General features: G+C 36.3%; 6 protein-coding genes, 1 long non-coding RNA gene and 1 pseudogene across 27 annotated transcripts; 2 read left to right on the forward strand and 6 right to left on the reverse strand.

Annotated features, from left to right (window-relative positions):
- Positions 1–25,995: 25,995 nt before the first annotated feature.
- LOC131157031 (protein SRG1-like) lies at positions 25,996–30,523 on the reverse strand. Its single transcript, XM_058110872.1, has 4 exons — positions 29,841–30,523; positions 28,951–29,198; positions 28,538–28,862; positions 25,996–26,420 (listed from the first exon to the last, which is right to left on the reverse strand). The coding sequence occupies exons 1-4, from the start codon at positions 30,069–30,071 to the stop codon at positions 26,178–26,180; spliced, it is 1,047 nt and encodes a 348-aa protein (XP_057966855.1). The 5' UTR covers positions 30,072–30,523; the 3' UTR covers positions 25,996–26,177.
- A 5,858-nt stretch (positions 30,524–36,381) lies between these two features.
- LOC131156988 (protein SRG1-like) lies at positions 36,382–59,363 on the reverse strand. 9 transcript variants are annotated; one of them, XM_058110807.1, is made up of 4 exons: positions 58,836–59,363; positions 52,479–52,726; positions 52,066–52,390; positions 36,382–37,449 (listed from the first exon to the last, which is right to left on the reverse strand). In XM_058110807.1, exons 1-4 carry the CDS (start codon positions 59,085–59,087, stop codon positions 37,282–37,284), a joined length of 993 nt encoding a protein of 330 aa, XP_057966790.1. In that variant the 5' UTR covers positions 59,088–59,363; the 3' UTR covers positions 36,382–37,281. The 9 variants fall into 9 exon arrangements, with proteins under 9 accessions (XP_057966790.1, XP_057966816.1, XP_057966798.1 ...); XM_058110833.1 differs by lacking the exon at positions 36,382–37,449 and adding an exon at positions 46,722–47,166; XM_058110815.1 differs by lacking the exon at positions 36,382–37,449 and adding an exon at positions 47,209–47,481.
- On the forward strand, positions 46,213–59,409 carry LOC131157039 (uncharacterized). Its single transcript, XR_009137199.1, has 2 exons — positions 46,213–46,377; positions 58,827–59,409. It is a non-coding gene; the product is annotated as an uncharacterized LOC131157039 (long non-coding RNA).
- A 3,350-nt stretch (positions 59,410–62,759) lies between these two features.
- LOC131157043 (uncharacterized) lies at positions 62,760–65,856 on the reverse strand. Its single transcript, XM_058110894.1, has 2 exons — positions 63,117–65,856; positions 62,760–63,019 (listed from the first exon to the last, which is right to left on the reverse strand). Exons 1-2 carry the CDS (start codon positions 64,380–64,382, stop codon positions 62,966–62,968), a joined length of 1,320 nt encoding a protein of 439 aa, XP_057966877.1. The 5' UTR covers positions 64,383–65,856; the 3' UTR covers positions 62,760–62,965.
- A 21-nt stretch (positions 65,857–65,877) lies between these two features.
- On the reverse strand, positions 65,878–82,165 carry LOC131148821 (probable sodium/metabolite cotransporter BASS1, chloroplastic; annotated as a pseudogene).
- LOC131157050 (protein FLX-like 1) lies at positions 79,388–95,864 on the reverse strand. 12 transcript variants are annotated; one of them, XR_009137207.1, is made up of 8 exons: positions 95,692–95,864; positions 95,469–95,533; positions 94,254–94,972; positions 93,704–93,867; positions 93,545–93,621; positions 93,284–93,433; positions 85,548–85,613; positions 79,388–79,721 (listed from the first exon to the last, which is right to left on the reverse strand). XR_009137207.1 is itself a non-coding variant. In XM_058110914.1 (6 exons), the coding sequence occupies exons 3-6, from the start codon at positions 94,853–94,855 to the stop codon at positions 93,347–93,349; spliced, it is 936 nt and encodes a 311-aa protein (XP_057966897.1). In that variant the 5' UTR covers positions 94,856–94,924; positions 95,469–95,533; positions 95,692–95,864; the 3' UTR covers positions 93,039–93,346. The 12 variants fall into 12 exon arrangements, 6 of the variants coding, with proteins under 6 accessions (XP_057966897.1, XP_057966918.1, XP_057966888.1 ...); XR_009137217.1 differs by having other exon boundaries at positions 94,254–94,919; positions 95,692–95,847; XR_009137204.1 differs by having other exon boundaries at positions 93,284–93,439; positions 94,254–94,919; positions 95,692–95,847.
- Positions 95,865–97,061: 1,197 nt separating this feature from the next.
- On the reverse strand, positions 97,062–120,372 carry LOC131157092 (bidirectional sugar transporter SWEET2). Of its 2 annotated transcripts, none has more exons than XM_058110988.1 (7): positions 120,054–120,318; positions 118,027–118,063; positions 117,635–117,851; positions 117,367–117,525; positions 117,156–117,275; positions 116,898–117,033; positions 97,062–97,276 (listed from the first exon to the last, which is right to left on the reverse strand). In XM_058110988.1, the coding sequence occupies exons 1-6, from the start codon at positions 120,106–120,108 to the stop codon at positions 116,920–116,922; spliced, it is 702 nt and encodes a 233-aa protein (XP_057966971.1). In that variant the 5' UTR covers positions 120,109–120,318; the 3' UTR covers positions 97,062–97,276; positions 116,898–116,919. The 2 variants fall into 2 exon arrangements, with proteins under 2 accessions (XP_057966971.1, XP_057966963.1); XM_058110980.1 differs by lacking the exon at positions 97,062–97,276 and adding an exon at positions 116,269–116,593 and having other exon boundaries at positions 120,054–120,372.
- Positions 112,197–112,909, forward strand: LOC131148838 (uncharacterized). The gene is made up of 2 exons (XM_058098776.1): positions 112,197–112,664; positions 112,862–112,909. The coding sequence occupies exons 1-2, from the start codon at positions 112,197–112,199 to the stop codon at positions 112,907–112,909; spliced, it is 516 nt and encodes a 171-aa protein (XP_057954759.1).
- Positions 120,373–144,179: the final 23,807 nt, after the last annotated feature.

Here is a 144,179-nt window from a genome sequence, read left to right on the forward strand (position 1 = left end):
CATTTACAAAACCTGCTTGCATTATAAAAGAAAGAGGCACAACCAATTTATTCTCTTAACTAGAAGTGCCAGAGGGTTAGAAAAAGAAATGATGTAGGTAATCATGAAAGCATACCCCGTAGGACTTAAGGAAAAACGAATTCAAATAGAAACTGTATTCTAATTAATTTTTCCTTTGTTCCTAGGTTTAGGGGTTGTTTTTACTATAGGTTTGGGAAGTGATTGATGCTTAAAATGAAGCTCTTAGTACACATACTCACTAAGCCATCCTGTTATACTAACATTTTTTATCCACTTCCAAATGGACATGACATCCATGCCTAGTACTTAATTCCAAATGCTTAACCCATGCTAACATGAAAATTTCAAAAGTTAAACAACTGTTGTCCATTGCAGAAGTTTGTTATTTAGGGAATCCATCTCACACTATATACCATATAATCCTAAACCCATCCTTTAACTTTATAGTCCTGAACAAGTAGAAATCATCACTCTAGGTGTAAGCACTAGTTGTTATAAGTTCCTAATCCGATAAGTGCTTGTCATAGGATATCATTCCTAATCAAAATTATAGGCATCCACTAAGAGAGTGTTCCCTTTTTTATTAGATTGTAAATCCTTTAATTTTGATTTATCTCATCCATAAGAAATCCTTACCAAACCACGATCATATTCGGTGAGGTATCACCTATTCCTTGATTTGTATCCTTGTTCCTCTATGTCATCATTTTTGAAGGATACTCTCTAATCACCAAAGAGCATTGTTTAAGAAAAGTCACATACTCCTTAGTGCTCGGTGCCAAAATAGTTAGGACTCGAAGGGAAGTACTGCCAAAGTAATTGCAAAACTGGGATGATCTTGATACGTGCTTAAATTGTGTAATATCTCTTCACCAAGAATCCCTAAAAATCATGTTTATATTGTAATACATCAAATATGAACTTAAGGGAGAACTTTGGATCAAAATGAGGCAAAATCAGAAAAATTCACTATGCTCGGTCGACCGAGCATTGTATGAGTAAAATCTCCTGGTCGATCGAATCCCGTTGATTTTGACCTTTCCGCTCGACCGAACCTTAGTGAACATATTCCCCATGGTCGACCGAACGTTTCAATTTTCCCTTGGTCAACCGAACTTGGATACAGTACTCCCTCTCGGTCGACCATCCATCTCAGCTCAAATTCTCCCTGGTCGACCATGTTGAATTAGGTGTAATCCCAAGAGAGGGGGGGTGAATTGGGTATTTAAAAAATTCTTTGACACTTATTTACCTTTTAAACCATTCTTATATATTTACCAATGAATTCTTGTTACTCAATTACTTATGTGTAAGGCTATCCAACCTATACATGCAATATATACAATTTAAATGCAGTACTGAAAATAAAAAGTAAAGGGAAGAGAGAGAACAAACACGGTTTTATGAGGTTCAGCCGACTTGGCCTAGGTCCTCGCCTTGAGCAACCACTCAAAGATTCACTAAATCCTTGCTCCTTAAATTGGGACGGAACTTCCCTTACAATTCGCTGCTTACAAGAGGCACAACTCCCTCCTACTCCGTTGCTTACAAGAGATACAACTCTCTCCTCTCACACCGGTTCACACACCGAATCATGTATACAATAGAATCTGAAAAATAACACTAAAAAATGCTTCTAAAAAAAAGCGTGTGAGTATAAATCAAATTCCTAATACATTAACATATGATATAACTTGAAGCTCATGAATGTATGAAAAACGATACACTCGTTTTATGTATGATATGCTTCAACACACAAACCCTCTTTAACCAAAAACTCCTAAGTAAAGATATACTTAAAATTCTTTGGAGTATATTAGGGTTCAAGTTCACTTTGTAAAGATGCACAAATATGTCTATTATGAACTTGTTAAAAAAAACTTTATCTTGAATGTTTTATCAATATATATCAAAAAGCTTTCTTTCAAAATATTTAATTACAACCCGATCTTGGTAATATGTAAATAAATATATGTTATGTAATTCAAAGATTAAAATACTGAGTATAAGGTTTTCCAAACAAAGTATCCCTAAAAAAGATAGATAATTTTGAATACCAAGGATATATTCTCAAGTGTTTTAATATATATATATATATATATATATATATATAATTTGAATCCTATAACTGAATGCACACTTGAATCAAACCTTTCAATCAATCACACAACCTAAATCAAGTAATGATCTTATTTAGAATAACTATGTATATGTATGGGCACTTTCAAGATCAATCTTTTAATCAAAATAGGTTTTTCAATAATAAGCTGTATGAGCAATATATATGTATATTTATATACTTTTGAATCAAAAACCAATCAACCAAGCTAACAAAATTTCTTAAGTAATGATTTTTTCAAAAACCAATTTTTATACATATGAGCACACTTAAGATCAAAAGTTTTTTAATGATAATCAAGAACACGTAATGAGATGAGAAGTTCTTAAGAATAATAACTTGAATGATCAAACCTCAATACTAGATTGAAGTACAATTGAATGAATGAATGCCCTTTGATTTTCGGAATAGATTTGCCTAAAGAAGATGATATTAGAATGAAGTGCAGACAATCAGCTCAAGTTTCTCTACAATCTTGCAATAAGATGTGCTCTTCTCTTGTTGTGTGCCTTAGTTTAGTTATAGGGTTTAGATATTCAGTATATATAGTATCTTACCCTTAGGATTAATCTCAACCGTTGGATTAAAGAAATAGTTCGTGAGTTCGTTTAATAAAAATCACAATTTTAAGTTTCCCGCAAGTTTAGGCGCCTAAGGGTAAAAGCCCAGACGACCGAAGTTCCTTAAACCTTTGAAAAATCAAGTTGGAATGCAGGGTCAGGCGCATAAAAAGGGGAGTTCAGGCTCCTGAAGTGGGTTCAGGCGCTTGAGGTTCCAAGGTCAGGCAACCGAAGAGCCTCGACCAACTTACTATGTTTCCCATTAATTCTTCAGGCTACCGAAGTCCCCTTTTTCTCAATTTTTCTTTTCTAGTTTAAAATTCTGCTTTACTTCTTTTCTTGGGTCCTTTATAAAACAAATTTTCACGATTTTAAAAAACATTTCTAAGTCCATGGAAGTTCCCTAATGATGTATATGAAATACATGAATCCTAAAATCATTTTAAGTTACGTTGAGCCTCAAATTAAATCATACGAAAATGTAAGTACATGAGTTCTAAATACCCATTCCCAAGATGTTCTTGAACTTTGTCGCTTGCATCTTGATTCTCATACTCTTTGAGTTCCATAGATCTTGCCAAGATTTGTTAGCTTTACTTTGTGACTTCCATGACTCGTTATCCTTCCGTGCATGCTTAATATAGTTCTTGTTCACAAACTCAATGCACAGATCAAATACCAGGTGATTTGTCATTATCAAAAATCGGATTGGACTAATAGAGTCAACAGACTGAACAGTTTCGGTGCATGGAGAACTTGAATCGTCGGTCGATCGTATCTACTTCTGGTCGATCGAGCTAATATATATATATATATATATATATATATATATATATACTTTCTCCTCGTTTAAAACTCATTTACGTAAAAAATTTGAGAGCTCCATCACCTTTCCCTGTAATATTACCAAGAAAATTGTGTTTTGTGCCTCACATCCGTCATCCTACACTCATGGGACACCACAGTAAGCACATCGAAGCCCATGACTTAGCACACACCGAGGACGAGTACTTCATATCAGAATGGTGCAAAGTCAGATACATACGGGATTTCGTCCCAAAGAGGCAATATTGGGTAAGATCCTAGACTTGGAATTTATAAATCAGTATTTTGGGAACATAATGGACATGTTTGAATATCAAGGTTGGAAAACATTTATTTCATATCAGCCTGGGGGTTATTACCCAACATACGTTAGGATGTTTTATGCAAATTTAGGTAATGATGAAAATGGGTACTTCTCCCAAGTATTGAGGACAAATGTACGATTTGATGCAAAATACCTCTCAGATGTCCTCGATATTGACCGTGGAGATTTTGAGTGCTCAGATGTGGTAAATTCCTGGATCCACGAATAGGAATTCACAGTTACCACATTTGCAAACCTGACCCTATCTGATCCAGGCACAGCCAGTCAAAACCATCCCCCATAGTATAGACAGTTTACGTCAGAGGCCAGAGTTGTGCGCCACTTGATCACCTATAATTTCCTTCACAAGGCAGGTTCTAGGGTGTACGTATCTTTCCTAGACTTTTTTATTATGTGGTGTCTGTTTTCCCAGAGGAAGTTAGATCTGTCCAGCTTGATGATCCGATGGATAATGGCCAAAACGATTGGCCATCAAATCATAATGCCGTACGAGGGTATCCTGAACAAGTTGTTTAGATCCATTGGAGTCACTCGCTCAAATGTGGCTTCACTGAAGAGAAGACGACCTGCTGAGATTTTCTATGGAGCGACCCTGAGACTTATGGGGTATAAGCTTGTTGGCAACATCTGGTTGCCTTCTAGGGATGCAGCATCACAGGAAGAGGTTCCACAGGAGCCACCACAGCCCGCGTAGCCATCAAACGTGGATCTTATGGCTGCCATCACCAGTTTGTCTGACTCATTCGTACAATTTTGAGGATCAGTCCAGTCAGACCTACGAGATTTGGAATCATCATCCATTACGCTTCATAAGGAGGTGATGATGGAGGGGAGTTCTAGACTCTGGAGCAGCATGCAGATCAGATTGCGTGACCTTGATTTATTTTATATTATTCTATATCATCTAGTCTGTACCTAAATAAAACAGCTTTTGCTTTTGTTTTGTATTATCATGACGATACTATCATGTGTTACCCATTTTAATTATGATATATATATATATATATGTATATATATATATCAGCAGTACTTTGATGTGTCTGTGCTTGCGGTTAAATGACTGCTCTATTGAAATGCATGATTAGTATAAAATGCCTTCTGCATGGCGGATGTAGTTGATGAGAATTGTCTGCTGGTAGATTATAGATTCTCTCATGCCTTACTCTTGAGATACTACTTGTTTGAGAATCGTTTTTGTCCAGGTAAATTTTGGAAAATGTCCTATTTACAGCAGGTATGCTGCCGAATTTTCTATAGACATTTGCCCAAATGACTAAAACAATACTCTTTTGTGTGTGCAAAATCTCAATATGCCACAGTTAATTCACTTACATTGAAATGTTACATTCCTTGGGGTTGATTGTGCATATATACATTTAAAGTAATTGGATCAAAACATATTCTCTTAGGGGGAGTCACTTAGCATTAAAATCATTAGGCCATAAGAAACAAATATGTATTTTTAATTGTATATTTGTAACACTTGATACTAGGCCATCATGCTCTCATTGCTATGTATTGCTTGAAAATATGGATTTGTTCTGGCCACGAACATGATTATGATAAAATTGAGTTTAAAATCTTTTTGAAAGGATGAGTGAAAACCTAAAGAAGATTTAAATCTCATCTTCACATAATCATTAGCTATTTAAGGAATATTGAGTGGAATTTACAAGTCTAACTAACCTATAATTGTTTTCTATTTCTCATTGGCTCAGACTTTGTAAAGTGACTCATGTCTACATGTGCACACTTCACATTTCTATAGCATGATTATATTGGTTATCATTTGTATTGCACAACTCCTTTGTCCACATCATGATGATATTGAAAGTTTACTTGATTGTTGGACCATATTGGACTGTTTAAGTAGTTGTGGATAAACTGTTAGGAAATACTTAAACTCAAACAGGCTACACTTATATAGGTTGTATTTTGGAAAGTCCAATTTACAAACGGCACTCTGTTGAAATTTTTAAAAATCTTTCCAAAATTATTCATGTATAACTGTAATACTTACCCATTGCCTACGTTATTAACTCATATGACCCTTTTTACTGTTACCAAAAGGGGGAGATGGAAAGGGATAAAAATAATGGGTAAAATGAATTTGTTTAAAAATAAGTTGGATGCATATTGAGAGGGGGAGCCTTCTTAGGCTTAACCCTATATTTTTGCTTGTCGTATTTGTCATCATCAAAAAGGGGGAGAATGTTGACCTTATAAGTCACGCCCGATTTTGATTATGACAAATACTCATTTTATCTAATGAGTGTTTGAGGTTATGTGTAAGAACTCATAATGAAAGATCTTAATGCACATGGAAGATAGTGAAGAGTTAAGACCCAATAATTTCATGTTGTAATATATAATTCATTTTTATAAAGGGCCTGTAATAGTAAATTAGGGTGTTTACTTGTAATAATCACACACCCCACATGCATGATATAATACGTAAGCTCAAATCAAATATAACCTAAAGTGACCTTTGAAATATTTGAGACTTGATATCTTCGTGTGAACTTATTGATTGAACATATTGTGATATAAAGATCATACTGGTTGATACTCTCACGCACTCATTACACTTATAGAAAAATACATTTGAGAGTTGAACTATTGGACCACTCTGAGCTTACATATTATATCTTGCTGGCGGTGTATATGATTACACGTAATTTGGTACATATCTGCTTTACTTGAAAGCACAATCACTGTACCATTTCATTGATTGAGCAAAACTGTTGAATTCCATGCACGTGCCTATAGAGGGAGACTAGCCCTGGAATAGTTCCGGATTGGCTTAGACCCGGTTAGGAAAGTTAGGTGCGCCATCCTGTTAAGGCGTGTAGGTTGAGGTCAGTCCCGCTAATTGACTTGATTGTTAAGGTTGAGGTCAGCTCTATGGTAATTGACCTGATTGTAATCGGTGTTGCTCCACCCTTAAGTGAGCTATTAGTGGAATCCTCAGGCTTGCGAGTTAAAGGTGGGGACGTAGGCACAGTTGGCCAAACCCCGATAACATATCATGTGTTTGTTCATATTTTTGCACTTTATATTTACAACACGTGTATGTTATTATGTGAATGATGCGCTTGATTTAAATTTCCGTATATTATATTTATCAGCGTATTTGGAACTGTATAGAAGAACCCTAGGTTGTAATATTCTACTAACATCTAACTCAACTTAGAAGAAAAATTTAAAATTCTAATTCACCCCCCTCTTAGGAATATACCAATTCTAACACGTCCCACATAATCAGTTATATAGAAATAGAGCTTTGTGGAGAAATCTTAGATTGTAAGAAACAAGAATTACACACTAAAGAAATTCAGCTGGTGAAAGTTTTGTGGAGAAATCATGCTATAGAAGAAGTTTTAAGGGAACTTGAAGAAGAAATTAAACAGAAATACCCACACTTATTTAATGAATTATAATATTAGTCAGTATGGTTAGATAAAGATAAAGTCTGTTTAGTGTAGAATGATATTTATATGGTTGTATTTTAGATTATAGGATAGGTAATGTTTTGGTTTTGAGAGACCTTCTGTTTTAGTATATTTGTAATCTCCCAAAACCTTGAATGTAACTATAGTATTCCTCCGCCATAAATAAGGGTAAATAATAAAATAAGTAGATAATTTTTTTCAGAGAGTGGTGTATGATATGGAAGGCAAATTTCAAGGATGAAATTCTTATAAGGAGGGGAGAATGTAGAGACCCAAAGAATTATATTAATTAAATAATAAAAGGAGAAAGAAAGGAAATTGTAAAGGTGGGGTCAGTGGCTTATTGGGATCATCGACGGGGACACATGTCTCGTCGATGAGAAGATACCGAGAGACTATTTTTCAGCTCTGAATTTCATCGATGAGAGATAGCTATTCATCGATGAACTTTCTTTGTAGCCTCGTCGACGAAGTGACGTGACTCGTTGACGAAGGCCAATGTATAAATAACCTAAACTTGAATTTTCTGCAGAATTACGAGCAAAAAACCCTCTCTCTCTCTCTCTCTCTCTCTCTCTCTCTCTCTCTCTCTCTCTCCTGTTCTTTCCCTCCCCTTTCTCTCTAAGATTTTGGGCCTGATTCTTGTCGGTTCGATGATTCGAAGCCACCACGACACTCCTGGAAAAGTTCTCTTCAAGTCTGTTGAAGTGCATCGTTGGTGGAGCTGACTTGGACTCCATCCCAAATTCAAGGTAAGACTTTTTATTTAGTATTTGACTTTTTCACAGTTGTAGGAAATGTAGTACTCGAAAAAAAATACTAAAATTTTGTTCAGCGAGATATTATTTTTAGAGTGTTGAACGGGGAACCTTGCGGGTGTAGGACTAGACATAGTAGGGGCTTTTCAGTAGTCAGGTAAGAGAAATATGCTATGCCATAAATTTTAGAAAATTTATTTGAAGATTTTATATGTATCAGTATTATTATTCAGTTTTTCAGAATTTTATTATTATTATATTAGGAGATGCAAATTTTAAAGCATGAGATTTAATTACTCTATTGTGTGGTATGAGTTTATTATAGTTTAGTATAATATTTATGCAGTTTTGCAAATATCACGTTTTACAGCTTATTAGCAGGAAAATATTGATATCAATTTTCAGAAATATGATTTAAAGTATTATTTATTATGCCATGACTTCAAATCCATAATACTTAGTTATTCAGTTTATTCAACTATTTAGTCAGAAATTCAGATCATGCAGAGCAGGTTAAAGCTGTTATGGTTATTTTTATCTCATGGTGAAAACAGTAAGATAAATATATATACTAGTACTAAATAGTATCAGACCCTGTGGAGATATTCAATCAGATTCAGATAGCAGAGCACAGTATCGTTGCTATTTTAGATTAGAGTGCAACCACATATCTCATATAGTATGTGAATTTCGTCTAAGCGCGCCAAGAGGGATTGCAGTCTCCCAAGAAAGTTGGGTTGAGGTGGCCGGTTAGACGAGATAGAGTACGAGTATGCCCGGAGAGACTGCAGTGGGCCAGATGGTTGATAGAGATATGGATTGACTTGCCTGGTAGGCCAACCAGAGTAAGTCCTGCCTACAGACCGCACAATCCTGTTATGAGGAGTTAAATCATGACATTCAGTTCTCAGGGTATTATCATAGTTATATATATATACACACATATATACAGATATATAGTGGAGCAGCAGTTTTATTATAATATTAGAATTATGCGTGACTAGAAAACTTAGATACCCAATTGTATTTTAAGATATAATAAATGTCAACTGTACAATATACTAAACTAGCAATTTTACAGTCTCAAGTACTATAATAGTATATTTAAATGTGTAACTTAGTAGCCACATACTAGTAATAGCATATTTCTTCTTACTGAGCATTGTTTTGTCCCAGTGACTTACCATTTTTCAGGTGATCCAGTTAGGTGAGCAGATCAGGCTCGCGGGTAGAGGAGTTTTTGCATTGCCCTTTCTAGAAGGGTAGGTGTTTTGTGGTATTAGTTGTTTGAGGGTAGATCCCATGATTTTTGATGACATCACTAAGTATTTTGTGATGTATATTTTGGGACTTTTAGATTTCTGGTATTGTATATATTTGTTTACGATTTCATGTTTACTGCTGCTTAGGAATGTATTATATACAGAGTTTTCCTCAATCCTCCTTTGGGTCTGAGATGTTTTCAGTAGTATTACAGAAAGATTTGCTATATGTTTTATATATGTTAAGTAAAAAAAATGATATGTAAAGCAGGTCGTTACATACAGGGCACATAGATTTTCGCTAAGATCAATCTACGAGTTGGGTATCACCTGCTGAAGGTGAAAGCGGAGGACATTCCGAAGACAACTTTTTGAACCTGGTATGGACATTACGAATTTATGGTTATGCCTTTCGATTTGACGAATGCACTTGCAGTATTTATGGATATGAAGAATAAGGTCTTTTACGTATTCTTAGACTGGTTCATTGTGGTATTTATAGATGGTCTCCTAGTGTATTTTAGGAGTACTGTAGAACATGAAGTTCATATGAGATTGGTACTGCAAATGTTCAGGGAAAAGAGGTTGTATGCTAAACTAAAGAAATGCGAGTTCTGACTAAAAAATTTTAGGGCATGTAGTGTCCAAAAAAGTGGTATCAGTGGATTTGAGTAAAATAGAAGCGGTAGTGGATTGAGCGAGATCGAAGAATGTTTAGAAGGTCCATTGACGCGACTAACGAGGAAGAATGTGAAGTATGATTGGACTGATGAGTGCAAGTTGAGTTTCTAGGAGCTGAAACAATGGATGGTTTCTGCTCCAGTTCTGACCATTCCATCTGAGGATGGTGGATTGGTTATCTACAGTGACACCTCTAAGAAAGGTCTCGGGGGTGTTCTAATGCAGCATGGAAGAGTGATTGCTTATGCTTCTCATCAACTCAAAGAGTATGAGAAGAACTAACCAACACATGATATGGAACTAGAAGTGGTAGTGTTTGCATTAAAAATCTGGAGGCACTCCCTGTACGGTGAAAGGTGCGAGATTTTTATCGACCATTAAAGTCTTAAGTGCATTTTCACCCAGAAAGAGCTAAACATGAGGCAGCATAGATGGTTAGAGTTGATAAAAGACTACGACTGTACCATTAGCTAACACCCAAGAAAAGTGAATGTGGTAGCTTATGCTCTGAGTCGAAAGTCAGTTGATGTGTCAGTATCAGCAGTCGGGGTTTAGCATCAGATCTGTATGGACCTAGAAAGGCTGGGCTTGGAAGTAGTGGAAGGAAATCACAAGGCTATTCTTGCTAGCTTGATGGTACAACCAACCTTACAAGAGAGAATCCGAACAGCTCAGATGGAAGACGAAAAGCTGGTAGAGGTTTTAGAATGGGTACATAGTGGTACAAAGTCGGATTTCAATATCTCTGATGATGGGATATTGAGATTCCATGGTAGGTTTTGTGTACCGAATGATGCCGAGATTAAACGGGACATTCTGGAGGAGGTACACCGTTCGCTTTACACCATACATCCTGGAAGTACGAAGATGTACTGAAACTTGAGGGGATTTTTCTGGTGGTCAAACATGAAAAGAGAGATTGCCTATTTCATAGAACAATGCCTGACATGTCAACAGATTGAGGCAGAACACCAGAGGCCAGCAAGACCTCTTCAGCCACTTAACACTCCCAAGTGGAAATGGGAGCATATCTTGATGGATTTCGTGTCGGGGTTACTTATGGCGGTGCATGGGTAGAATGTTATATGGGTTGTAGTTGATCGGCTGACGAAGACTGCACATTTCATTCCAATCAGAGTTAGCTATTCTCTAAATAGGCTGGTAGAGCTGTATGTGCAGGAGATTGTACGACTCCATGGTATTCTGGTTTCTATCGTTTCAGATCGATACCCACGTTTTACTTCTTGATTCTAGAAGAGTTTACAGGATGCCTCGGGATCGCAGCTTACATTCAGTTTCAGTACGTTATTTCACCCGCAGATGGATGGATAGTCTGAGAGAACTATTCAGACATTAGAGGATATGCTGTGGATATGTGTACTAGACTTTAGGGACAGTTGGATACGGTATCTACTGCTGGTGGAATTTGCATATAATAACAACTACCAAGCTAGTATAGAGATGACATCATATGAGGTCTTGTATAGTTGACGGTGTTGGTCTTTGTTGTACTGGGATCAAGTAGACGAGTGGCAGATACTAGGACTAGAATTGATTGAGCAGACCTTTGCAAAGGTCGAGCTGATTAGAAAGAGAATCAGGGCAACTTAGAGTTGATAGAATAGTTATGCTGATACCACTGGGATCAAGTAGGCGAGTGGCAGATACTAGAACCGGAATTGATTGAGCAGACCTCTGCAAAGGTTGAGCTGATTAGAAAGATAATCAGGGTAGCTCAGGGTCGGTAGAATAGTTATGCTGATACTCACCAACGAGAGCTAAAGTTCGAGGCAGGAGGTATGGTATTTTTGAAGGTCGCTCCGATGAAAGGGGTAATGAGGTTTGAGAAGAAAGGGAAATGAATCCCTCGATACATTGGGCCATTTGAGATCCTGGAAAAGATAAGTCTGGTTGCTTATCAAGTGGCATTACCCCCAACATTATCCAGAGTTTACGACATGTTTCACGTGTCAGTGCTAAGGAAGTATGTGCCATATCCTTCGCACGTGCTGAGTTACGAGCCCTTAGAGATCAATGATGCATTAGCATACGAAGATGTTCTAGTACATATATTAGATTAGAAGGTACAACAGTCACGGACTAAGGAGATACCGTTAATGAAAGTACTGTGGCGTAACCATGCAGTGGAGGAAGTTTCATGGGAATTAGAGTCAAAGATACGCCAGAAGTACCCTCAGTTATTCAAAGATAGATAGAGGTATAAAGGTAAGTAGAATAGGTGGTTCATATTATTCTAGATATGGTTTTGGGAGAGTTTTGTATATGTATTGTAAACTCCTGAAGCATCACATTGTAACCACAGTATATGTTAGCTTTGGTGTATTCCCAAGAGGGGGGGTGAATTGGGTATTTAAAAATTTGTCCATAGGTCAACCAATCTAGAAGCAACATTACACAAACCTAGGGTCTTTCTATTTAATTATAAATCCAATCAACACATGTACTACTTACAATGAATCAAGCATACAATATACATGTGCTGAAAATAAAAGTGCGAAAAATAAATTTGCAAAAATATAAAGAACACGCACGATATGTTATCGGGGTTCGACCAACTGTACCTATGTTCCCGCCTCTAACTTGCAAGCCCAAGGATTCTACTAAAGCTCACTTAACGGGTAGAGTGGCACCGATTACAATCAGGTCAATTAGCACAAGGTTGACTTCAACCTTTACAAATTCTCCTTGCGGGGTAGGGAAGACCTTAACAATCTTTACGGGCTGGATTACCACTCCCTCAGGCTATGCCTGGAATACAACCGTATTTTTCACAACATAACTGGTACAATAATTATGCTTCTCAAGTAAAGCAGATATGTACCCAATATAATCTATCACATGCACATCAACAATATAGGTAATGTAAGCTCAATGATGTGAATATACATGTGCATATAACACTCAACAAGATATGATCACAATAATGTTTAAGAGTATTCTAAACAAGCTGTATCTTTGCAACAAGTTAATATTAAATCTCAATGTTCAATCAGAGTTTCAAAGATGCTTAATCAAATATTTAAACTAACTTAAAATATTTTCCTTCATTGTAATGAGCTCAATAGTAGTTTTAAAAATATTATAACTTGTAGAAAATATTTTTACACAATAAAATCAAAGCTAAGGGAATCTTACAATGACAATGCAAAATCCTCAAGCTACTAGGTTTTTCCCAGCATAAGATTTATTAAATAAAATATGTGGGAAAACCTTGCTTAACTTCTCACAATCAATACCAATCAACCAAGCAAAGTAATGGGAGTATGAGCAATAATACTAAGCAATAACCCAAGCAAGAACTCTCAAAAAGGTAACATTAATCAATGTAATGAAGGTATGAGAGTGTTTGGAAGTATTATAGGTAAAATAGGATTTTGAGTTTGAGAGAATTTTGGCTAATGATTTTTATTAATCTCTACTTAATCCACACAAATTAACTCATATTTATAGACCAGGTTAAAAATATAACCGTTTGGGACCTTCAGGGTATTATTAGAAAAGTTTTAAAACATTTAAGCATAATTAACCCTATTTAAAAAATTTAACTGTGGTAAAAATAATGTCCAACCTGAGAACACTGGTCGACCGAAGGTGAGGTTCGATTGACCAAGTGACAAGGTTTGGTTGACCGGAAGAAATTTGAACTGAAAGTTTGGTCGACCAGAGTAGGGTTCCCAAAGGCGATTTTTCATTTCTGCGCGATTCGATCGACCATGTGGATTTAAACTGAGTGGTTCGGTCGAACGGGTAGTTGGCCAAACCAACGTAGGGATTCGGTCGACTAGGTAGTTGGCTTAAGGTTTTGGTCGGTCGACCGTGTGGTCAAAATTTGACCTATAGGGACTTTGGTCTACCGGGTGACTTGAACTAGCCAGGGTTCGATCGACCGTACTTGTGGTCAAATTGTTGGCCCAAATAAGTTCGGTCGATCGAGGGATATAGTGCTTTTAATTACGGTCGACCAAACATGTATTTTTCATACATTTCAGTTCAAGTCCCTTATACATAAACCCTATTCATGTGAGCATTATATTTAGAGCATTCATGAGTGTCCTAGGGTCATTCTAGGTCTTTTTTTAGGACACCAAAAAAATATGGCGTCGGTTGACCGAAGGGTGCCCTAATGACATTTCCCTATGGTCAGTCTACGACCATTTTGAGCTTAGAATTATCTATATGCACGACATGCAGAGATTATTACAAACCGATATAGATTATTATAGACCAAATTTAAAATATAAATGCATTTACAATAAGAATTTTCTTCTTCTTTCTTCTGCTCTTCAAATTCTCCATGGAGTATGCCAGGAGTATGATCTTTAAGTATTTCAGGCTTCCAACAATCCTTTCTCATGTGTGTGCACTGAATTAACGACCTATCCAAGTACTAGGCATGCACAATAGTAATATGCAGTTTGTCATAATCAAAATCAGGGATTGGACTCAAAAAGTCAACAATCTCCCCTTTTTTTTGTGATGACAAACGCATCAGATTAAAATGGGTTTTAGCCTAAAAAGCCCCCCCCCCTAAGACTATACATAAAATACATATAAGTAGTAAAGCTTAAGCATATCCAAGACAAAAGACATTTCAAATAAACTATGCATTTTGTTTCAATCATTAAGGCATACTTAAGTCCAGACCATTCAAATTTTGAGTATAAAAGATATGCAACATTTTGCTCAAACAATTCTCCCCCTTTTGGCATCAGCAAAAGGGCATGTAAAAATTTTAAATTTTTTTTAAAAATGATACATTGAAGCACATAAGCAAGAAATAAAATATGTTACATTTAAAAAGCATTTCTTGCAATAATATAGTAAATATATAACTAATATATATACATATATATATTTATATATGTATAAAAATATATATCCCTTTACGATTTTCAATAAACACAGGGGGGTGCTTGCTGAAAAAGAGATTATAATTTAATGCAAGCAAGCAATATTTTTCTGGTATTTGATTTAAGAGCAATACAACAAATAACTAGAAAAGAACAACCATATAGATCCAAAAAATTTAATCAATCAAATACAAGATCATATGGTAAAAACAGATGATTGTGGAAAAAATAAACATCATGCTTCAAATTAAGATCTTCAATAATATCATTTCATTTAAGCACATGCCATAAAATAACTTAAAGCACATCTAAGCTTAAAATGGGTGAAGACAACAAGATTGTGATTTTAGCTTAAGGTCTCCCCCTATAAATTTGAATACTAGCTTACAAAAAAATAAACAACTTATACTAAAAGATTTAATTCATTAAGCATGCCAAACAGAATAAGCAGTTATTTTTAGATTCCTTGGACCAACTATACTAAATGTATATATATTTGTCACCTGATTAGTATAGTCTGTTAGAAAAGGTGTATTCCCAAGAGAGGGGATGAATTGGAAATGTTAATTTTTCTCCTAGGTTAAGTTAGAAGTCAATATGTTTTGGTAACCTAGGGTCCTTCTATACGGTTCCAAATGTGCTGATAGATAAAATACGTGGAATTTAAATCATGCACATCATTCATACAATAACATATATGTGCGGTAAATATAAAGTGCTGAAATGTAAATAGACACATGAAACGTTATCGGGGTTCGGCCAACTATGCTTCAACCCCGCCTCTACCTCGTAAGCTAAAAGATTCTACTAATAGCTCACTTAAGGGTGGAGCGGCACCATTTACAATAAGGTCAAATTAACACAAGGCTGACCTCAACCTTAACCAGGTCAATTAGCGGGGCTGACCTCAACCTACACACCTTAACAGGACGACGCACCTAGCTTTCCTAACCGGGTATAAGCCAATCCGGGACTATTCCAGAACCAGTCTCCCTCTTCAGGCCTATGCCTGGATATACAACAAATGTGTATGTAATCAAATGGCACAGTGATTGTGCTTTCGTGTAAAGCAGATGTGTACCCAATTACGCGCAATAACATACACCACAATATGATTCAATATGTAAGCTCAATGTGGTCTAGATGGTTCAACTCTCAAAGTATTTTCTATCAGTGTAATGCGTACGTGAGAGTGTCAAACAAACAATCTTTGTATCACAAGATATAGTCAATATAATAGTTCACACAAAGATATTAGCCAGACAATATGTATATTTCATTGAGTAGGTTTCCTTAATCATATGATGCTCCAGTAATATATATTATATATGTTTGGTTTGCAAAAGATATTAAATTTTGTATTCAGCAGAGGATATGTGAGTTGATGAATATTGTCACAAAGATCACTATCACAAACACAAATATCTTTTCACAAATATATCAATATAAATCACACAAGATATTTGAGTATGTTTTGAAAATGATTTTGCAACCCAAAAACAAATACAAGCTTCCAAAGAAATTGCAACACAAATGCAATACTCAGAAACTTAAGCAAGTCTTCTTAGGATAGTCTTATTAGCAAAAGCCCCCTAAGAATCCTTAGGTTTGGCTCTCACGAAAATCATGTCAAACAAATACAATCAAGAGAGCAAACCTTCCCAAACACACACTCAATCCATTTACAAATGATGTACGCACTATTAAACGATAAGCATGAGTGAATGAGGCTAAAAAATGAGTAGTATAGGCTTTGGAAATTTCAAAGAATTTGTCATAATCAAAGTGGTTAATCCATTCCTAATTTTCTCAAATGATCTCATATATATAGATATGAGAGAAAATATGACCGTTGGGGACCTATTTGGTATTATTAGGAAAGTTTAATAATAGTTAGAACATTTTAACCCTGTTTAAAAAATATTAACTGTGGTAAAAAAATTAGGGCAATCCGAGAGGTCTGGTTGACCAGAACAAGTTTGGTCGACCAAGTCTTATATGGTTTAATCGACTAGGGGGTTTTTGAACTGAGGTCTGGGTCGACCGAAAGTGGGCGATTTCCCAAATTTTCGAGGTTCGGTTGACCGGACCTTTTTGAACTGCTTGGTTTGGTCGATCAGATCATTGGGAATTCTCCCGAGGACCCTCCGGTCGATTAGGTAGTTGGAGTACAAAAGTGGTTGGTTGAGCGGGAGGTCAAAATGTTGACTCCTAGGTGGTTCGGTCGACCGGGGTCAAATGAACTGTAAGGGCTCAGTTAACCGAACCGTGGTCAACATGTTGACCTGGTCCAGTTTCGGTCGACCAGGAGGAAATGACCTGTGTGGGTCGATCGACTGAAAGTATAAGACTTGTACATTTCTGTTCTTTTTCAAGCATCCAATTACCCAAGTCAAATATTCAAACATATGTATGCATGAGTGAGTGTCCTAGGGTCATTTCGTCCAAAATTAAGATACTGAAAAAGTAAGGTGTCGGTCGACCGAAAGGAAAGCCCTAAGGTCATTTCTGGGTCACTATTCGGTTTGAACTTACAGATTAAATCATGCATGTGTTGTGTGTGCTTATTACAAACCAAATGTCCTGATTACTATTATAGACAAAATAGACCGCTAAATATATTACAACTAAAAATACTAACCGGTCTTCAAGCTTTAAGCTTTTCACATGTCATTAATGATCTGCTAATATGGACCTGCACATGAACTAGATATTTATTAAATATAAGAGTATTTATCATTATCAAAACTAGGGCGTGACCTATATGGTCAATATAGTCGACCCAAAAGGCCACAAATGCATCATAAATAAATATTAAGGCATACTGTATAGCACATAACCAAGAATAATTTATATCTAAATATAAAACCATAACAGCTGGATATTATGTTCAGGGTTATAGAAAAGCCTCAATATACAAGAAATAAATTTGTAAGATGCATATAAGTCCTTTAAGCTCTTTTTATGAGGATGGAGCTCAGCTCCCCTAACTACCTAATGATTATGCAAGGATGAAATTTATTTTTCAATTAGTTTTCACTCATCATTTCAAAAAGATTTTAACATTTATTTTATCATTCATCTTTAATACAAGGTTTTAGTTTGAGAAAATTTTTGTCAAAATTTCTACAGCATACTGTCTGTAAATTGAACATTTCCCAAATTTTCATATACCAAAACCTGATAGATTCAAGCAATCAACTCAAAATAATTCAGTTTGAGCATGCGAGAACCTATTTCAACTACTAGCACGCAATACACATCCACTGCATCCGCCATGTAGGAGACATTTTAGACTAAGCATGTAATCAGGTAGCACTTATCAATTCATAAATATAATCTATTCATAAAAAAATATAAATAGTAAAGAATAGAGGATAGAATTGAGTTCAGTGCAATATTGTTATTCATTAAGGCATGTATACTATGATTATGAGAACATTTTAATTTAGTAGTCATGAAAGTGTAATGCTCCCCTTGAGTTAATTACTTAATCATTTTATGTCTTTTCTTATTTTCTAATTACTTAGCCAAGTGTTTTAGAATTTTCATGATTTAATCTTGGCTTATCATGCTTAGGTTTAGAGGACCAAAAAGTCACAAAGAATATTCTTTCAATGTACAAAGCCTATATAGCCTCTTTTATTATGAATTTCAATATGTGAGAAAGGCTCAAGTTCAAATGGCTCTTCTTTCTTAACATTCATGGATAGGTTTTTCAGTTGTTGCATTTTCATATATGTTGAAACCTATGACAATTTTATTAGCCATTCAACTTCATTTAAGGTATGAAGCTCTAAAGGGATTGATTTAAAGTTCGAGAGCTTATGAAGGAAAGAAGAATAACTACTCATAAAGATTAAATCTTTATTAAGCTCGGGAGAATATTTTTGAAAAGTAGGACATTATTTAATATAAGCAAGCTAAAGATTATGTCCTGGCCATTTTGGCAAAGAGCATTATAAAGTATATGAATTTTGACTATAGTTCTTTGGTGATTGGAAAGTATTCTTTAAGTATGATCATAATTTGGAGCAAGGATACAAGTAGTTTAATAGGTGAAGCCTTACCGAATATGATCATGGTTTGGTAAGGATTTCCTATGAAGGGGATAGGTGAATCAAAATTATAGAGTTTTGCATTTTGAGCGCAGATGGACTATTTTGATTGATTAATAATACTTGACTCCCTAAATGGATGTTTCTAATTTTAATTACGGAAGAATGAATTTAAACAAGCACTAGGCAAAATAGAAATTTATGATTGTCAGTGCTTAAGTCTAAAGTGGTGACTGATTTTTGATCAAGGCTTGCTAATTTTATGATTTTTAGTATGACAACAGTGTATAGTGAATACATGTACTAAGATTTGAAATTTTGAGCATAGACCACTTCCTAACCTTTTAGTCATCACTATCCCCTAAACCTAAACCTAGGATCTAAGAAAGAATTAACTAATTTGGTAATATTAATTTAAATTCATTTTTCTTTAGGTCCTAATGGGCTTGCTTTCATGACAACTCACTCCATTTCTTTATCCATGCCTTTGACACCTCTACTTAAACAAGTGTATTTAATATACCCTTTCTTTTCAATGAATAAGCATGATTTATATGCACACGAACGATTACACTTATTTGTTCTACATCTACTTGATGATGCATGGCAATGAGATTTATAAGATGAACCATTTTTGAACGATTTCCTTCTTTTAAATCCTAAGGGTTGATTTCAGTTATCTTTTTCATTTGTGGGTTTGAAAATCATTTCAAAATAGTCTTCAATTTTTCTCTTCAAGCAAATGATTTTCAAGACCTTCTTAATCTTTTTCTTCTCAAGGATATCATGATGTTCCTTTAATTCTTTTAATTGTTTAGCTGTCCCCTTATTCTCATTTTTCAAAAATGTTTTCTATTTATTCATTCTAACTAGAAGCTTATACATTTTCGATAAAGCATTTTCTAATTTTTCATTCAACAACATGCTTCCATTAATAAAAACATTATGTGATTCAATACAGAATTTAACACAATAATTATCATATGAATCACTGCATGAATTGTTAGCCAAAGCAACACATGATCTATCAGATGATTCATCACAAGATATGTCACAATATTTATTATCAGAATCATTGCATGCAACATCCGCAGTATAATCATAATTTTTAACAGATGATTCAATGCATAATTTATTTTCGTATTCTATATGAGAATCATCAAGTCCATCAATAACAGGATTATCACATTGTTCGATATATGATTTAGCACATGGAGCAACATAGCATTCAACACATGAGTCATTAATCGAGCTAGAGTAAGAATCATATATCTCATGTTCAGTGAGTGCACTAACCTTGTGATTTACCAGGGATCAGACTCAAAAAGTCAACAATATTCCTCCGCCACATGTGAGGGTATGTAATAAACTTAGGTCGGAGCCGCTATGTGGGTGCCTGCCGACTCTTTTGTAAAACTAAGTAATGAGGAGAGTTTATATTTAGAAATAGTTAATAAATTTCGATGACAAAATTTTTATAAGAATGGGAGATTATAAAGACCCGAACCCGTAAAATAAGAAAAGGGTAAAAAGGTAATTTTAGCAGGCTTTGTCGACAAAGCCAAGGTTCTCATCGACAAAGGCCCTTCTATGGTTTGTTCCCAAAATTCAAAGTCTCGACGATGAATCCTGACCAATAGGAAAAATATCAGACAAAGGGTTTGTCGACGTTTGTTGACAAAGGAAAAGATTCGTTGACAAAGAGCCTTCTGTGGCTCGTCAACAAGGTCACTATTCGCCGACGAGTTTGACCAGGTCAAGGGGTCTATAAATATCATTTTTCATTGCTTCATGGCTAAGAATCTCTCTCTCTCTCTCTCTCTCTCTCTCTCTCTCTCTCTCTCTCTCCAATCCTTCATCGTTCGTCACCTGAATCCACGATTCGATGTTACTACGCGGATCAGGGGGGAATCTCTACGATTCTAGCGGATCAGATCTTCATTTTGAAGATTTCTGTGTCTTATCTCGAAAATGAGGTAAGGGTTTGATTTAGTTTCTGATCCAGTAGATCTTCATTTTGTAAGATTGTATTGAAGTGTTGTTCTATGATTTTTAGGTTTTAAGAACTCAGTTCGTTGTTTTCGAGCCAGGTAGTTCGTGTTTCGAAATTTTGAAAAAGGTAAGGGGATTTGTTTACATAAGTATTTTTAGAAAACTAAACCGCTAAAAAGTTAGCTTATGTTTATATGTATGATATGACTACTTATTTGTGAAATTTCATTATGTAGAAATACCGATTTTACGATTTTGGTAAAAAATGAGGGTTTTGGCATATGATCTCCAAACTTTTCAAAACTTCTTTATTTATATTAATCTAAACATAGGAGATGCTTGAATCCCTTTATTTTCCATTTAAATGATATTTATCGAGTTATATGCTATATCGCGGATTTTTGACCAAATGGGTGTGACATATGATATGAAATGGAATAGGTAAATTTGTTTAAATACGTATATGAACTATGAGAATTGGAGTTCCATTTTTGCTATCTGAAAATGTGAAAAAACAGGTGTCAGGTTATATACTGAGCTATATTTATAAAAGGGTTAAACCGGGAGTTTGTGTGCCGGTTTATACCCACGTATGAATGAATGAGTTTGTGAAAATACTGGAACTGTACAGGTGATCTATAAATTTGAAACAAGTTAATTTATTTTATTAGAAATTGTATATATAATATTTGAAACCACAGCTTCTTACTATCAGAGCCTTAAAAAGCTCACTGTTATATCAGAGCCTTAAAAAGCTCACCGTTATATGAGAGCCTTTAAAAGCTCACCGTTATAAGAGAGCTTTAAAAAGCTCAACACTAAGCACGGTTTCGTTGCTTTATATTATGGATATAGTGCAACCACATATATGATTTCAGTGTGGGGTATCGAGATAGTTGACTGGATATTGGAATGGCCACTAGTGGATTAATGGACCAGGTGGTACTAGTCGGACTATAGTAAATCGCATAACCCGAAGCCAAGGGGTAGTGTTGGCATTTGTTATTATTGTATTTAAGCTGGACAGTACTCTAATATGCATATTTATGATTTGAAAACTAAAATTGGCAAAGTCATAGGTTTGAGTACCGAGCGGAGGGATCGTACAGTGTATAGGTCTGTACCTTACCCTAACCTCGGAAACTCTCGCTTGCAACAATGCTTAATTATCTATCACAGGAATTATATCTATATACCTTCTACATTACAAGTATTGAAAATATGTTATATATACCCATAACTGCTTTCTACTAGTTTGAATATATATGGTCATACACTGATGTAATATCTTCCACCTTACTGAGAAGTATCTCACCCCAATATACAACCTTTATTTCAGGTCCCACAGGACATCGGTCCTAGTTGCTAGAGGGACTTGGAGTGTCATTTTGATTTTAGCTTACATAAGTGTTTTATGTATGTAATAAACTTAGTTCAGAATATCTTTTGGAGATTGTAAGAACATGTTGTGTTTTAAGTATGATTGTATGTATTTGAGGATACAGTTAGAAACTCTGGGTTATGTCTATTAGATTTCCAAATGGATGTTTATGTTTTCCGTTGTGCTTAAGATTAAAAATGAGAATGAAACACCTGTATGTCCCTATTAAGGGCGGGTGGTATATGTATGTTATCATAGACAGGTATATTATACAGGTATAGTAGCACTCTGGGGCCGTATAATGGGCTAGGGCATTACAAATGTAATGAACTATACAGAGATAACAGATATAGAGTAAAGAAAGAACTGTATTATATATGGTATTATTACATGTGTTTGGGGCAGGGTATACTCTTTGCTCGAGAGCTTGTTGAGAAAGGCGAGTGCCTTAATAGGTATTAGGTGTAGCTGTAGGCTGCATAATGTATTAGGACAGAGGAAAGCTACTTGTATGGGTGGATAATCTTCCCTATTCTCAGGAACTTCTGCCAGTAAACTTTTGTGTGAATGTGTAAATACGAGATAAACTATACACCTGAGGGCTTACTGAGTATGGTAGTGCCTTGATATGCTTCAGATGAGACCGTAGGTTGCATTAAGTATCAGAGTAGAGGAGTGCTACTTATATGGGCGAGTAATCACCAAAATCCTTGGGAACTCTTGTTGGTAAAATACTTTACTTGTGTATGATTATGAGCAGTGAATGGTTTTCTAATTATGGTTTCATTTGAAAATAAAGAATTTAAATGTATGTTATATACTAATCTCATGTTAGCCACACACTGCTTTAATGTTTTCCTACTTTACTGAGATGTGTCTTATCCGATAGGGGAATTTATCTTTTTCAGGACCTCCATGAGATTGAACTTAGGGAGCTCGAGCTATTGTATCACTTTTGAGTTAGAGGGTATAAACTATAGTTTTAATTTTGGGGTTGTAATATATTTATGTTTTCGGTGTTGTGAATATTTGGGAATACTGGATGTTGGATTATGTTTTTGATATGTATATAGATGTAGAAACTCTAGTATATTTTTGAGAATATGTTATTATTTTTGCTGCGTGATTGAGATTATAATATCAAATACAGGAGATATAATTTGTACAACACTCCGGACCCTAGTTGTGGGTTCGGGGCGTTATAGCCTTTGCCTCCAATTCTCTCCAAGTTACCTCATCCATACCTTTCAGTTGAACACCATATAAGACCTTCATCATCCCTTGCTGCACAAGAAAATCCTTTACTCTCCTATGCCACAAACCAAAATTTCCGGTTCCATCAAATTTGATAACATCAAACCTTGTAGAAGAAGTACCCGATGCCATGACAACAACGCTCTGATACCAATTGTTGTGAAAAGTGTATGGGATTGCACAACGGAATATATAAATGCAACAAACAATGAAGAACCAAAATATAATTCACACACTCAGTATATCTGAAAACAACAAGAATCAACACACAAATATACTTGGTTCGGCAAAACCTACATCTGTGGGAGCAATCAACAAAGGTTTCACTATGAAAAATCAAAGAACACAATACAATGGTTACAATGATCTCCTCTCTTTCACAATATGCCCATAAAGACATATTTAACAACCCCTAAGAGGTTTCCCTCCAAATACCCAACCGTCCGAACGTTCACATTCAAAATTTGAATTCTTTCTCACAATCCTGAGAGCAGTCGTCGAGGGAAAGGATCAATTCGTCGACGATTGTTGGTCCAATCGTCGATGAATGATGCCTTTTCATCTACGACTATTGAACTTTTGAATATTATCTGCTCTCAGTATCTTCATTCGTCGATAAATGAGGCCCACTCGTCGACGAATGCCCTGCTGCACAGCACAAAGACTTCACCCATATGTTTTTCTTCATTTTTTTTATGAACTCCACCAAGTATACAAGCCACACAAACATGACATCAACATTAAGATCAGTTTTCTAAGGTAAGGCTTAAGAGAGCGATGAGTGCATTCTCCAGTCTGAACTATGGAAAATGTACCACTAAACTGCAGTTGTTGTTCCTATAGTAAGTTTTGGGAATAAAGGAAGCAAATATGTTTAGCAAAGCATACAACCCAGACTGCATGTGTATTTTAGATCACAGTCCGTTTTGTTCTGAGATGCTCATCATTTTCCAGTTAGAGTAAAAAATATGATCTAGAAAAAAAACAGTTGGTTTGTCTAAGCCGCACGTTGTTGGATGCAGTCATAAGTTGCTAACTTCAATATTATTAATTTTATAATTAGTTGTAACATTATTGAGCTTGGACTACACAATAAGAGATATCCCTTCTCTCACCCCTCACAAGATTTGATCATGAGACCTCCAACATGAAGTACCAAGCTTTAACCATTGGGATGTTTCCCAAGGTTGTTAGGATTGGGATCCTATATAGAATCGTTGGGATGGTCTGCAGGATCAGATAATGGATCGTAAGATTCTATTTACAATGTAAAATAAATTATAATTTTATATATTTGGCATTTTATGACTACTCTTAGTAAAACAATCCTAAAAACTTGTTAGTAAGTTTAAGAAATTAAAACAAATTTCAGGAATGTAGCTACCTTGCCAGCTAGCACCTAGCAGGGTTTTTCGTCAACAATTTCGACCATGAAAAAAGTATGAATAGTCTGAAAATACAAAGTGCTCTGCAAAGGGGAGATTGTTGTTAGCTTTTTATTTAATAATTTCAATTATAAAGAAAAGCAAAAAGAAGGAAGAAAAAATATTAAAAAAATTTGCTAATCTTAATTCAGTAAACTAATGTAAATTTCTTAGCTTTTGTGGTTTTGTCATCAGATCATAAGAAGAAGAGGGAGAAGGAGAAGGAAAAAAAGTAGGAAAAGGAAGAAGGAAGAAGGAAGAAAAAGAAAAGCTTTTTGTTGAAGGCAGAACTTTTGTTAGTTGCAAAGAAAAAAGAGGAAAAAGAAAGCTATATATACTTTTTGCTTTGGGGAAAAAAGATATGTTAGAAACAAAAAAGGAAGAAAGTTATGGAAAAAAAAAAAAAAAAGCAAAGATAATATGTAACTGCTGCAAGCCTATAACTTTAAGCTCTTGACCGGACTATGCAACTCCTTATTTGTTGAAGCCCTCTGCTTATCTCCTACTGTTGCTGGAAAGGAGGAATGGTCCAAGCCTACTAATAGACAACTTAGGATCTGCCTATCAAAAACTCTAAGATCTCAGGGAATTATCAATTTTGAAGGAAGGGAGCTTTCAAGAGATGCTCAGCTACTAGACTTAAATTTAATTGAACAAATCCTAGAACATGCTCATTATTTTGCACTAATTTTGATGCACTGAAGCCTACTAGACCAAAATTTGTGCCTATTACAAAAATAAAGTGTTTAGACCAATAAAAATATATGCTGGGCCTTTTTCTTTAGAAACCTAAATAGAAAAAATCCATATTCTATTAAACAAGTAGGATCGCAATCGTATGATCCAGATAGGATCCTACCAAGATGCTACCAATATTCTACTTAAGATCCAGATCAATTAAGCAAGTTTGGATCCTAGGAGCTTAGGATCGCACGATCCAGATTGGGATTCTGATAACCATGATGTGTCCTATAGGGAATCAATGTTAACCTAATTAAATAACAAAACATTATAGTTCTGTAAGATAATAGTTTTATTCATTAATCAACAATATTCTGCTCATTACAATAGAACCCGCTTCATTTTGTCATGAAATGCTGCATCACTCATTTGGTTTTAGTAGCATAATTTTTCTCTTATGACCAACTATTATTACATTCTTTTTATCAACTAATTTTTTTGGCCTTCAACATTTCATATGCGCATGGCATCAAGGTAACCTTTTCCACCAAGCTTGCGAGCAAAGAGGCCGTCATAGTAATTGCGAACTCCCACTCTCTTAAACTGCGCTGGTGTCTGTTCAGTAATTAGGCTGGGTGATGGTCCTATTTCACCCCCAATTCTTGGATTATGAAACATGGCTATGGAGAGCCTTTCTTTTGCAGAGTTTACGATTGCTCGATGCTCAATGCTAGGATATTCCCCATTGGTCACAATCTGCCATTGCATACAGACACAAATATCGCTAATAGTTCATGAATCTATAATTTAGGAAGGAAAAGGGCTGAAAACATAGTTTTTATGATTATATGATTTGAATCAATTCAACCCCAAAATGAGTCAAATTGCATAAAAGAAATGAGGAAGTACCTGAATCAATTGATTCACATGCAAATCGATATAAATTGATTCATTCGTCTGCAGAAGTTGCAATTCACAAGACATTCCTTTGCTATGGCAGTTCTCTATTGAAAGAAAAAGGAAAACCACAATGTTTGGCCTTATCTTCAAGAATTTTTAGCAACCAGATATTTGGGCTTTGTCTCCACTATTGGAGCAGACTGTCGTGTCATTGAGAAGAAAGTGTCATTCTGCTGTAGCACTGATTGGCTGGAAACGAGTGACTGGGGTACGCTGGCGGTGGGCTTTTTTTAGGGCATTGGAAGTTTCGGGGAGGGAGAGATTTAGTTGAGGTTAGTTATCGAGGGAGTTGGGGTGAGATCAGATCTTGTCCGGCGGCCTTCACTCTTTTCTAGGGGAGAAATTATTAAGTTTGGCTTCCTACCCCATCATGTTTTAGGCAATGTTATTCGCATCTTTGGCTAATTTGTACTCGGTAGTTTTCAGTGCCCTCGGTTTCCCACAATCCCAATATCTGATTGGATGTCTAAATTTTAACATGGTTAGGTAGCATAACCTAATAACCTTTTTCATGTGGGACAATCGGTGAGAGTGGGTTAGCAAGCGGTGAAGGATTTTTTGGGGGTGCCAGGGTGCAGGTTTAATATTCTCATTGTAGCTCAAATTTCGATTTCTGACTCAAATTTTGAAGCTCCAAAAAGTACGGAAATTTTAATTTCGATATCAATTTCAATTTCAATTTCAATTTCGATTTCGATTTGAAAAAATAACAAAAATTTGTAATAAAACATAAATTTTTTTGTAAAACTTTAGAAATGGTCAATAAATATAGTAATACAAGTTTTAGGACTAATATATTACAAATTAAATACATGTATACTTTGTATGAGGTGAAAAAGTTATAAAATAGTATGTATCTCAAACTTATTTGTAAGATAATATACATTAAACATATTCTCTTAATACAAATAAAATTCAAAAATCATTTAAATATTATTTATTATACAAATAATGATAATTTAGACATGAATGGTTAAATAAAATATTGTTATAAGTTTATCTTTTCATATAATTTCAAAAGCAATTGTAATAATCTTTTATTTTATAAAATAAATTAAGATAGAAATTTCACTTCACTCCTAAATTTCTCATTTGAATTCTGATGAAATTTCATCGTATAGTTAAAATTTCGACAAGTTTCGCTAAAATTTCGAAATTTCGATAAATTTCAGATGATTCGTTGAGATTTCAACGGAAATTATGCAATACGGAAATTGATTGCCATTTCAATTTCGAGGGCAACAGAAATAGAAAATTTCCACAGAAATTTTGACAATTTCTTGGAAATTTAAGACCATGGGGGTATCTAGGAATGTTAAAGGGAGATCTGAGGGTAGTCGGGATTTATTTTTTGGATATCCTGGTTCTGAGTGTTAGGAACTTTACCATGTAAAGGAATAGTTATGTCATTGTAGGGTGTGGGTGGTGGTGATTTTGGCAAAATGTATGCGCAAGCAGGTTGCCAATTGAATTTCAGACATAGTACTGATCCAAGCAGATTACTGCCCCTTTATTGTGTTGGTTGCCGGTTTGCCTTGCGTCTCTAGAAGGCCCAAAAAGTGTTGTTTATTATTGGTTGGGCTCTTTTTAATTTACCTAAGCATTTGCCAATTGGAAGGCTTTTTTTTTGTTTTTTGGGAGATTCTCGGCATGCATTTGCTAAATTGCCTCCGGGGATTTTTTTTTTTTTGTTTTGTTGGGAATTATGTGAATTGGTTCTTTGGATTGTAAATGGTTGTCTGGGTTGTCTCATGTTTTCACTTGGGTTTTACTACTGTGGTGGTTTCCAATGTATGTGGATATTTTGTTGTCATGTGGAAGAGGCTTTCTTCCCCAACCTTGTAGTGTCAGTAATGATTGTTTCAAATTTGAAAAGCAAGGGTGTCTTTAGGGTCTACCCCAAATAAAATTACCTCTAAGACATCTCCAATGTTGACAATGAAGGCGCCCGAGACAGGCTTCAGAGGAACCCACATGCCGTCTTTCCTAATCTGAAGACCTTCTACTTCATTTAGCTGCAGGAGAATGGTCAGACCAGTCGCATCCGAATGGGGGCTAATTCCATTGACTTGCTCCGGTTGCGGACATGCTGGGTAATAGTTCATTCTCATTGATTGGCCACCATCTTCAAACAGTTCTTTCATTTCCTCTGATTCCATCTTTAGAGCTTTTGCCATCTGTGCCAGGATAAACATGGCTAGATTTTTCACTTCTGATGAGTAATGTTCCACGGTGTCCCTGAATCAGAAACATGTTTAGGACAAGCACTAATGGTTGCATTTGCTCAAGCATGCAAATAAGCAAACAACCAAAACACAGCAACTACCTAAATGGTAGGGGGAGCTTGGGAAATAAATGGGGTTTCCTCATATTGATAGGGAGTGTCTTAATGTAGAACATGTCACCCCAATCTAGCTTCTGCTCCTCTGATAAAACGTGAACTTGTCCAAATCCGTCTACATCTCCTGGTTTCTGCCAAAACTTCTTCTTCTCTTCCATTGGGATGTTGAAGAACTCCAATGTTTGTGTCTTCACGTTCTCCAGCAATGAAGAGCTCACTCCATGGTTTACCAGCTGTGATAAATTTATCATGCTTATAATTTAGAAACAAACGAGGCCTTGTGATCTTGCAAATAATATCTTTGCAAAGTAATTATAGTCTAAGACATCATGATTTTGCAATTTGTCAATTTGCAAATCATAAATCTTTGCATTAATAATGCCATGTTTGGAATCCCACCAGATTCCACATCCAAGGCCCTAATACTTCACGGGGCGATTAACGGCTGTTGGTCCGAAGGGTACCAAATCTTGAGTTATAACATAGCTTTTGTAGCAGTGTGGCACAATTTGGGATGGCATTGAAAGGGAAATATTGGGCAAAAATGTTGATTATAAAAAAGAGGGAAAACAAAGAAAGAAGATTCCATTTTATCAAACAGGACGATGAGGTTGAACAGACCGACTCCAAGCCAATTCCCTCAGGTCTTAAAAACTGGCAGCCCGCAGAACTTCGCTGTTTTTTTTTTTTTTTTTTTTTTTATTATTTTTAATTTCTTGTCATACTAATAAAAATTTCTTGCCCATAGACGATGATTGAACACCAATAAAATTTTTTAATTTCACTGTAGGTAAAGATTCGCATGAGATTTCAATGTTCTTAATAGATCGATACACGAGCACTAATGGAGGAGTTATGAATTGTAGGGGTAGTACCTGGAAGAAACCCCATTCTTTGGAGGCACAGTGGAGCCTGCCCAGTTCAGAATCCATAAATTCTTCAGATAACAAGCGTTGCATGTCGATGACTGGGACTTCGTGAGAGGGATCCCATTTGATAGCTTGCTCCTGCTCAGGACGGATGTATCGGGGTGGAATAGTGACGCTTGACTCCTTAGCCAACTCCTGGACACAAGGCACCTGCACAGCTGATTTAGCCTGCGCCATACTTCTGTATGTGATGAAGATATGCAGCTCTTGTTGATCCTTCTTATCGCCTATTGTATTTTGTGTGAAGAACCATTTACTTTTAAGAAAAAATTATATTGCTAGCCTAATTTCAAAGCAATTGGGGGAAAAAGCTGACATCATATTCATGTGGGCGGCATGTGAGCACGAGGGAATCATGATAAATTATTTTTCCCGGTCATTCAGCCGGCCTCCATTGTTGATTTCACACGCAGCCCACCGGATATGATTCTTTACGCCACTATGATTGCCTTTATAAGGCCATGTTGGGTTTCCCTCCTTGTGGGGTCTGAAAAAGTTTTTTTTTTTGTTAATGCTTTATTGGCTTCTCAAAAAAGGGCATGTCTAAAGCATGTCCTTTGGTATTCTTCAAAAGCCATGCGCAGCAATTAGCTGCCCCAGTTTTTATCTCCTTTTTAGAATTTCGGTTCAGAGCAGCAGTGACTCCCGACAGTAGCCTCTCTCCATTCAATTTTTCCCACACAGCCAACGCCTGCACGACACTTCCTGCCTGCAGTAGCTGGTCCTCACGCCAGCAGAGCAGCCTGTCAGCAGTGCTGCTGCTTTCTTACTCTGGCCGCATTTTATTGTCAGTATTTTGGGAGCTTCTAGTTGTACTATTTTTAGTTGATTCTTTTAAAAGTATTGTTCAGAATAATTAGTGAGACATTTCCATTTTTTTACATTTATTTATATACTCTTATGTATTTATAAGACTTATACCTTTTGTATTCACTTTGTACAACATATTTGATAATAGTGGATTTAAACCACCGTACCCCGTTGTCACAGTCCGACTCTTTTTGCACCGTTGTGAAGGATCGTGCGACGCTAGCTAAAGCACTCTTACTTAACTAACCAGCCTATCGTTTACCAACATTCATCCATGAAACACTTTCATTAACATTCAATCAGATAGTAACGGAAATAATAATCAATTCATGAAAGCCGTGGCAATCAAGCAGTAAATATTGAAGCAAATGTAATTCATTAATAAATCCTCCGTTGACATGTTGTACTTAGCGAGGGAGGCAAGTAGGGTAAGCACGTTGACAATTGCTAGTGAGTTTTATAATGACTGATGAACACTCACCCTCCCCTAAAGAGGTTTTTATGTAATTATCATCTTGATACTAGGAAACATCAAAGTGACCGAGGAGTCATACTGCCATATGTGGCTTACAAAGACTCTACTAGCAGAAAATAACCCTACACTAGTATTTACATGATGAAAACCCATCCCAAGCACGCGAGATAAGCGGTCACAGGCAAGCATAATGCCCTGAACAAGTTTAGCCCGTGACATTCTCCCCCACTTATGTGGTCGACGTCCTTGTAGACTTTTGGCGGTAGGTACACTTCAACTTTGTCCACGAATGGCTTCAAATCTTCCGCAGAAATCCAGCTAATTTCTTTGTCATCAAGACACTTCCATTTCACTAGGAACTTCTGCCGCTTCTTCCTTGAGGATATGAACTTTCTGCTCAGGTTGTTGGTGTTGGCGTTGAATGGCTTGAGGCAGCTAACATGAAACTGCGGTCTTCTCTCCTAATCTGTCCACTTCTTCATCTGCTTAGAAGCTTTCTCCAGATAGGCTTGGGCAAACTTTGCATTTTGTCTCCCTTCACTGGTGAAGATGTACGCCTTGGGACTCTTTCGTCTATATGGCTCGCCCACTGTGTGAGGTAACAGCAGTAGCTGCCCTGTAACAAGCTCAAAAGGGCTCTTGTTGGTTATTGAGCACCTTTGGGCGTTGCCATAGAATGGAGCCACATCAAGTAGTTACACGCCATTCTTCTGGTTGTCGTTGACACAATGGCACAAGTACTCATCTAGTCGCTCTCTAAATCTCTTCATCTGTCTGTCTGTCTGTCGGTGATAACTCGAAGATATGTCAAGATGTGACATGAATATCCTGAAAAATTTTGTCAAGAGGTTGTCAGTGAACATTAAATCTTGGTCACAAATAATAACTTGGGGAAAACCCCAAAGTTTCACAACAGTCACAAGGAACAATTGTGTTGTCCCCTCTGCCGAACAGTACGTTGGTGCGGCCATGAAAGTACCATACTTCTTCTGCTCCCCTTTGTCTTGTTGGCAAGTAAGACAAGTTTTGGCATAATCAACCACATCGTCCCGCGTGTGCGGCCAATAATACCTTCACAGTAGTCCTGTCATTGGAGTCATTCTCCACGAATACCCCTCAACGAACTCCCTGTAGTATCTAGTAAGGCCAAGAAAGGAACGCAACTCCTTCACTGTCGTGGGGATCTTCCATTCTTGAATCATTCTTACCTTCTCCATACCCCTCCAGATACGACTTTGTTCAATGACTTGACCAAGGAATTTGTTGCTCCACCGAGCGAAAGAGAAATTCTCCTTCTTCACATTCAGACTGTTTCCCTTCAGCCTGTCGAACACCTTCCATAGATGCTCTTCATGTTTCCTCTGAAACGACACCGATGCTCCCAACGATGTTTTGGAAAGGCAAACACATCCCGCTTCTCCACTTCATCAAGTTGCTTCCCGAACTCTACTATCTCTCGAGGCACAATCCAACATGGCTATTTAGTAGGTGGTTTCACTCCTGATAACAACTCGATCTCTTGCTCCACAGTCCGTCGTGAAGGCAAATTTTGAGGCAGCTTATCTAACAACACCTCCTTATCCTCATCCAACACCGCTTAGATGGTCGTAAGCTCCAGCTCTTGGCGTACTTCTTTGTCTACCACCATCGTGGCTAGACGTGTCTGCTCACCCTGACCCAATCCTTCATTGAGTTGTATAGCTGAAAGGGATTTCCCGTCGTCTCCTTTCGTTGCAACGACTTGCACCATGCACGAGTGATCTCCCATCAGACACAGGGAACCAGCTGAAGGCATCAGCACTGCCCTTGTCCCCATTAGGAACTCCATTCCTAGAATGATCGGATAGTCATCCAATGGCACCGCTGTGAAATTCGCATGACCTTCCCACTATCCAAGCTTTATAGCCACTTGCTTGGCGACTCCCAGAGTAGGTTGGGCTACAGAGTTAACTGCTTTCATGTGTCCTGTATCCCTCTCTAAGGATAAGTTGAGTCTCCATGCTTCCACTTGCGAAACAAAATTATGAGTAGCTCCTGTATCCACCATAGTGCGAGTACTCTTCTCATTTATCCTCAAGTCCACAAACATTAACCTTCTTGCTCGTGTAACTTTCGGTGTTTTTGTCTGCTTTTCCAATGCGTTCACCAACCGCACTGAACCCACCCTCGGGGCATCATCCTCTTCCACATCGTCTTCCACTGCCTGTTCTACAATGGAAGCCTGTAAGGCATTAAGTGATGCTTTGTGAGGGCACTCAAAAACTCTATGAGGATCTCAACACAAGAAACACTCAATTTTACTCTTCCCCTTTCCACTGGGTCTGTTGAACCCTTGAGACAACGAAGCTTCCTATGAGGTTGATGATTTAGAGTCGGCTCCCCCACTCTTGGGTTTGCCATTCCTGAAAGACTTTCCACTGTTTCCCTCTTCGCCAAACCGTTTGGACGAAGCGGTCTCATCACCAGCATAGTCTGTCAAGCATTCTGCAACCGCTTGTGCAGTTGATAAGTCTTGAACCCTTTTTCTATGAAGTTCAGTTCTTGCCCATGGTTTCATCCCCTCAAAAAATAGAACAACTTGTCCTTCTCCGACATATCCCAAATATCCAACATTAAAGCAGAAAATTGTTTCACATATTCGCTGATTGACCCTGTATGCTTGAGATCTCTCAGTTTTCTCCTTGCATTATACTCAACGTTCTCAGGAAAGAATTGGGTCTTGAGCTCTCTCCTTAAGGACTGTCTAGTGGGTATTCAGGGGAGGTCCTTATCAGCTAATCTGGTGGTTTTAGATATGTAAGGTTTAAGGTAATCTTGGGAATGGACTAGCTAGATGCCCACTATGTCATTATTGATTGCCATTAGAGAGAGGTAGTGTTCAGGCCTCCAAATGGATAGGAGTATAGATTTGTGGGATCATGTGTACGCACCCCACCTCAGTTACTATCTGCTATTCAGACACGTAGATTGCTATTTGAAAACTGTCAGGGATATTTAACCTGTGTGAAGGCAGTATTGGAAGGGGAGTTGAGGGTGGAGGATATCCTAGTGGTGAGGGATTTTCCTGTTGTATTCTCAGAGGTTTTGCCAAGACTACCTCCTGATCGTGAGGTAGAGTTTGTTATTGATCTGGTTCTGGGGACAACGCCAATTTCAAAGGCACCGTATAAAATGGCACCAGTAAAGCTAAAAGAATTGAAAGAACAGTTACAGGAACTGTTAGATAAGGGGTTTATCCGGTCCAGTGTGTCGCCTTGGGGAGCACCGGTTTTATTTCTGAGGAAGAAGGATGGGTCGTTGAGGTTGTGCATTGACTACAGAGAAATAAATAAAGTAACCATCAAGAATAAATACTTGCTCCCGCATATCAATGATTTGTTTGACCAGTTACAGGGGACACAAATCTTTTCGAAGATAGATTTACGCTCCGAGTATCATCAGGTGAAATTCAGGGTGGAAGACGTTCCGAAGATGGCATTTAGAACACAGTATAGACACTATGAGTTTTTGGTTATGCCGTTTGGTTTGACGAATGCTCCTACAGTGTTTACAGATTTGATGAACAGGGTCTTTCACCAGTACTTGGACCAGTTTGTGGTAATATTTATTGATGATATACTAGTGTATTCGAAGAGCCCAATGGAGCATGAGGAACATCTGAGGATAGTGCTTCAGGTGTTGAGAGAAAAGAAGTTATACACGAAGCTCAAGAAGTGTGGCTGGAACAGGTTACTACACATTATATCTAGGGGTGGTATTTCTATTGATCTAAGTAAGATTGAGGTAGTAGTAGACTGGGTACGACCAAAGAGCATGGACGAGATTAGGAGTTTCCTGGGATTAGCTGGATACTACCGTAGGTTTGTTGAGGGCTTCTAGACTATTAGGATTATTGACAAGATTGACTAGGAAGGGAGTGAAGTTTGAGTGGTCTGATAAATGTGAACAGAGCTTCCAAGAATTGAAGCAGCGACTCATCATTGCGCCTGTGTTGACGATTCCTTTAAGAGAAGAGGGGTTCATAATTTACATTGATGCGTTCCATAAAGGGTTCGAATGCGTGTTGATGTAGCGAGGGAGAGTGATATCCTATGCCTCACGATAGTTGAAAGAATATAAGAAGAACTACCCTACCCATGATCTAGAATTGGCAGCGGTGGTTTACACGCTGAAGATTTTGAGGCATTATCTATATAGGGGTAGGTGGGAGATATTTACTGACCATAAGAGCTTAAAATGTTTCTTCACGCAAAAGGAATTAAATATGAGGCAGAGAGGATGGCTAAAGCTAATAAAGTATTATGACTGCACTATCAGCTACCACCCAGGAAAGGATAATGTGGTTGCTGATGCTTTGATCTGGAAATGAGTGGATTCATCTGTGTCTGCAGTGGAGATTCAGCATCCAATCCAGATGAATCTAAAGAGGCTCGGTGTGGAGCTAGTAGAGGGCGATCATGACTCACTCGAAAAATGAGCAGCTCGAAAGCTATCCCAAGTATAGGAGTTACGTCGTGTGATATTAAGCCCAAGGGCTAGATTGTCTCCTTAGGGAATGCATTTTAATCTCAAATTTTACGTTCTTCCAATCGAAATTAAATAGGTACTGAACTCAATTCAGATTCAGGATCTCAAGATTGTTCAATTTCACTTTTGACAAATTAAATAACACGCAATTTAAACCCTAAAACTAACATTCACTAAATTAAAAAGCAAGAATGAAGACCCTAATCTACTTAAGGAAACATCGAAACACGCTCTAATTAAAAATGGTCACATTAATCATGGAATTAAAGCATGTAATGGAAACTCAATCAGATTCAAAGCATACAATAAAAACAAAGACTTTAACACAAATCAAGAACCCGAACCAAAATGTAAATACATAAAATAAAATAAAATAAAAAATCTAAGCTTGAACAATACCAAAAAGTAAAAGTATGAACTTTAACAAAAAGGAACCTAACTAAATCGAGCTTCAACAAAAAGACTAGATTTTTGGAAAAAAACTTCAAAACAAGAACACTTTTTTTTCTTTTTTTCTTTTTTATATTTTATAATTTTTTTTCTTTATTACTATTTTTCAAGAAGTAAAACGGAATTCAAATTGAAAGAACGATAAAAAAAACACTAATCTAAATATAATAATAACTTGAATTAAAAACAAGATAAGTAAATAAAAAGAGAATTAAACTTCAAAAGAAATTAAAACCACTTGAACAAATATTCAAATAAACTCTTCAAGAATTTAATAAATAACTAAATAAAAAAACAAAACATTCAATTGCAATTGAAATTAAACGGAAGAAAAGAAAAGAAGAAAGAGGAGAGAAAGAGAGAGCAAACAGAGCAGCAGTAGCTGCTGGTATTGCGGGAACAGATGGCCTCTACTGGTGTTGAAGCTGGCTGTGCAGAGGACTGAGGAGGACTGCTATGGTGGTGTGTCACGAGTTGGTATTGCTATGATGACCGAGGGAAGCTGTGCTGCTAGATGGTGTGTAGGGAGTGTGGCTCTGTTCTGGAAGAGGTCTCGGCCTGCTGCTGTGGAGGAGCTGGAGGTCGGGGCTGCTTGGTGGAAGGCACTCGAAGAGGGCTACTGTATGTGGGGGCTCTTGCAGAGGAGTTGATCTGTTGCAGCAAATAAATAATCTGGTGGTGCTCAGGTTGGTGGCTGTCCTCTGGTGTTGTGGAGCAGCTCTGCTGATATGGCTGGTATGAAGGGTGGCAACAAGGCTCGGGGCAGACAGCAAGTGGGAGGAGCACAGAGAATGAGAGGAAGAGGAGAACAGGGAAAGGAGAGAAACTGAGAGAGAAGAGGAACAGAGAGCAAGATTGAATGAGAGAACAAAGGAACAAAGGGAGAGATAAGTGAGGGCAAAACAAGCTAAAGAAGAAGAAGAAGAAGAAGAAGAAGAAGAAGAAGAAGAGGAAGAAGAAGAGAGAAGAGGAGCGACGGGGCTATGCTGGAGGAGTTTAAAAAGAAAAAAAAGAAGCCCTAGGATCCAACGTGGAACAACTCGACCCGGCCATGCATGGCCGGGTCACATCAAATATCCATCCAAACATATATATTTTTTCATTTTTTATTGTTCTCTGTTCGTCTCAGATCTGACTCTTATGGAGCTCGTATCTCATAAAATTCAAAACATAAAAGTTGTAGATGATCCTTTCCTCTTTCTCCAGAAATTTGAATCGTCTCGATCGGAGTTCGAATGAAAAAGTTATGTACAAAATACGAACAGGTGTCGGTTTTGATTCCCGGGAATTTTCCTGCAACAAAAAATTACCAAAACTTCATAAATAATGCAATAAAATTCAAGAATGATGATTTTGGCATTTTATTAAAATATTAAAAAATTTTGGACATTTAATTAAAAATATAAACCGTAAAGCTCGGGTTAATCATCCAATTACGCAGTTTCGGTGCGTAATCAGATCACCAGACGGTTATTGCTAACTTGATTTTGCAGCCAACTCTACAAGAGAAAATTAAATAAGCTTAGTGGAATGATGCAGAACTAGTAGAGCTTATGGGGAAGGTACAGGATGGTCAAGAAACAAAGTTCAACATCTTAGATGATGGAGCCTTGAGGTTCTATACCAAGTTATGCGTTCCTGCAAATCCTGAGATCAAGAAGGTCATTCTGAAGGAAGCACATCAGTCCCTATATAATGTACATTCAGGTAACACTAAAATGTACAAGGATATTCGAGAGTCCTTCTGGTGGAGCAACATGAAGAAGGAGATAGCCCAATATATGGATCAGTGTTTAACGTGCCAGCAAGTGAAAGCTGAGCATCAGAGACCCAAGATCATTGCAGCCACTTCACATTCTTGAGTGGAAGTGAGAGCATATAGGCTTGGATTTCATTACAGGATTATCGTCGGCGTTGCATGGACAGGACGTAATCTGGGTAGTGGTGGATCAATTAACAAAGACTGCACACTTTTTGCCGATCAGAGTTAGCTACTCCATTGACAAATTAGCTGAGTTATATATCTAGGAGATAGTTAGGCTCCACGGCATCCCAGTGTCCATAGTTTTAGACAGAAACACACGGTTCACATCTCATTTTTGGAAAAGTTTGCAAGGGGCCATGGGTTCTCAGTTGTCGTTCAACACAACTTTTCATTCTCAGATAGATGGGCAGACAGAGAGGACGATACAGATTTTGGAGGATATGCTGCGAGCATGTGTGTTGGACTTTGAAGGTCGTTGGATACAGTATTTGCCACTGGTCGAGTTTGCATATAACAACAACTACCAAACCAGTATTGAGATGGCACCGTATGAGATGCTGTATGGCAGGAGGTGCCGATCCCCGTTATACTGGAATGAGATTGCGGAGAGACAAATATTGGGGCCAAAGCTAATGCAGTAAACTCAGAATAAAGTTAGACTCATCAAAGATAGGATCCGAACAGCACAGAGCCGGCAGAAGAGTTATGTAGATACTCATCGGCGAGAATTGGAGTTTGATGCAAGAGATCACGTATTTCTAAAGGTGGCACTGATGAAGGAAGTTATGAGGTTTGAGAGGAAGTGTAAGTTGAGCCTTGGGTATATTGGACCATTCGAGATTCTTGAAAGAGTGGGTCCAGTTGTCTATCGATTGGCATTACCACCAATCCTATCTAGGATCCATGACATATTCCACGTTTCTATGCTGAGAAAATACGTCCTAGACCCCTCCCATGTGATCAGCTATGAAGTTCTGGAGTTTGGTGATACTTTAGCTTATGAGGAAGTGTCAGTGCATATTCTTGACTGGAAGAAACAAGAGTTACGCACGAAGAAGATTCCACTGGTAAAAGTTTTGTGGCGCAATCGTGCCATTGAGGAGGCTTCTTGGGAACTATAGGATCATATGCGCCAAAGATATCCACACTTATTCAATCGAGTTTAGAATTGAGCCAGTCAGAATAAAAGGAATAATATTGTGTATTTGTATTTGTATAGTGTAACGTAGGATAGATAGAGTTTTTAGTTTTGAAACGTGAATGGCTTTGGGAGAATTTTGATTAGTTGTAATCTCCCAAAACCCTCTTTGTAACCACGGTGTTCCTCTGTCATAAGTGAGGGTAATTAATAAAATTAGAAGTGTTTTCTCTAAGAATGGGAAGGAGACGAATAGCAAATTTCAAGGACAAATTTTTTATGAGAGGAGAATGTAATAACCCCAAAAATAATTATATAAGATTAGTGGGGTGATTCCCAAAAAAAAAATTAATTAATTAAATTTATTTTAAAAAAAGAAAAAAATAATTAAAATTTATTCTTATTTTTATTAATAAAATATATTATTGTTAATATTTATTATTATTATTATTATTATTATAACAACAATCCTCCTAAAGGATTTCAAATCAAAGGAAAAAGGAGATGTAGAGAGGCATCCTGTGCAAAACACCCCCCCTCAGTCTCTCTCTCTCTCTTCTTGTTCTCTCTCCCTCTCTCCTCAGTTCCATGATGGATACTCGCCCGATCGAAAAACAAAAGATACCGTTGGACTCCATTCTCCGCTGCCGTCATTTCTACAAGAGCGGATTGGTTGTAGGAGTGGTGTAGGCATATCTCCTGAGGTAAGCTAATTTCCACTTTTATCTCAATTTCTTGCGAATTTTAAGTTCAATCGACGATCGGACTCCACCACGAGTATCTAGGGATAATTCTCTACAAGTCTAGTGGAGCAAATTTCTCGTGGGGTCGTCGTGGGCATAACCCCAAATTTGGGATAAGGGGGTTATTAAGGGGCTAATTGCTATTTAATTAGTGTTGATTTAGAAATGCTAGAATATTGAGCATCTGAGGTTGAAATAGAATTTTCAAAATTTAGGGTCCGGGTGAGTGCTGCGGGTGTAATTTCGGGACCCCTAAACATAGTTTAGAAAATTAAGTGAGGGTGTTAAATATTAGTTTAAATGTTAATTTGGGGTATATGGAGCCTAGGGATGGTTAGATGGGTATTATTTTGGGAAAATGAGTTAATTAATCTAAAAAAAATTCAAATTGTAGGATTTGAGTTTCGGGCGCCAAAGGCGTAGGATCTGAGTTTTAACGAGACTATTAGTAAGCCAAGTAAGAGGAATAAATTATAACAGTATTTTTAAAGCTACTATTTGAATTAATATGTGAAAATAAGCATATGTTATTTTGTCTGAAAATTATTATGGCATAAATATCAGATAAATTGTGTGACATTTGAGTAATATTAAACTGTGATATTTTGGAGTGTGAAATTAATATATTATAAATATTAGATGAAAAATGTGTGGCATATGATGTGTATTGAAAAATGTGAAATATAACGATGAGTAATTTCTGAGAAAATATTGAAATGAGAATTATTGATGTGATTAGTGGAAAATAATGAAATATGGTATTTATATGTGAGTATAAATTATTTGCATGAAAAATGAGATTTTGCAAATTACTCATATGGGTATTTTGAGAAATGTTGAAATACGTGAAATATGATATATACTATTATAAGATGATGAAATGTGCACAGAAAATGATGAGAACATTTATATTGAGATGAATTGAGATATGATGATATGAGATTAATGATGTGTATATGTAAATATTGAAACGTGAAAATGAGAACGTGAATTTTGAAACATATATATTGAAATGTGATTGATGAAATGCCAATACCGCATAATGATTGCGAGTATGTGGTAATGATAATCCTGATGGATGGTTATGGAAACCCTAATGATGGGTTGTGATATTGAGCACGATACCATTGTTAGTAGTGTAGTACAACCACATGGACTCTTGGAGCGTGTAGTGTGACAGTCAACTGAGCTGTTTTATAGAGTTGTTGTGCCCCCTGAGTCCGGATCAGGGATATACGCCGGCCAATCATACTATAGACGCGAGATATGTGATATGATATTTTGATCTAACCGGGTCGGCCAACCGCGGTTAGATCTAGCCTTCGGTCCATACAACCTTGACCATGGGGGGAAGCATGGCGTCGAGAGAAAGATCCTCAGGGTGGCCATGAGTTATAGATGCGATTTTGGTACTAAATAGCAAGAATACTCATAAGCCGAATAGTAAATTAGAAACGGAAAGTGAAAGAATGATAAAATGGGCTAAAATGAGAAATGAAAGAAATAATGGAAATTAAGAAATAGAGAATGATAAAATTGAGAAATGGAACTGTGTGAGTTAACAATATAAATAATTAAGTTGAAATGAAAATCTCTGCCTGAGGGCTTACTGAGTAAGGTGAGTACCCTGATAGGTATCAGATGTGGCCATTCCTGGCAGCATAACGTGTTAGGGCAGAGGCAAATTACCTGTATGGGCAAGTAATCTTCTATATTCTTAGGAACTTCACGAGTAAATATGTGTTGAGAATGATTGAATTTTAGAAATGGTTTTAAGCTTATAAAAGCTTGTATTGTATATCTATATAATTATAAGAATATATTTATCCGTGTATTTTTCTCAGATAAAATGTTGATTTGAAAAGTAAATTGTATTATAACTGGACTCATATGGCCACATACTGTAAATAATTTATTCCTGCTTACTGAGATATATCTCACCCAAATTATCTAAATTTTTCAGGGAACCGGGATAGGCCAGGTGATAGAACTCTGGGACCATAGGGAGTTGAGACCTTGTCACACAGGGTGAGTTCTTGGACTAGGGAGGTGTAATTCCCCTAGAGTTAAGTTATTTTTGGGTATATGATTGGTATGTACATATATGTATGTTGATACTCTGGGTATTGTATACTAGTTGTTAAGTATATACTATCTTCCGCTATTAGGTTATATAAATAAAATGACTTTTTACCCCGTACCCAATGCGGGTCGGGTCGTATGAATGGTAGTAGGGTTGTTGACATGGCTGATTTGTGAATGTTGTGGATGACAGGTGAATATTTATTTTTTATTATTTTAAAAAAATTGTACGAAAATCGGGGCGTCACAGCTCATCTTCATTACGGTGGCCTTATCCAGCAGTTCTAAAAATGTTATACTTGTAAAACTGCCACCTGCTCATAAATTTCCTTCTCAAGCCTCTCTCAAATTCCTTTGCCTTTTTCGCCTCATCTGGAACCATGTACGGGTCAAAGCAGGACAGCTCAACAAACTTTGCCGCATATTGTTGAACCGTCAAGTCCTCTTGGGTCAAATTCTGAAACTTCTCCACCTTAGCTTCTCTAGTGGTGATGGGGAAGTATCGATCAAAGAATATTTCCTTAAACCGGCTCCAGGTCATGGCTACTAGTGCTAGTCTTTGCTCCTCTAGTAATTTCACAGTTGTCCACCACCGCTCAGTCACACCTATCAACTTGAATATGGCATAAAGAACTCTCTATTCATCAGTATAGCACAGCACTATCAATATTTTCTCAATCTCTTGGATCCAATTATCTGCTATAGTTAGGTCAGCTCCCCCTGAGAAAGCGGGAGGATTCATACGAGTAAACTGTATGATCGTGTAGCCCTAATCAGCTGGTGGGCAGTCATGTTCCTTAGAACTCCATGCTAATCTGCCATAACTTGCTGAGCCACACTATGCATTACCTGATTAGAGTCACTGCCACCCATACTGGAGGCCCCAACATCGCCACTACCTCTAGCGTTTACGTTGTTACCTCCAAGGTCCATCCTGAAATTAGGACAAAAAACAACCTTAGAATCTTATATCATAACACGATCCATGTACTTATCTAACTAAGAAACCATAAAATATCCTCATATAACCATTCAACAGATATCCATGATCCCAATTTAAGATTCAGTCCTATAGCTTAGAAACAAAACCCCGACGATAATTTACCATGACACTCTAGGAAAATCACAAAAACAACCATGGAATTCATGTCTCCAGGTTGCGAGACGAACCCTCAAATTCCTTTTTATCCTCCAATGATTGCTTACTAAAATCATGATCTACCCATTTCCTACCCTCATCAAGATCCATTTCTATACTTTGATATTGTTATCCGCTGAAGTCTACAGAACCTAACAACCTAAGCTCTAATACCAAATTATGACGAACCAAAAATCCTACTATATTTTTTTTCCACATATTAAACTCCGATACCATGTTATAATATCCCGAACCCTAAATGGGTACCGGGCTGACCTGTTCATCACATATATCTACCATATAGCAGAATCATACACCTAATATCCCAGATACAATACAAGAGCACTAATGTCATCATAATTACATAAGTTACTCTCCAAAAATAACACTACAATACGACCCCCAAATGTATAAAAAAATATCACTATATACATAACCGATCTCACCAGCACTTACTTTAAATAATACTATCTATGTCTTGTCCTGTAGCTTTAGGCTCGATCCCCTCATGGTCCTTAAATGTTGATATATTTATTAGAGTGAGACACCTCTCAGTAAGATGGAATAAATTATTGTCAGTGTGTGGCAGATGAGTTTTACATATTTAAACATAGCTATTAATTAAATTGTAACTGAAAAGCATTTGTATAACAATCATAACTCACACCTATACATTTTAAAGTACATATTTTCTACTCAAACATACTTTAACGTAATAGATAATTTTGTTTTCATAAAACTACATATATATACATAAGATACTTCATTTTCTTTCCCTTTATGGTTCTAGCATAACATCATGAATTAACCTCGCATGATCAAGTTGTGCGGACCGAGGATTAGACTTAACCATGGTTGACCTACCAGGCTAAGTCAAACATAACATAACTACGCATAATTGTCCACCCAACTTGGTCCTCCTATCCTACACTTCTCAACACTTCCCAAGTCGGCACACAGTGGGTATCCTATGCTTCTCAACACTTCGGGGCTAATTAGCTTCGATACCGACACTTTCTGAATAGTGTGGCAGCACTGCCGGCTATATACCCAACCTGATCCGCCCATCCTACTCTTCTCTACACTTCTCGAGTCGACACACAAAGAAACTACACTGTCTGATCTTGCTAGCTAGCTACGGTACCGTGCTCATAACATAATTAGTCCATTAGGGTTCTAATATCTTATAGTACAATTTATGTAACATATTTGTAAACATAATCTTATTTCATAATCATCGGTTCATAATCATCATATCATATCGGTATAAAATCGTAATGTACTGCCATAGTATAAAATCGGCATAACATATCATACTCGGCTTAAAGCCGTCATTTCATAACATAAATCTATCATGTCATATTTATGCATAAAACTGCCATATAAAATTCATCATATTTTCATCATATTCGTATCATTCTGAAATTAGTATAAAATAATATACATAACATTTCATGTACTCATTATAAAATCATAATCTGCTGTGTATCATCATAAAATATTCTAATTGTAATTGTAGAGTCATTTCTCATGCCACACAATTTGAGTAAAAATTTTTAATATAATATTTACCCAGGAAAAATATAGATTTTGCTGAAAAATAATATATAACCTTTTCTAGGATTTTCTCAAACACATAATACCAGCTTTTTCCCCAAATACACATTTAATAAATAAACCATAATTTTCATACTCAAATTACTCAAAAAACTATGTAGAATATTCCAATAATCACATATTATGATTTAATCGGGTGAATTTCAAAAATAACTGACATAATTTATTCCCCTTATTTTATACCAAGAGTGGTGTTTAGGATCCCCAAATCACGAATCTGCTCCTATTAAAATGACGAGGATCGAAGCTAGGACCCCGTGATAGTGTTCGTTTCTCGATTGGGCTTACGAATGGAGGACAAATCTAGAGAGAGAGAGAGAGATGGGCGAAGGAGAGAGAGTGAGAGAGTTGGTGCAAGGGGGGTTTCTGTGAATTGGATTTCAATTCCAATCTTCCTAATTGTTCAGGAAGATTGGATTATGTGTGTGTGTGTGTATATATATATATATATATATATTATAACATTATAATATTAATATATTAATATATTTTATTATATTATTTAATTAATTAATTTTTTTAAGGATCATTCCACTAATCTTGTATAACTATTTTTGGGGTCGTTACATTTGCTGCTATCATAACATCAGCACGATATCATGTACTACAGTCGAATGTAACTTTTGACTTTTTTGTATTTTTGTTATCTAAATAAATGGAATTTCTGCATTTTAATTTGAATTTGTATAATGTATTTTTATTTGAATTTGTATAATGTATGCAAAAATATAATTATAGATTTTTACAGGAATTAATGAATAAAAAAATTATTTATTTTAAATTATTAGTGACAGTTTTAAAACCGTCACTAATAATTAATTATTAGTGACGGTTCTGAAATCGTCACTAATTGACCATTTTTAAGTATTAGTGAATGTTTCAAAATTGTCACTAATAGTAGAATATTAGTGACGAATTTCAAAAGTATCACTAATAATAGCGTCACTATAAATTATATATTTTCTCAACTCAAAATCGTCACTAAAGCTTAAGTATTAATAATGGTATTAAAACTATCACTAATAACTGCTCCTGTGAGCATTAGTGACGATTTTAATATTGTCACTAATAATATACTATTAGTGATGAATCTAAAACTATCACTAACACTATGGCTTTAGTGACGATTTTGAGTCTAGAATATATAGAATTTATAGTGACGGTTATAATCCGTTACAATTACCCTATTATTAATGCGTTTTTAAAATTCGTCACTAATAAGTATTAGTAACCGTAGATGTGACAACTAATTCAAAACCGTCACTAATACTATTAGTGACACTTTTTTTATTATTAGTGACGATTTTTATCCATCACTAATAACCTTATTTTTTATAGTTAGATGTGGGAAAAATCACAAAACAACTTAATGTATTACATAATAATTATATATTTGCATGTAGGTAGGGTAGGAATAAGTATAGTGTTGTGTGGATGGTCACCTTTATTACGAAATTTATGAAATATATATAAGAACACTTATATTATTATTATTTTATTATATATTTCTATAATATATGTCAATTAAAAATATTATTTTATATATGTATATTAGTTTTGTCCTCGTCTGTTTATTTTATGAAATTCCACTTTGAGTAAATATATTTGTGGGTATTACACTGACAGTTATCCGAAGGACGGGACAATAAGGTAGGTTCTTCAGCTTGCACCATCGACGAGGATTTGACGCTAGGGTTTGTGATCGATCATCTCTTGGTTCTTCCAACAGCCTCATGTGGTACAACTGATCGCTCTTTGGTCTTCCTCTTTGCTATATTTCCAGTGTGAATCTCGCTTTGAAATTAGGTGACTTTGGAATCTGTTGTGCTTTGAAAATGATTGTTTGATAGTTTTTGTGAGGGATTCCGTAATTACAAACAGAAGCTGACATTCTCTTTTACGGTAGAATCATTTATGTTTCTTCTCCTGCGGATCGTTTATATAATTATGTTGTAACATTATTACCTGCTGAGTACCATGAATCTAGTTGAGAAGTTCTCTCCCAAGGGAATGGAAGGGAATGAAGAACCCTCAATTCGGATTCTCCTCATAAAAAAAAAAAAAAACATGAACCCCAACCCAAACGAAACATGGTTCTGAAAATTAAAAGAATCATACACATGTTCACTACCCAAAAAGGATTGAAAAAAAAAATTCTTGGGAAAAGGGATGAAGGAGGGTGATCAACTGATCCTAGAGTCTGATTCGGCTGAGGTGGCAATTAATGTAGTCATACAGTGAGTGACAAATAACCATCCATGTGTGCCTGTGGTTCATTTATGTAGAACACGTTGGAAGGATTGGGAAGTGCACATTGTCCATGCATGCCAGAGAACGGCTTTGTTGTAGTTAGGTTTGCAAGTTTAGCTATTGAACTCTGGAGTGGCATCCACATATTTTATTCCCATCTTTAGCTGTGATGAAGGCCATTATTGATGATCTATGGGGGCAACTTGCCCTAGATGTATTTTGTAGTTTTCTTTCTCTTGTTTGGGCTGTTAAGCCCCTTATTAGACACCCCCATCCCCTGCAACAGAAAAAAAAGAAAAAAAGGAGAAAGAAAACAATATTTGCTAGAGAATCACATTGTGGCCTTTTTTTTTTTTTTCGGTGTCTTAATGTTTTCTTTTTTTTCGATGATATAAAAAAGGGTACAGCGTCAAACATGGATACTTTGTCAATGTCTTCTACATATGATGAAACACCCATTTCCTTGTTCAGCCTCCTCTCCCCAAGTAACATAATGATGACAAATGTGATCACTTCCTTCATTTGCAACATTAGCATCCAAAACCCATGCCACATGGAAGGTTCCCTTCATAGTAATGTGTTCTCTTGTACTCTGTGATAGTTATGGTATATCAGTAGCATGTTTATGCGTCCTTTGCTAAACCACAGAAACCTAGAACTTCTTTCTGGTGTCCCATGGAAGCTTCCCCTCTAGATGAATGATTTGCAAATTATTATCAGTTCTTTCAGGCAGTGCCTACTGTAGAAGTAGAGGTCTAAAAGGGCGCTGCTTCTAAACAAATTCCAGGCTTCCCATAGTTTCATGTGTGTCAAGGTTTGTAAAATTTTTGTGCTTCTCAATCATATTTGCGTTGATTAAGAATTTTATTTCAATATACATGCTGGAGGTGGAAAATAAATCTATTATACTGGCACTGCTTTCTACATTATATCTGTCAAGTTGCTACATTAAAATTAGTTTTTGCAATATATATGAACGAAACAGAAACCATATCTTCAACATTAAGATTAATTTTCTAAGGTAAGACTTAAGGGAGCCCTAAGTACAGTCTCCAGTCTGAACCATGGAAAATGTACCACTAAACTGCAGTTGCTGTTCCTTTAGTAAGTTTTGGGAATAAAGGAAGCAAATATGTTCAGCAAAACGTACAACCCAAACTGCATGTGTATTTTAGATCATAGTCCGTTTTGTCCTGAGATATTCATGATTTTCGAGTTAGAGAAAAAAGATGATCCAGAAAAAAAAACAATTGGTCTATCTAAGCCCCACATAGTTGGATACTGTCATAAGTTACTAACTCCAATATTATTATTTTTATAATTAGTTGGAAGGTTAATGAGCTTGGACTACACAATGAGAGATATCCCTTCTCTCATCCCTCACAGGATTTGAACATGAGACCTCCAACATGAAGTACCAAGATTTAACCTTTGGGATGTGTCCCAAGGTTGTTAGGATTGGGATCCTACGGTCTGAAGGATCAAATCGTGGATTGTAAGATTCTATCTACAATGTAAAATAAATTATGATTTCATATATTTGGCATTTTTTGACGACTCTCAATAAAATAATCCTAAAAAACTTGTTAGTAGGTTTAAGAAATTAAAAAAAAAAATTGAGGAATGTAGCTTGCCAGCTAGCACCTAGCAGGGTTTTCCTTCAACAAATTTGACCATGAAAAAAATCTTAATAGTCTGAAAATACAAATTGCTCTGCAAAGGCGAGACTAGCTTATTTATTTAATTATTGTAATTAAAAAGAAAAGCAAAAAGAATGAAGAAAAAATAGAAAAAGAAATTGCTAATCTTAATTCAGTAAACTAATGTAAATTTCTCAGCTTTTGTGGTTTTGTCATCTGATCATGAGAAGAAGAAGAAGGAGAAGGAAAAAAGAAGAAGAAAAGGAAAAGCTTTTTGTTGAAGGAAGAACTTTTTGTTAGTTGCAAATAAAAGAAGAGGAAAAAGAAAGCTATTTGCTTTCTGCTTTGGGGAAAAAACATACGTCTTTGGCTCGTCAAGAATGAGAGGAAAAAAACAAAGATAATACGTAACTGCTGCAAACCTGTAACTTTAAGCTCTCAGCCTGACTATGCAACTCCCTATTTGTTGAAGTTCAGGCTCTCAACTGGCCTTGATTGTTACTGGAATAGTCCGAGGCTACTAATAGACAACTTAGGATCTGCCTATCAAGAATTGTAAGCTCTCTAAGAGTTTTCAGTTTTGAAGGAAGGGAGCTTTCAAGAGATGTTCAGCTGCTATATTTGACTTGAATTGAACAAATCCTAAAACGTGCTCATTATTTTGTGCTAATTTTGAGGCATTTGAGCCAGCTAGACCAAATTTTGTGTATATTGCAAAAGTAAAGTGTTTGGACCAATAAAAATATATACTGGGCCTTTTTCTTTAGAACCCTAAATGGGAAAAATCTATATTCTATTGCACAAGTAGGATTGGTAGGATCGCAATCCTAAGATCCGAACGATCCAGATAGGATCCTACCAAGATGTTACCAGGATCCTACTTGATTAAGATTCTACTTAAGATCCGGATCAATTAAGCAAGTTTGGATCCTAGGATCTTAGGATCGCATGATCTAGATTGAGATTTTGATAACCATGATGCATCCCATAGGGGACCAATGTTAACCTAATTAAATAACAAAACATTATAGTTCTATAAGATAATAATTTTAGTCATAAGTCAGCAATTCTACTCACTACAATAGAACCCAAGTCATTTTGTCACGAAATGTTGCATCACTCATTTGGTTTTAGTAGCATATTTTTTCTCTTATGACCAACTAATATTATATTCTTACAGCACCTATCAACTAATTTTTTGGTCTTAACATTTCAAATTCGCATGGCATCAAGGTAAGATTTTCCACTAAGCTTGCGAGCAAAGAGTCCGTCATAGTAATTGCGAACTCCCACTCTCTTAAACTGCGCTGGTGTCTGTTCAGTAATCAGGCTGGGTGCTGGTCCTATTTCACCCTCAATTCTTGCAGTATGAAATGTGGCTATGGAGAGCCTTTCTTTTGTAGAGTTTACTATTACTCGATGCTCTATGCTACGATATTCCCCATTGGTCACAATCTGCCATTGCATACAGACACTAATATCACTAATTTTTCATTAATCTATAGTTTAGGAAGGAAAAGGGCTGAAAACATAGTTTTTATAATTATATGATTTGAATCAATTCAACCCCAAAATGAGTCAAATCGCATAAAAGAATTGAGGAAGTACCTGAATCAATTGATTCACATGCAAATCAATATAAATTGATTCAGTCATCTGCAGTAGTTGAGTCATATTCCAAAAATAAAAATCCTTTTTTAAATTTTCACAAGTCATTTCTTTCCTATGGCAGTTCCATGTTGAAAGACAATAGGAAACCACAATGTTGGCCTTATCTTCAAGGATTTTTAGCAAACGAGAATTTTGGGCTTTGTCTCCACTGTTGGGCAGACTGTTCTGTCATTGAGAAGAAAGTGTCATTCTGCTGTAGTACTGATTGGCTGGAGCTGTTTTGAAGTTTGGTAGAGTTCTCAACATGCAGTAGCTAGTTTCTATTAGTTTTTTGAGTAGTTTTTCTTGCTTTTTAGCTCATAGAGAAACCATACGATATGCAAAATACAATTTTTTAACACCATGAAGTTCAGTTTTTAAGTACTTTTCTTGATTCTTTCCCATATTTTTACATTCTATCTTAGTTGTTTTAACTCTGAAGCATTTAATATGAATCAATATTTTTTTTCAGTTTTCTAAGATTTGTATACGAAGTATAAAAAAATAATAAAAATTTATTTTCCCAATTTCTCATACAAATTTAGGGAACTCAGAAAATATGGGTGCTTTTCTGTAATTATTTGTAACTCTGAAAAAAAAAAAAAAAATCCTAGTTTCCATGAGTGAACAGGGCCTCAGATTATCAGTGAATCAATTTTTGTCAGGGAGGTATCTACATGTGAGAGAGATTTTACAGTTCATTGGTTTGAAAACCCAACAAAAAAGGCAGGCCATGGAAGTGTGTAGATATATCTTCATCAGAATTTCTTATCATGGGGTATAAGGTAAGGTTATGGTATATGTTGGGTGGGATTTCTCTGGGCTAGAAGGAATTTTAAGAAGGGAAACTAGTGACTGGGGTATGCTGGCAGTGGGCTTTTTTTTTTTTGGGCATGGGAAATTTCGGGAGGGAGGGATTTAGTTGAGTTATTGAGGGAGTTGGGATAAGATCAGATCTTGTCCGGTGGTCTTCACTCTTGATAAAGTCCTTGTGGTGAGAAATTATTAAGTTTGGATTCCTAACCACATCATGTTTTAGGCGATTATTCACATCTTTGGCTTGTTTGTACTTGTTAGTTTTCAGTCCATTCTGATCCTCAGTTTCCCATGATCCGAATATCCGATTGGATTCTAAAGTTAACATGGTTAGGTAGCATAACATAATAACCTTTTCATGTGGGACGATGGGTGCGAGTGGGTTAGCAAGCTGAGAAGGATTTTTGGGCGTTGTTAGGGTGCAGGTTTAATATTTTCATGATGAGTTATCCAGGAGTGTTATAGGGAGATCTGAGGGTAGTCAGGATTTATTTTTTGGATATCCTGGTTCTGAGTGTTAGGAACTTTACTATGTCAAGGAATAGCTATGTCATTGTAGGGTTTGGTTGGTGGTGGTGGTTTTGGCAAAGTGTATGCAAGCAGGTTGCCAATTGAATTTCAGACATAGTGCTGATCCTAGCACATTACTGCCCCTTTATTGTGTTGGTTGCTGGTTTGCCTTGCGTCTCTAGAAGGCCCAAAAAGTGTTGTTTAGTATTGGTTGGGCTCTTTTTGATTTACCTGAGTATATGCAGAAGGCTTTTTTTTTTTTTTTTTTTTTTAAATTTTGGGAGATTCTTGGTTTCCATTTGCTTAATTGCCTCCAGGGATTGTGTTCTATTTTTTTTTTTTGTTGGGAATTATGTGAATTGGTTCTTTGGATTGTAAATGGTTTTCTGGGTTTTCTCATGTTTTCACTTGGGTTTTACTACTGTGGTGGTTTCCAATGTATGTGGATATTTTATTGTCATGTGGAAGAGGCTTTCTTCCCCAACCTTGTAGTGTCAGTAATTATTGTTTCAAATTTGAAAAGCAAGGGTGTCTTTAGGGTCTACCCCAAATAAAATTACCTCTAAGACATCTCCAATGTTGACAATGAAGGCGCCCGAGACAGGCTTCAGAGGAACCCACATGCCGTCTTTCCTAATCTGAAGACCTTCTACTTCATTTAGCTGCAGGAGAATGGTCAGACCAGTCGCATCCGAATGGGGGCTAATTCCATTGACTTGCTCCGGTTGCGGACATGCTGGGTAATAGTTCATTCTCATTGATTGGCCACCATCTTCAAACAGTTCTTTCATTTCCTCTGATTCCATCTTTAGAGCTTTTGCCATCTGTGCCAGGATAAACATGGCTAGATTGTTCACTTCTGATGAGTAATGTTCCACGGTGTCCCTGAATCAGAAACATGTTTAGGACAAGCACTAATGGTTGCATTTGCTCAAGCATGCAAATAAGCAAATAACCAAAACACAGCAACTACCTAAATGGTAGGGGGAACTTGGGAAATAAATGGGGTTTCCTCATGCTGATAGGGAGTGTCTTAATGTAGAACATGTCACCCCAATCTAGCTTCTGCTCCTCAGATACAACAAAAGCTTGTCCAAAGCCCTCTAGATCTCCTGGTTTCTGCCAAAAATTCTTCTTCTCTTCCATTGGGAGGTTGAAGAAGTCCAATATTTGTGTCTTTATGTTCTCCACCAATGAAGAGCTCACCCCATGGTTTACCAGCTGTGATAAATTTATCATGCTTAGAGTTTAAAAACAAACCAGGCCTTGTGATATTGCAAAATAGCATCTTTGCAAAGTAATTATAGTCTAAGACATCATGATTTTGCAATTTGTCAATTTGCAAATCATAAATCTTTGCATTAATAATGCCATGTTTGGAATCCCACCAGATTCCACATCCAAGGCCCTAATACTTCACGGGGCCATGAATCATTGAATCATTTTTATTGTTTACTCACTTGATCTTGACTCGTCAGTTGGTTGATGATGAGCCTTTATTTATGCTACATAATCTAAAACACTATCTGATGAAACAAATCACAAAGCCAAGTCCCTGGGGCGATTGACGCCTGTTGGTCCAAAGTGTTGGGTCCAACTCACATAAATAAAAATTAAAAATTAAAAAAAGAAAGAAAAAGGAAGCCCATGTGCTTGAAGCCCATTAGGGCAAATTAAAGGAGGCGGTAGTGTGCTGCGCTGCAACTGCGAGAGGAAAAAAAAAAAAGAGGCAGCAGCTGTTGCTTTTATGTGGGGAAGAACACTCACGGCCATCTTTATCAACTCAACCATTGGAAGGTCTTTTGTGATCCGATTTTGCTAAAATTTGGAGAGCACATTTGGGATTTTTCGACCTTCGATCTGGATGGTGGAGATCTGTTTTAGAGCTTTGGAGAACCTGATTTTGTAGTACTTACAGTAACTGCGTTCGGGTGATTTCTTTCCACTCATTCTTATTTTATCACGATTCTTTTGGGAATCCTTTTTGTTTTAAGTTTGTGAGCATTTTTTGTGATTGTATTACTATAATTTTTTGCCTCTATTATAGTGGTGATTTTATTAAGTCTTATAGGCCCTGTGGTTTTTACCCTTCACATTGAAGGGTTTTCCACGTTAAAAATCGTGTTGTTCCTATTGTGGTGTGTGATTTATTATTATCGTTGATTGGTTATTCTTGCTCGTCACAGATTTATTTTTGGGAAAGATTTATCCGTTATGCTAGTTGTCATGTTACTTTCCCAACAAGTGGCATCAGAGCTTGGTTCATATAAAATATGGAAGACAACGTAGGTACTATGTGCAAGCTCACAGCTTCAAATTATTCAGTTTGGAAATCAAAGATAGAGGATATTCTTTATTGTACGGATTTATTTGATCAGATTGAGTTTGGTAGCTATAAGCTGAAAAAACAAACTGAAGCTGACTGGAAGAAAATGCATAGGAAAGCAGTTGGCAAAATCAGACAATGAGTGGATAAGAGTGTTTTTCATCATGTGGCTCAAGAGATAGATGCCCAATTACTTTGGAATAAGTTGGAGTCTTTATGATAGAAAGACTGCTCACAACAAAACTTTTGCAATTAGAAAGTTTGTAAATTTGAAGCTTAGAGAAGGAAAATTTGTTACTGAACATTTGAATGATTTCTAGAATTTGATAAACCAATTAACTAACATGAAGATAATTTTAGATGATGAACTACAAGTTTTGTTGTTATTAAGTTCTTTGCCAGATGGTTGGGAGACTCTTGTAGTATCTCGTAGAAACTCAACCCCAAACGGTGTGTTGACTCTATTGTTTGTTAAAGATAGCTTGTTTAATGAAGAGACCAGAAGGAAAGAAATGGGTACAAATAATACCCAAGTACTTGTTACAGAAGATAGGGGGAGAAGTCGATACAAAATCAAAGGGGTAGAAGTAAAAGTAGAAGCAAGTCAAGGTCAAGATTTAAACATCTTGAGTGTCATTATTGTGGTAAAAATGGTCATATCAAGAAGTACTGTTACAAGTGGAAGAGAGAATAAAAGTAACTGCTACAAGTAAGAAAAGAAGGATCAAGATAATAATGATTGTGTTGCCATTGCTATTGGAGATGATTTGGTTCTTGTTTATGATGATAATGTAATTAGTGTTACCTGTAATGAAATTAATTGGGTGGTTGACAGTGGTGCCTCTTTTCACGTGATATCAAGGAAGGATTTCTTCAATTTATATACTTTCGGTGACTTTGGAGTTTTGAAGATGGGAAACGATGTTGTGGTACCGATAGTTGGCACTGGAACTGTTTGCTTAAAGACCAACAATGGAACATAATTGCTACTCAATAATGTCAGACATGCTCCTAGTGTTCATCTACATTTGATCTCTGCTAGAAGACTTGATGATGATGGATATTGCAACTTCTTTGGTAATGGACAATGGAGACTTACCAAAGAAAATTTTATTGTGCCCCGAGGTAATAAATTTTCTAATTTATATTTTATGAATGCTTTTATTTGCTTGAATTCTGTGAATGCAGTTGATAGCAATAGCACATCAGAATTATGGCACAAGCATCTCAGTCACATAAGAGAGAAATGATTCTATTGCTTGGCCAAGAAGAATTTGCTGTCAGGCTTAAATGGTGCAAAACTAAAAAGATGTGTTCACTGTTTGGTCGGAAAATAGAAAAGGGTTTCATTTAAGAGTCATCCTCTTTCTAGAAAAATATAATCACTTGAGTTGATTCATTCAGATGTTTGTGGCCCAATGAAGGTAAGGACACTTCATGGTGCACTTTATTTTGTTACTTTTATTGATGATCATTCAAGAAAGCTTTGGGCTTATGCTTTGAAATCCAAAGATCAGGTGCTTGATGTGTTTAAAGATTTTCAAGCTTTAGTTGAGAGAGAAACAGGAAAGAAGATAAATGTATTCGCAATGATAATGGTGGCCATTTGATGTGGCATCCGATATTAAAAAACACCTTCTAAGACTCAATTGAATGGTTTGGCAGAAATAATGAACAGAACACTGGTAGAGAGAGTCAGATGTTTGCTTTCAGAAGCAAAACTACCTGGATCATTTTGGGGGTGAGGCATTATATACTGTTGTTCATGTAATTAACTTGTCTCCTACTGTTGCGCTGCAGACTGTTGTCCCTGACAAAATTTGGTATGGGAAGGATGTTTCCTATGACCATCTACGTGTGTTTGGTTGCAAAGCCTTTGTTCATGTGCCTAAAGATGAAAGGTCCAAGTTAGATGTCAAGGCAAGGCAGTGCATTTTTATTGGGTATGGTCAGGATGAGTTTGGCTACAAGTTTTATGATCCAGTGGAAAAGAAACTTGTGAGAAGCCGTGATGTAGTCTTCATGGAGGATCAAACCATTGAAGACATTGGCAAGATAGAAAATTCTCAGTTGTAGGACAGTGATGGCTCAGTTGACTTGGATTCGATTCCTTCTGGAAATTTTCCTAATACAGTTAAGATTCGCAATTCGTATGATGATACAGAAACAGATTTTCAGAATAATCATGTGGTGGAAGATCACGAAACTATTGATGAGAAAGGTACTTCGACTATTGAAGCACCTACAACTTCATTCAAGAGGTCTACCAGAGACCGACAGCCCTCCACAAGATATCCTATAGATGAGTATGTTCTTCTAACTAATGAGGGAGAACTAGAGTCTTATGAAGAAGCAATTGAAAGTGAGTGGAAGCAACAATGGTTTAGTGCAATTGAAGATGAAATGAAATCTTTGCATGACAATCACACTTTTGAGCTGGTAAAATTACCTAAAGGTAAGAGAGCTTTGAAAAATCGGTGGGGGTCTAGAGATTAAAACAAGAAGAGAATTCTTCACTCCCACAGTACAAAGCTAGATTAGTTGTCAAAGGCTTCAGTCAGAAAAAGGGGATTGATTTTGGGGAGATTTTCTCACCGGTAGTGAAAATGTCGTCAATTCGTGTTGTTTTGGGGTTGGCTGTAAGTCTTGATTTGGACGTTGAGCAAATGGATGTGAATGCTTTCCTCCATGGCGATCTTGAGGAAGAAATTTATATGAACCAGCCTGAGGGTTTTGTGATGAAAGGTAAGGAGAATTATGTTTGCAGATTGAAGAAAAGCTTGTATGGCCTAAAAGAAGCTCCTAGACAGTGGTATAAGAAGTTCGAGTCTGTCATGGTTCAACGAGACTACAGGAAGACAACTTCAGACCATTGTGTGTTTGTTCAAAAATTCTCTAATGATGATTTCATTATTTTGTTTCTTTATGTTGATGACATGCTCATTATTGGTCACAATGCTTCTAGAATTGACAAGTTAAAGCACGTGTTGAGCAAGTCTTTTGCCATGAAAGACTTGGGACCAGCAAAACAGATTCTTGGTATGAGAATCTCACAAAGTGCTAAGAAGTTATGGCTATCTCAGGAAAAATATAAAAATATATTGAGAAGGTAATTAAACTGTTTCACATGGAAAAAGCCAAAGTGGTAAGTACTCCTCTTGCTACACATTTCAAGTTAAGTAGTAAACAGTCTCCTTCTAATGATGAAGAAAAGAGAGACATGGAAAGTTTTCCATATGCATCTGCAGTTGGTAGCTTAATGTATGTCATGGTTTGCACAAGGCTAGATTTAGCTTGTACAGTCGGTGTAGTTAGTAGATTTCTCTTTAATCCAAGTAGAGAGCATTGTAATGCTGTGAAATGGATTATGAGGTATCTCTGTGGTATAGCTGCTTTGAAACTCTGTTTTGGTTTTGAAAAACCTGTTCTAGTTAGCTATACAGATTCAGACATGGCTGGAGATTCAGACTCGAGGAAATCTACTTCAGGTTATTTGATTACCTTTGCAGGGGGAGCTGTGTCTTGGAAATCCAGGTTGCAAAAATGTGTTGTTTTGTCAACTACAAAAGCTAAGTTCATTGCAACTACTGAGGTATGTAAAGAGTTATTGTGGATGAAGAAATTGATTCGTGAACTTGGATTCACTCAGAAGAGGTATATGTTATTTTGTGATAATCAAAGTACTATTCATCTCAGTAAGAATTCAACTTTTCATGGTAAATCAAAGCATATTGATGTGAGATATCATTGGATTCGAGATGTCTTAGATTTTAAGTTACTTGAACTTGAGAAGATCCACACTGATAAGAATGCTGCTGATATGATGACAAAGGTGGTGCCTCGTGCGAAGCTTGAGTTGTGTGTCGAGACAGCCAGTATCAAAATTGTTTGATAATCTTAGTGAATGTCTCCTTCCTCTTATGAGCTGGAGGGGAAGATTTGTTGGGTCTAGCCCACATAAATAAATAAATAAATAAGGGGAAGCCCATTAGGGCAAATTAAAGGAGGCGGCAATGTGCTGCTCCACAACTGTGAGAGCAAAAAAAAAAAAGGCAGCAGCTGTTGCTGCTGTGTGGGGAAGAACACTCACGGCTATCTTTATCAATTCGATGATCAGAAGGCTTTTTGTGATCCGATTTTGCTAAAATTTGGAGAGTACATTTGAGATTTGTCGACCTTCGATCTGGACCGTGGAGATCTATTTCAGAGCTTTAGAGGACCTGATTTTGTAGTACTAACAATAACTGTATTTAGGTGACTTTTTTCTGCTCATTCTTATTATATCGTGATTCTTTTGGGAATCCTTTTTGCTCTAAGTTTGTGAGCATTTTTGGTGATTTTAATTGCTGTAATTTTTTGCCTATATTATAGTGGAGATTTTATCGAGTCTCGTAGGCCTCGTGGTTTTTACCCTTCACGTTGGATGGGTTTTTCACGTTAAAAATCTTGGTGTTCCTATTGTGGTGTGTGATTTATCATTATTGTTGGTTGGTTATTTTTGCCCGTCACAAATTTATTTTTGGAAAAGATTTATTTGATGTGCTAGTTGTCTATTTACTTTCCCAACACAAATTGTACCAAAACTTGAGTTATAACATAACTTCTGTAGCAGTGTGGCACAATATGGGATGACAAATGTTGATTATAAAAAGAGGAAAAGCAAAGAAAGAAGATTCCATTTTATCAAACAGGACGATGAGGTTGAACAGACTTACCCCAAGCCAATTCCCTCAGGTCTTAAAAACTGGCAGCGCGCAGAACTTCGCTGTTTTTTTTCTTTTATTATTTTTTAAAATTTCTTGTCATACTAATAAAAATATCTTGCCCATAGACGATGATTGAACACCAATAATATGATTACAAAAAAGATGATCATCAAAAGATCTGATCCCCCCTTTATTTTTTTAATTTCACTGTATGTAAAGACTCGCATGAGATTTCAACGTTCTTTATAGATCGATACACGAGCACTAATGGAGGAGTTATGAATTGTAGGGGTAGTACCTGGAAGAAACCCCATTCTTTGGAGGCAGAGTGGAGCCTGCCCAGTTCAGAATCCATGGATTCTTCAGATAACAAGCGTTGCATGTCGATGACTGGGACTTCATGAGAGGGATCCCATTGGATAGCTTGCCCCTGCGCAGGACGGACGTATCGGGGTGGAACAGTGACGCTCGACTCCTTGGCCAGCTCCTGGACACAAGGCACAGGAAGGGATCCCCAACTCACCTGCGCAGCCGATTCAGCCGGCTCCATACTTCTGTATGGGATGGAGATATACGGCTCTTGTTGATCCTTCTTTGTATTGCTCTTGATAAAGAGCGTTGAAGATAGGGATGCTCAACAATGTCTACTCTAAATCAAACCACCATGAGTAATTTTTTGGACTGTTTTGAGTGGAATGTATTAACGATGGGCAATATTTTATGTATTCATTGACTGCTGACAAGAAAAAGAACTCAAGGTGTCTTTGTACCTAATGGTCTTTTTGTGGAGGAAGGTGTCATGTGCCAGCTAAGACCTGCTCTGTTTGTCATCTGAAATTCTATACCTATTGGAGGTTTATTGTCTTCTTGCATTTGCTCGTAGCTGGCTGGTTTACATCGTTCACCAATCACGGATTTCATATATGCTGATAAATTGCGAAATTTCTCATTCTACGGTGACTTTTTGTTCGGTTTTTTAATTTTCGGCAAATTTTCAAACAAAGAGGGGAGCCGTGGGGGCACAATATGCGAAATTTTAATAATTATGATACATTATTGTAATAATAATTCTGTTCATTTTCTATTTGTGTTTATATGTTTTGTTATAATATATGTAACGATGCTATATTATGGAGGTGGACGTAAGTGTTTAACCGGTCGAAATGGAATTTTATCACGAAAATAAGATTCTCATAAAAAGAAAAAAAAGAAATTTTAGTGAGGCATAAATGTGGTGGATTACAACACAAGAGTGTCACTCGGTTGTATTTTGCGTGAATCGTTCATTTTTAAGAAAATATGATATTGTTAGGCATGTCGAAAACCCTAATTTCAAAGCAATTGGGAGAAGAAGGTTGAAAAACACTCAAACAATTGGGGAATCAAACACCCTTATTGCATTAAATATACCAAATTTATGAGCAACATTAATATTCAGGCTTTCTTATTTTTAATTATACAAAAAATATATTTTTTTGAATATAATTTAATATCGAAGGAAAATATAATGAAAATTGCATTTCTCCTAATTTTTATTTTCTTTCCTTTTATCAAATAAAATCTTTGAGCCAAACGGGTCCAAAAAGTAGTCATTTCTAAAGGGCCTTAATATTTTTGCAAGTATGAATTTCGAGTCTTGAACTTGGATTCATATGAATTTGAATGAAAATTGGCATGTCATGTTTTGTTTAGGGCAAAAGACACTCAATTCTCATGAGGTTTGGCAAAAAAATAGAGATCTCTCTTGAGGTTTCAAAAATATCACAAACCTTCTCTTAGGTTTGCCAAAAAGACACATACTATTTTTAAAAAAATTTATCTTTTTGCATAATATAATAGGAGTTTTGTACCTTTTTAACAAACCTCATAGGAGGTTCCTGAGATTTTTAAAATTTTGGAAGAGGTTAATATCTTTCGTTTAAATTGGAGGGTTAGGGTTGATTTTTATGACAATAAATATCATGTGTTAATGTTTAAATAGTGAAAATTGCATTTTTATTACACTTATACTTGCTTACAATATTTATACATGTCCGTCAATTGATAAATAAATCTGAGGTTTACTTGACGAGTTTGGGCCATGTTATATCATTTTTAGGGAACGCTTAATTTGCGAAATCTTTCAAAATTTTTAATAATGTGATGCTTATGACATCTTATTCTCGTTTGTTTGAACATAAAAATTTGACATGATCTGTATATTCGCATTCTTGAGAATAAAAGTATTTCCATAAAACATGTGCACATCCATCCTATTCCCACCTCCTTCCATGAATAAGTTTCATGTAAATCTCATTTTCATGGAAATCCCACTTTTTGGACCAAATTACCATCATTATTTTGATTTTTAGACAATAATGTCCTACAATATGATATAATATAATATAATCACATTCTATTATTATACTTTAAATAATAAAATATTAATAAAAAAATCAAATATTTTAATTAAAAAAAATTAAAATGGAACTTAAAAATATTTATATGAGTAATATTAATATTGTTTTATAATATTATCCTCAATTATTTTAATTAATTAATTATTAAGTGTTAAATGTTTTAAATTTGTAATTGTTGAAAAATTTAAGATATGTATTTGATTAAGCACGCATTTTTAATAAGCTTTTGTATTAAAAAATACAATTTTTTTTTATATAGTCATTACACACATATTAAGGGTATAATAGTCATCTTCTTAAAATACCTAACAGGATTTCTATGTTGAACCAAATATTGACATTGCCCACGGGAATCCTATGTACATTATTAGGAATTTTATAATGTGAATCAAGTAAAAATATTTTCATAAGTCGAACATTTTATTTCTAAGAATGAGATTCACGATTCGAACATTTTCTTTAATATTCTAACCTTTTTAAGGTACATGTCTCCTTACCTAAGTTGAGAAGGTGATATGAAGTATTTAAACAAAGAAGCCCAGGGAAAATTATCAACTATCACAAGGGCCTATTTAATTATGAGAGATAATTTTATATTTTATTTTTGGTCTTATAAAAATAGCATAATCAATTGTCATTAACTACTTCTGAAATTTATATGGTACCAACATATTTTATACAAGTACATATTTCATATCTTCTAGATATAGCATTAACTAAACTAAAACGTAACTGTTGCACTGCATTTATGAGTATGAATTTCGGATCTTAGATTTTGATTTGGATGAATTTAAACAAATTTTAATATAATTTTTATGTTACATTTTATTCAAATCCAAATCTTTCCAAAAGTAATGAGATTAGAAGTTAAGAGTATCCTATGTAAGCACAAATTTTTTGAATTGTCACTTGTTAATTAAATTGTAATGTATCTAGTAGTAACTTTATAAGAATAGATCAAATTTGTTATTCATGTTCATGTTGAAAGAGTATACAATAAAGTCATAAATTTTTTATACATTATTGACTTAATGAGCATATTTGAATTGTTCGATATTAACCCTAAATAAAAATTAAAATATGATTTTTAGCATTACTTATATTTTTTTATTAAACGAACTTAGGATAAATTAAAACACGAACCTTTAAATTCATTTTTGTAGAAAAATTATGTAATGCATCAAACCATCATATTTTCTTTTCAACGAGATATGGTGCCAATGAATTTTATTGAAAATTCAAATGAAAATTTAGAAACAATTTTTGCATTGAAAAATCAAATGAAAATTTTGGATGTGTTACGAATTTTTCTTAAAGAATAAATTTATTCTATTTTGATACTTAACAGTCTATTGCCAATGGGAATTTCCAAGGCTCTTTAAATCATTAGAACAATTATATCATTAAGCTGTGAACTTTGAGCGGCTATGATAGAATTTAAATCAACAAAAAGCTAATGTATGAGAAATTTACCATATAAGTTTTGTCTTTAATTGAAAATTAACTAAAATTAAATTTACCAAATTTTAATTAACAAGTTTGAAGTTGAATCATTTGCAACCCTTACTGGAAGTAGCCAAAAAGGAAAAGAAAAAAGTATAAATATATATTTGAACATTTTTCATGCAATGTAGAGATTAGATATTAAAGAAATTTATTTACAATTCGATTTGCCGAGGATAATGAATTAATGAATGCTAAATTTATTTCCTCAAAATTAAGTTTTAATTCATTGAAATGTTTTCTTTTTTCAGTTCTAAAACTCTGCAATAATATCGCATTCAATCATTTTCTAAGCTGATAGTCGGTGATGGAGAACAAAATCATATCAAACAAGTTCGTTAATCGTAAATAGGCAGCAAAAACAAGCTAGCATTTTTGTGGGGAGGTTAAAAAAAAAAAAACAATTCTATCAACACTAATATTTGAACCATTAGTCCTAGATGATCTGTAATTCCAGCAAAACCAACCCAAGCAGAACTTCCGTTCATCAGCAGGTGCAGAACTTCTTTCTGCCATGTCCATCTCTCTACTCCTCGTGCTCTTCCCTTGCCACAATCTTGAACTTCCCAGTTTTTTGTTGCTACAAACGGAAGAAAACCATTTGAGAAACAAGATCAACCCCATGATTCAATCTCACTTTTAGTAACATAAGCTTAAAGCTAAAATTTTAAACTTACCTTCTTCCAAAGCTCAGTGTGGTCTTTGCAGAACCCAGCAACAATGGCGCCATTGTTCTTCCCTTCTCTGTACTCGATACAAAGTTCCTCCTTGAATCCGCAAGTGACATGGAAGGCCAGAGGGCACTTCGCGTGCGAGCAGTCAATGGCACACCCACCTGCAGAGTTGCACACATAACAGATCCTTTCCCACCTCCTTGGAGGGACTCTGGAGCAATCAATCCCTTCTCGGCCTTCTGGGTCCAAAAAGAAGACCTCCGGAACGAGAAGGGCGCACATGAGGTGAGCCCACCGGCCGTCGCGGGTGGGCTTCAGAGCCCCTCCCTTCGCCGGGCAGAGGCAGCAAGAAAGGACCTTGTCCTTTTCGGATTGGGGAGATTGAGAAAACAAGCACTGGGAACAAAACCAGTCCCCTTCTGGGATACCCTTCACAAGGGGATCGCCGTAGCAGATGGCGTGAACCATTAGATCACAACCATCACAGAGGACTATGGGATCTGAAGGGTCACCGTCTGTGCTTTGACACACGGCACATTCAATCCCATCATCTTCTTGTTCTTCTTCTTCCTCTTCTTTCTCGTCTTCTGGACATTGATTTTCACCATTCCCATCTGGGATTTTCTTATCTTCTTCCGCTTGTTTTTCACACCCATCACAGGGGACTATAGGATCTGAAAGTTGCCCGTCTGTGCTCTGATACAAAGGACATTCAATCTTATCATCTTCATGTTCTTCTTCTGCCCCTTCTTCCTCTTCTTTTTGAGATTGATTTTCACCATCCTCTTCTGGGACCTTCTTCTCTTCTTCTGCTTGTTTTTCACGCCCATCACAGGGGACTGCAGAATCTGAAGGGTCCCCGTCTGTGCTCTGACCCACAGCAGACTCAACTCCGTCACCTTCATGCTCTTCTCCTTCATCATCCCCTTCTTTTTCCCCTTCAAGGGACTGATTCTCACCATTCCCGGATGGGATTTTCTCCTCTTCTTCTGTTTGTTTTTCTTCCTCAAAAGAGGGATTATATTCCACATTGAGATCAATAGGGTAAAGGGTCTTACGGGAGCTAAAATTGGGTTGCAGAGCCCACACCCTCTTCTTGGCCGGCAGGCAGAATGTGTTGGACTCGGCGGCGGGAGGACTCCGGGACTCTTTCCGCTTCTTCGCCGGGAGCTGAAACGAGGCTAAGGCATCATTTTCTTGATCGTGGTCTTCTTGCTGCAAGAGCCTGAACCTCTTGAGAGGAGGCAAGCCATGGAAGGGGGACTCCATCTGTGGGGTTGGGCGGCAGTGGCGTTGGGGTTTTGGCGGTGGAGGGAGAAAACAGAAATGGAAGAAGAGAACGAAGGATTTGAAGGTTTAGAAATTAGAAAGTTTGGGATGAGATTTCAGATTTGGAGGTTTTTAGGATTTGAATTGAATTGGCGGGTGGGAATTAGAAAACAAAATCGTTTCTAGTTTTAGTTTTGGGAGTCGGCGGGAAGGGAACAGAAAGTTGAAATTAAAATTTCATTACAAATTTTGCTTCAAATTTGGAGCGGACATCCGATCATATATTTTAGATTTCATGTGGGTGTATATCCAAGTTGTCCCAAAATACAATAAGAAAATCTAAAATCAATCTAAACCAAAATATAATTTAAGTTATAATGTAAAAGAATATTGCAATCCAAAAAATACATTATTTTTTAATGAAAATAATATCGATAGATTTGAAAGACCACAAAATGTTGGTAACTTCGTAACTTTGCAACATGTAAGCTAATCATTTTAGCATTCAACTGAAATAAAAACTTGTCGTCACAGTATTTTAACGTCAAAAATTTACTTCATGAGTTAAAAAATTGTTTGCAGAATTTTTAATGAAAATAAAAGGCTATGGCATGAATTTTTTAAAACAAAATTAAAATAACATTAAGATTTATCAAATTTTTTAAAAATTAACAAAAACCATATCCGGAAATAAATTCATAATTTTCAATTTTCATATGCAATACCATTGCTCTATGAGTACTAAAGACTTAGTTTAAAATATAATGATTAAATAAATAATTATAATTAAATTATATTTTTATTATAACATCTTCTACTTGTTTCTTATTTTTATTATCCTTATCTTATTTGATCTAAGGACAAAAATAAACATGCATAAAGTTAAAACATTAATTTGTTGTAGTTTTAGGTATTAAATAGACAAGTTTCCAATTTTTGGTTTTTACTTCTCATTTCTAATTTTTGAAAATAACATTAGAAAGACTCTTAACTACCATTTTCTTTTTCCTTACTAAAACTTTGTTTGATTAATCTTTTGGGAACTTAGTTTGATTAATCTTTTGGGATCTGAGCTCTAACCAAACCGGTCTAAGCTTCGCCGACTTCACCTAAGATTTAGAAAAAAAAAGACACAAACCACTCGTGAGATGTGAGATTTCAAAAAACATGAGCACCTCCCTTAAGTATTTAAAAATTTCACATATCTTTGCTCAAGTTTCCTAAAAGGAAACTAAATTCTCATTATATTTGGTAAAAAAGACAAATTTTTTGAAGGGTATAAAGCATCCCAAAAATCAAATGTTAGAGAAGATTGGTGGGATGTTAGAAAATTTTTAAGGAAGGTCACTGTCCTTTTGCCCTAATAATTAGCTAGCCATTGGCACACCCTCGGCCTCGAAGCCAGACCTTGGGTCGTTCTGATGCAGTCATCCCAATTACATTGGAACAGAACAAATTTGTAATGCAAAGCATCCTGCAAAAACAGGGGTTCATATTTGATAAACACAGCCAAATTTTATCTCTGAACTAAAATCATGACAGTATCTCAGTACTGCATTTGCGTGGGCATAGGGGGGCCTTTTAACTGCTGTCAATATTTTTTAGACAATAGTACAGATCAAATTTCCAAATACTAGAAACAGAAAAGTGTGCTTCAGTCGGTGGATTTCCAAAGTACAGACCAGCAAAACTACAAGAAGCACCAACTTCAGGCGCTTGGAAGAGCTGTTGAAGAGGAATGCCCAATGTAATAATTGTACAGTCGACATCCTCAATGGGAGGTGCTTCAATCAAGATTTATAACAGTCATACCTGCATGCCAACCTCAATAGAGATGGTCCGGGAGGATGACACACCAATTCCAAGCATCCTTGAAAACAGATAACCAAAGAAAAATCCAGATGCATGAAGAAGAGACACACCAAGAACCACTTGACTCCCAGATGTAAGGATTGCGGATGCACTTTGGGCAATGGCATTTCCGCAGAGAACAGCTACAGTTGCCATGGCAATGGGTGGCATCAATGGAGATACTAATTTAACAAGGCTCTGAAAATACTGATTTAGAAATGCACCAGCCAATACAGGAAGAAGCACAACCTGTTTGCATGGCACTAGTCAATAATAGCAGTAACAATCATAATAATAATGAACCTTGCAAGCATAGTCAAGAGGAACCTAAAGATATCAGCCTGCTTCGACAGAAGCAGTAGTACTATGATCTGATATTGTAAAGTTAAAAAAATTTAAAGCAGGGCCCACATGGTTATTGATGCATGCATAATCATGCAGAAACTAGTGCTTTCAAACTGCTTGCACAGCAGCTGTACCATGTTCCAAATTTTAACTAGACCCATATGGTCATGGATGCAGACTCCTAATTACTCCAATAGGGAATTTGCAACTGCAATGAAAGAAATTAGACCACCTGAAGAGTGGAGAAAAAAAGTCCAGTGGCATCTACAGCAACAAATTGCCCAGCAAGTTTAGCCGTGAGAAGGGGGGTCATGACCTGCAACATGAAAACTCTGAGATAAAAGAAGGCAACAAGTTTGCACTGTAAAAGAAGAGCTCATGCATTTCTGATTCTTGGAAGAATAAGTTTCGCTTTAGAAATGATAATATGAAATCCACTTTTTAACAATCTAAACATAAAAACATTTTGGGGTCCGTCGTCATAGTTCTCTCTAGCTTCAAAAAGAAAAAATTATTCCCAGTTTCCAACAATTAAACCCCAAAAGGAAAAGATCTTTTATTTTAAAATATTGTTAAAATATTCTGTGCACAAAACGGGTAAACATAAACACATTGGGCATTGTTACAGTTACACCCAATCATGCACAAAAGCCTTTAAAGTTGTATAGACACGCCACCTAAAAGAAAAGGGAACACATTCACAACTGATGCAGAATTGCCTACCACAGCAGACAGAGTGCTTGCTGCTGTCATTAACACTGAAAGAGCCACATTTCCCCTGTTACAGAATAAGAACATCAGGACCATCCTGTATTTTAGTAATGACAATGCATGATTCCAATGTTCAGAATATAATTCACCGTGCAATGTAAGTCACTATATTACTTGCTGTTCCTGCACCAGTGAAGGAGAAAATTGGTAAAATACAATTAGGACGGGAGGAAAAGATACATGCATACACAAGTGTAGATATACACATACCACCAGGACAGCAAGCAACCAATATTAAACCAGCTGCATAATAGGATGGCAATCGTAGGAGCTTGCTGACCACAAATCCTGATAACGGCATCACCTGCAACAGATATCTTATCACAAACTGAATCTTAAACTTTTCCATGACCCTAGTTGAGCCATTGTATTTGGAAAAAAACAGAAAAAAATAAAATAATCTTCATAAGTATGAATCTATGCTGAATCTATGCTCCAAATAAGAAGAAACAGTTTGAACATATTGCTGTACGCATATATAATATGATTACTGATCAGTAAGCAGAGAGGTGGATATTTTTTTCTCTCTCTTGAGTGTAAATCCTACATAAGTGTGAGGTTGAGGAAGGGGAAATAAGCATCCCAGCAGTAAAAGATCAAGATATCAAGAGAAAATCTTGGACGATGTCCAGGGTGATTGTAACAAGGATTGCTGGAACATACTGCTTTACACATGATATGCTACTCAACAGTAAGCAGGGAAGTGGATCTGTCACTTATGGTAAATACTGCCCAAGTTTTAGTGTGACGAGGAAGGGGAAATAATTATCCCTACCATAAAAGATCAAGATATCAAGAAAAAACCTCGGATGATGTATTATAGCAAGGATTACACGACCTGGACTGCTGAAAATTTTCACTGTATCCCTTTCTCTCAGGGACAATAATTCATCTAATTAAATGGAATACACAAGTCATATTTCCATTGAGCACATTCAAAGTAACTCTTGCACCACAAGGACAAGTACCATCCATCATCCATGTGCAACAAGGAGGGTTTCATTCTACAATATTTTGGATCAGCAGAATTTCATTGTTATCGAAGGCTTGTGATTTTAACCCTCGGGTTCATATATATCAAGTGATGCATAATAACTTCTATTTATGAGTCAAGCCTCAAGAATTGCTGCAAATAAGAATGTGAAGGTATGAAGCATGTAGAAAGACATATTAAACACATGAAGTTTCATGGGAAAATTTTCAATGTTATAACAATTTACATTCTTAAAAGGGTTTTTTTTGGAATTGATCATCAACGGATTAAACTGAAGAAAAGCAATAAATATATTATTATGGACTGATATATGCTTAACATGGTTAGGAGCCTTTGCATTAGATCTGTATCACTTGCATATATCTCATAGATATATGCAGAAAGCATTAATCATGTTGCCTGGTCATGAAATCAGTACAGCAAAGAGGTCTATTGAAAAAAGTAGAACATTCAGTTGCCTTTAGAAGGCAATAAAAAGGACAACTGCTTTTCGATTTTAGAGGTAGAAAGCAGCCCCCCCCCGCCCCCCCAAAAAAAAAAAAAAATTGTGATAAGCATTAAAATTGGACGTGGCAACATGATACAGAGGCAGGCTAATTAGGCAAATGCACCATGCAGCAAAACTGAGAGAAGCAACCAAGCAAAGCACCCTATACAATACACTAAGAAAGCAATGAGCTAAATTGCAACACACCATTCCTAGGAGTTGATTATGCTATTGACAAAGCAATGTTTGATTGCCATGTATATGTTGTGTATGGTTTTGATTTTTGTCCTACATGTTGGAAAAGTTTCAAAATCATTGGGCCTTTTTTTGGGATTTTCAAAGCTACACACATACCTACTGAGAGATTTGTATGGGCAGTTGTCTCACATAGGAAAATTAGGAAAAAGAAAATGCTTTTAATAAATGCATCTCCGACACCTGGTGACTTAATGGGCCTATGGATAACCCACTTGGACTCTGTATGCAAAGCAGTTAGCAGTCGGCACAATGCAAATGTGGAAGTGCAAGGGCTGGATTAGGCTTTAGCCTATATACTTTGGGTCACTATGTTATTAATCTGGGTCATTCATTTTATAAAATGGATCATCTTTTTTATTATGGCAATATAGACTTTGAGTGTGACAACTGACACTTAGTACAAGAATTTAAATTCAAGCAATTGACCAAAGAATTTGAGATTTAAATTTGTACATGAAAAAGGCCTTTATTTTAAATTCATAGAGGCACAATTATTCAATGAATGTTCGTTTATTTCTATATAAACACAAGCCAAAAAAAAAAAAGATATCATCTCTCTCGTATTCTTTTACACTCTCACTTTGCATCCATTGCTTCTCAAATTAATCGCTAGAAATTTGTATTTCGCATGTATGAATTTCTTACATCTTTAAAATTTTATTATTGAAGTAGGATGTTTGAATTATTTTAAGATGTACAATCTGAAAACAATCAACAGCATTGGATGGACTTCATTGTGTACAGGAGATGATTCGCTGCAGAACTCACCGCCCACAATCTAGTGGGGCAAATTTCTTGATAAGGAAAGCTTGTTTCTGCATATCTTGGAGCATTTATTTCCTAATTTTCTAACAATACAAATGTAGATGCTTTATATTATACATTACAAGTGATCTTAAGACACTAGGTGTGCCTTTGTGTTGAGCTTTTGGGCCCATTTGGAACGGAACCCTATGCGCAACATATAAAAGGATTGCTTTTGGGTGATTAGGGTTTGTGATCAAATTTCGCGAGAGAGCGAGAGGGAGAGTATTGTACCACTGCACTCTGTAATATTTCTCCCTGATAATAGTGAAATCCCTGCAACTCCGTGGACGTAGGCAAAATTGCCGAACCACGTAAATACTGTCTTATGCGTGTGATTCATTTTTCTTTAGCATGTATTCTTTCTCTATTTTGTTTCTCACAGGTTTCGGAATTTGTTTTTAATTCCCAACACTTAAGATAACCCGCAAAAATTTGACGTATTGTTGTAGGACCGAACGCCTATCACTCCACCAAAAGTTATAGCTAATAGTGAGAGTGCTACCTAAATCCTTGAACTACAATCATGAACATGAAATTTGAAATTCAAATCCAAAAACATAATGTAGCCATTAAAAATCCATAGCACAACATAATCCATCCTTCAAAGCTTTCCCATGCAATAGGCAAGATAAACACATTTCAAATGCTAGTAAAAGAAAAATAAGGTAGTGCTTGGGAGCATGGATTTCAAGGCTTGAATTTGGATTTGTGTGGATGTGAAATAAAGTTAATATAATTGTGTACTATATTTTATCCAAATTCACACAAATTTAAATCCATGGTCCTAATTTCATGCTCCCAAATGCAAGACAAACATGAAAACAGAATGGAATTTCTGTATTTCTTGAATTATTTTCTACAGAACAATTTACAATATTTATAATACAATCAGAAGATTTAAATATGGAAATAATCTCCTAAACAAATCTCTCTCAATAATATACAATATATACTTCCCTAAATTACTCCAAGATATTCAAAGATACTCGGGATTTCTACACTCCCCCTCAAGTTGGATCATGGATATTGATCATATCCAACTTGCAAATGAAATCATCCAAGCTCTGGCGGGCTAGCCCTTTAGTAAAGATGTCTACAGTTTGTTTCTTGGTAGGTACATAAGTCAGGCAGATGGTTCCTTCTTCAACCTTCTCTTTGACAAAATGTCGGTCCACTTCTACATGCTTAGTCTTGTCATATTGAACTGGATTGAGAGAGATACTAATGGCTGCTTTGTTGTCACAATAGAGTTTGATAGGGAATTTCACCGAGATTTGTAATTCTTCCAAGAGTTTCTGTAACCACGGTCCTTCACATATCCCTTGTGCAACTGCCCTGAATTCAGCTTCAGCACTGCTTCGAGCTACTACATTCTATTTTTTGCTCCTCCAAATTACCAAATTTCCCCATATAAAGGTGCAATATCCGGTGGTAGACCTTCTATCTTCTGCTAATCCTGCCCAATCCAGATCTGTGAAAATTTCTACTTCCTTGCTTTCACATTTCTTGAAGAAGAGTCCTTTGCCTGGAGAACCCTTAAGGTACCTGAGGATCTTATACACAACATCTAGGTGAGTCTTTTTCAATGAATGCATGTGTTGACTTACCACACTTACCGCAAATGCAATGTCGAGTCTGGTATGCGATAGGTAAATTAGTTTACCAATCAATCTCTGATACCTCTCCTTTTCAACTGATATTTCGTAGCCTTTGACCCTCTTTATTGCTTCAATCGAGGTTTCACTAGGTTTGCATCCAAGCATGCCAGTTTTGGTTAGGAGATCAAGGATATACTTTCGCTGAGAGACACTGATACCCTTTTTTGATCTAACAACTTCCATTCCTAAGAAGTACCGCATTTGTCCCAGGTCTTTAACTTCAAACTCAGCAGTTAGGACTTTCTTTAATCTTTCCATCTCCACTGTATCATCTACAGTTAAGATTATATCATCAACATACACTATCAGAATTGTTTTCTTACCACTTTCAGACTGTTGGAAGAACATAGTGTGATTTGATTGCCCTTGTCGATATCCTTGATTCTTTATCACCTTCGCAAATCTGTCGAACCATGCTTTGGGAGATTGCTTGAGTCCATAAAAGGACTTCTTGAGTCTACACACTCTTATTTTTTCACCTTTCTTACTGAAACCTGGTGGTATCGTCATGTAGACTTTTTCTTCTAACTCGCCATTTAGAAATGCATTCTTAATGTCGAGTTGTTGTAATGGTCAATCTAAGTTAGCTACCAAGGATAGGAGAACCTGAACTGTATTCAATTTTGCCACTAGTGCAAATGTCTCTGTGTAGTCAATGCCATGGGTTTATGTAAACCCTTTTGCAACGAGTCTAACTTTATATCGTTCAACAATTCATCAACTCTATATTTCACTGTGAAGATCTATTTATAACTAACTCACTTCTTCCCTCTCGGCAAATTCATAACGTCCCAAGTTCCATTCTTTTCCAAAGCCCACATTTCCTCCATGACAGCTTCCCTCCATTTAGGAATCTCTAAGGCTTCCTGGATATTCTTTAGAATTTTTATCCTGTCAAGGTTAGAAGTAAAAGCACGATATACTATAGATAGACTTTTATAAGACATGTATTTTGACCAGGGATATTGAGTACATGACCTAGTTTGTTTTCTGATTGCAATGGGTAAATTGATGTCATCAGGTACAGACTTATCATAAGGGAGCTCATGACCATCTATTACCTGATCTGGATTGAGCGTGGACTCATGGTTGCTCGGAGCTATCACCGGTTCCAACTCTCTTGGTGCCTCAGGTATAAGATTCTCCCTGTTCTTTGTGTTTGGCTTTCTTGAGTAAACAAGTATTTCTGTGTTGTTTTGTTTGTCTGCATCTCCCCCTATGGTTAAGTGATCTTTTGTACATGACAGGTCAAGAAATGATGCAATGGTAGACTCAAGAAATGATGCAATGGTAGACTCGGTGTATGGCACAGATTCATCAACAGAGAAATCAAAGAAACGATCTTCACTCCATTTCTCCCCCTGAAGAGAGGGCTTTGGGAAGTAAGGAGTGGTTTCAAAGAACGTGACATCAAGGCTAACAAATAATTTTTTTGTGACAGGATCATAACATTTGTAACCTTTCTGAGTAGGAGAGTAATCAATAAAACGCACTTAATGGCACGAGGTTTCAATTTATCCTGATTGTGAGCATGAACATAAACAAATGCAATACATCCAAAGATTTTCAGAGAGAGATTGGAGTGGAGCCGAGAGTAGGGAAAACATTCTTGGAATTTCTAGAAACGGGTGGCAAAAGAAAGAACCCGACTAGGCATTCGATTAATGAGATATGTAACTGTTAAAATGGCATCGTCCCAAAAAAAAATTTTCATATTTGTAGTGAACATTAATGCCCGAGCCACTTCAAGAATATGCTTATTTTTACATTTAGCAACCCCATTTTGTCGAGGGGTATCCACACAGGAACTTTGATGAACAATTCCATTTTCTTGAAAATAATGTCCCAAGATATTATTGAAATATTCCGTACCATTACCAGTACGTAAAATTTGAATATGAGTTTGGAATTGTGTTTGAATCATGGAGTGAAAACTGGAAAAAATAGAACGGACTTCCGTTTTATCTTTCAACAAGTAAACCCAACAAATACGAGTATGATCATCAATAAAAATAACAAACCATCTCATGTGAGTGCGATTAAGAGAGCGTGAGGACCCATAAATCATTATGAATCATAGTAAAGGGTCTGGATGGTTTGTATGTGGATTTTGGAAAGGAATTACGTTGGTGTTTTGCAAGTTCACAAATCTCACACTGAAATTCAGAAGACGGTTTATTTGAACAAATGGAAGGAAATAACATCTTAGATATTGAAAATTTGGATGACCCATCCTAAAATGCCATAACAAAATTTCACTATCCCTAAAAACAAATGCAGAATCACAAATAGCAGTTCACATTGTTCACTCACATTTACCACCTCAAGTAGTAGAGTCTCTCACACTCCTTAGCACTGCCAATTGTCTTCCCCAATGATAGGTCCTAAAAAACACAATGAGAGAGAAGAAATTTAGTAGAACAATTGGAATTCTTAGTCAACTGGCTAATGGATAGTAGGTTGCAGGATAAATTAGGAACATGACGAACGAACTCTAGTGTGATGGAGTCAAAGAGTCGAATATTCCCTTTGCCTGCGACAAACGAGAGTGATCCATTTGCAATTTTAACTTTCAAATTTCCAACACAGGGTGAATATGATGAGAAAAGATGGTAGGCATCATTCATGTGGTCAGAAGCACCAGAATCAATAATCCAAAGAGTTTTGTAAAAAATTACCTCTTTGGGCTAAAGAACCCGAAGAAATATTTGTGGAAGATGAAGCTCCGTAATAACTAACTAAGATCCTCCAATAGAGTTTCACAAGGTTCTCAGTCTGCGATTCGCCCCGTCTCTCGGTTAGCCCATCAGTCTCCAGGTCTCTGTATTTTTGCCTCTCCGACAATCTCTAGAACAAACCAAACAAGTCCTTGGCCTGTCTCCACTTCGTGTTCGACTGCGACAACTCAGGGCTCACTCTCTCGTGCGTGCTTGGAGAGGGTTTTGGCATGGAAGGAATCATCCTTGATGATGATGACGTTGATGAAATTAAAGCTTTGCGACACAATATCGGGCGGTCAGCAACATCACTAAATAACTGTACATGATCAACCGAACTGCTTGTAACCTTGGAAAGAGCCAAGTGAAGGGAGGCGAAGAGAGAAGTGAAGCTCTCAGCAATGGCGAAAAAGTCTCTCTCAACGACTTCGAGAGCCTTAAGAATCTCCGCCATATCGAACAAGGGTTTCAACTCACCACCATCGCATTCCACTTCTTCCTAAGCGTCGGAAGAGTTCCGGCAAGATGTGGACGGAGACTGATCTAGGTCGAGTCCCAAAACTAGGGTTTTTTGGGTTCGTCAAAGGATCCATGGAAGCCATCTTCTATCCTTCTTCCACTTTCCCATCCTGGTTATCATCCGACAATGCGGCCAAGATGCCAAAGGCCTCCGCTTGCGGGATCCCGCGATGACGACAATGGTGCTCTTGATCCGTGTCGGTGTCGCCAATGCGGAAGATGTCGTCCTCGTTGAGCTTGTCGCCACCACCCCAACTGACTGCGATTTTTGGTTGAGATAGAGAGCAAACGTCGAGGAATCAATCGAACGATGGAGCTTTGCTGTTGACGGCTCCTTCCGCCATTGTTAACTAGGATTATAGAAACCCTAGCTCTGATACCATGAAAACAGAATGGAATTTCTGTATTTCTTGAATTATTTTGTATAGACCAATTTCCAATATTTATAATACAATCGAATGATCTAAATATGGAAATAATCTCCCAAACAAATCTCTCTTAATAATTTATAATATATAATATATACTTCCCTAAATTACTCAAGATATTAAAAGATACTCGGGATTTCTACAAAACATATTTGTAATTCTATTAACAAAGAAAATGCAGGATTCGATGGAGGTAGGATGTCTAATTGATTGACTTTAATTTTATGTATTTCAATATGCAACAACACATTTCAACCAAAGCAAATCTAATCAGTTATAGCAAAAATAATGAGCAAAAAAGGGTAAATAAAATCGAGGAGAGGAGAGCAAACTGAATACTGGAGGATGAAACCAGCAAGTAGTTCCTTAGGCATAGACAAAGCACCGCGAAGATCATCGAGAGTAAGTGTCATGCCCATACCAAGCATGGTGAGGGTAATGCCAAGAATGGTCCATCTGGGCTGGACCCAACTGAAGGAACTTGGCTTGGTGAGACCTAACAGACACCCCAATGCTACCCAGATGGGAAATGCAGTCGATATGACCTACCCAACCACTTCAATCCAACCCTGAAAGCTTCTACTGCCATCAGTGCTGAAGTTGTTCGATGAAATGCCGCAGAGAAGTGGATCGAGCCGAGGGACATTCCCAGGCCTCCTTAATGTAATGAACTTGGTTGGTGAGTCGGGTGTGTGATCTTTGACTTGATATTGAATTTGAGAAAGTAAGATCAGTCTATGAGAAGGAAAAGATGATGATGATGATGAATAGGAGAATTGTGGGGGTTTGACTCTAGCAAATAGGAGAATTGTGGTGGTTTGACTCTAGCAATACTGCTTGCGTTAGAGTTTCTATTTGATACCAACCAGCTCTTTGAATTTGGGAACGAGAGTGTAGACTGCATCCTATCTCTCTCTCTCTCTCTCTCTCTCTCTCTCAGAGCAGTGAGTCCTATAGTGAACCAATGGAAGCAAACATGGACCAATGTCGAAAAAAGCCCTGTAATGGTTGTGTTGTAATTAGTATAGTACCTGTTTACACGCACTTCAAAGCAGCGATGAAGGTGAAGCTGCTGCAAATCTCTTTCAAAAAGGATCTATAAGAATTTTTTAAAAAAAAATGAAGGATTCCTTGGGTGCGTCTGCCACGACCACTTGCATCCCTACAGTAACACTCCATGTGATTCCTCGACTAAATAAAAAAACTGTTGGTAGCCTGGCGACATGCCAAGCTTGGATTTGAAGTTGAAGGTGGTGATGTCGAGTGTTATATGACTAATTACGATAGTAAGCCCGTTCGATTGACCATCTAACATGCTTATTCATACGCGAGTTCAAATATATATCATTTTTAATTGAATTAGACAGATATAATTATTTTTTATCTAAAAATTTTAACACATAGTGAAATTATATTGATTATAATGAACCAATCAATTATAGTATTTCTAAAAAACGTAAAGGCTAAATTTTGATAGTCCTAGATAAAAAAAATCAAAATACTAAATTTACTCTTCAGTTTAATTCAAATAAAATTAAATTTTATCTATGTCCCAAATTCAATAATGAAAAGTCTATTCATCTTCTTTTTCGACTATTCGTCTTCTTTTCTAACTATTTGTTTTCTTTTCCAGTCATTGATGAACTTCCGTGACTATTTAATTGAATCTTGAAATTATGTGGTAGTCGAGTTTCACTATTGAAACTCTATGCATCCTAGATTTATGACTTGTTGGTTTGTTAGACAATTGCATTTAAGTTGATCTTTTAGGAAAATTGAGAGAGGGAGGTAGAACGTTGTGCATTTGTCATCCTTTCTCAAAGGGGGAGTAGGGCTCAATGGCCTATTAATTTTGATTTTATGTCTCTAAGATTTTGATGAACAGAACAATATTTTGTTGGTTTATAGTTGAACCCTCTACAAAGAGTGAATGTGCAAAGTGAAGCTATGAATCAAGTCGCAAATAGGTCGGGTTCAAGCAGCCCTAAATCATTGAAAGCGAGGACGAAGAGTCGCACACATTTAGCCATGAGTGGTGTTTTCTTCGATCAATGAATGCTTTTTCGAATTTCATGATGCTTCAAACCGACAAACTCATGAATTTAAGGAAAAACATAGACATTCTGAGCACGTTAAAGTCGCGATATATTGCAAGATTTATATTTTTCCTTCTAAATTTGTTTTGTACTCTCTCTCTCTCTCTCTCTCTCTCTCTCTCTCTCTCTCTCTCTCTCTCTCTCTCTCTCTCTCTCATAGACACACACACACACACACACACCTCAGCAATCCATACCACATATGCATACGCATAGATACACTCTTACCATGCCTCCATTTTTTTAAAAGAAAAGAATAAAAAAAAAAGCCTATGTTGATGGATGAAATAAGAAGCACAACTTTGAACTATTCATTTTAATAAGAAGTTTCACATTATTTGTTAAATTATATTTATATTTATAAACACACCCGTACATATGAATACATTGCAAATGCTTTTTTTTTTTATTATAACTATAGTATAATTGTGATGCGGGAGTTTGAAAGTTTCATAGAACACATATATCACTTATGGTAACATTTTTCTCTCCATGCTCTATTTATTTTATTTTTTGTATGTGTCCCTCCTCTAAGTTCTATCGATGTTGTGATGACCTTTGGTTGCTTCTTTTCCATTTATTTTATTTTTTAAAACTTGTTATTGTTAAGCTTAACATAAAAATTCAAATTAATTTCACTGTTAAGTAGTTCTAAATTTGCCTTTAAGTATTATATATATATACAACACATATTTGTGTCATTTTGTTTCAGTACTTGTTTGGAAATTTATTAGCATGGGTTTATGCTTTTATATTGTTTTGAGATGTTAAACAAAAATGTCTTAGGTTTTTTGAAAATCTATTTTGATGTCTTTTCTTTTTCCATATTTTTTTGGATATTTTATTTTGGTGGACTTTAGAAACAAAAATGATGAGATGCAATTTCCCGCATGATAAACCTTTGAAATTTCAAAATACCAAATTTGGCCTTTCTACTTCTTATAATATGATAAACCTTTAAATGATTCAATCTTCATCTAGATTTTTTAAATACTCCAAATTAAACCATTGTAAATTGTGGAGAAAATTCATTATATTGAATGAGCAAGTACATATAGAGAGAATAATGGTGACACGTGAACCGTAAAACGGACACGTGGATACCCGGTGCTTAATCCAAAAAAAAAATAATGGTTACACTTCATTAATACCAAAGAATTATATCATATGACTTTAAATATAATTAAAATAAATATATATATTTTTTAAAAAAATAATGAAACTAATTAAAAATATTTTGCCTATTTTTCAATTTTCATGTACAATAAAATTTTTATTTTAAAATATATTTTGAAAATAAAACAATTAAGTCAAATAGTTATAATATTTTTATTTTTATTATAAAATCTTTTAAAATGTGTATTTTTTTTTTTTTTGTAATATTATCATTTTGATCATATTTTTATAAAATTATTTGATTTAAAAATAAAAATGAGCATTTTTCAAATAAGTTTTTAAATTTTTTTTTTAATTTTACAAATATTAAGTTGTTGGTTTATGTTTTTCAGTTTATGATTTATGTTTTTAGTGTCGGTATCATAAGTTTTTGTAGTCATACCAAACAACCCTTCCATTTCATATTCCAATTCCAGAATTTCTTAATAGAACTTTCGTGTCATGTAGATGTCACAGCAACCAAAGCATTTGCTAGAGGAAAATTCAAAATAATCTACTAACCAATAAGCAAAATTTTATTATATTTCATTTTCAAAATTTCTAATTATCTCCTGATTTTTCTTTTTTCTTAACTCGAATAAAACCATTTAACCATATGTACTACAATACCTTCCTATTCAAAGTTGCTTCTATGTAAAACATTAATTTAATAAAAAAATTTCTTACAAAATTTTAATTTTTTAAGCTTCATATTGCTCATGTAGATGATATATAATTATATATCCACCTTTATCATTTATTAATGACTTTTCCTTTTTCACTCTTTCTAATGTGAAATAAACCACCCACATAGCATTAAATGCTATTAAAAGAAATATTTTAAATTTATATAAGCATTAATGTTTTATAATATTTTATTTAGCTTAATTGAAAGAAAAGAAAAACACTACTCAAACAATTTTCATAAAGACCTTCCCTTAAGTTTCAAAAATTCCATAAACTTCCCCCAACTCTCGTCATTTTGCAAAAATACAAGGAAAGTGAATGTCTTCTTATTAAATCTCAAGCAAGTTAAGTGTCTTTTACCCTTTTATTAATGATGTAAACTAATTTTTAACTATAGACTAATAAAAGGCTGTGTTTGTCAACAAACTATCATGGCTAAGTACGCCTTGCAATGCCCATCTCAACAAATGCCTGCCTGCCTGCCACAACCATTTATGCAGAAGCAGGAAGAAGGCAAACAATTTCAAGTCATTCCTCATCTTCTGCCCAATCAACAACAGGCGTAGCTGCCAACAGAAGCAGAGGCGTTCATAAAATTAGCAAAAACAAAAAAAAAAAAAAAAAACCTTCAAGATACCAAACATGATTAAAAGACAAAATGGCATTCTGATAAACCGTAAGTGAAATTTCAAGATAACCAGACTGGACTGAGTCATAATTAAGCCAGGTTCATGCACTGTTTTAAAAGACATGTACAGGTTTGGATGAATTAATAGATATGCAATAACTTATTATCCTCTAAAATAGCTAGCCTCTTTCTAATCTCATCTCCTCTACCAAAATCTCAACCCTCAAATTGCTTGAATTTCTTTTAGCATTTCCAACACTTTGTTACAGGAACCAACTATAATACTAGCCGACGTCTCTTAATCTTTCTTCTTGATAAGTAATCAAATTCACTAAAAAATTTCCCGAAACTGATGTACATGAGAAAATACACGCACACACACCCCACATTTTAACAACAAATAGAAAAAGAACTAGCCATCTACAAAGAGAACAAAAACAAAGAAAAAAGCAAGATGAAGGAAAGGAAGGATGAGTAGACTTCCAACAAAACGTACCTTATTCAGTCCACCAAAGTCAATACCCCTTCATTCACAATAAAGACATTAGTACTTCCCATTACCTGCCTCCAATTGCGCCACATTGTGTGCTCATGAATTTCAGAACGCCAGCATGACCATTTAGAAGGCAAATCTCACGTCCTAATGTGTGCTTCAAAATTGCTTCTTGGAGATACCAGAACTACAATCCAACTATTGTGATAAAGCAAATGGTGAACAGGCATACTTGATGCAAGAAGAAAGGCATACTATACTTTGGATGTTAACATAGGCCCTAACCTGTTCCACATAATATTAATCATATGCTAGGATCCTTCTCTTAAAACAAAAAAATATTGAAGTCCAAAAACTTCATTGAACATCCTGTGCCAACCAATCTATGGCACAATCAACTCCAACAAGAGAACTTATAGAGGGTACTGGCCCTTCCACTTGACCATGCACTTGGGTAGCAGATGCAGGGCCCAGTACAATTTCTCCTCCATCAAAAACATACTTCTTTATTTAAAACGTCCACTAAGGGTGGTAAGAAAAAAGTAATGCAGGGCGCACAAATATCAAGTGACCTCAACTTGTGCAAAACAAGGTCATATGAGTAGCTTTAAGCATCTATAAATGTTGCCAGTCACTTTGAAACCATTCATTCACCAAGGCAAGACACCTAAAATACAACTCTAGGAACATTCCAATTTATCCATATCTCTAGTACCAAGACCCTTATTTCACTTCAAAGTACTAGCGTCAACTCTTGGATACAAGACATGGGTAACTCTTATTTTCAAAATATCTCAAAAAATGGAACATGTGCTCGTAGCCATGTTATAATTTTACCAAGTCCATATAACATCACCAGATTATCCTGTTTGCTTTCAAGTAATACTGGTAAATTGTATAAATCATCCCCAAGCTCTTATTTACTAGGGGTGGAACAAGTGGTACTTCCCCCGTCCCCCTTTGTACAAACAAATCGCCCTCCCCCCCCCCCTCCCCAAAAAAAAGAAAGGAAAACCCCTAAACAAAAAAAAAATCTTGAACATATTTACATCATCAGCTTATGTTCCTGATCTTCCAACTTCAATGCTTACAACACAATCACTACAACCACTTCACAACTAGTCCAAGTTTCATAAAGCGCCTAATTTTATTTTTTGATTAAAAAAAAAATATTTAAGGGCATAAGAAATTCTCCTCAGAATATAAAAGAAACAATATCAAAATAGCACTGCCCTCCACTCACATTGCAAGTCTGAAAAAGACAATCCTTTAAAACAACCAGTTGCAATATCCCACCAACACGGCCAAGTACCGAATCTAGGCCTGGCAAAACGGGTCATAACCCGTCGGGTCACCCGGACCCGTCCATTTTAAACGGGTTCGGGTTTAAGAAAGTTAATCCATTTAATAATTGGGCGGGTCACGGGTCAACCCGTTTATAAACGGGTTAAGTGGGTTTGGACGGGTCACCCGGCAAGTGACCCGTTAATTTCAGTTCAGTGCTTCTTCCTTCTTCCCACACTCTCCAGAAACTTTTCCATGTCTGCAAAAATCGTCCACGACGGGTGAACGTCGTAAGAGAAGAACGAACCGGGTTCAAGCTGCAGGTACGGCCTTCCTCCGCCGCCGGAACCCCCCCTTCCGTCTTCTTGCCGACTCCACGGCGTAAGGAAAGAATACTCCGTTTCGACTTCCAAGAACGACAGCAGGTGCGAGTAGTAAACCGCAGCCGGTGCCGTCGGTTCTTTCTTGGAATTTGTCACAGTGGGTCGTGGGATTTTGCCAAAGGAAATAGACGAACGAGGAGCATTGTGCTTCGCCGTCTCCGCCGCGGTGGGTTGTTTTCTCGGAGGCCCGATGAGAGGTAGTCGTCGCCGGTGGTGTTGCATCGCTACGGGCCGTTCAAGAATATTATAATCTAAAATGGGAGGGGACATGGTAATAGTAGTAGTAGCGGTGGCCTGGCGGTGCTGCACGGTTATGGGCGGGGACTCTGAGCTTCTGATAGCGTTGGGAGGAGGAGACGCGGTGGGGTTCGTATAGGTGCTGCGTGGGCTGTGGGGTTTCAGGAGTTTCAGGCCTCACCAGTCACCCTCACAGTTCACACTTCACAATCACACAAAAAAAAAAAAACCGTAAGACTATGTAAAGTTCCCCTTCCCGACTCCCTAACCCAGTAACCCCAAGTCCCTAACCTGCGTGAGCACTGCTGTGAGCAAAAGCCATCAACAAAAATGACTTGAAGGTCTGGACACAGCATAAGCTCAAACCACTCCTACACACGTCTGTACAATGCTGATGCCAGCACTGCTGTGAGCAAATCATATGCAGCAGTAATAACAGCAGCAGGAGGGGGGTTTAGCTGAAATTTTTTTGTTTAATCTCTACCATTTATTCACAAAAAAATTGGCATTCTTTACAGTACAATAATAGCTATTAAAAGTATGAGTAATAGCATTAAATTGGAGAAAACTCCCAATCTGGGTAAGGTTTTACAGCATTCTCATATAATTATATATGTTGATGGTCATGTTACATTAAATGGCTTCTAAAATCAATTACCAAAAAAATTCTGATGTAGCCTAGTTATTTCCATTTTTTTCTACAATTTGGATAATACTTTGATATGAGACAAGGTCACAGGGGTTTATATCGGTTGGCAGTCTAGTTTCTGGTAAGCCTATGGACAAAACAGTCAAGGCCACAAAGGTATAAATCCATTGGCAGTCTAGCTACTGGTAAGCCTATGGACAAGGAGATTCTTTTAAGAGTTTGAATAACAAAACATTTGTGTGGTCATCGACTGCCATTAGGTTTTAACTTTTATGTTATACTAGATTGTATTAGCAATTATGTGCTTTAATTAGCTGTAGGATACAAATAAATTTCATAGTTATATTTTGGAGTTAGGTTTTGGCTTCGAATAGAATTTCAGAGTCCACTATGTTTCCCTCTCCCTCTCTGTACGTGCGCCACCTTCTTCTGTTCCTTTCTTCTTCCTCCTTTCTAATCTTTTTCTTGTTGATTCTCCTTTCTGTTCTTTCTAACTCTCTCCTTTTATTTCTCCTTTTTCCTTCAACTCCCTTTTGTATGGAACCAGACCTTGTTATCTACTTCTCTCAAATTTTTATCACCACTGCACTTCTTTAACTCACCAAAGTCCACAAAACAGCAACAAAAGGGTCCTATCCATTCTTTATCAACTTCATTTTAGCATTCGATTGTAGTTCTCAATTTCTTTACACTTTTTATAGAGAAATAAAGATGTTACAAGATAATTAGAATAAGGAGGAGGAGCAAAAATAAAGATAAGAAATAAATACAAACACAACCAAGATAATAAGGCAAATTAAAGAATGAACATATTCGTGATAAGTTAGGTGTAGCTCCTATAGAAGATAAAATAAGGGAGGGACGACTCAAATGGTATGGACACTTGCAACGTACGCCACATAGTGCACCTGTGAAAAAGAGTGATTTAGTTGATGTGGGGGGGTAGTAGAAGGGATCGGGATAGACCTAAAATAACTTGGGATGAGATAGTAAGGATTTAATATCCTTGAATATATCAAAAGAAATAGTCCATGATCGCATAAATTGGTGGAAAAGGATTCATATAGCCGACCCCACTTAGTGGAACTAAGGCTTGGTTTTGTTGTTGTTGTTGTTGTACAACCAAGATAATAAGGTCCTTCAGTACAGCTGGACATCCAAAGAACAGGTTCCCTTAAAACATCCTGTTGTGAAAGCCACATCATATCTTCCCCCAAAGCAGAGATACGTTCAACCCCTTCCCAGTAAAAATATGCACTCTCCATTCCAACTAGGTGCCCTACAAAAAAAAAAAAAGAACACCACACATCTCGACAAATGACCAGCGACCTTACACCTTCCACACCCCCTACAAGAAACAGTTGAAAGATCTTCCGCCATCTTTGGACAAGACCACTTTTCTCTCGAAAAATACCAAAAAACCTGTTCCATATGCCCCAGGTAAACAAACAGTATAAGAGATGAGAAGCAGTCCCTAACTGTTAATGCACAAAACACAAACATCTGGGGGCAATGCCTTCGAAGAGAAAGACACTGAAGACACCCCAACCCAAAGTCTAACATCTCCCCTCATAGTAGGAATAAAGGAATCCAACACGCTCAATATTGGAGTAAGCTCATCATCCTCTCTTTCATTGAGACTCCTAAAGAAATGGAATCCCATTGTGGTCGGCCCCTTCCCCAAACCTCGCATACGCAGGAGCTTTGTGCATCGAGCTGCCTTTCTTTTTTTTATTTTGTGGCTGTATTAGATTCATTATGAATGAAGAATAACTATAATTCTTGAGCAAGGATCTAAAAGAGCATGACCTATCCCGACGGTATGACTGGGAAATGAACTACGCATAAAATGAACTTGAGATACTACACAATGTTAACCAAAACAAAGAAATCCTCATGACATCATAAACTTTACTGAATAAACATCTAGAATGAAAGAGATAAGGTTTTCTTTTTAGATCTTTTCCTTTGTGTGTGGAGGTGGGGTTGAATCAAGAAGTACGAGATTATCCTTCTGTAAAGCCCATTTCCTTCTAGAAACAATGAATTATTGACGTTGGCTTTGCCTCAAATTAGCTGATCTCACAAGATCAATTGAGCAGGCTGGTTCGGACAGGTTATTAGTGGTGTGATAGAATAGCTGAAAAAGAGGCTGTTCAGTTAGAACAAGTAAGTGGCTGTTGAGCATGCTCCAATATTCAATTTTCCCATATTATTATCTACTAATCAAGGTCAGTCGTTGCTCAGCACTATCAGAATGCTAAGCAACTGCAAACTAAGTGAACTGTTGGTCCGTGTCTAAATCCCAACCTGCATGTACGTCTTAAAAAATGATGAATTATACCTAGCTTTACTGTATCTGTAAAGCATGCTCATCTCACTTTAAATGTCTATATGAAATACATTCCTTCCAAACCTCTGTAAAACATAAAAAATGAGGAGGAAACTAATCAAACTACTCATCTAAACAGTGGGTCACAATCAGATCATCAAATAGCATATGCAGATCAAGGATATTAATTTAATCCATGCAATTTGAATGATTGCGTAAGTTGGTAGGGCAATGAAAACAAACAATAAATGTGCCAAACAACCACGCATGATTTTATTCTGCCTTTTTTTTTTGGGACCATACATCAGGGAGACCACTATAACAAAACATGTAAATAAATAAAAAAGAAAAAGAAAACAAGAATGTTAATGAACCGGTGGACATACCTCATGAATTTCAGATATCAATACATAATGGCTGAAGGTACAAATTGTCAAATATATGGTGATAACCTGAAAATGAAAAAATAAAAATTCCAACATCAAACATACATGAGAACATAATAGAAAACAAGAATATTCATACTAGGCAAGCGAGGAAAATATAATGGGACGCAACTCTGGTTATTAATTTCCTCACCAACAAAAGAACATACAAGAAATTCACCAAAGAACTACTTAAATGAGGAAACCAAATTAAGATAAAAATGTAGTGCAGAATTCACATAAGCCATAAATTAAAGAATCAAAACCTAAAAATTTCAACTAGAAAAATCATAAAATACAAGCATTCCATCTTCAGAAAGTAGTCACTAGTCAGACAGTACATTCTTGATAGCTGTCACGCTTGGTTCCCATAATGAAATGGGTTGGAAATGGAATGAAATGAAAAATAAAATGAAGAATATGAAAAACTCAAAAAACAAATTCATGCCCATTCCTACATACCCAACCCATAGATACTGCAGTCCTAATGCATGATCACATAAACAATTTTTGTACATACACATACAAAATTCTCAAGGGACCAAGCACCCTTACTGGGCATAGCATGATAACATATAACGTCTATCGTGCAGATTGGAACAAGTAAGCGATGAGGTCTTGAGCACAAAATAGCATAGTAGTATGTGCCAAATTTTCCCAGCTTTATCATAGGTTAGAAGCAGATCTTGTGCGAATTCTAGTAAAGTTGAACCATAGCGAGGTCTGACCACCTAAGAGAGGGTCTGGAAATAGTTACTAACCAGCATATGATCAGCTAATATTTCATTCACTGCAACATCACACCAAATGCAATGACCACTAGGTTCCAGAATTTATTGCCAACCTTCCATTACATGAATGAGCACAAATAGTATATTTACATTCAAGTAAGAATTGTAACACTCTTCAATTTGGTGTTCTTCTAGGCATCCATGATCCAACACTTTAAATGTGCCATCAGTGAAAACCAAAGGATTGATAATCTTGTTAAATTTGAAAGTTTGGCTAGAGGGAAAGAAATATACATCTTTGGCTTCTTGTTCCTCAACCATAGCTCTCTACAACTCTACTTTGCCAAAGCCCATACTCCCTCCTTCAAATATTTCTTGTATTTAGAATACCCAATCACACCCCCATCTAGTATATAATACCCATGGTTTTAAATCACAATTGTGGGTAACGCCGTGTAACAGTCACGGGTGTTGCTGGACAGGGGACACGCAGGTGTTATGTAACGGGAAGCTGCGTAACAGTCGTGAATTTTTTTCACACATGCACAACCACGCTAAAATTGAAAAATAAGCATGAAACTCATTTATTCAACCTGCAAATGCTTGTTAATAGCCAATATGACTTTTGTATTAATTTTAGTGCGCTGTTTACAAAAAAAGCCATATTTGTTTATATTTTGCACTGCTTTAATGGGTAAAAAAAAAATGTAGAAATGTAATTAAAATTAAGAATCAATTAATTAGAGACATAAAATTACTAAAAATGAGTCAATACTCAATATACACATACATGAATTTGAAAAATGATTGGTATCAATAGTTGAATACATGAATACAATATTACAAACTTCCAACATAGCACATGTCACCACCAAAAAGAATGACGTGGAGAGTCTTCATAATCTACATCCATATTTTTTCTTATTTTATGACTCTTATTTTATTAATAGTCCTTTTAATTTTAAATATTTATTACATAAAAATAAAATATAATTTTTGGTTAAAAATAATAAGTAGCATTTATTTAAAATCTTTAAATAATTAAAATTTTAAAATATTAGAAATTTCATCTATTAATAAAATAAGTCATAAAATAAGAAAAAATATTAACTATTTATATATAATATATTTATTTTAAGACCATTAAATTTATTTCTCAAATCTTAGCTATTAGGAAATTTAATATTTTAGGTATTTATTCAGCATAATTTTATTTATTAAACTGCGTAAGTCTCAAATCCTATCACTAAACCTAATATAATATATAAATAACAACTTGAAATAACTAAAGCTAAACCTGATATGATATATAAATAAATACTAGTTTAAGAGTTTCAGCAAACAAGAAACAAAAGAGAGAGAGAGAGAGAGAGAGAAACAGAAAGGAACCTGAAGATACACGAATCAAGAGAGAGACAGAGAGTGCGCTGGAGGAGGAGTCTCAAAGAGTCCACTCCAAGACTAAAACTCTCGAAGACCAGAAAGGAGATCGGGCAGGTGGTGACTGGTGGAGCTGCTGCAGGGCTGGCCTGCAACTTCCGAACAGGCTATGACAGGGCTTCAAGCCTTCGACTGCTCGAGGGGGGGGTGGAATCTAAGCCTTCGACAGTTTGACTGCTCCAGGGGGGGAGATCTTAGCCTTCGAACTCGAAGAAATGGAGGAGGGAAAGTGATGGCCGACTGTAAACAAAGGGTTCCCTCTTATTCTTCAGCTTCAAACAACAAATCAAAGGTACAATTTCTTGATTTCAGTCTTTGGAATGATAAATCTGCCAAGGACAAGTGGTTGGGAGAGGAGGAAAGCAGGGAATCGTGAGAAAGTTGGGTGGATTTGAAGGAGAAAAGACGAATCAAAGTGTTGGCTGCCATAACAGTAAGTATAACAGACTGTAACGGTGCGTAACGGATCGTAACGGCCATTATTTAAAACCATGGTAATACCCCAACCTAAGTTATACATTCCATTTATTTAATATCCTTACCACATTAATCTCCAAATCTCTTTCACCGCACTTCCCTTTGTTCAACCAAGAAATATGAAGTGCACGGGATCATTTTACACCAAAAAAAAAAAAAAAATCTAATTTAAAAAATAACACAGGAGTCAAAAAAGGGAATTTTCTTTTATAGAAAAACATATCTATTAACAAAGAAGAAGATAGTACAAAAGCTACAAGGCAGCTGCCACCAATCTCTTTGCAGCATATCAGTCAAAGGCCCAAAGGAAAGCAAGAGAAACCATAACAAATAAGAAGGCCAGAGGCATGAGTTGATATTTGAAGATTTTATTCCCCTTTCTGGCTGCAAAGTCCAAAGAATAGCATAGCAAACACAAAGCCATTAACACTGTCCCTTTCTTTCTTTTACTAACAGCAAAACTTCACCAGCAAAAGTTATCCATTGCCTCAGGATGAGGGACAAATGAAGCAAGGCCCTCCTCCCTTTCAAACTGACAAGTTCATCTACCACTCCCGTAAGAGACCAGAATAAATGGGGAAAAATCATGAAACAAAATTACCTTCCAAAGAATAAAAAGAAAGAAAAAGAGCATTATGCCTAAAGGGAAGTCTAAAAAAGGGGAAAACAAAGCTATCAAAGAAATATTTCCAACCCAAGGATCCTCCCAAAAACAAGTGGCATTACCATTACTAACCTTGCATCAAGTACAAGGAAAAAACGAGAGATTTGAGAAAAGCTTCAAGTACTTGCGTAAGTAGCTTAACACTTTCCCTAACAATCTCACCCATTGCAATGAAAACCATACTTACTCCTATGTCACATTTTGTTCACAGAATGGGATTGGGTTGGAGTGAAAAATTGAATGAAGAACATTCCTACATATCAAATGTATAGTGAATAACTTTCTGCCAAAAGGGAGTTGTTTCTAAAGGCAACCTAAACAAAAATTTTCCATTACAAAATATATTTTAGACACTACATTCCCAAAACCCAAGCCCCTTCTGACTTGCACCTGCTAACCATCTCCCAACTAACAAGATGATCCCTCTTGCCATCACCCATGCCAAACCAAAAAAAAACCTATTCTTGTCCTCTCCAACCTCTCAGCTGCGCTAATAGGATTTCTTAAAAAATAAATAAATAAGAGAAGAGAGAGAGAGAGAGAGAGAGAGAGAGAGAGGGAGCAACCCCCCAAAGAGATGCAAGCTCTCCTCCACTCCTAAAATCTCTTATGTACACTCTATCAACCACTAGATCCTAAAAAAGGCACTGATCTATGATTCTCCAAGACCCGAGTCAGTCAAAGACCAAGACAAAAACAACCAACTGCTAAAAAAACTTAACTCCAAAATCTCAAACTAACCCATATCAATTCTTGATATGGCACTCTTTGATATTTTCTAATCCATATCAATTCCTGATACAGCACTAGTTGACATTTTAACTTCAAGCATGAAATTTTCTCAAAAAAATCAAAAGTGCAATGGTTTTTTGAAATTTCACAACATTGGCCACCAGGACAAAAACATGGTGTCACAACTTAGCTATCCTTCAGTAAGGGCCCATCCATTTCTCATTTATTTATATATATTTTTTCTAACAATTGATAGAAGTCATCATTTTAATGAAACCCTATTCTAATACACTCTTAAGACACCTATAGTCATCGTAAAGAGTTCTATTATCAGTGCCACTGCAATTGCTCTACAGTCACCAGAGGAGAGACACAGCAGCAGCTTTAAAAAAATGTCTTATACACATGCATCCTCTGAGCATTCAAAAAATATTTTGAAAACTGATTCTTCTTTTTTCAGAGGTAGACTACTCACATAAAAAATAAAAAATAAAAGTGCAACTTGCGAGGCGTATGTGCATGTAAAAGATAATAATAAGCTAAGATATCATAATTTTAAATGTTACAAATCATATTTCAAAATAATATTTTAAATGCTTTAAATATAAAATGCATATATATCTTGGACTATTATCTGGAGGGGGGTAACAAGGGTAAGTACAAGAATAGTCTTAAACCAATTTTCTGAAAAGGATAAAAAATATAAATAATAAAAAGAAGAACTAGATTTCCCCCCAACCAGTCAATAGCAAACATTATCCACAATAAATTTCAAAAAGTGTGAAATGAAACCACACATCCGCTTATTTAGCTTACCTTTTCAGTTTTTCTACCAGCAGACAGTTTAAAAGTCTTGACACACAATCTGAAACACTGCCCACTTCAAGACAGCTCCTATGCAGTATTTTCCTAATGCCCCAACGTCAAGACCCAGAGGACATTGCTCGTGGGGAAAAATGTGCCAGTGTCAAAAACCAAGGCTCAACTATGCATTGAAAATAAACTATCTAGTACAGCTACAAAAGGAATCCACATCAATCTACCAAACTGGATGTACAACAAAAAAGTACAAAAAGATTCCAGAGTACTGCAACCAATCGAGTATAAAATGGAACAGGATGATATTATCAGATACTTATATCACTTACTTGAGCAAGAATTTCATCCTGGAGCTTCACTGTTGAACATGTCTTGCCGATGACGACCAGCATACTTCATGCATCCAATAAGATTCCCTCAGTGCTCATTAGCTGAACTTCTAAAGGAAATGAGACATGAAGAGATATCCTTCTATAAAATAAGACTCCTCTTCATGCCCAGCACCGCAGAACAAACCCAACAGGAATGGAAGATGCATCTCACAAGCTAAAAACATGAACCCAACTCATCCAGTTGTCTCCAGCTGATGTCATGCTGACAATCAGATTCCCAAAAACAGTGAAGATTTTGCAATTGGTAAACTGGGTGCACAGCTCCACATGAGATGGAACTTGGACAGAACCTGAACTCACTATAGCATGTACTCCTTGACTGAAGAATATGAAAAACAAACCAAGCCCTAGGAGGCCTTGTCATTTGCAGCTGTATGCTGCTTGTTTCCACCCCATAGGGGGATCAAACCCCAGGATACACACGGAAATGGGAAAAGAGAGTCGTCAACTCCATTAACACTACGATTTGCAGCCATGCCGATTAACTCATTCTTAAAGTTAGTAAATCCCTGGCAGTAGTTGTGAAACTCAAGATGGTAGTAACTAATAAGCAGCCTATTGAGTTGAACAAATGAAAGATCCCAAGCCCAGCCCCAAGCTGGTTGATTGTTAACACCAAACAATTAAGACAAGCACCTTTCTTAGAGATGAGAAATGAAGAGAACCAACAAGATGCTTATCAGGTATTCCACGCAGAGGAAACGAAATGCAACTACAAAGCAAAACATTTCACTACCTCTGCTGCTCTATTTCAGCTAAATATCAATAGAAACTACCATGAAAATGGCAGAGCTAGTGAGCAGTAAAATAAACAGAGAAACGCAGTTCTCGACAATCCTCTTCACCACTGTAGGGTGCCGCACACAGCAAGGAAACCAGGGAAGTCAGACCTAGTGGACACCCCAAAATAACCAGAGAAATCTAGCTCAATTTGAGGACAAAAGACTTCTACAGTTCTATGACTAAACCCAAAACACCGGACGGACAAAGCAATTATAAAAATTACAAAGATACTTGCAACAGGTTCTGAAGAAGAGAAGAGGAAGAGGAGGAGAATAGCTTTTTAACAAGTGAACAGTGAGTCAGCAACTAAAATACTTAAGCCTGCAGATTTTCTTTACATAAAAATTCAGGCAGCAACAAGACTAACAAAATAATTGAGCTTTAAACAACGAATACATACTGCTCCCCAAAGGAATGAAATTTACTTCTTAAAACCTAGAAAAAAAAAAAATCACTTGATGCAGATATATTGGAACTTAAAATATCATCCTTCCGAGGACTGTTCATTCCTGACCTCCTCATGGGTAGGTCAGACCTACACTCCACAATCAATCAACAAGTAGCCAAATCCCCATTATGCAGTTCTACCCTCCCAGACTGCTTCATTGGGTCATGTACAACCTTAAACCTTGCACTGAATGTCAAACTCAAAAGTGAGAATGTAAAGAAACTTGCAATTTGAAAATACATATAACCTGCCAACATTAAATGAATCCACAAGTATAACTAACTCTCCATTCTTGAAATTATACTGATATTCCTTAATTTAGTCACAAGTGCCAGAAGCAACCACATCTCCTATGCTAGTGCAAATTACTCAATTAAATCCACATTTGTTTGTATAACTCTCAAGGGCACAAAACCAAGAAGCTCCTCTAATCCAAGGCAGAAATATTGAAAACGGAGAAGGCATCATAACTCAAAGATGGAAGAACAATTGTAAGGCACAATGACCTAACAGGTGGTTGATATCATGACAGGAACATTCTCCAAAAGACAGTCAGTAACTAAGATTTGTTCACCACATTGACAAATATGCAAGGACATCCTCATCAGAAGCAAAGTCAAGGAATCTAGCATGTACTTACGTCGCATTAAAATCACAAGTTGCCAATCATATTGACCTAAAACCAAGCTGATACACCAGTGACAATTTCAAGGAAGGTCAAAGCCAACTATGATATCATCCAAGGCGTTTGCAGGCAAATAACCCATCAGTGTTTGCATGATTCCATCAAATAACTTGGCTCACATTCTATCACATGTATTTTAAGTTACAAGAATGCCAACACCAACTTCTTCACACTACAGAAAATTACCACTGGCTGAGCATACAAACAAAGATTCTTGTGTCTGAAAAGTAATCAAAACCCACATCTTCTGAAAAGAAACATCCATGTGTGCACGCACAAAAAAAAAGAACATAATATCACATTAAAATGCACTGAATAATTGAACAGCTTTGCGCAAGTATTTCCATCAGAAAATATCAAATCAATGGTAGCTTACTGCACCATCAGACTAATATAACTGCCATAGTTTCAGGAATTCAAACATTCAAGATAAACAACAAAGGCAACAACATTTCCCACAATGTCTATCTTGAGAGAACACTTTAAACCCAAATCTGAACACCTAATAAGTTGCAGCCCAATGTACCAGTGTGCAGGCATCCAAAATGTGAGACCAGAAGACCGCAGCTAAGACGATACGCAAAATAATCTATCTATGTCCTTGAGCTCGTTGCATGTCATATCCACCCCATGAACCTGGTCCATGTCCATATTGAGGAAAGCTTTCCGCACCAGCCTGCATCTGAAACAGAGGGATATAATAACATATACAATACATGCTCAAAGACCCCTCAAGCATGCATATACACCAATTGAGGTCATTTAAAAATATAAATCAAGAACTCACAGGATTCATGCCATAACCGGCCGGATAAGCATTTCCTCCATAACCAGCATCAGGATTGCCATAATTTGCACTATAACCTGCAGTAGCATAAACCAAGTTAAACCTATCTTCAAGTTCTTACCAACTAACAAGTCAATAAACAATGAAAAAAACACTTACCTGGATTCCCAACAGCAGCAGCAGCACGTGCTCTCTTCTCTGCATTCGCAATCTCTGCACGAAGCTTTTCCATCTCCCGAGCCATTGCAACCAAATTCTTCTCCATTAACTGACCATGCTCATAATTCTCTGCATATCCTTTCTTTTCATACTCAATGGCAGCCCTATGCCAACAAAAGCACATGAAGTCATATCACAGAAAGCAATCCCTGTAGCATATATTACCATGCAGCATGTTCATATCGATCTAGCATGCACCTCTGCATCTAGCATTGGGTAGACCTTATACAATAACAATCCTAGCATACCGAATCTTTCATTTCATTTCTTCTAGAACGATTACAAGCACTTTTTATCATGGATCTACTACCAGAGATCCAATGCATAATCTCATAATTCATTTATCTTCATGAATAATATCATTTTTCATTTATTTAACCATTTTGTTTTACCCAGTTACCAAGAGCAATCAACGTGCATATGTTTAGATGCAACAACAAGATCTCATTTATAACAAGTACATTAAAATAATAACCACACAAATCATTACCTCGCTCTCTGCAATTCATGTTTCATAGTCTCGATTTCTGCCTTCAGTGCTGGTGCCTGTTGCAGATCACCAGTTGCTCTAACCAAATCTTGATTCAGTGCTTGAACTTGACCAGTAAGATCCTGCCTCAGTGCACTGAGCTCCTTAATATCAGCCTGCAATTGCAAAAGCTCATTCTTCATGGCCTCCACCCCACGAAGATCCATTTCCATTTTGATCGACTTCTCATACATTTCTCGCATCTGAATGTCCTTTTCCGCGTGCAAGGAACCAGCAAAGTGACCCATCCGCTGCAACTCATGCTGGGCAACTTCTAATTCCTGCTTAAGAGCAACATGGGTTGCCGCCAGTCTCTGGTTATCAAGCAGGAGCCCTTGGATTTCATTATGTTGGGCTGCAAGACGCTCCTCAATGATGGCTGGATGAGGGGGCAATGCCCTGGGACCCATCCTGAATTGGGATTCTCTCATTTCCTCAAGCAGTGCAGGATGTGGCATTGGTCCAAGACCTCTACCAAGCAGATGTTCCTGACTAGGAGGAGGTAGCCCACCATGAGGGACACCTTTCATTGGTAGAGGAGGTCCGCGATTTCTTGCTGACATTCTCTCTTGATACTCAGCACTGATTCTTTGAAAATCAATTGGAAAAAAAAAATCCTCCAGTAGTCTAACCTAAAGAATATGAATCCAATGAACACGCTGAGAAGAATTTAAGCACACCTAAAACATAAAACAAGCAAAAAAATTAACTTCCCTTCGTATTATTTAATTTTGAACATCTAAACAATAAGTCTTCGTTAGGCCCTGGGAGAGAGGAAAATAAAGAGCAGACGAATGAGTCCTACTCTTTTCTTTTCTTTTTTTTCTTTTGGTAGTTTATTGTTTTAAAGAAAGCGGGATTTTCCAATTTATTGGGTCTAAAAAAAGGAGAAAATTTGGGCACCATTCGGTCAGCATCTTAAAAGTGCGTCTTCATGCCTCTGAAAGCCAAAAAATAAAAACAATTACCTGTTGCTCTCGAAAGCTATAAGAACAGAGCCAAGATTCTAACCAAACAATACCTAGCAGTTCACACAATTTCGATTCATTTTCTTTTCACAAAATTTTTCCCGCAACCCAAGGAGAACAAAAAGGCCCCAAAAAAAAAAAAATAATAAAACCTTTAACAGAGAACCTAAAAAAAAAAAAAGAGACTTCAACGATCCTGAGTCCTGACCTTGAAGCGGAAGTGGGTGAGAACCTCTCCGAAATGTTTTGATTCTTACGGAAGGAACAACAAACCTGAAAACTCGACAAACACGAAAGACAGTTACGAAACAAATAAACCCTAAAAAGGTAACAAACGAAATGAATCTTTAGGGCCCTGATTGCTTTCGGGAAAATATATAATTTCAGGAAAAATTTTACCTTTGCGTTATAACAACACAGAGAAAACGTACCTGCTGGAAGTGGAGGTTCAGCTCTTGGCAGAAACAAACACTACCGGAGTCGGGCGACGACCTTCTTATCCACCAATCGGCGGTAAGAGAAGGGGTATCTGAAAGGCGAGAAAGAAAGAGAACCCTGAGAGGCTGAGACTTGCTATTATTTGGTGGGTTGGCTACGCCAGTGGGCTTAACTATTGATGATAGTTTGGTTATTGTTTTCGCAAAAATTAAATTAAAATATTAAAATCAAAACAAAACAAAAATTAAAAATAAAAACGACCCCTCTCCAGCTTTTAACTAAGTAGTGCGTGCTTCATACCTCTCTATTTTATATAATTTAAAAATAATTATAAAAAATATAACAAAAAATTAAATAATATAAAAGCATTCTTGAATAATTATAAATAGTTATAAAAGTATTTTGAGATAATTATTAGTAGTTATAAAATAAATTTGATATAATTATAAGGGTGTTTTTGGATAATTGTGATAATTAAAGTGATATTTTAAAATAATTATTGATATTTATAAGAATAAATTTGATATTTTTGAAAGATTATACTAAAGGAGAATCTCCTTTATAGTATTAGAGATATTAGAAAAATATACTCACCTTCTTTGATATTTTAAAAATCCTAAAGACCTTCAATCTGATTTTAAGAATTTCCTATATCTCCTTTGAGATTTGTTAGAAATACACAAAGCTTCTTTTTTTTTTTGTAAAAAAACAAACCTTTGAAGAGCATTAATATCTTAAAAATTAAATATCAGTGGAGGTTTTTAAAATTTTAGGAAAGGTTTCTGAAATTTTTGAAATTTTAATGGATGTGAATATCTTTTTTGTCAAACTTAAGAGAATGACAATATCTTTCTAAGAGAATGGCTGTATTTGAATGTCCAAATTTAAGACCTCTCCAAACATAGGGTTATGTAATTGCTATTTCACTCTAACTCTATTTCATCTTGTGAATAAAAAAAATAACTATCTTTGTTCTTAAAATAAGTAACAACCTCAAAAATAATATGTGAGTAAGTGTGATCCTAAAAAAAATAAATAAATAAATAAATATTTAAATTAAATTTAATTAATTAATTAATAAGAATTATTATTTTAATAATATGATTATTATATAATATTATATTATAATATAAATTATATATATATATATGTTAAAGGTATATAATATAGTATAATATTATAATATAAGTATTATATATGTCATACCTCGAACCCGCGGATGGGTCTTAGGTGTGAATATAGTAACCTAACATGTTTCTGTATCAATTAAACATACATGATACAATATTGAACGAGGGTTCGACCCCGTGGGGTACACATAAACCCTATACACATTCACATACATATCCACACTCATCAAATATGCAGCGGAAAATGTTTTTTCTATACATACATCATACTATCTCTATACAGAACTAGAATATACATTCCCAAAATTACAGTACATATTCCGAGTATTTACAAAATCCAAAAATGACAATTCAGTTACAAAACTCGTACCTACATAGGTACTAAATGTAGCTAAACAACATCCCCACTTTCGGACTCTAGGATGCTAGTTTCGGTTACTCGAAGGACCTGAAAAATATTTTTATATTTGGGGTGAGACACCTCTCAATAAAGAAGAAAGCAGGTTATATCAGTGTGTGACATACGAGTGTTATTTCGACGTAAATCATAACACAATACAATACAAGACAATATAGTTCAATACAATTCTAGTATTTCCAAAAATACGTTCTAGTACATACGATACCAAACATATGGTCAGTGTCGTTACACTCAAGCACCCGATATCCTGCAATAACCGAAGCCTCACAGCCGTATCTTGTCAGTACAGTGTAGCTCACACCCATCGGTGACCAGTCAAAAAAAACATGCGATATTTCACACCCTCGAATATAGAATCAGACACTTTCGCCCATGATAATTAGCTAAGATATGGCATTAGCGTACGGTAATTAGCCACCACTAGCTGATTTACAAAACTTGAAACAATTTTGGAACTCATGTCCCTGTACTCATCAACGTACGGTAATTAGCCGACCCTGGCTGGTTTTACAAAACCTGGAACATTTACATATGACATTTCATTCCACACTTATTTGAGTACACAACAAATCATATCATTTTTCAACTCAAGAATACGGTTTAATATAAATATGGGTACGGTTATCTCAATACTACAATTTTAATACAACATACAATTTCTCCAATAAAATAAAGATGATACCCAAAACCCCCAATTTTTTTCAAAAACTGTAGCCCGAAAATCCCGCATTTTCACCCGATAGATTTTCTCAAATAAGTAATCAACACATACATACAATCGTAAACTACAGGTTTACCGATCTCGATTTAAAAAATAAACTGATATAAACAGAATCCCCTTACCTTTTCCCAAATACCAAAATACGAACTCTATGGCTCTAAAACTATGAACCGAGACACCAAAACCTAAACATCCAAGAACTATACTTCACTACAATTCCTACTACTACATATAAACTAAAACGAAATTGAAATCGGACCCTTACCTTGATTTTTGGGCCAAAACCCGAAAATCCCCGAAACGACTTTTTGATCTGCTAAAAATGTAGAGCTTCTCCTTCTGATTTACGTGGTAACGTCGGATCGACGAATCAGGTGATGAATAGCGAAGAATCGAAGAGAGAGAGAGAGAGAGAGAGAGAGAGATCCCACTGGCTCTAGAGAGAGACAGAGCGAGTTTGAGGTTTCTTAACAACTACGCAAGAGAAATGAATATTTATAGCCCCTTTGACTCGGCCAACCTCGTTGATGAGACGACACCTTCGTTGACGAATCATCCATACATTTTGTCAACGAACCGACTTCTTCGGCGGTGAACCCTATTTCGATATTTTACAACACGTTCGGTATCTCTTCGTCGACGAGGCTTTGAATTTCGACGAGGAAGAGTACGAGAACCTTCGTCGACAAGAACGATGGCTTCGTCGACGAAGCCTGCAAAATTTACCTTTTCGCCCTTTCGCTATTTAGTCAATCTACATATCTCGGGTCGAGTTCGTACAATATATATCAATCTTGAAGCCTTGAATTGCAATTCAAGCCTAGAGGCGTCGCTCTCTCTCTCCTCAGCCCCTCTCCCTCTCTCCTCGATTTCCTCGGCCAAACGTGCGCCGATCGAAGAACAAAAAATACCCTTGGGTTTCAAGTTCAATCCTCACCAAGTTAACTGGAGTGGATTTGTCATAGGGTCATCATAGACACCACTTTAGGGATAAGGTAACTCTCTCTCTCTCTTCTCAATTTCTCTTCAGATCTTCAGCTAAATTGACGATCAGACGCGATAACAGGGTCCCAACTTCCATCCTTGTTGTTTTAATCATAGTAAATTTGTGATTGGGCTTCCTAAGCACCACTCTTAGGTTAAGGTGAGGAGTACAAATTATGTCAATTGTTTTAGAAATTCATTTGATTAAATCATAGTATATAATTACTAGAATATTGTATATGAATTTCTAAGTAATTTTATGGGTATGGAAATTATGGTTTATTTATTAAATTGTAATATTTTATTAAATTAGATTTTTTGAAATTTTTTTGAATTAAATTAAACTGCGAGGATTTGATCATATTGGTGTTTTTAAATATGTTAGAAATTAAATTTAAATATGGGAAGTGAATCATACCTGTGTTTTTTTTTTTTTAGAATTTAACTGGTCAATGAGAGTGTGTGAGCCTAAAAATATTAAGATAATTGTAGTTATGGAGTTTAGCTAATTAAATTGGGAAAATATGATTTCAAGATTTTGAACTCTGAACGTCGTGGGCGTTGGTTTAGTAATATTAGCAGATACCCTCCTAGTAAGCAGATAAGAGAAATAAATTATAACAGATATTTTTGGGAAATTAACTAGTTAATTTAAAGTATGTGAAAATGAGAATAGTGTATATGATTTTGGAAATTATGATATGGATATTTCCCTATGATTATTATGTTATGATTATCAGACAAAGTTTGTGTGGCAAAAGGTATGTAAAATAACAATTTTGTACTAAGAGTGTGATTTATACTGAAATATCTTAGTTGCACTAAGATATGATAATATGAGATATATTGATGTGTTTTATACAGATATGAAGATTTGATAAACCCAGTTATGTTTTATATAGATATGATGATATGAAATTTATACACAGATATGTTTTGTTGGGAAATGATGAAATGTGATATACAAATATGTTTTTACCGAAATTATGAAATGTGACATACATATATGTTTTCTATAGAAATGATGATATGAAATATACACACACATGTTTGATATAGATACGATGAGAATTATACAGAAACTATGAGAATTATACAGACATTATGAAATATGAATACATAAATGTGGAAATGAGAGTCCTAATGGACCAGAGATGTACAGAGAGCACGGTACCATTGCTAGCAAATGTGTTAGTGCAACCACACGTCTTGGATAGAGTGTGGTAGTAACAATCGATTGGGCTTGTGAAGAATAGAGTTACCCCCTGGGGTTCGGATTAGGATTGGATAGGCCATCGTACTACTGACGCGTTTGGTTTTGATCTAACCCGGTAAGCCAGCCATGGTTAGGTCTCACCTTCGGGCCGCACAACCCGATCATGTGGGGTGAATACATGACAATGTGATATGAATATTCTCATGATGATTCCTCATTATAGAAGCGATAATTGAATGTTACAATAAAATGAATAGTCATGAGTTACGAACGCGTTGTGCTATATGTTGTGGATACTCATGGGCTAGAATATGAATATGAGAAATGAAATGAAAAATGAATAGTCATGAGTTACAGACGTAATGTGTTATATACTAGTGGATACTCATGAACTATAACCCGAATATAAGAAATGATATGAAAGTTTATGAAACTATGATATATATATATATGATTATGAGTACATATTTGTATGTTTTTCTTAGTTGATATAATTATTTAAATGAATGTTTATGATACACCAAAACTCATGTTGCCACACACTATCAATAATTTATTCCGTCTTACTGAGAGGTGTCTCACCCAAAATTTAAACATTTCAAGAAATCATGATAGACAAGTGGAGCGAACTCCGAGATGGTAGAGATCTAGTACCCTTGTATTCAGGGCAAGTATTTTAGAGTTGGAAATATATCCTGTATAACCCTAGAGTATTTTATAGATTTTTGGGGATGTATATGTATATGTGTGGAGGTTATAACATTCTAGTATTATATATGTGATTCAGACACTTTATGTATTCCGCTGTATGGATAGTATGTTTTGATTGACATATTTCCCGGTACCCCATTTCGAGTCGGGTCATGTTGATATATGGTATTAAAGATGTTTGTTAGATGATTGATTATTATTGTTTATGATTGTATTGGGAAAAAAAATAGTAGAAAAATCGAGTCGTCACATACTTACTCTACATTTGGAAATATGAATTTCAGGATTTTGATTTTGTAGGGAATCATATACTATTTCTTACCTTTTTTTATTAATTTACACATATCAAAAGATTAATGTAGTGCTACAATATATTACTAAATTCATAAAATAATTAAAAAGAATGGTTGATTGAAAATATTTAGAAATGCGTGTGAGCTAGAATAGAATGGTAGAAATGAAAAATTAAGTCAAGCTTCCATTGATTGATTTGAAGAGGATTGATTAATTTAATATACGTTCATATCATTTCTATTTGTTCAAGCGTTCACATTAAAGCAAGGGGGGAAGCATGCAATAATTCATGAGATTATTTTTGTTCATTTATTTCTTAGAATCCCTAATATATTTTGTTTTATTTCCAAATTCCGATCATATGCAATTGAGCACAAATAAATGGTTAAATATTATGCTTTAAGACACGAAGGGATAGTTGTATTTGGTGGTAATTTATGATAAATTTTTTGAGTAATCTAAGACTCTGTTTGGAATTCAGAAAATATTAAGAAAAAAGAAAAAATTTAAGAAATTCACATTTTTCATGTTTGGTTATCAAGAAAAGTAAAAAAAAATACCAAATTTATAAACAAAATTTTAATTTTACACATCATTAATATTTAATTTTTCTTTATATTTAATTATATTAAAATAAAATTTTATTTTTGATAATATTTAATAGAAAAATATAAGGGGAAATAATTTTCCTCCTTATTTTATTTTTCTTTTCTTTTCTTTTTTCAAGTAAAATATTTGATCCAAACATACCCTAAAAGAGAGGATAAAAAATGGTTAACTCAATCTTGATTAATTTTTATCGTGATCTATATTTATATAAAATGTAATTACCGTAAAACACAAAAACACAATTTGAACTATCATTTTGTGAATAATTTATGTTGGGTTTTACTACTCGAGTAATTAATGGGAAAAAAAACAAAACAAAACACACACACACACAAATATTAACACCAGAGTTACGTGGTTCGGCCAAATTCCGACCTACGTCCACGGGAGTGAGAAATTACTAAGTATTGGGAAAAATACAGAGGAGGAGGAGGATACAATAATCACTTAACTCTCACTCAACTCTTACAACTCTCTTACAGTTCTCACTCCACACAACCTCTTTACTATCACATGCACACTAATATATATATAGAAAGGCGAGGATAAAAAAAGATCAAAGTTGGTAGGCTGCCAAGTTTTGACATTCTGGGCAGTCGGTGCCGACAAGGTTGAAATGGAGCAGCCAAAGCAAAGATTGACAGAGGAGCAGCCGACTGCTCTTGGCTGGGTATGGGTCCATCAATCCTCCCCCTCCATACCCATAGGAGGAGAATAATATGTTAATCTTCAATTGACGTCCATCCCAGCTATATCCCTACATAGCTGGAGCTTCTCATAAGCCACCCCCTTTGTTAACATGTCTGCCAGATTCTCTTTAGTATGAATTTTAGTACGAATTTTGACTAGCTTCAACAATTGTTGTTCCATCACTTCGTGTATCCAATGATAGCGAATGTCAATATGTTTTGTTCGGGAATGATACATTGAACTCTTGCTCAAGTCCAGAGCACTCTGACTATTACAATGTACCTTGTACTCTTCCTGTTTGACCCCTAACTATTGAAGAAACCGCTTTAACCACAACATCTCCTTCCCAGCTTCCGCTGTGGCAATATATTCTGCTTCTGTTGTGGATAGGGCAATACACTTTTGCAATTTTGACTGCCATGATACAACTTCCCCTACAAAGGTGAACAAAAAACCCAATGTGGACTTTCTTCCATCAAGATCACCAGCCATGTCTACTCTGTGTAACCTTCCAAGGTTGGTTCAGCTTCCCCAAAACATAAACATAATCCCGATATACCTTTCAAGTACTTGAGAATCCATTTCATAGCTTCCCAATGGTCTTTCCCTGGATTTGAAAGAAACTTGCTCACAACGCCTACAGCGTGGGCAATGTCTGGTTTCGTACACACCATTACGTAAATCAAACTTCCAACTGCTGATGAATAAAGGACTATTGACATTTCTTCCCTTGATGAGTGAGACAACTCCTTGCTTAGTTTGAAATGATTAGCCAGTGGAGTACTTACTGGCTTAATACTTTCCATGTTGAACTTTTTGATTACCCGTTCAATATACTTCTCTTGTGCTAACCATAATTTTCTAGCTTTCCTATCGCGACTGATCTTGATGCCTAGGATCTGTTGAGCTGGGCCTAAGTCCTTCATTTCAAATGACTTAGACAACTCCATCTTTAACTTGTTGATCTTGATTGCATCCTAACCAATGATCAACATGTCATCAACATAGAATAGTAATATGACAAGACTACCATCAGGAAATATCTGAACATAAGCACACTGATCTGCTGCAATTCTCTTGTATCCGTGACTCACCGTGAAAGAGTCAAATTTTCTATACCATTGTCTTGTGCTTGCTTAAGGCCGTAGAAACTTTTCTTCAACCTCCAGACTAAGTGTTCCTTCACTGGAACTTCAAATCCTTCTAGTTGCTCCATGTAGATGTCTTCTTCCAAGTTTCCATGTAGGAAGGCTGTTTTCACATCCATTTGTTCAAGCTCTAGATTTAACTTAGCTACTAATCCGAGTATGACTCGAATTGTTGTCATTTTCACTACTGGCGAAAATATCTCGTCAAAGTCAACGCCTTTCTTCTGTTCGAAACCTTTGACGACCAATCTGGCTTTATGGGTCACTATTTGTCCACTACCATCTTTATTAAGCTTGAACACCAATTTGTTCCTTAGTGCTCTCTTCCTTTTGGGAAGTCTTACCAACTCATAGATTTGATTCTTATTTAAAGAATTCACCTCTCTTTTCATAACTTCCATCCATTTGGTTTTGTCAGTATGAGACTGGACCTCTTGGAAACTTTCTGGCTCCCCGTCATCAGTAAGTAAAAGATATTCTAATTCTAGATATCTTCTCGACAGAATCAGAACACGACATCTTTGAGATATTCTGGGCTCAACTTCTTCTGGAGGAGGAGATACTTCATCATATGACTGATGTGATGATTCTGCAATTTCTGGTGAAGGGGGTTGTTGCTCCCCCTGCTCAGCACCGTCTACATCTGTTTCCAAGGGATCATCCTACAATTCTCCATGGTTTGTGGTAGAATATGATGGTGTAGGATCCGTTACAATGAGTGGAGCACTGGAACTAGGTTGGTGAGACTTTGTTTGTAGTTCAAAATTCTCAAACACCTGGTTTTCATGGAAAACCACATCTCTCGATCTGATGACCTGCTTCCTCTCTAGATCCCACAATCTGTAGTCAAATTCATCATCTCCATAGCCAATAAAGATACATGGAATGGACTTCACGTCGAGCTTTTGCCTCTGCTTATTAGATATATATGCAAAAGCTTTGCACCCAAACATTCTTAGATGAGTGTAAGAAACTTTTCTTCTGGTCCATTCTTTCTCTAGAATTCCAAAATTAAGTGGTGCTGACGGTGATCTGTTGATAAGGTAACATGCGGCACGAATAGCTTCCCCCCATAATGGTTTAGGTAATTTAACCATACTGAACATACTTCTAACTTTCTCTATAATGGTTCGATTCATTCTTCTAACTACACCATTATGTTGTGGGGTACGTGGAACCGTATTTTCATGCCTAATACTGCGTTCAGTACAATATATTTGAACTCGTTGGACGTATACTCGCCTCAATTGTCTGTTCGAAGGCACTTCAATTTCTTCCCTATTTGCCTCTCCACCATAGCATGAAATTCCTTGAAATATTTAAATACCTGGTCCTTTATTTTCAGAAAATATACCCACACCTTCCTTGAAGCGTCATCAATAAAGGTAACAAAATACCTATTGCTGCCGATTGATTCTACTTCAATGGGTTTGCATACGTCAGAGTGTACCAAACTCAATGGCTTTGACCTTCCCTTTATAGAGGAACTAAATGAAACTCTATCTTGTTTCCCAAATAAGCAATGATCACATGGGTTCAAGGCAATACCTTTTGTGATTTTGATAAATGTCTTCTTCGCCAGTGTAAGGAGCCCTTTTTCACCCACGTGTCCGAGTCTCTTGTACCATAAGTTTGGTGATGCTTCATCTTCCACTACATTGATGGCATTAGTACAAATCTTCATTTGCGTCTTGTACAATGTGCAGCAAATATGTCATCGTGCTATTGTCAAGGTACCTTTTGACAATTTCCAAGCACCTTTCCCAAAGTAGCTTTCATAGCCCTGTTTATCAAAGGCTGCCCTAGAAATAAGATTGAGCCGAAGGTTTGGGACATGTTGAACGTCCTTTAGTGTTATGGTGCAACCAATATTGGTCACAATCTGCACGTCTCCAATTCCCACGATATGAGAAGAACTGGTATTTACCATCTTTACTATACCAAAGTCTCCAGATTTATACACCGTGAAGAACTTTTTGTGGGGAGTGGCATGGTAGGAGGCTGCTGTGTCCCACCCATTTAGTGTCGTGGTTCCCAATATGACAACATGCATCTTCATCAATTGAAAATACTGATATATCTTGGGTTAAGGTGATCGAGTTCTCACCTTCCTCCTTCTTTTGTTGCTGGTTACTTTGACTATGATCCCGTCGAAATTTTTGACAATCTTTCTTTATGTGGTCTTCAATATCACAATAGTAACAAGAGATTTTTCCTCTCTGCTAATTTCTACCATCACTGGATCTACCTCGATCATCTACCTCGATCCTGGGATCTTCCTCTAGATTTGCTTCTACCTTTGCCTCTGCCTCGACTTCTGGTACTTGTACTTCCTTGAGGTTGGCCTCTAGTTTCAACAAGAAAGGCTTGTGACTAATCTGCACCAGTCTCTTTTCTCCTGGCCTCCTCGTTGAATAAGACATCTTTTACCATCGCCATGGTAAGTTTGCCTTCAGGAGCTGAATTGCTGAGAGTGATAACCAATGTCTCCCAGCTGTCCGGTAAGGAGCTAAGGAGCAGCAATGCTTCTGCTTCATCGCCAAGATCCATCTTCACAGATGAAAGCTGATTTATTAGGTTTTGGAACTCACTAGTATGTTCAGTTATAGAGGTCCCGCTCTTTAACTTCAGATTAATAAGCCTTCTCATTAACATGACTTTGTTGCGAGCAGTCTTGGCCTGGTACATGTTTTCCAGCTTCTCCCAAAGATTATAAGCATCAGTCTCTTGTGCAATGTGATAATACACCTTATGGTTAATCCATTGTCAGATTTGACCAATGGTCTTCCTATTCATTTTTCTCCAATTATTGTCTTTGACAGAATCTGGTTTCATACCTTTATAATCCAAAGGATCTACCAGATCCTTACAATTAAAGAGATCCTCCATCCGAGACCTCCACAAAGTGTAATTAAAGGCCGTGAGCTTGATCATAGTTACCGAGTCTAACTCCTCCATTGATTTTAAGTAATTAAGCACTAACTTACTCGTACAAAAAAATTGGGGTAGAATCTCGAGAAACCAAATGTACGGTTGCGTCTGGAACGGTCGAAAACCCTAGAAATGGCTTAAGTCGTTTGAAAAATGGACCTGAAATGGCTTCGAAAAGCTCGGTCAAAGTTCGGTAAAAAATGGTCAACTCTGGTCAACTATACTGATGTGGCACTGTTGCCGTGGCAGTGGGGCCCACCTACTGACGTGGAAGTGGGGTCCACCTGCTGACGTGTCACTTTGAGGCCCACCGATGACATGGCAGTGCGAGGCCAACCTCAAGGAAGTACCAGTACCAGAAGTCCAGGCAGAGGCAGAAGCAAATCTAGAGGAAGGTCCCAGGATTACGGTAGATCCAGTGATGGTAAAAATTGGCATGAGGAAAAATCTCTTGTTACTATTGTGACATTGAAGGCCACATGAAGAAAGATTGTCGAAAATTTTGACGAGATCATGGTCAAAGTAGCCAGCAACAAAAGAAGGAGAAGGTGAGAACTCGGTCACCTTAACCCAAGATATATCAGTATTTTCAATTGATGAAGATGCATGTTGTCATATTGGGAACCATGACACTAAATGGGTGGTAGACACAGCAGCCTCCTACCATGCCACTCCTCACAAAAAGTTCTTCACGGTGTATAAATCTGGAGACTTTGGTACAATAAAGATGGGAAACACCAGTTCTTCTCAGATCGTGGGAATTGGAGACGTGCAGATTGTGACCAATATTGGTTGCACCATAACACTAAAAGACGTTTGACATGTCCCAGACCTTCGGCTCAATCTTATTTCTGGGGCAACCCTTGATAAATAGGACTATGAAAGCTACTTTGGGAAAGGTACTTGGAAATTGTCAAAAGGTACCTTGACAATAGCACGAGAACGTATTTGCTGCACATTGTACAAGACACAAGTGAAGATTTGTACTAATGCCATCAATGTAGTGGAAGATGAAGCATCACCAAACTTATGGCACAAGAGACTCAGACACGTGGGTGAAAAAGGGCTCCTTACACTAGCGAAGAAGACATTTATCAAAATCACAAAAGGTATTGCCTTGAACCCATGTGATCATTGCTTATTTGGGAAACAAGATAGAGTTTCATTTAGTTCCTCTATGAAGAGAAGGTCAAAGCCATTGAGTTTGGTACACTCTGACGTATGTAGACCCATTGAAGTAGAATCAATCGACGGCAACAGGTATTTTGTTACCTTTATTGACGACGCTTCAAGGAAGGTGTGGGTATATTTTCTGAAAACAAAGGACCAGGTATTTAAATATTTCAAGGAATTTCATGCTATGGTGGAGAGGCAAATAGGGAAGAAATTGAAGTGCCTCCGAACAAACAATTGAGGCGAGTATACTTCCAACGAGTTCAAATATACTGTACTGAACGCCGTATTAGGCATGAAAATACGGTCCCACGTACCCCACAACATAATGGTGTAGCTAGAAGAATGAATTGAACCATTATAGAGAAAGTTAGAAGTATGTTCAGTATGACTAAATTACCTAAGCCATTCTGGGGGGAAGCTATTCGTGCCGCATGTTACCTTATCAACAGATCACCATCAGCACCACTTAATTTTGGCATTCTAGAGAAAGAATGGACTAGAAGAAAAGTTTCTTACACTCATCTAAGAGTGTTTGGGTGCAAAGCTTTTGCATATATATCTAATGAGCAGAGGCAAAAGCTCGACGTGAAGTCCATTCCATGTATCTTTATTGGCTATGGAGATGATGAATTTGACTACAGATTGTGGGATCTAGAGGAAGCAGGTCATCAGATCGAGAGATGTGGTTTTCCATGAAAACTAGGTGTTTGAGGATTTTGAACTACAAACAAAGTCTCACCAACCTAGTTCCAGTGCTCCACTCATTGTAATGGATCCTACACCATCATATTCTACCACAAACCATGGAGAATTGTAGGATGATCCTTTGGAAACAAATGTAGACGGTGCTGAGCAAGGGGAGCAACAACCCCCTTCACCAGAAATTGCAGAATCATCACATCAGTCATATGATGAAGTATCTCCTCCTCCAGAAGAAGTTAAGCCCAGAATATCTCAAAGAGGTCGTGTTCTGATTCCGTCGAGAAGATATCTAGAATTAGAATATCTTTTACTTACTGATGACGGGGAGCCAGAAAGTTTCCAAGAGGTCCAGTCTCATACTGACAAAACCAAATGGATGGAAGTTATGAAAAGAGAGGTGAATTCTTTACATAAGAATCAAACGTATGAGCTGGTAAGACTTCCCAAAGGGAAGAGAGCACTAAGGAACAAATTAGTGTTCAAGCTTAAGAAAGATGGCAGTGGACAAATAGTGACGCATAAAGCCAAATTGGTCGTCAAAGGTTTCGAACAGAAGAAAGGCGTTGACTTTGACGAGATATTTTCACCAGTAGTGAAAATGACAACAATTCGAGTCATACTCAAATTAGTAGTCAAGTTAAATCTAGAGCTTGAACAAATGGATGTGAAAACAGCTTTCCTACATGGAAACTTGGAAGAAGACATCTACATGGAGCAACCAGAAGGATTTGAAGTTCTAGGGAAGGAACACCTAGTCTGCAGATTGAAGAAAAGTCTCTACGGCCTCAAGCAAGCACCGAGACAATGGTGTAGAAAATTTGACTTTTTCATGGTGAGTCAAGGATACAAGAGGACTGCAACAGATCAGTGTGCATATGTTCAGATATTTCCTGATAATAGTCTTGTCATACTAATATTCTATGTTGATGACATGTTGATCATTGGTCAGGATGCAAGCAAGATCAACAAGTTAAAGAGTTGTCTAAGTCATTTGAAATGAAGTACTTAGGCCCAGCTCAACAGATCCTAGGCATCAAGATCAGTCGCGATAGGAAAGCCAAAAAATTATAGTTATCACAAGAGAAGTATATTGAACGGGTAATCAAAAAGTTCAACATGGAAAGTGTTAAGCCAGTAAGTACTCCACTGGCTAATCATTTCAAGCTAAGTAAGAAATTGTCTCACTTATCAAGGGAAGAAATGTCAATAGTCTCATACTCATTAGCAGTTGGAAGCTTGATGTACGCAATGATGTATATGAGACCAGACATTGCCCACACTGTAGGCGTTGTGAGCAAGTTTCTTTCAAATCCAAGGAAAGACTATTGGGAAGCTGTGAAATGGATTCTCAAGTACTTGAAAGGTACATCGAGATTATGCTTATGTTTTGGAGAAGCTGAACCAACCTTGGAGGGTTACACTGATGCAGACATGACTGGTGATCTTGATGGAAGAAAGTTCACATTCGGTTTTTTGTTCACCTTTGCAGGGGGAGCTATATCATGGCACTCAAAATTGCAAAAATATGTTGCCCTATCCACAACAGAAGCAGAATATATTGCCGCAACAGAAGTTGGGAAGAAGATGTTGTGGTTAAAGCGGTTTCTTCAAGAGTTAGGGGTCAAACAGGAAGAATACAAGGTACATTGTAATAGTCAGAGTGCTATGGACTTGAGCAATAATTCAAAGTACCATTCCCGAACAAAACATATTGACATTCGCTATCATTGGATACGCGAAGTGATGGAACAACAACTGTTGAAGCTAGTCAAAATTCATACTAAAAAGAATCCGACAGACATGTTAACAAAGGGGGTGACTTATGAGAAGCTCCAATTATGTAGGGATATAGCTGGGATGGACGTCAATTGAAGATTAACATATTATTCTCCTCCTATGGGTATGGAGGAGGAGAATTGATGGATCCATGCCCAGTCAAGAGCAGTCGACTTCTGCTCCTTCAACATTTTCGGTGTCGGCTGCTCCTTTGTTAATCTTTGCTGTGACTGCTCCATTTCAACCTTGTCGGCACCAGCTGCCCAGAATGTCAAAACTTGGCAGCCTACCAACTTTGATCTTTTTTTATCCTCCTCTTTCTATATATATATATATATATTAGTGTGCATGTGATAGTAAAGAGGTTGTGTAGAGTGAGAACTGTAAGAGAGCTGTAAGAGTTGAGTGATTATTGTATTCTCCTCCTCTTCTGTATTTTTCCTAGTACATAGTAATCTGTCGCTCCCGTGGACGTAGGCAGAAATTTGGACGAACCACGTAACTCTGGTGTCAATATTTTGTGTACGTGTGCTTTGTTTATTTTTTCCATTAATTACTCGACCAGTAAAACCCAACAAAGTGGTATCAATTTATACATTTTAGTAATAATTACGAGTATGTTGCATAAGGAGTCTATATCTAACTCTTTCTAATATATAGTTATTCCTTAAGTTGATGAAAAATTTAGGCTTGCGAGCCTTATTAATAACTAGCATACTCTGTGCTCTAGACTCTCTATTTTTTTTAAAAAAAAATTAAAATTATAAAGAAAATAGCAAATATATATATAAAGGTATTTTGGGATAACATATTCAATTTCAACAAAGCCCAAAATCGATGATTATCTAAATCGGACACAATAAAATCCAAAATCGAACACAAGATTATGTGATAGTTTATTTCTCATAAAGTCATTTCATATAAACATACCTATGTCACTCCATTGTGACAATATGATCGGTTGTGAAATTTCTCACAACACATGAATAATAAATAAAATAATTATTTGGTTATACAAAAAAGAAAGTTATCTATGCTAAGATTCTTAAATGATCAAAGTAACATTTTCACGTAATCTTTATTTTTAAACATATTCTTAATAATCCATTATAGTTTATTTTATTTTATTTTCAATATTTATCTGACATTTATTTTTATAGTTTCTCACTCAACCATATTATATTCTTTTTTATATCACGAAATAGATATAAATGTTTATGGTGCTAAACTTGTTTTTTGCTTTAAAAACATAGAAAGTGAACATTAGGGTATTATAAAATATATATTTTATCTAACATTCATTCTTTTTAAGACATTTCGGCATGTGTTGTCAAGGCATTACCGACAATTTAACAATGAAAAAGTGGATAGTTTAAAAAAGGAAAGAATTCATCATCATCGATCAATTGCATTTTACTTTTTTAACGTTGTAAATTTGATTTTTATAACTAAGTTACATGGAAATGGAATGAAATTTTTGAAAGAATGTAATCGAATCATTACATGATTTTCATATTTTCTATTCAAGTTTTCAATTCATTCCATTTCACCTTAATGCATTTCAATAACCAAACATGGTGTAATCCCTTTTACTTCATGATATAAAATAAGTATGGGAACATAAATTAACACACATATTCATTCTTTTTTGGCAATCAAAAAAATAAAAAAGTCTTATGGGTTTTAAATTTTATGGCACCACCAATGAGCATGAGTGCCTCGTGAAGTGCCTTAAATAGCTTCAAACGGTGAAGCATTGGATCCCAACGGCTAAGTCATCGATGGTCTACACGAACCAGCAGCCCAAGCCCACGCTCAATCCCAGGCCCATCTGGCGGTGGGCCTCACGTGAAACTCATCACCCACCAAGTTCCCGTTTCAAGAATTTCCCCCCATACGCTATACTTAGTACTCTCTCTTTCAGGACCAGCACTTGCACTCTGCCCCCAATTACCATTCTCACACTCTTAACACTCAAAGAAGCAAGCCATGGAAGCCTTGTGGAATTTAGAAGACAAGTGGAAGGTGTCAACCCAAGAAGCATGTCAATTTTTGCTGCTTGTCTGCACTGTTTTGGTTGCTGTCGGGCTCTGCGCAGTGGCAGTTGCAAGGAGGATGGCTAGGCAGAAGCGGCGGGTCAGCCACGAACTGGGCGATGAGCCCGTGTCCATAAGGATGCACTGGGAGGGGCCAGGGCCTGGCTGTGGCAGGCTGAAGAAGGTGCTGATGCGCTCAGTCCGGTGGAGCGGAGCGAGCAAGTGGGGAGACGGTGGTGGAGAGAGGTGGAGAGTGGGAATGCCACCATTGCTCGTTACGGGAGAATGGCCGAGCCATAATTCAGCATCCCCGGTGTGGCAGAGACCCATCCTCATGGGGGAAAAATGTGAGCTTCCGAGGTTCAGCGGGCTTATTTTGTATGACGAGAGAGGCCAGCCACTTCCCCAATACTCTCACCAGGTGAGTAGCAATTTGCCCCTTTGCCATATCTACTCCTCTTCACTTATGGATTATGATCTGATGCTAAAGTTTTGGGAGAAGTTGTAATAATGGCAAAAGGCTGTTGTGCAACTCAACCAGTGCTAAAAATTGAAGATGGTCTTCTTTTACAAACTGATGTGTTTTTTTTTTTTTTTTTTTCTGTCTTGTGATGTCAGGAAAACAGAGTTGTTGTGGGGAGAACTACTTTGAAAGATTTGTTGTAAAACCCTTTAGGGATTTACTCCCATTTCAACTGGTGGTAGTTTGTAACAAAAGAATAGACTTTTCAGGTGAAAATTGGGGTTCAGATTTTCTCTGCGATAGTAGAATTGATATAGCAGCAGAATGTCACACTTTTCAGCACATCCTGAATGACAGAATGAGCAAATTTAATTTTATTTGATTAGTAACAAACAAATGCATCTAAATCCTTTCTGCAAATCTGTTCATCATGATCAATGTTCCTGTATTGTTGCAGGAGGAGCTTTAACAAAGTTTTACAGCTCCCAAATTACTCCCTTCAACAATTCAGAAACAAGTGAAATATGCAGCAAACATGACAAGGCAACCCAATTTAGAATCAAGGACAGGGTACGCATGAAAAACTATCTTAGAGCAAAATTAGCCAACAGTATAAAGAGCAGCAATTTTCTTGGCAACCAAATGTGACCACACTGCAAAGAGGGATCCAAAATTGAAGGGGACAACCTATTATCCCATAGTTTCGGCTTTCAACAACAGAATACATTGTCTTACAGTTTTGGAGATGGTGTTTGATTGTTATATCCACTTTCTTCTTGTTTAGCACACTCTTTTTGAGAGCTTTCACAACAAATTTTGGGAGGGCTTTGGTGGACAGACTTCATCTTTAATTCCCTTTTTATGGGAAAGAAGTTTTCTCTTCACCTAAAGGGCAGCCCAGTGCACAAAGCTCCTGCATATGCAGGGCAGAGGAAGGGTCAGATCACGATGGATCTATAATATGCAGCCGCAGCCTTACCTCACTTTTTTGCAAGAGGCTGTTTCCACGCCTCAAATCTTTGATCTCCAGGACACACGATGACAACTCAACAGTTGTGCCAAGGTTCCCTTTCAACCCCAACCTAAAAAGCTTGGAACACAGAGAAAGGAAACAATAAGAATATTCCCACCATCTCCAATCCAAAACACAAAGGTAACATGAAAGTCCTGAACAGGAAATTATTTGAAGAAAAAACACATATCTGCAGCAAGCAGATTGGCCTTTCATTCTAAGAATTGTGGACCCAGGTGCCATGCTAAATCACAATTCAAGGCTTACATCATTCCTTCGACAGGGAAACAAACTCCTCTTAGCATGGGTCTATGCACCTCATGTTGAGAATTCCACTTGTGAATTTGTCCCACATTAAAAAAATTGAGTGGATGATAGATGCTTATATACATGATTGGGCCCAAGATCTAATAGGCTTAAGCTTTTGGATCAAGTTGGTGTTCACCCATGTGTATCAAGCCCATCCATGGGCTCCTCCGGTGTTAACAAATGGTATCAGAGCCGACGGTTCGTAACTCTAGGTGAGCGCACTGTAAAAGTCGAGATGTGAAACTAATTCTCTTAATGTGCTAACAGTTGGAGGACCAAGTGTGTGGCTGAGGCCATTAAGGATCATTTAGGCTTGGAAGATGAATCCAAATAGGGTCAAGACGTGGGAAGTAGGATTGGTTTAGAGGCACGTGGAATGCAATCTGAGGCACGTAAGGCGCAGTGGTAAGGCCCACTTGAACAATTGTTGGAGAGTTGGGCTTATTCCCCTAAGGGAGATGATTTCCGTTCAAGGGGGAGCAATCAGAACTCACAAGTGAGGGAGAGATTGTTGAGAAATTTACTTGTGAGTTTATCCCACATTAGAAAAATTGAGTAAATGATGAGTGCTTATATAAATGGTTAGGCTCAATATCCAATAGATTTAAGATTTTGGGTCAAGTTGGTGTTCACCCATGTGTATCAAGCCCACCCATGGGCTCCTCTGGTGTTAACACCTCAGGCGCTTTGGAGGGGACTTCTATGACAAGGCTAAAATAATTAATCATTTGCCCTGTTCACCACAAAGTAAACAGATTCAATAGAAAATTTATCTATTCCAAAATCTACCAATCAGCAATTTATCAATACTACTACGAGGGGAACTCATTTTGGTTGTAAGTTACCATGACAAGAAGTCTATGACCCATTCCTCATGAAACAAACAAAAAACAAAAAGGGGAACAAAAATGTGCCAAACTGCTGGAGATATATTATGGCTCATTAACAATGATTCTCATGTCAGTAACTGCACTGACCTGCATTCTTCTTGTAAACTGCCTATGGTCATGCTGCTTTTACCCCATGGCAATATCAATTATGCAACTCGAAAAAACCCCAATCAACAATAACTATCTTGAAGTCCTTAGCATGATTCTCTAGTCTCCATAATGCATCAACCAACAACAGAGAGTTCTCTAAGTTTCTGATATGTAAACTTCTAAAACTTTAGCACCACCATTACTTTTAATCCCCAATACAGAGGTGACCTCATGATCCTCTTCCTATGCTTGACCAATAATATTTATCATATTCTTACCTCTCAGATCTTGAAGTAAGACCCTATCACCTACTAGCCTTTTGATGCTCCATCAGTTCACCCCAAAACTTGAGGTGGCTGGTCTTCAGAATCTCCACATACTTCATGCACAAATTTAATGCAACAAGTGTTTCATTGCACATCTCCATAATTTATTTTTGTTCATTTGTTTTTTGTAATCTCTAAATCTCTAAATTTCATTTCTGAGGTTTAAATTAATTTGTGAGTGGGCTTAGGCTGTTCTTTATCTCCATATTCCATCTTTCAAAAAATTAAGATGATGACTTTAAATAGAGTGACTGCCTTGGGAGATCTAAAATAAAACATGTATATTCTAGTGAGATGACAGGGGAGTGGATAACTGTAACAATCCTAACTCCTAAAATATTGTTCTCATCAGGTAAATCCTGACCCATGTGAACAGCATAGTGAGGTAGGCTGTATCAAAGAGAGGCTTGATGAAATTGACATGTCAAAGAAGGTGCAGGGAATAGTCCCTACGGAATAGTGGGTGTACATATTCGTTCATTCTAATATCACCAGTTGGTCAAACCAGTGAAAAGTGAGTATTAACATGCATGATTAACAGGTACGCAGAACATAGTATAAAATCAACTATTCACCTTTTGATAAGGACTGTAAGAGTTTATGATTTTTGTCCTCCTTCCTTTTCCTGATACATATTTGACGTATTCCAGATATACATTTTGATTGACTACTGTGGATGGATGGTGAAATATTCAAAATTTGGCAGAGATGGATGGTGAAATATTCAAAAAAATAAATGTGCAATTTAATCAATGTATAAAAAATAGTTTGGCAGAGATGGAACTTATGACTGCAAAATATATATACCACTGGCTTCAAAAAAATGAAATCCAAAAACAAATGCACTTATTTATTTTGATAAGTAATTGGCAAGCAGAAAGTGTTCAAAATTTCATGTTATGACTTAAATGGCAGAACCTCTGGCTAGTTTATAATTGGATCCAGGTCAATAGAACATGTATATTTATAATAAGCAAAAGAATGGGTATATAGTTTTTCACATATCTTCAGTCCATTTCAACATGAAAGCTGAAGCACAATATCACTGATTTATATTAATTTTCTTTTCTGTCTATTCTTGAACATAAAACATGGCCACAATACACACAAGAAGGAATGGAATACGATGACAAAATTTTCCCTGCATATTTACACTCTCTTATTTATATCAAGCTGCACCATCAAATATGAGGCTTCACCTTTCTTCACTTCAAGATTTTGTCTTTTTATTTCATGTACCAAAGTAGCATTGATTTTTACCTATTGATAATGCAACAAAGAAACAGAACAGTCCCAGCAATGAAATTAGAGAAATGCAAATCAAAATTAATCACTCGCCTACTGCAGAGAAAATTCAAGAGCTGCCTTAATTGATGATGCAAAAAGCTCATTTATTTACACACAAAATTTTAGTGCTTCCAAAATCCTGTCTACTAAATGCAATGAAATGGATATAAAATGTTACCGGTACCAGGGTATGTTTTCCAACATCCAACACGAATGATAGCACAGAAGTTAAAGAACCGAACAATTGAAACAGAAGGCCACAGATGACGAACATTACCTTTCATTGAGAACATAATCAATCAGGCATATGACACTATCAAGGGTTCTCCGGAGCCTTCAGTAGTTAAATTTTTATAATAAGAGTACAATACCAATTGTACAACACCTAATACAGCTCCTATCCCATTTGGGACCTGAAGTTAAAACAGAAAATCAGTGTGTCTTTATGGTTATGTATTATGAACATCTTATGAGATGAAGTAAAGAACCTCAAAAGAAGGAAGTAGAATGCATCTATGGAAGAGAGGAAGCTTACATAAATGAAGGCATCATAATTGAAGATTCCATAAATTAAGAATGAGGTGCTCATCAAGAATGTGGAAAGGGAGAGATAAAATGGCATGAATTCAACACTCTGTGTCCGGATCACCAAATTCTGGGAAATATACATTGAACGTGTCATCAAAATTAAGTAATACAATGTACCATCCATGCATAAAAATAGATAAAATTTTGAAACAACATACAATTATGCAGAGTGGAGAAGCAAACATTGATATGAGTGAAGCAGCACTTAAGGACCCAACAAATATCTGCCGCATTGAACGGTTGATTATATTCAAGCTCCCAACAACTATGATTGCGAATAGGCATAAAACGGCCAGCAACAATCCCACCATCCTCACCTGCCAAGAACATTCATATGCAAGTAAACTAACTGCTTAGAACAACATAAAAGGCTGCCAAAATCACAGTGACATCAAGTGCAGGAAAACATAAAAACAGATGAGTAACCTTTTTTGCTTTCTCAATATAGGTGATGAAGACAATTATGTAGGTTAACTGAAAAACTGCTCCGACTGAATTGACCGAGGTAACCATCAAATTATTAGAAGACACAAGGGGTGTTCCATACCAGAGGCATATCAAGCAGTTTAAAAGGGCATAAACATATGGCAGTCCTGAGAAGTGTTCCGTTGATCGGTTTCTAATAATTCTCTGAAATGTAGGCCTGAAAATGGAAGGAAAGAGAAAAATAGTGATGAGATAAAGCAGTTTCTCTTTTTCTTTCTCTCTTCACCGGCAGCCCACCCCCACCCCCACCCCAACAATTCCTTTGTGATGGGCATGTTTCTCCTTTCAAGATCCTACCAAGCAGAAGTGAAATATTGAGGAATAAAACTTACACTGGTGACACAAACAGCCCAAAAGCAAATATGTTCCCTGCCAAGAAAAGAGTAATATCAGCAATGAGACCGAATTATTGAATTATTCCTTAATTTCCTGACTTCTTAACAGTAAACAAAACACAATTCCTCATTGGCTAATGCATGAATATCTAGGGTTTTGTAATAGTTATTGAAGTATTTTTAAAATTTCCATAGTAATCTTTCTAATTGTAGAAACTCTTCTGCTTTCTTGGCATGCATTGTTTTTCTTCATTAGGAAGCTAAAAATGAACCCATTCAAAATTTTACAAAAATCCCGTAGTAAATAATTGCATAAGTATTGTTTTGCTAAATGAAATTCCATATGTATTGTCAAAATTCCCATATTATGATTGCTTTTCTTGTTTTGCCTTCTCTCTGTGCATTATACAGTATTAACCTCATCAGTCCCAAGTTCAGCATAATTTTGACACAGCAATACCCTATCGCAAACTTGTCACTATCAATATAAAAGCACATTTTGCCATAGTGCACACCAACTGCAGATGTGAAACATAAAACGAAATTCAGAATCCTTTATATGGAAATCCACAATACTTCTTTAAACTAAAGTAGCAAAAATTAATTATATGATGCATTTGAAAGTTTCCAAGTGAATTCACCTCATATAACTGATCTACAATTACTTATATCTAACACATAAATGTCCATGATTCTATTATAATTAATTCATAGCTACATTTAATTCTTTCTTTGATTTCTATTCCCAATATCTAAAATAAAATACTGCACACTAACAAATTAAGAAACAAAATTTAGTCAACTTATTGAAACAGTCAAGAAATAGAAAATAATACTATAATAATAGCTAGGGAGCATATCATTGTAATTAGAGAGGAAAATGCTCGATGATTTTTGAAACAAAAAAGGTCTTGATTCACTTCAACAGGTACTCAATATTAAACTATACAACCCAGCTGCACACGAGGAGGCCTTTTCACAAACAGTTGGTGTGCAAGAATCAGCATCTCTGTAATTAGTTATGATTGTTTATTGTATTATTCCTTTTTCTGTTTCATATATTCTTTTTGTAACAAATTGTTTCAGTTACCAAATATTCCTTTTTTGCTGTATTTATACACTGGTAAATTAATGAGAACAGTGTGAGAACATTTTCCAAATACAGTCTCCTGCTCTCTGCTTTCCAGGAACTCTTCTTCTTCTCGCCTGCTAACACCCAACAACCCAGTTTCTATTACAGAACAATAGTTAGTTTAGTTAGTTTTTATTTTTTCTGTTTCTTCTTTCTTCTTTCTGTTTTTCTTTCCTCCTTCTTCCTCTGGTTATAAATACAGAGTTTACAGTTTGTAATTGTAAGTGGAATAAGAAAATTCTTGGGCTCTATCTTTAGTCTTCTTCTTCCTCTCGCTGCTTCTTTCTTTCGCTGCTCTGTTTCATGGTATCAGAGCGGATACCTTAAGTGGGTCTGCTACAATGGCCATTCCATCTGCTTCTGCTTCTGTTTCTATGAATAACACAAATGTGGAGAGCAGTCCATTCTACTTACAGAGTGGTGATTCACCAGGGGCAATATTAGTATCCAACGTTTTCACTGGTGAGAATTATCATACATGGAGCAGATCCATGATGATGGCTTTGAAGGCAAAAAAAAAAAAAACAAAATTGGATTTGTAAATGGATCTCGACCAGCTTCAACAGATGCTTTGAATGTTCCGTGGGAAAGATGCAATAATCAGCAGCAAAGGAGAGCCAAATTGTTTTGTACTCATTGTTCTTCAGAAAATTCCGAGATGCAGAAGAAAATGAACATAATGCCGTGGTATAAATTAAGTTACAAATTAACCTTTTAGACAACAAATGAACATGTCCGTTGAATAACATTACAGTGATCCCACTCATTGCTATTACGGAAAAATTGAGTTGTGGGTTTTCTTCATTTCACAAAAAATCAAAACGAAATAAAGAATTTGAACACTAAGCGTCCCAGAGAGAGAGAGAGAGAGAGAGAGAGAGAGAGCAAGTACCAGCGACTCCAGCTGCATCCCTGCAAATTGAAGCGATAGAAGCAGAAATTATCATCAATTCGTTCTCACCCAAACACAATTGCAATAATTTCTCACTCTCCCCCCCCCGCGAACCCCTCTCTCTCTCTCTCTCTCTCTCTCTCTCTCTCTCTCTGCACGTTTTGAAAAAGAAGAAAAACAGGGGAAGAAAGGGCGTTGGTATTTCTGCCCAAATTAAAATTCCAGAGCTTTCATGGAGTCAAGTAGTCAACCAGCTGAGGTTCCGTAAATAATATTCGTCCGAAAATAAAAAGAAGAAAAATCAAAAAATGCCTTGTCCAGATGATGCTTAATTGACCCGTATCATTTATTTATTCATTCTATAGGAAAAAACAAGCATGTGACGACGACCTTTGAGACTTTGAGTAGATTAAATTTTTAATCCCTAATTTTATTTTATTTTTATTGAAATGATAATTTTTAAAATTTTGGAATTTATTTTCATATAAATGATAAATTTTATTGATAACATATTGATATAAAATAAAAATCAGTTACAAACTTTTTCTTCATTTTAATTTGTAGTATTAACTATTTTTCTTTATCTCAACTCTTTACAATAAATCAAACTTTAAAATTTAGCCAAATAAAAATAAAAAGAGAAAAGAATTGAATGATTTCATATTAAAGACATAATATTACACACACAAATAATGAGTCATGTTATCAACCTAAAATATATCTTATTTTTTATATAATTGATTAATTATTATTCATTTTATCTATTTTATAGGTTAATTAAAAATTTTCCGAGTCTCTAGTATTTGTTCTTTATTTTTGGCAAAACATAATTTGGTAATAGAAATTTTTATTGAATTTTAAAAATTATGCAAAGGTGTTTTAAAACTTTAAAAAATAAACCCCCAAAAAAGAGTTGTAGTTAGGGGTTTTACAAATTAATTATGAAATTCATGCCGCTCATATAAATAGTTATGAATTATATTATGAAAATACATTTATTTTTATTTTCTAAAGAATAACAAAAATACCACCTTATTTTTAAAATTTTTAATATTTATACAAAAATTAGAGACAAATTATAGAAATATTATCTACAAGTAAACAATAAGATTGTGAAAATATATTTATTTTTATTTTTTAAAAAATTACAAAAATACCCAGCTCACGTACCACTTTAATGATTGAACAACCCAACCCTTGGAACATACTACAACCCCAGGTGGCGAAGAGCTGACATCGAGGTGCCAAACCTTCTTATCGATGTGATCTCTTAGGGAAGGCCAATATGTTTTTTTGATCAAATTGGATAAATATATTGATTAATGAGTATATACATTGTACACTAGGCATCCCAGGATTTAAGGGAAACAACCCCTATCATAATGAAATCAAAAAGATTACAAGGCAACCCGAGCATACCCAGGGGCTAACATGCCAAACAAGCAGTAGTAACAAGAAATACATGTCATCACCCCCAGGGTGTGGTTTAGGTGGTAGTGCGAATTGCGGGAGTGCATTTCACGAGGTCAGGTGTTCAAATCCTCTCGGATTCGTTTCCGCCCTTGGACTCCTGAATTTACCCTCCCATTGGAATTGTGGGGTTAACTTCAAGGGGCGCAGGATTAGTCACGTGGACTATAAAACGGACACGTGAATACCCGGTGCGTAATCCAAAAAAAAAAAAAAATACATGCCATCAATTAAACTCAAAAGTCTCCTAACTAATGGAGTACAAATCATATTTATCAAATACAATTCTAAAGACGTGTCTCCGAATCACCATGGCCAAGTCCTCAGGAGATATGTTCACACCATCAAGTTTCTTCCTATTTCTGAAATGCCACAAAAAATACACAGCAATTGCAAAGCTAACTCTCTTCCCCACTGCTAGGTAACTTGATCCTTTAACCTCTTTATGGAACCATTTAGCACAGTCTTCAATGTAGACATTGATCTTTTAAGCCCCAGCCACACTCTAATTAGGCCCCACACTAGCGAAGAGAACTTACACTGAAAAAAAAGGTGTTCACCTGTCTCTACTTCCTCTTTAAAGTACGCACAGGAATGGTCAACATCATCACCAACCAATTTATCATTTGTGTACAACTTCCCCTTTCATCCAAGCCAAAGAATGCATGCATATTTGGGAGAGCAGCCACAATTCTAGACTTCATTCACCCAGATGACTTTACTGCCTTTATGTCTCCAAAATTCATAGCACTTATGGGAACTGTTGGCCAAGTCCCAGCCATTCAGTAAATTGACAGCCTCCTCAGAGCTTCCACAATGCTGCAGCAGCAAGCATTTAATCTCAACCAATTTCTTGGAAAAGGGGGAATCACCATGCTTTGAATTGGCTCCCCAAATATCATACTCCAAAAGATATACCTGGTGGATCCACTTAGCCCAAAGAGAATCCTTCTTCGCATGAATATTCCACAGGGTTTTAGTAAGTAGAGTTAAATTCCAAGCATACAAATCAAACACTCCTAGCCCCCTTTCAGATTTAGGGAGACAAACTTCCCTCCAAGACACCATAGATTTTCTTTTTCCACCCCAAAGGAACACCCTACAGAGTTTAACAATCTGCGTAAGGATATTCTTTGGAATAGGGAAAATTGCAAGCCAGAAATATTCTGCTCCTTATATCACAGAGTTAATAAGCTTTAATCTCCCTGCATATGACAGGGTATGTCCAGGCCACCCTTTAAACAAGCTGGTAATTTTATCCACCAGAGGGGCAAAATGGGTGCAATTCAGTCTAGATGCAGCTAAAGGGATGCCAAGGTTCCTAAAAGGAAAACACCCAAAACTCATACCAGTTAACTATATTAAGCACTCCAAATCTTGTTCCTTCACACCAGCATGAAACAAATTCGATTTCAACCAGTTAGCAGACAGGCCCGAACAGCTAGCAAACTTATTCAAGCAATTCATTAAATACCCAACTGAAGATCTATCACCTCTTGAGAAGAGCATCAAATCATCTGCAAAAGCCAAGTGATTAATCCTCAATTTTTCACACTTGGGGTGGAAATGAAAATCTGATTTATGTTCCATAGATTTTAGCAGTCTGGACAAGTATTCCAGACAGTTGACAACAAAAGGGGTTATAGGAACCAGAGCTAACATGTGCCGGATATAGGGATCCGAGCTAGCGTACCAAAGGAGGTAACGTGCACCGGATGTAGGAATCCGAGTTAGTGTACCAAGAGATGTGGGGCCCAATGGAGATATGTGGGGCCCACAAGCCATGTGGGGTCCATGAGGCATATAAGGGTTATAGGAACCCGAGCTAGCATGCACAAGCATGCTAGATCGTGGGACCTACAAAGATGTGTGGGGTCCACAAGCAGTGTGAGAGGGTTTGACATAAGGTCTCTTCGAAAAGGCTTGGTTAAAATTGGGGTGCCTACAACAGTAATATCAAATTTGGTATAAAAAGTCTTACCTCAATTCAAGGATGAATTCTGAATAGCTTCCACCAACATTCGCTCAAGCAGATTTGGAGAACTTCCCTAGGAGCGTCGTGGTGGCCTCAGATCATCGATCCGGTGAACGATGAAGCCGAAATCGAAGTGAGAGGTGAGTGAAACCGAAGAGAGAGAGAGAGAGAGAGAGAGAGAGAGAGAGAGAGGGAGTGATTTTTCTTAATTTCTGCGTTTAAATCTGGGTTTTGAGTTATTTATAGGGCTGGATTCGTCAACGAAACACGTCACCTCGTCAATGAATCCTGTAAAAAATTTGTCGACGAACCTGCACCTTCGTCGACGAATTTCAGATTTCCCCAAAATCCTCTCTCGGTATCTTCTTGTCGACGAAACTTGTCTTCGTCGATGAGGCCCTCTTGTACCCTCATCGATGAATCCCCTGTGTTCGTTGACAAAGTCTGCTGCTTTTTCTATTTTTGTTCCCATTGCTCTTCCTCTCTATTTAATATACATTATTATTATTTAAATACTATTATTATTCGGGTCGTCACAACAATACATTGCAACAGGCAATAGGTCTATAATCATTTACAGAAGCAGCATGATTCGTCTTAGGTAACAGGGCAATACAAGTATGATTTACCTGTTTAAGTAGCTTTCCACTTTGGAAAAATTCCTTCACAGCACCAGTGAGCTCCTCCTCAACAGTACTCCAAGCTTTTTTAAAGAAACCTGTGGAGAAGCCATCAGGACTAGGAGACTTCTCATCCCCAATAATGAACAGATCCTCCTTAATTTCAGAATCAGTAATTGGAACAATCATCTGGGATCTCATAGAATCACTCAGAACAGGGCCATTAGCAATTATTTGACGGTCCACCATAGAACATGGTATCTCCTCTCCCAACAACATCCTGTAGTAACTCAAGAATTCCTCAACTACTTGGTCATAAGAATTAGTCAGCTCCCTATTAGCTTTTGTGATAGAGGCAATATGGTTTCTGTTTAAGTTCCTTCGCATCAGAGCATGGAAGAAAGCCGAACCTCTATCACAATCCTTGAGATATTTACATTTCGAAACCTGAGTTAAGAACAATCTGTTTGCTTCCTCCAATTTAATGGCTTCCTCTTTTTTTTCTTCCAAAACCTTCTATATTTCAGAGTTACTTGGTGTTGGCGTGAGCTGTCATTGTAAACAACCAAAAGAGATTTGAGGCGTTTGAAATTTGTAACATCCCATAAATTAGGGTGATTAGCTTGAGTCTAGGAGATGAAAAACTGTATAGTAAAGTTAAGTTTTTTATATATAAGAAAGGAAAGACGGCTGCAAAAAAAAAAGGATGAAGAAGGAGTAGAATACAAAAGACAGATTTTTTACATGGTATCAGAGCCAAACGAGTTCTGGCTTCCTATATTGCATCCTAACCATACCTCTATTCATGGCGGACTCTGATGATTTGAACTCTTCTGGCGACACGTCCAATCTCTCTGATTCTATCCTTGAATTGACTACAAGGATGACTGAGGTTTTGAACAACACTCGGACCCTGACCATTACCACTGAAACATCCGCTGCTCTGATCGGCATTAAGTTGGATGGTTCCAACTATGCACTGTGGTCCCAGGTTGTTGATATGTATATCTCTGGTAAGGATAAACTGGGGTACATTAATGGCGACTTTCCCCAGCCGCTATCCACTGATCCCTCCTTTCGCAAGTGGCGCATCGATAACGCCATTGTTAAAGGTTGGTTAATTTCTTCCATGGATTCATCCTTGATTGGAAATTTTATTCAGTTTCCTATGGCAAAGGCGGTTTGGGATTCCATTGCCACTACCTTCTTTGATGGTAGTGATACATCACAAGTGTATGATCTTCGACGCCGTGTGGCAGGGCTGAAGCAAGCCGCTGGCTCGCTGGAAAAATATTATACTGAGTTGCAGGGTTTATGGTGTGAAATTGATTTTCGCCGGCCAAATCCTATGGAATGCTCTATTGATATTCAGCATTATAATCGGATCATTTAGGAAGACCGTGTTTATGTGTTTTTGAATGGTCTTGATGATTGGCTAGACAAAATACGAGCTGATGTTTTGCAGATGAAACCATATCCTACTGTCGAACAAGTGTATGCGCGTGTTAGACGGGAGGCTATTCGACAGTAGGTTATGACTACCCATGACCCCGATGGGCTCCAGGGGGCTGTCTTGGACTCAAAATCACTTACATTAAGCACCTCTGCCCCTGGTAAATCTTCTAAGCCTTGAAACTCCACTGATTCGAAAAAATGTTCTCACTGTGGAAACCAGAAGCACACACATGAAACCTATTTCAAATTGCATGGGTACCCTGATTGGTGGCATGACCTTCAAGCCCGTAAACATCCTGATGGAACCGGAACGAATGGAAATTCAAGCACAGCTGTTGTTGCTGCTGCAAAGCCTCATCTCTTCTTAATACAACCAGCTGCAACGTCCATGGATGCTCCTCCTAATTTGAACTCAGGTATCCCTGATCTTGCTCTTCCTACCTCCCATCGAGATGTAGACTGTAGTGCATGGCTTCTTGACTCGGGGGCCACTGACCATATGACTTTTGCTGCCTTTGACTTCTCTCATACCTCTCTTCCGCGACGCACCAGCATAGCCAATGCAAATGGTGTTATCTCACCAGTCACTGGCGCTGGTTCTGTGACTTTATCTCCATCCCTGCATTTATCTAATACTTTACTTGTTCCGTATTTATCCCATAAATTGTTGTCTATAAGTCAGCTTACTGCAAACCTGGGGTGTGTTGTGCTTATTTATCCCAATTTTTGTTTTATTCAGGATATTCTCACCAAGGAGATAATTGGGCGTGGTACTAAGAGGGAGGGATTATATTATGTGGAAGACATTAGTATCGGCCAGGCCAATCACATGAACCCGCATGCTGATAAAGAGACACTACTTTGGTTATGGCATCGACGCTTGGGACACCCATCTTTTCCTTATTTGAAGCATGTTTTTCTTGATTTGTTTAAGCATTTACAAACTCCTGATTTGAAATGTGACACTTGTATTTTGGCTAAGAGCCATCGCGCTACTTATCCTTTAAGCATGAATAAAAGTGACACTCCATTTACGTTAATTCACTCTGATCTATGGGGGCCCTCACCTATTACTAATATGCCTGGCTTTCGTTGGTTTGTGATTTTTGTGGATGATTGTACTCGTATGACATGGCTTTACTTGATGAAATACAAAGATGAGGTTCTTAGTGTGTTTGAAACATTCCATGCTATGGTTGGTACTCAGTACGGTGCCACCATGAAGGTTCTTCGCTTTGATAATGGTGGTGAATATGTCAATAAGCACCTTAAAGCGTACTTTACTCAACATGGTTTAATTCATGAAACTTAATGCTCACAAACACCTCAACAGAACGGTGTTGCTGAGAGGAAGAATAGACATGTTCTTGAGACTGCCCGTGCTTTACTTCTCAGTGCTCATATGCCCAAACGTTTTTGGACCGATGCCGTCTCAACTGCTGTCCATCTTCTTAACTGAATGCCTTCCAAGGTTTTATCCTTTAAGACACCACTACAATGTCTTTCTACTTATGTGTCACTACCTACTGCACTAATGCTTCCTCCTCGCGTCTTCAGGTGTGTTGTCTATGTGTATCTCCACAAGAACCAATGCACTAAACTTGATCCGGGTGCATGTCGATGTTTGTTTTTGGGCTATGGAGTCCATCAGAAAGGGTACCGGTGCTATGATCCTACCACCCGCAGACTCTATGTGACTATGGATGTCCAATTCTTGGAGACTGATATGTTCTTTTCCTCTTTGGCACCTACTTCTCCTCTTCAGGGGGAGATACATAATGAAGAGTTGAATTGGTTCCAACATGAGGCGCCAAATGAGTTTGATTGGTTGGCGCCAAATGAGGGGCCACGTGAACATGAGGGGCGGGCTGGGCCGAATGATAACTTAGGCATTGTGAACTGTAAAGCTGAGATATATCCTACTGCAGAGCATGCAACATCTGAGACTGAACCTATATCCCCTCCCTCTGAAGTGCCAGCCGAATCATCTTCGGAGAATACTCCTGAGGTGCGTAATGTTATTACACCCTTACATACCGATGATATAGATGCTTTTGTGAGTTATCTCTTACCTTACAGGTACAATCGTGGCAAGCCACCTAATAGATACTTTCCAGATATTGAGGAACGAAGGTCGAGGTATCCTATTGCTAACTATGTATCCACCAAGGAACTCTCTGAACCGATTAAGAAATTTGCACAAGAACTCTCCATATGTCAAATTCCTACCAGTGTTCATGAGGCATTGGCAGATCCAAGATGGACCCCAGCTATTGAGGAAGAAATGGAGGCACTACTAAAAAATGATACATGGACTCTTGTTCCATTACCTAAAGGAAAACAAACTATGGGGTGCAAATGGGTGTTCTCCATTAAACACAAAGCAGATGGATCTATTGAACGGTACAAAGCACGACTGGTAGCGAAGGGATATACGCAGACATATGGTATCAATTATCAGGAGACTTTCTCACTTGTAGCCAAGCTAAACACAGTTAGGGTATTATTGTCTCTTGCTACAAATCTTGATTGGCCTTTGCATCAATTTGATGTAAAGAATGCTTTTCTCAATGGTGATCTCCAAGAAGAGGTTTATATGGATGTTCCTCCTGGTTATACAACATCTTCAAAGAATGGAGTGGTGTGCAAATTGCAGCGAGCATTGTACGGACTGAAACAATCACCACGAGCGTGGTTTGGAAGGTTTAGCTTGGCAATGAAGAAATATGGCTTCCAACAAAGTAACTCTGACCATACTTTGTTCTTAAAGCATCAGTTAGGCAAGGCAACTGCTTTGATAGTTTATGTAGATGACATTATTATTACAGGAGATGATGAAGACGAAATCTCTCTGCTTCAAAAGCAATTAGCAACTGAATTTGAGATGAAAAATCTGGGAGGACTCAAGTATTTCTTGGGAATTGAAGTTGCCAGGTCTAAGAAAGGCCTATTTCTCTCTCAACGGAAATACATATTAGATTTGCTAACCGAAGTAGGGATGTTGGAGTGTAGGTCTGCAGACACCCCCATAGTTCAGAATCACAAGCTTGGAGAATACCCAGACCAAGTACCAACAGATAAGGGAAGATACTAAAGGTTAGTTGGTAAACTCATTTATCTCTCCCATACTCGCCCAGATATTGCCTATGCTATAAGTATCATAAGTCAATTTATGCATAATCCAAGTAAGAGTCATATGGAAGCAGTGATTCGAATACTTCGATACTTGAAGTCATCCCCAGGCAAGGGACTTATGTTCTCAAAACATAACAGTCAGCCGATGGTTTATAGGTATACGGATGCGGATTGGGCAGGTAATATCACTGATAGAAAGTCTACATCAGGATATTTTACATTTGTTGGAGGAAATCTTGTAACTTGGAGAAGCAAGAAACAAAAAGTGGTAGCCTTGTCAAGTGCTGAAGCTGAGTTTAGGGGAATGGCTAAAGGTCTTTGTGAACTCCTTTGGCTAAGAAAGCTACTCACTGAAATCGGGTTTGACCTCACTTCCGAGATGGATCTCTTGTGTGACAATAAAGCTGCAATTGCCATTTCTCATAATCCTATTCAACATGATCGTGCTAAACATGTGGAGGTAGATCGACACTTCATCAAAGAGAATCTTGAAGCAAAAACAATTAGGTTTTCGTTCGAGAAATCCGAAGATCAATTGGCAGACATCCTTACAAAAGCTGTATCTAGCAATGACTTCTACAACTCACTTGATAAGTTGGGCATGCGAGACCTCTATGCATCAACTTGAGGGGGAGTGTTGGCGTGAGCTGTCATTGTAAACAACCAAGAGAGATTTGAAGCATTTGAAATTTGTAACATCCCATAAATTCGGGTGATTAGCTCGAGTCTAGGAGATGAAAAACTGTATAGTAAAGTTAAGTTTTTTATATATAAGAAAGGAAAGACGGCTGAAAAAAAAAAAAAAATGAAGAAAGAGTAGAATACAAAAGACAGATTTTTTACGCTTGGATCATCATGCAGCAACTGTTGGAGCTCCACCAACTTTTTAGATGCTAGTTCAGCCCTCACAGAGATATGGGAAAAGTGCATAGAGTTAAGCATTCTCAAAGGCTTTTTCAGAGATTGAAGTTTCTTAACAAAACAAAACTACTTGCATCCCTGAAAGCACTCCAACCACCTTTCCTTAGCAATTTCCTGAAACTTCATATGGTTAGTCCACATATTAAAAACTTAAAAAGGTAACTTACCCAGCTGCAATTCCTCAAATAAGGAAACAAGGGCAACTGAATGGTCAGAGAGGATCCCAGGAAACTGAAAGCAAGCGTGAGCTTTCAGACCCTCCAGATGCCACAACTGACTACCCATCACACGGTCCAACTTGCACCACACCTTCCCATTAGATCATGTAAGGAAACAACCAGACGAATTCAAATCAGAAATCCCAGCAGCATTAAAACAGTCTCCAATATGTTGTCCCTAGAGAGCGACGATCCTTCCACTTGGCATCGTCAGATCACTAAGGCCGACTTTCGTCCAAACTCGACGGGTGGGGTCTACTCCAAACTAGTTAACTTATGACAATTTTTTTCATTCGTAAAAAAAATTGGCACATTTTGGCTCATCATGTGTCATTTTCTTTTAAAGAAAATCCCATTTCCCCTTTTTGAAAAAAAAATAAAATCTAATGCTTGTAGATACAAATGCTTGTGGTTTTATGAAAAATATTGTTTTATTTTTTATTTTTAGTTTTCAAAATAATTATAAAAATGTCAACTTGTTTCATAATTTTTAAATATCTATGTTTTGAAATTTTTTGCTTTTATATTTTTAAATAATTACAAAAGCTTACCACCATGTTTTTCAAATTTTTAAAAAATAAAAAAAATAAAAAATCTAGAATACAAGAAATTCTAACTTTCATATACAAATTTTAAAATAAAAAAATAAGTTGCTAGTTTAAATTGATAAAAATTTAAAATGAGATTTAAAATTCATTTTTCACTAGTGAAACGAAAACATTTTATTATTTCATTTTTGATACAAATATTGCAAAACTAAAAAATAAATAGCCATTTTTTTTTATAATATTTGAAAAACAAAAAAAATGGAAAAAAAAATTTTCTACTAATGAACAAGTCATAAAATTTTTATTTATATATGTGTTAATTTTTTTGCGTATAATAATAACACTAACGATAAGGTCAACAATAACAACAACAAAACTCATTGTACCTTTTGCTATCAAAATTTATCCAGGAGAATTTGATCAAGCACAACTTTGTCAATAATGAAAGAAAAATGAGTTGGAGGATTTGAGATATATTCCAAGGGACCACTTGATGATTAACTCAAGAAATATAGAAGGATTATGTGATTACAACAGTAAAAGAGTGTGTGAGTATGAGAAGAGATCTTTTGCTTTCCTTAGGGGATCCTTTTTATAAGCATTCGAGATATCTTCTTATTAATTTCCCTACTAATGAATATTTATTTGGATCATAGGGATTATGTCTTGACTGTGGATATGTTATTAAGAAGTAAAAATTGATGTGCTAACCTCTTGCTTCAATTTAATGGACATTACCTTTTTATATTATCCTTGAAGTCTTTTTGTTTCTTTGGTCTTACGTAAGTTAATGTCAAATTTAATGATGAGGTCCATTTTAGATTATATCCATTGCCCCCACTCTCGAGTCTTAAAGTTACCTATTTGGCTAGAGAGTATATTGCATTTGTCATAAACCCTTTTATTATCACGAGATTCAGACTAAATCATCACATGGATATCTCTGAGTCTCATAAGCGGTGTTCATAAGATGGATCATTGCTTTGCCTAGCAGTGCCCATTTCTTGCTATCTCATGAGTAGTACTCATCAAATGAGCATTTTTGGACCTTATAAACAGTGCTCATCAAATGGATCATTTTTTTGCCGAGTAGTGTTCGTCACTTATTGCCTTATAAGCCGTGTCTATCATATAAGCAATTTTTTGGGCCTCATAAGTTGTGCTCATCAGATGGGTTAATTTTTTTACCAAACAGTGTCTATCTCTTGTTGCCTTATGAGCGGTGTTTATCAGATGGATATTTTTTTCCAAATAGAGCTTGTCCCTTGTTTTCTCATGAGCGATGCTAATCAAATGAGCATTCTTGGGACTCTTAAGTTGTGCTCATCAAATTTACTAATTTTTTATTGAGCAATGTCTGTCTTTTGCTGCCTTATGAGTAATACTCATCAGATGGACATTTTCTAGCCTCATGAGCGGTGCTTATTAGATGACTTAATTTTTTGCTAAGTATAACTTGCCCCTTGTTACCTCACGAGTGGTACTTATCATATGAATATTTTTGGGTCTCATGAGTGGTACTCATTAGATAGATCAATTTTTTACTTGATAAAGCTTATGTTCTGTTGTCTTACGAACAATGCTCATCAGATCGATATTTTGAATTTACTGAGTAGAGAGATCTCTATTATTTCCTTGGCAAAGGGAGAATTAGAAGATCTAGCTAAGGCTTCCCCTACTAAGAGTTGGTTGCGAACTTCTTTCACAAACATTTCTAATTGATCAATTTTCATAATTTTTTTTTTCAAATTCCTAGGTTTTTCTTCCTTCATGTCGTACCACCGCCTTAAATAAGTAAAACTAGGCTTTGACTTTTTCCCTAATTTGATTTTAATTGCCCTCCATATTTTTAATATGCATAATTCATTAGTTAAATAATAAATTTAATAATGATATAAAAACATTACACTATTTAATTACATACAGACACTAGAAAAGACGAAGTAGAAATGTAATCGCTGTGAAAAAATCAAAAATAATTTTTAAATATTTTATAAAAATACATGTAGCATTCTGCATAGATCAACTAGATTAATTTCAGTATGGAGAATGCCCCAATATTCCTAGTTTATACCCACCCAATTATACTGTTCATAATATTTATTTTATGCTTAAAATTTCATTTGGAGGGGGAAATATTATAATCACATTTCTTTTATATAAATTAAAATAAAAATTTAAATAAGATCAAGCACGTCTTTCACCTTCCTTTAGAAGGTTAGAAATTGGTCAAAAAACACAATTTGCAGTGAATTATCTAGCGGTGGGAAGTGAACCAACTAGGGCAGTTGATCTAAAATAATGGGTACAAACTCATAATTGCATGATGTGACTATGATTGAGTTTTAAAAAGAAATCCTTCCAAGTTTTTCATAGACGATCTCAATGGTTGTTGTTAACATTTGTTTAGAAAAAAATTGGATCAATCATGATTTCGATCACTTGTCAAGAATGAAAGAAAAATAACTTAGAGGACTCCGAGGTGTGCCACTAGGAACCCCTCTAATGTCTAAATTAGGAAATTTGAAAGGATTATGTGATTACAATAGTAAAAAGAGTGAGAGAAAATGGGATAAGATCCTTTGCCTTCCTTAAGAGGTCCTTTTTTATAGACATTTGAGATACCTTCTTATTAATTTTACTATTAATGGATATTTATTTGAATCACAGGAGTTATGTTTTGGTTATCGATATATTCTTTGGGAGTAATGATTAGTGTGTTAACCCCTTACTTCAATTTAATGGACATCACCTCCTTTCTATTGATTCCTTCATGTCTTTTTATTTTTTGGTCTTATATAAGTTAATGCTAAATTTAATGTTAGGCTCTATTTTAGGCTATGTCAGTACTCATCCTAGAAAAGAATGAGAAAGTTGATTGGAAAAATATCCATGTATTAAAAATACTTAAGAGACCTCTAGCATTAAAATTTTATGATAAATTTTTTGTTTATAAAAAATTAATTACATTTTTAGTAAATTATTTATAAATTTTTTTATCATATAAAGTACATTTATTATGTTACATATGAAGATTTGCAAAATTAAAGTGGTAATAAAATGATAAGAGAGCAAAACACTGTCGTTCTAATAGAAAATAGCACAAAATAGATCTAAGGGCGGAGGACGCTGATCCGTAGGTTTGGTACCGCACCTAAAGGTCCGAACGGTTCGTTAGTAGTTGGAGTTCCTATGTAATAAAAAAAAGAAAAGAACACAAAGTAAGAAATTTAATAAAATCAATCAATATCATTTTAATACACATTACATTCCTGACTAGGTTGTTTCTTGATCATGGTTGTAACGTACTGAATTATAAGTTGAGTTATTAAAAAGTAAAAGCTTTATTTTTAAATATGCCAAAATATGTTAATATACAAGAGTCAAGTCCTTAAAAAAAACAAAAAAAAAACCCATACCTAGTTTGGTCTCTTAAAAAACACAATAATTATGAAAAACAAATGTATTTAATTGTGGACATGTCATCATTTTATAAAATAACAAATGTCCTTAAAAGACATGAGCATAGGCCATGAGAGAGACACTATATTTTATTCGATAACTATTATACATTATGAATAATAAGTTCGTCTCAGTGACAAAAACTTCGTAATCTCTAAATAACAATATAAAGGGAAAAATTTTGTAATCTCTAAGTGACAAAAACCACAATGCCAAATATACCTTAATGTGTCTTCATAAGAAATTAAAATTTCAAATTAGTCTCACATTTCAAAATTGAATGTTAAACCCTTTCCATCTTCATTCCTATTTCCGTCTCTTGAATTTTTGACTATTCAAAATTTTCCTTTTGATCTTCATTCTTATCTATTGAAATTTTGATTATTCAAGTTTTTCCATTTTCATTTGAGATTATGTCAGCTTAAATCTTAGGAGGCAATCTTTCTTTTTTCCTAAAATTAATGGTTAAAAAGAAGGTCAAGAATTGTAGTTGATTGGTTTCGGAAAGGTAGATGTACTTTGTGGTATCTTTGGGAATTTTGGGAGGAGCTCGTGGTGGAGTTAGAAGGAGTGAACGTCATGGTGATGCATCAATATAGGGAAGACAATAGTGCGGCTGATTTTCTTACTAAAGAAGGAAAAATGGGAAACAATGTAATTTACGAAGAACAACACCTTCTACCACGTTGTCTGAAAGGTATTCTTCGGATGGATAGGTGGGGTATCGTTTCCGTTCGTCGTTGGTTCAACTCTAGAGTTTCGTTTGATGTATTTTGTTTTGAGTTTAGTTGTGTTTATGTTTTTATCTTCTTTGTTATTTATGTTAAGTTTTGTTGTCCTAATTTGGTTGGTTGCCGGTGTTGATTTTTTTTTTGGGAAGGTTTTTCTATACTCTCCCTTTTGTTTTATCTTGTAACCACGGTATTCTTCCGCCAAAAGTGAGGGTATATTAATAAATAAATAGAGGTACCACCCTCTTTTAGACAAAAAAAAAAAAAAAAAAGAAGGTCGGGACAATGTAAAAAATGAGGAGATGCAATTAATGGGAGTACGTAGACCTGGCAAAACGAGTCATGACTCGACGGGTCACTTATGACCTGCCCAATTAGGACGGGTTCGGGTTGAGTCACTTGTCGGATGACCCGATTATTTACATACATACATATATATAGCCACTGTCACTATCGCTGCCCTCTGCACGCCACACCGTAGGTAGCCCAACACGCTGATGTCGTCGCCGTCGCAGCACACTGTCTAGCCCGTCCCCGTCCCTCTCACCCTCAGTCTCCCTAAGTTCCTCTTGGCTCACGATCTCGAATCTCCCTCTCAGGTTCTCACTCCTGTCGCCGCATGCCGTCCGACCCGTCCACCTCCTAGCGCCGCCTTGACCATAAGGCCATTGAGGTGTTTGCCTTTTGGGGCCCCCAAATTTTTTTTTTAATGTAATAATGTTGACATTATTTATGATGCTCTCTTCCCATACATTGACTTTCCCACTATTAAGTAAAAGAAATTGTATTTTAAAATGTAAAGAAAATGCAATTTAATTCTTTCTTTTTCAAGTCTCAATGTCTTATGATTGTTTGATACAACTTTTGAAAGTTGAAATTGACTACATTTATTATGTTTCTAACTCTCTATTACTCTCATCTCTTTCTCTCTACCTCTCCATCTCTCAAAAAATCTCCCCATCTCTCACACTCTCTCTCACTCTCATCTCTCGGTCTCTCTGTGATTTTTGCTTTGACTTTTATGTTCATCGTCTTTGGGCCTCCGACTCTCTATAATTTTCATCAACCCTAATTTTGATTTCAGTGTTTGTGCATTATTTTTCTATTGTTTTTACTCTGAATTTTTTTTTTCTATTTTTTCTTAAATTTTGGAAGCTTTGAGGTTAGAGCGTAGTATCCGGCAAGAATCTGATATCTCTAAAGTCTCGCTCGCCTATCGATTTGCAATAATAATAATAATAATAATAATAATAATAATCAGGTTATATTGTTTCAATATATTATTTTTATAGATTTATTAAATTTATTTTTATTTGTTTACATAATTTGTCAATTTATAGTTAGTGTTAATTTTGAAAAATAAATACATAAAAATCTTGAATATAAAACTTTAATTTGTGATTTTGCATCTCAAAAAGTTAGAAAAATTAATTTTAAATAAAAATAAAAATTAAACAAAATATTAAAGATCCCCTAATTAAATCATTCGCTTAGGGCCCCATATTGTGAAGAGTCAGCCCTGCCACCTCCCTCTCGGCTCTCACTCTCGGACTTAGAGCATTTAAATTCCTAGGGACATTAGACACGTTGTAGAGAAAAGTGTGTGCCAGCCTGCTAGGTAACCCTTATGGATTGGAACTTGGAAGGTGTAGTTGTGTTCTTGCAGGCACTTAGAAAGGCCATATGAAGGCAAGAAGGAAATTTCAGTCTCTCTAAGTCCCTCTCGGTTGACGATCTCCCTCTCACTCTCACTTCGGCGTCAATGGCCCTTTGAGATAGCAGTGTCAATGGCCCTCTCTCGGCTCTCTTAGACTCAGGTGTGGATTTGTAGTCTGCATTTTTTTTTTTACATTTCACCCTTTTTTTCAAAGATTCAAGAAATAAAATAAGTGATTTTCTTTTAAAAATAAATTTAAAAAATTAAAATATATAATTATATTTTAAACGGGTAACCCGTGACCCATCCGTCTAATAAAAGGGTGGGTTAGGGTTTATATGGTTTTGACTCGCTCAACATCAACCCATTCACAATCCGACCCGTTTATGACTCGACCTGTCCGAACTTGACTTGTGAATCCGTTTTGCCACCCTAGGGGGGTACTAGATAGGGGAGGCCCCAATTGTGAGATGGGTTTGTGTGTGTGTGTGTGTGTGAGAGAGAGAGAGAGAGAGAGAGAGAGAGAGAGAGAGAGAGAGAGAGATTGTATAATATTTGCACACCTAGGCCTAGGATCATTGGACCAAAGATTTGTCCCATAATAGTTTATATTAGTAATGTCCCTCCTAAGTTGTAGTGTTTGTTATAGGACAGACAAGCTACGTATACTAATCATTAATTAACATATCAATCAACTGTAATTTGGTCCTAATAAAAGTTCAATTATATTTTGATAGTGTACCCGAATTGAATTATGGGTAATGTTGTTAATCACTTAAATTACATGTAATATTGCTAATCACTCGAATTGAATTATGTGTAATATTATTAATCACTAGGGTAATTGAATTAAATTATGTGAATTATTGTTAATCACTCAAATTGAATTATATGTAATGTTGTTAACACTCAAATTGAATTACGTATAATAGTATTAATCTCTTCGTTGTTTGGTGTATAATCACATTATTTAATTTACTAATCTTAGACCTCTCACAAATGTATATATATATATATATATTTCTAAATGACACTTTTTAGCACATAAGAAGAATATCAGAAATCAGGCACCCCCTATTAAATAATTGGACCTTTTAGAAGTAAAAGTAAATGTCATCTATCCCACAAACTTACGTATGTTTAATTTTTGAGAGAAATTAATGAATTAGATTGTCTAATTATATTATATTTTAGACAATGAATTATATCTTTAGATTTTAAATAACTTTGACTAATTTTGTGAAATTATGATTTAAATTTTTAATTCAAAAAATTATTTAAAAATTGAGGATATGATTAACTATCTAAAATGTGACATAATTAGGTGGTCTAACTTATTAACTGCCTATAAATTAAAAATATCCACAGTTTTATTTATTTCATTTTAGGGCTATTTTGCTCCCCCCCCCCCCCCACACACACACTCCCAAGAAAAAAAAAATCATAATTAAGAAAATGATAGCAAAGGCCATATTCTATTATTACAACAATTAATCTTATCAAAATAGTAGCCTACCAATTAATGAAATTAAATTGATCTTCCAAACAAAAATTTTGACAATATTGTATTCTTTGTTTATCTTGTTCAAGTATTATTCAAATAAATTAAAAATCAATTAATCTAAAAATAAATATTCACAAGCTTCAATCCTCACAAGAAAATAGTGTAACATAATAGGTTAGCGATCCTGAAATATTAGGACTTGAGCAAAAGATAGTAATCTCTCCTAAAGTTTGGTAAAAAGATAAGTACTAATGTAGAGACCTAGAAAATTTAATTTATGTAGTGATTAAGGAAAAGAGGAAGGGAAAGAAAAGGATAAAAAGAAGAAGAAGAAGAAAAGAAATTCAAAAAAGGAATCTTCATGGCTTCGTCGACAAGAGCCCTGTGCTCATTGACGAACTGTCGTCTTAAACTTGCCGACGATGACATGTGTCTCGTTGACGAGATGTTACCGAGAGGGGTGATTTCAAGACCTTCAGGCTCGTCGATGAACTTGTAACCTTCGTCGATGAGGCCACGTGGACAACTGCCTATAAATATCCGTGAGCCAGGATTTTGCAAGAGAAAATTTGTTTTTCTCTTTTTCTCTCTTTATAAATTGCAGTTCTACCTTCTTTCTAGGATTTTAGCCCCGTTTTTGGCTAATTTGACGATTAGGAACTGCCACGATGCTCGTAGGAGAATTCTCTATGACTTTGTCGGAGCAGAATTTTAGTTTGGAGTTTTGGGGCAGCATCTCAAAACAAAGGTAAATTGAGTATTTTGGAGTTTAATGATTTATTTGGATTATTATGGCCTAGGAAGTGTTTTATGAAAATTATTTTGGGGTTTTGTTGAATGTTGTGGGAAATGAATTGATTGATTTGGTAAAAATGTGATTTTTAGGCTTTTGAGTTAGGAACACCAAGGATCGTCAAAATTGGGTGTTGTTGTGAGCATCTCAGTAAGTTAAGTAAGGAGAATAAATTATAGTAGGTATTTTTGTGAAATAGTGGGTGAATTATATGTGAAATGAATTATTTTATTTTCCCTGAAATTATTATGAAATGATTAATAAATGAAATTTGTGTGGCATATGATCATATGAAAATGATAAAATGTCAATTGTGATTTCTGGATAATAATGAAATGAGATAAAAGGATGTATGGAAATGAATTTTAAGAAAACAATGAAAGTATGAAATACTGATATTTGTATATATAGAGAAATCTGGAATTATATAAAATATGGAAATAGTTTTATGAAAAGAGGTAAATATGAAATACTGATATGTGCATACTGGAAATGATGAAACATGTGATATGTAATATATTTTCATATATATATATATATATATATATATATATATATATATATATATATATATGCATATTGTTATGAAAGGAAATTGGTATTGAAATACTAAGAATTTATCGGTAAACAAATGTGAATTTACTGGGAATATTGGGAATGTGAACATTGCAACTAACAACTACAATGAATATTGAATTTGGAAACGCTAATATGAGAAAAGTGAAATAGTGGAAAAGAAAACCCTGATGGAATGGATATGTAAACCCCAGTGATGGCTTATGATATCGAGCACGGTACCGATGCTATTGCATGAAAAGTGTAACCACACGGACTCTTGGAGCGTGTGGCAAGGCAGTACAAATGGACCAGAGAAGGGTTGTATATTGCCCCTGGATTCCGGATCAGGGCATGAGGCAGGCCATTCGTTACTATAGACAGGTATATGGTATTATTTGATCTAACCGGGTCAGCCAACCGCGGTTAGATCCAGCCTTCGGGCCACACAACCTTGACCATGGGGGGAAGCATGACGTAGAGAAAGATCCTCAAGGCAGCCATGCATTGCAGACATAGGTGTATGGGTTACCGAGGATACTCATGTGCTAGATATGGAAATGGAAATGGAAAATGGAAAAGAAATGGAAATGAAATGAAAATGAGAAATGAAATTGCATGAGTAAATAAATAATTAAAGCGAAATAAGACACATTGCCTGAGGGCTTACGAAGTAAGGTAAGTGCTCTGATAAGTATCAGTTGTAGCTGAACCTGGGTTAATTGGGTTAGACTGCAAACGATTTTAGGGCAGAGGAAAGTTGCTTGTATGGGCTCGTAAGTTTCCCTATTCTCAGGAATTTCGCGGGTAAACTTGGATTATGAATGAATGATTATGGAAATGATATATTTTCTCAAAAAATACTATCACTGATATGTTATATGTTATGAAACAATGAATCACATATTGCCACACACTACAAATAATTTATTTCATCTTACTGTGATGTGTCTCACCCAATCATTTAAATATTTTAGGAAACCGAGATCGAACTGGTGATAGAGCTTCTAGATAGAGTGGAGTTGGTACCCTAGGGATGGATGATTCCCTTAGAGTTTTGTTATTTTGGGATGTACGTTGATGTATAAACTTCTGGATGGTTGACGCTCTGGTATGTGTATTCACTATGATGTATATATATATTGTGACTTCCGCTAATAGGAATACTGGTATGACCGTTTTATTTGGTACCCACTCCGGGCCGAACCATGTTTAAATGGTATCAGGGTGGTGACGTGGCCGATGTGTTATGGTTGTTAATGTAGTAACCCAAAAAATAATAATAATATATATATATATTATTCATCAATTAATTAGTTAGACATTATTAAATTAATTAATGAAATAAACAAATAAAAGGAATAGTAAAAAAATTAAATTAAGATTATTTGTTAATAATTAACTAATTAATTAAACATTTTTTTAAATTGAATTAACTAAATAAATAATATGTTAGTTATATGTGTATTGATATATATATATGATAAGTGATATATATAAATAAGGATATTATAATTATAGAGGAATACATACACTCAGGAAGTTTTAAAACTTCCTAAGAAAGCAAACTACTGAGACCCCCCTTGAGGTTTCTCTCGTTGCCTCTCTTTGTCTCCTCTCCCTCTCTCCTTAATTTTTCAACTAATATTCGGTCGATTGGAAAATAGAAGGTACAGTTGGGTTCCTAACTCCGCCACCGACATTTCTACTGGAGCGAATTTATTGTGGGAGCAGTGTAGGTATTACTCATAAGAAAAGGTATATTTTCTCTAAATCCTTAATTTTTTCTTAAATCTGTCATTAAATCGACGTTCAAGCACCACTATGGGATCCTAGTAGCGATCGTCGTCATTTTGACTGGAGTAAATTTTCAATTTGGATTTTCTAAACCCCACTCCAAAGCGAGAGTGAGATTTGGGGAATTAAGTAAATTGGTTATATTTGAGGGTATAATTAATTATTTGGAATTTAAGGGCTTAGGAAATATTAAAATAGTATTTTATTTAAAGTTGATTTAATGGAATTAGGATTTTTATTTCAGGGTCCGGGTGAGTGTCATAGGCATCTTTTCGGGTCCCTATTGGCGTAGTTCAAGAAACCAGGTAAGGGAAAAAAATATATATTAAACCAGAAATTTTATGAATTTAATGAAAAATAAATTGTGTTATATATACGTGTATATGTCTCTGTATGAGTTTAAAATGCCAATCATTTAAATTATGTTTTTTCCGAGTTTAGGGCTATTTATTAGATACGTATGTGCGAAAATGAATTGATGAAAGTGAAAAATATTTTCAGGATAATTATGTAAGAAATGAAAGGTATTTTTAGTATATAAACGTTAAATGTTGGTTGGCTTATTTTATAGGCAATGTATGAATTTTATTGCTAAATTGTGTGGTATGAGTAAATATAAGTTCTGTGCAAATATATGTTAAATGTATGAGATGTAAGCTAAGTAAGTAATGCATTGAGAATGAAATATAATATGAATGATGCTGCTTGTGTATGTTAATGCAACCATATAAATGTATGACAGCTGAAAGCCATGTTAGAAAATTCTAGCGCATTTCTATGTGAACTAACTGATGACAATTAAAAGGAGCAATGTTTGCAGATTTTAGTGCATTTTTATGTGTACTAACTGATGACAGCTAAAGAGCAGCTGTAGTACGAATGAATGAAATGAAAATGGAATGAAAAGACAATGAAATGACAATGAAATGAAATGTGAAATGTGAACGATGTAAATGAGAAAAAGTCACTTAAAGTGAAATGAAATGTTAAAGTTATAAACATGAACAGATGTGAATGGTTGAATAATGACAGAAAGAATAATGTATTATGATATTAGAAGTATTTATGCTAATAGAATATGTTGCAACTGGGGTGGGGCATACTCTTTGTCCGAGAGCTTGCTGAGAAAGGCGAGTGCGCTAGTAGTATCAGGTAGGCTGCATAACACACTAGGGTAGAGGGAACCTACTTGTATGGGTAGGTGGATTTCCCTATCCTTGGGGCCTTCGCTGGTAAACCTTTATTTGAACTATGTGAGTACGAGATCAATCTAACACTAGAGGGCTTACTGAATAAGGTGAGTGCCCTGATATGTTTCAGTAGTGACCTTCGAGTTGCCAAATGGATCAGAGCAAAGGGGTGCTACTTGTATGGGCAGGTAATCACCCTAGCACCCCTATCCTTAAGTAATCTCATGGGTAAAATACTTTGCATGTGTTTGAATAGGATCAGAAAATGATTTCAGAAATTATATTAATGATTTTCAAATGTTAAATATTATGTTGTTATATAAACTCATGTTTGTCTTGCCCGAATATGAATTTATCTTTTTCAGGACCTTCACGAGATCGAGCTTAGAGAGCTCGAAATTATTACAACATTTTTTTGGGTTATAGAAGGGAAAAGAGTATAATTTTGATGATATTTTTGGGATATATATTAAGTTATGCTTTATGTTTTATGTTTTAAGTCTTCTGAGAAATAGATGGTTGGTGTAGGTTATGTTTTGCAGATATGTATATATGTGAATACAGGTGGATGCATGGTTTATTATGGTGTGTAGATAAATTTAGACAACTTTGGTATTATATTTGTGAAGATTAAATTATGTTTTTTTGCTGCGTACATGATATTAGAATATGGATTATCTGGTAAATGAAAGGATTAGTAGCACTCCAAACCCATGTAGGTGGTCTGGGCGTTACAGTTAATATGTGAAAAAAAAAAATGGTATGAAAAATTGGGGCGTCACAACTTTCCCTAAAGTTTCATGAGAGGCTTCTCATGACATTTGATTTATGAGACATTTGTATTTTTTAAAAGTTTTTCTTTTTGCCAATTATAAGGGAAGGTCTTTGTCTTTTTGACAAATCTTAGAAGAGGTTTTTGAAAATTTTAAAATCTCATGGGAGGGGCATGTCCTTTTCGCAAACTTTATGAGAGGCCAGCATTTTTATTATTTAATTGGCATGTTGTAATGGATTAAATTGAAAGTAGGATGAAATAAAAAACTATGTGATAATTATGTAAAAACATAATTGCTACATTTAGGCGCATGGATCTTAGGCTTTAGATTTAAATTTTGGTAGATTTAGACAAATTTTTGTTAGGACTGAAGGAGTCCATGGGTGAGTTTGATACACATGAGTGAACACCAACTTGACCTAAAAGGTTAAGTCTATTGTGTCTTGAGCCCAACCATGTATATAAGCACCCATTATCCACTTAAATTTTTCAATGTGGGACAAATTCACAAGTGGAATTCTCAACAATCTCTCCTTCACTTGTGAGTTCCAATTGCTCCCTCTTGAACGGAAATTGTCTCCCTTATGAGAGTAAGCCTAATTCCCTAATAGTTGCTCAAGTGGGCTTTGCCACTAACGCCTTACGTGTGTCGGATTGCATTCCACATGCCTCCGAACCAATCATACCTCTCACGTTTTGACACTATTCGGATCCATCCCCAACCTAGATGATCCTTATTGGCCCCTGCCGCACACTTGGTCCTCCAATTATTAGCACGTCAGGAGAATTAGTTTCACGTCTTGACTTTTTATGATGTTGCTTGCCTAGAAATACGAACCATTGTCTCTGATTCCACTTGTTAGGACCAGAGGAGTCCATGGGTGGGCTTGATACACATGGATGAACACCAACTTAACCCAAAAGATTAAGCCTACTGGGTCTTGGGCCTAACCATGTATATGCACCCATCATCCACTCAAATTTTCCAATGTAGGACAAACTCACAAGTGGAATTCTCAACAATTTTAATATAATTTTATGTTACATCTTATTCAAATCTAATACAAATTTAAATCTAAGGTCATTCCAAATGTAGAAAAAGAGTAATTCGCTTCCATTTCTCAATGCCAAACTTCCATTCATACTTGGATAAATATCACAATCAATAATAATTTAAGCATGATTATAAATTTTATAAATATCATATTTATTTAAGAATGAAGATATTAGTTAATATTAGCGTGGACACTTGCATTGCATGTGGTGCTGTATTTTATATGTGACGACTTGAAATATGTCTTAGATTTATTAACATCAAGA

This window comes from Malania oleifera, chromosome 1 (assembly GCF_029873635.1).
Source record: "Malania oleifera isolate guangnan ecotype guangnan chromosome 1, ASM2987363v1, whole genome shotgun sequence".
Taxonomy (NCBI): Eukaryota; Viridiplantae; Streptophyta; class Magnoliopsida; order Santalales; family Ximeniaceae; genus Malania; species Malania oleifera.

What these genes read in the sequence shown, in the direction of transcription:
- LOC131157031 (XM_058110872.1), bottom strand. Translation starts at nt 30,071, where the DNA reads ATGGCGCAGGCTAAATCAGCTGTGCAGGTGCCTTGTGTCCAGGAGTTG. An exon ending in AAGCTCCCCCTACCATTTAG is followed by an intron (nt 28,863 to 28,950) that starts GTAGTTGCTGTG and finishes TTTCTGATTCAG; the next exon opens with GGACACCGTGGAACATTACT. An exon ending in ACATTGGAGATGTCTTAGAG is followed by an intron (nt 26,421 to 28,537) that starts GTAATTTTATTT and finishes ATGCAATGGCAG; the next exon opens with ATTGTGACCAATGGGGAATA.
- LOC131156988 (XM_058110790.1), bottom strand. Translation starts at nt 59,087, where the DNA reads ATGGAGCCGGCTGAATCGGCTGCGCAGGTGAGTTGGGGATCCCTTCCT. An exon ending in AAGTTCCCCCTACCATTTAG is followed by an intron (nt 52,391 to 52,478) that starts GTAGTTGCTGTG and finishes TTTCTGATTCAG; the next exon opens with GGACACCGTGGAACATTACT. An exon ending in ACATTGGAGATGTCTTAGAG is followed by an intron (nt 50,366 to 52,065) that starts GTAATTTTATTT and finishes TCTCAATGACAG; the next exon opens with AACAGTCTGCCCAACAGTGG.
- LOC131157043 (XM_058110894.1), bottom strand. Translation starts at nt 64,382, where the DNA reads ATGGAGTCCCCCTTCCATGGCTTGCCTCCTCTCAAGAGGTTCAGGCTC. An exon ending in ACACTGAGCTTTGGAAGAAG is followed by an intron (nt 63,020 to 63,116) that starts GTAAGTTTAAAA and finishes TTCCGTTTGTAG; the next exon opens with CAACAAAAAACTGGGAAGTT.
- LOC131157050 (XM_058110914.1), bottom strand. Translation starts at nt 94,855, where the DNA reads ATGTCAGCAAGAAATCGCGGACCTCCTCTACCAATGAAAGGTGTCCCT. An exon ending in TGCTGCTGTTGGGAATCCAG is followed by an intron (nt 93,622 to 93,703) that starts GTAAGTGTTTTT and finishes ATGCTACTGCAG; the next exon opens with GTTATAGTGCAAATTATGGC. An exon ending in CCGGTTATGGCATGAATCCT is followed by an intron (nt 93,440 to 93,544) that starts GTGAGTTCTTGA and finishes CCTCTGTTTCAG; the next exon opens with ATGCAGGCTGGTGCGGAAAG.
- LOC131148838 (XM_058098776.1), top strand. Translation starts at nt 112,197, where the DNA reads ATGGAAGCCTTGTGGAATTTAGAAGACAAGTGGAAGGTGTCAACCCAA. An exon ending in TTCCCCAATACTCTCACCAG is followed by an intron (nt 112,665 to 112,861) that starts GTGAGTAGCAAT and finishes TTGTGATGTCAG; the next exon opens with GAAAACAGAGTTGTTGTGGG.
- LOC131157092 (XM_058110988.1), bottom strand. Translation starts at nt 120,108, where the DNA reads ATGATAATTTCTGCTTCTATCGCTTCAATTTGCAGGGATGCAGCTGGA. An exon ending in GGGCTGTTTGTGTCACCAGT is followed by an intron (nt 117,852 to 118,026) that starts GTAAGTTTTATT and finishes TTCCATTTTCAG; the next exon opens with GCCTACATTTCAGAGAATTA. An exon ending in CTTCTCCACTCTGCATAATT is followed by an intron (nt 117,276 to 117,366) that starts GTATGTTGTTTC and finishes TATATTTCCCAG; the next exon opens with AATTTGGTGATCCGGACACA.